Here is a 133,897-nt window from a genome sequence, read left to right on the forward strand (position 1 = left end):
CAGGCGAATGGGAGCCGTCGGAGCCCGCAGAATCCCAGCTGAACGACCGATGCCATTGCAGATGCAAGCGCAAGCTTGCCGTCGCCGCCGTCGCCAGACCAAGTACGTATCTTTTTGGTCTGTACTTTTTTAGAGTCTGTGGTTTTCCTCTCCGGCTGGCTTTGGGGCGTGGTCTGTGGCCCATTTGGAGACCTGTCAAGCCCTCCGAGGCATGGCGATTTTTTTTTTCGGGCCTAGGAAATTCAACGTCATGCCCGAATGTGATGTGTTGTCGATGCGGCCTCCCAAGCTGAAGAGAGGCTCGGGTGGCCCAAACCTCGGCCAGCTGTGCGCCTCACTCTTAGAGGGAATGTCGTTGCAAGTTGAACTCGTCTCTTCCTGCAATGCCCCACGGCCTGTGCGGAGAACAGCCACGAGAAAGTCGAGGCACAGCTGCGCGCTCAATGGCAATTTCCGTTCAAGGAAAGTAAGTCGCAGTCGTAGTCGTATCACGGCGCCGTGTAGTAGCAAGCCCGACGAATGCCTTGCTCCTCTTGGTTTCTCGCCGACTCTATGTTAAGTTGCCTTGCCTTATCGTGCTGACCTGGCCCGCCCCCTCGGATCCCGTTCGCCTACAAGTTGCCGTCATCGCATCTTGATTGCCGCCGCTCGAAGGCGATGTAATATCGACGATATAGGGTGCGCATCTCCGTATGCACCCTTTGCCATACTTTCGTGTCTCTCCGTGTGCGCTGTTGCATCAAGAAGCCACGGCCAATTGCCCTGATTTGATAAATTCGACGAGAAACTCCTCGCCCCAAAGTCTGAGTCTGAACCTATGTCTCTCCGGCTAGAGACAGGCCCGGACAGAGACAACCTCCCGGCCCAACGACGGCGTCGTTATTGTAGTCGCACAACCTCAAGCCCGGCCGGCCCTGGGGTTGCAAAAAGAAACAAACCGAGACTTGTCACTGCTGTAAGAGGAACGTTTCTTCCCCAAAGAAGGTCTACCCCTGCTCGTCGGTAACCCACCAACGTCTCCTTTCACATGTATTTCTCAAAAGAAGAGGCAGACCCTTGCAATCAAGCCACAGGGTATGGCCCAGGGCACCAGCTGCCAGTCCACCCCTCCAAAGAGCAAAAGCTCAAGGGTGTGTCGAAGTGGGGGAAAGAAGAGGCGACTTTGCAACGACGACATTGACGCAGCGCCTGGCGCTTCGTCTGACATTGCTACTACGACCCTGCGACCACAACTGCCCACTGGGCCTTCTTCGGGGCCCTCAATAGCCTTCCGCGAGATTGCAAATTGTTCCGGCCATGAGTGATTTCCAACGTCTTTTGCGATATATCATATCCCAAATATTACACAGCGTCGTGATCATTTACACGCTTGTCCCTTGGGAGTGCGCCACAGTCCTGTCGCCCAGTATCAGATCTGGTCAATATGCATGGCCGTCTTCGTAGATTTTTCGCAAAAAGACGATCATGATTGGCGCGCCCCGTCCAATCGTGATCAATCACACAGTCTCACGCAGGTCCTGCTTGGCTCGCTGCGACCCAAAATGGCTCCGCATGTTGTGCCGTCGCATGCAGGTAGGTGTGCATAAGAGACCAAAAGCCTCTAGACTTGTCCGCCGCTAGGAAACCATCCAAGAGTACCGCAAGATAGTTGCGCTTATGCAGCTGGCCAAATCCGTCCAGCCTTGATGATCCGGTCTGACGGCTTGTCTTTTGCCAGTGAAACCTTTGCCACCATCAACCTGTCCTGTAGGCCGTCGTCGCGATGGGACCGTCATCGCGTTGCGTTAGTCGACTAACGGCTGAGTCTCTGGCGTAGCTGTGACCATCCCGGAGATGAGGGACTTGAAATTCGGTCATCTTCATCTCGCCGACTCGTCTTCCTATCCAGTCATGTAGTTGAAGTCGAGAGTCTCTGGCACGTTAGAGCCGTATGACTTGCATGTGCGTACAGGACACTTCTGCTCGTCTCCCTGCATCATGTCGGTTCCAACAGGAGATCGTCTTGAAACGACGCAGGCGCGGCCGTGACGGCGGGTAGCCCCAATAATCTACATTGGCCATATCTGTACTTGGATGGGCATGTCCGTCTGCAGCTTGGACTCTTTTTGGAGCGTAGAGTCGTAGTCCATGGACCGGCTCGAGTTCCTCGAGACTCAGGGCAACATGGTGATTGGAGCGGGCCATGAGCCCGCAGAGAGAACCGCCAGAAGAATCAACACTAGACTTCCTTCACTGGAGTCCCGGCCGGGACTCCGCCTGGGATAGAACATCAGACCAGATGGCGCGGCGTACGGCAGCGGCAGCATTGGCATTCCATCTGAGAACTGGCGTCGAGAGCGTTTCCGAAATCGTGGACTCCCCTTATTCCTTCGAACTTCGCATGGACGCCGAGCCAAAGGGGGTTGGCCCGTCAAAATGGAACGGGCTGCAAAGGCACTGTGGAGTGAGGGTGGTCGGTTGAGGGTGAAGGCATCGAGCAACGACAGCCTGTAGATGGCATGTGACAAGATCGAGGCCCCTGCTAGCGGCGGAAGGTGAGCTGAGGTGTGTCTGCGAAAAACCTGGTCCTTGGAGTCTCATTGGTTGCTGAGCTGAGGGCCAGATTCGGGCTATGTGGGTCTAGGCGGAAAACGGCCGAGCGCCTGATGATGATTGGCAAGAAATGCTGAAATTCCTTATTGATATTTGACCAATCATGGCTCAGAGACCGCGAGAGCCCACGATGAGCAGAGACGAGCACAGTCCAAAGACCCAAGGGATCCCTATGAGGAGTGACCGTTGAGCAATAGCAACCGCGTTAATGGCGCAAAAAGGAGCAACATTGCCCCGGGATAAGGGGTCAGAAACGCAGCATGGTCAAGGGCATCTCGACATGGTTACATACCCAGATTGCCAGATTGGGGACGGGCCTGTCCCGTTCGCGGGTGTCCGGCTGCAGAAACAACCGTTCTCGAACCTCTTCAGAAGCGGGTTGAGACCTTTCACCAATTAATCCGCGGTCCAATCGAGTCATTGAGATGCTGGCCCAGTTCCGGTTGACTAAACAAGGGGACACGGCTCAGAAACAGATCCGGAAGGCAAGCAGGGACCACATCGTCGCTGTCGAGGTGGTAATTACATCCCGACATATTGCTCCGTCCCGCGGTGGCGAAGGATGACTCTTTTTCGTGAGTGGGTTGAAGAATCCAACCCTTGCGCATCCAGAATACCATCGAACCGGTAGCTGGCGCTTCTGGGACCGGTGTCGGCATTGCGGTGGGAGGGTGGGCTTTCGATAACACCTTGGACGGAGGTGAGTGCTTCCCTGGGCGAGCGGCGGTTGTTCGGCCTTAGACGCGGGAGAGGGCGACAAACGGAACGTCGTGGAGTCGGACAAGCCAGTGCAGTGGAGTCTTGCGCCGTGGCGGCAGGTCTGCTGACTGTCTGCCCTATTCTTGGCCCCCGCGGCATCGCCTGTCGCCCGAGCAAGACCGCCGTTTGCCGCATCCGCAAGAGTGGGCGATTGACAACAGCCACTGTCCTCCAGCCTCCCGAGGCTCGTGACCACAGGTGCTGTCACTTGACTCTGGTACAGTCAGGTCACATGAGTACAGCCGCCGGCCTGCGTCCGTTCTGTCACCGCTCAGAGTGTCCCGCCCCCCCTGCCATCGAGCCGGTGAAGAAACAGGAAGGCCGACGGCATCAGTTCGGATTGCACCACGCCAAGCTTCACAGGCGGTGTCGTTTCCGGTGTCGCCGCATTTCAGGGCAGATCCTTGCCCTAGTGGCTGGGTGCGCGACCCGCAAACCTTGACTGGCCGCACGGTTGTGCGGGAGCAGATCCCTTGGTTTTTGGCAGCGGGCGCCGACTTGAAAGGCGTCCATAGGGATTCTTCTCATTCGAAACTACCATCTGCAGGACGGCATCTTCATCGCTTCATTCGTCTTCATCTCGCAGCGAGCCCCGTCCAGGACTGCTTTCTATGCGTCGCATGCAGGTCGAGGCCAGAGCATTGCCATCGTGACCGAGAGCGACAGCGACGACTCGACCATTCGAGAGCGCGTGCCTAGCCGATTCATGCTGTTGTTCAAAATAGCATAGCGAGCTTGAGCCAAGTATGCGAGCGGGACGGTTCGTTTTGGACGGGTATTCGAAAGAAAGGCATCCCCTGTCTCGAAAGCATCTTGTACCGATACTCGCCACCAACTAAGCTCCTGCTACGTCTGAGCCAGATTGCAACGCCTTTCACAGATGCCATGGCACGGACTGGATGCGTAGTGACAGCTCCCGGAGGAACAAGCATGTAGACAAGCAGGGCGGTCCTTTCTCGAAGTCGAAGGCGATTGCGTGTCTGCTCCTCCGGTGAGAATGGTGATACCGAAAACCGATTTTCGTAGGGTTTCCCCAGATCTCGCAGCTCCGAAGAGTATCCAAAAAAAGAACAAGGACTGCCGGTCTGGGGGAGAAACGGTGCGGCGAAAACCCCACCAGCGAAGATCCGCGTGTGGCGCAGAGCCGGGAGGCTGGTGATGGGGGGCAGCCCGAGAAGACGATTCGCAAAGTGCGAGTGTATCGAATGTCTCCCGAGAACAACCGTCGTGCTAGCAGATGCACAAGTCAGGGGACATGGGCCGAATACGGGAGGCCCGTGGTTGGGTGGTTTTCGGCCCTTGAGCAGCTGAAATGTGCTGCTACCGATGCATAGGGCCCGCTGATCGCTTCGAACCGATTGCTTGTCAGTGGTCGAGCACAAGGACCTCCCGGGTCTTGATTCTGCATAAGGGAGGCCACACACGGGAGGGGCTGAGGGGCTGTGCTGCCCGCAAAACAAACGCCGTTGACTCGTTGATGGTCGGCATTTTGGCATTGATTCGACCCTCCTCGTTGGCACAGGACACCATACGGGCCGTTAGCGACAGCCACGCGGCTTCGAAGGGATCCAGAAGCACTTTTGGCGACAATCGATACCAGTTGTGGCCAGCATGATGCCATCACCATGGTTGTGTTTCCCAACGTCGATGATGGCATTTGTTTCACCAGAGATGCCCCCCAGACCAAGCTTGGTGCAGAAACAAGCCTGACGTCTGGGGTAGGATGCATATCGCGATTGTGTGTTCTTGCGTGTGCGTGTGTCGTGGTAACGACGTCCCAGCCAGTCATGATAGCCCCGTGTTTCGAACTGATGGTTGAGGAGCTCGAGTCGTTGTTGAGCTTCAATATGCGACATCACTTATTGAGCGTGAAGCTGCATCAATGACTCAATGCTGCCACAGCTTTGTCTCCGTCTCCGCAAATGAGTTTATCTTCGTTTCTGTCCGCGTGTCTCCATTTGCGTCCGTCTGCATCTCGCGATGGCTAACCGGTGGATACATGCATGGCAGACTCCAAGCGGGATGCTCATTTGAGAGCAGGACAAGCAGAGCCTGTCGACAAGGAAAGCGATCGCGATCGTTGGAGAAGGCGGTTGCAGTCGAGACCGAGTAAAATTTTCCCCCTTGAGGCGTAATTCGAACCAGGTCTGCAGTCAGCTGGTACTGGCTTCAAGATCGAGGTGTAATCCAAATAAGGTCCTCCAAGCTGTGGTAGCCCAATGGAAAAATCCGAAGGAGCCAAAAAGCCAGGCTCATCTTTGCATTTGCCGAACTCCGTAAGGCTTCGGTCAACGGGAAGAGCAGCGCATTGAGACTTTGGGGAGTTCGAAAGTATGTTGGAAGCTTGTTATTCTGGGACAAGACAGACAAGTAAAACAGCACGGTGGGATGGATGGTGAGCTGTTGAGAGGTTCCATGTCGAGAATACTTGGAGGACGACGGGGATGATGTGAGTTGGAGATCTGGGGCAGGAGACAGCCGGCGTTGCTGTCAATGGCAATGGCACTAACGAGGAGCTTGGGCCACTTTCTCTTCACCGGGCCTGAGCTAAAGTCGAGCGCCAAATGAGCTGTGGCTTCAGCGTGTCGCGGGGCAACTCGGCCGAGATTACAGTGGACCGGCCAGTAAATCACAGCGGCAAGGCTGGGCAGATTAGCCCCCAGTTGCCCCCCGGATACGACGAATACGCGGTTTCATTGGCTCGTCCCCGTCCTGAGACCTCAGATGAGGCTTGACGTTGACAGCACACCTCCAGAGTGCATGCGGCTTCAGCCGACGTCATTACAACTTCGCAAACACCTTTGCCCTTCCGCGCAGCATTTTCCACGATTTCGATATACCGAGCATGCCTTTCCTACAGCATAGAAACCGATAATATTGTTACAGGCGACGAACGCACGTCGTAACCACCGCTTGACGATGGCGGATCCCGCCGCCCCGGCCGCCCCGGTGGCCAAGAAGCAATCGAGCCCTGCCATCCCCGTCGGCCTGAACGAAGCGTCCCTCGACTCTCCAACCTTCCGGTCGACCTCTCAGCACTTTGGGGAGCACATTGATAATGTGGAAAGATGGCTCGACGACTACGTCAAGGCCACCTCGAAAGTGACACGCGACCTCCTGGCCCTCGAAGAAGGGGTCAACACCTACCTCTCCAAAATCTTCCCGCCCGCTGCGACCGCCGATGCCATCATCGACCACGATTATACACTTCTCGCATTGCGCAGGATTAGCGATGGATCAAAGGAATGGTGGACACAGATCATGTCGACCGTGCGGAAGATTGACACCATCTCGGTCGACCCCATCCGCTCGTTCGTGGCCGCTGACCTGCGGTCCTTCAAGGAGGTGCGGAGGGTGCTGGAACACACGCAAAGAAATTTCGACCAGGCCATGGCTCGCTATATGAGTCAGTCCAAAACGAAGGAGCCATCTGCCATTCGAGAGGAAGCCTTCGCCGTGTACGAAACCCGCAAAGCGTATCTCAAGGTCTCGATGGACTTCTGCCAGCTTGCGCCCCAAGTACGCTTCAGCCTCGACAAGTTGCTCGTCCGTGTAAGTGCCGATTTTTGGAAGGAGATGAAACGGTCACGGGACGCTGCCTCTGTGTCGACAAAATGGGGTTCCGAAATGGAACGCATCCGCGGCTGGTCTAGGGAGATGGAGACGTCCGAGTTCGTCTTCAAACGCGAGCTTCAGATTGCTAGGCGAGATATCGGGGAGAGCACTCTGCAGGCTTTCAAGCCATCCCGCGAGCTGGAGGATTACAGCGCATCCACTGTGCCGTTCCTTGGATCCAGGGGCCCGGTAAACGTTCAGCCCCAGGAGAACTCTGCCGTTATCTCGGAAAAGCAGGGCTGGCTTTTCTTGAAGACACTATACGGCAAGCCCGCTCGGTCCAACTGGGTCCGTCGCTGGTATTACTGCCGGGATGGCATCTTTGGCTGGCTGATCAATGGCTCTCAAGGCGTTTTGCAAGGCGACGAAATCGGTGTCCTGTTGTGCAACGCGAAGCCGGCAGTGGCAGAAGATCGCCGTTTCTGCTTCGAAGTCAAGACCAAGAGCCAGACACTGGTTCTCCAAGCCGAGACTCAGAACCAGCTGACCGAGTGGCTCGAAGTCTTCGAGGTGGCCAAGAAGCGAGCTTTCGAAGCCAGTATGGATAGAGATAGCAATCTCTCTCCTGCGGGAGCCGATCCAGCGTTCTCCATCACGCCACCCCCATTGCCCGAGTTCTCTGCGAGGTCTCTGGATGCGTTGGTTGCTGGCGAAGAACCATCCGCCAGTTTCGACAGAGCTGGCACTCTGCCGGTTCCTGGATCCGACAACAACATGGCGGGCCGTGCCAGCTTCGATGTAGGAGGCGCACCGCGTCGTTCCATCACTGCCCTTGGTCGGGACATTGGGCGGGAAATGGTCCGGGAGGATGGTGAGAGCAATCGCGAACATGCTGCGAGGATCATCCAGAAGCTAGATCTTCACCGCAAAGCGACCTTTGGGGCTGGTGCCGAGGCTGCTGTTGCCGCTGCTGCATCCCCAAGCAGTGGTGGCATTGCAGGCATGATAGCCAGCCACGGCCATCTGCCTGGATACCCATCGCCTCCTCAGAGCACGCCCAAGAAACCACCCATTCAAAGACTGGCTTCTTTCGATCCTGCCCAGGGTACTTTGGCTCCACTTACGCTGGCGAGACCACCAGCTGCGACCAATCTAAGTCGGACCGCAGTCATGTTCTCCGTCGACAGGAGCATGGGTGGCGACAACACAAGCCACATGCCCACTGCGGTCCTTGCAAACTACTGGGGAAGCAGTCAATGGAGCACTGTCTACGGCTCGGGTCCTGGGCGACCCCGGACGCCTGGGCAGATGGAGGAAAATCCGTTTGGAATCATCGTTCGAGAAATTGGGAAACCTGGCGAAGAAAAGCCCTCGACGCCTACAACCGGACACAGGAAGACGGTCAGCGTCGACGCCAAGTTCAATCAGCCCCATCCTCAGATCAAACAACCTGTCGAGACGTTCCCCCCGGGCTATCCTCCCGAGTTGAGAATTCAGCACCACCAGTTCCGAATTCTCTTCCCAACCGTCCCTCTCGACGAGAAGTTGGTCCTCGTGTTCCGCGCCGCCTGGTCGAGCTCATCTGGCAAAGACTCGCCATCAAACGGACACGGACTTGCAGGCAACGGCCGCATCTACATCACGCCTGACAACATGTACTTCTACGGCCAGCAGATGGGTCTTGTTGTGGCATACGCCGTCAGTCTCGACATCATTGCTGAAGTTACAGCGGCGCCCGGAAAGGAGTGCGATTTCATCTTCCTCCACCTGGGAGAAGATGGCAACGAGACCGGTTACACTAGAGTCACAATCAAGGTTTTCCTCGACAACCTGCAGCTTCTGCATGCTAGACTGAACCTCCTCATCGACGATCTCCAGTCAGAGGAACCCATGGAGCTGTCAGAGCTCATTACTGCTCTCATCAACCTTGAGTTTGAGGACTATAGCAAGCGAAGCCCAAGCGTTGAGAGCTGGGAAGAAATCTCGTCCAACACCCCGTTTGACGACGGCACCCACTCAGGCCGTCCTCCACGACGCCAGAGTCAATTCGGCCCCAAGCTTCGTATATCAGGCCAAAGCAAGCAGACGCCAAAGCTTCAGTTGCCCGCACATCCTGTCGTCTTCGAGCCCGAAGATATGCAGAGGAAGGTTGCTGAGCGTCACTTTGAAATCAGCGCCAAGGCATGCTTCCATGTGCTGTTTGGAGACAAGAGCTTTGTGTTCCCGAAACTCTATTTTGAGCGTAGAGCGCAGCAGATTGCTCAGGGTCCCTGGACTCTCGCAGACCACGGTCGAATGAGGCGAGAGTTTCAGTTCAAATTCGACTACAAAGACATGCTTGGTCGGCCAAAGACTGTCAACGTCGTCGACCACCAGACGATGGACGTGTTCCAAGACCACGTTACGTACGTTGTCACCCACGTCAAGACGGCATGGCATCTGCCCCACTCGCAGTACTTCAAGTTGGTGACGAAGGTGGTGATTACGCATGTGGCCAAATCCAAGTGCAAGCTCGCGATCTACACAAAGGTGGACTGGTCTAAGATGCCGGCATTTTCGAAGAATCTGGTCGAACGGCAAGCGCTGAATGATGCCGAGGGCGACGCCGAAGAGCTGGCGGATGTGGCAACGGATCAGGTCCGCAAACTGGGCCCTCACAGTCGCACCAAGAGAGCAATCCAAGTTTACGGAAACATTGGGCAGCAGACTCAGGTCGTGCTGTTCTCGCCAGCTGATGCTGACGCAGCGAAGAAGCAGCTTATCAAGCCGCGCACACTGACAGCCATGCTTCTAGAGACGCTCCGCTCCTTTGGAGAGAGCGCGGTCACGTCGCTCATCATGTGGGCGATTGCTGGAGTGCAAAAGTTCTTCAGTGTAGTGACGGCACACCGACTTATCCTTCTTCTACTGGCAGGAAGTACGTTTACGAACGTCTTCCTGACGTCAAAGGACAGTTCAAATTGGTGGATGGAGAGGCGGGCAGCCAAGTTTATGAACCGCGTCGGTGTTGGGCCAAACGTGATGATGAGCAAGGCCATCTACATGGCAGATCTGGGCGAGGCAACGGGTGCAGTAGGCCACAACAGTTCCTGGCCCGCTGATAGTGCATGGTAAGTTTTGTACCTCTGAAATCGACAACAGCCGCTAACTAGTCACAACAGCTTCACCACGTTCCAATTAGTTGCAAACTCCACCGATTTGGACGCTCCGTTCGAAGACGCCGGGTCAACTCTCTCGACAGCAACGAGCCGGGCGACGGCACGCCGACTGCGTCGGACACGTCAACGTCTCGGCTCTTACAGACACGATCTCCTGGTTGCGATGCGCATCGTCAACAGTATAGAGCGGGAGATGGTGCAGTCGGAGTGGGAGAACTGGCTAGCTGATGAAAACGTTCGTTGCGATAAGCTCAAGACGGTGCTCGAAGCAGACAAGTCGACCAAGACCAAACGCAGCGGCGACCAAAAGGTCATGGCGCCGAAGATTGATGAGGGCAAGAGGGAGACGTTGCGGGAGTGGTACGATACATATTGTGGCAGCTGCAAGTTAGATCACGCGGCATTGATGAGCGAGAGAAATTCTTTGGCAGGTCTGTAGATGCATTGCGGTCATGGTTGAAGTGGGTTGATACCTCGAAATACACACAGTCTCTTGTTTCGGTGTCTGTTGGACAGTCGTTCGTTGCTACATATACAAATACACGTTTTAATTTCTCTACTTGCCAGAGCGAGGCGGCCGGATGGCAACGCGAGTCCCCCAAGGAGGTCTGTCCATCATCCGTGATGCCTTCTCTGGAATGGCATATGGGAAGACGAGGCTTACGTTGCGTCAAGTTGACGAGCACGAACCAACTGGCGCGGTCGCGCTTACACCCGTAGAGGCCGATGGAGGCTAGGGTGGCAGATGGCAAGACTAGCAGTTGAGAAAGCTTGTCTCGGATATGTCGGTCACCTCCTTGGACTCGGTACTTTACGATCTATCTCATCATGATGCGATCCCCCGGATCACCCCAAAAGCAGGCTAGGTGGCATCAAGAAAGGGCAGAGTGTGAAACCTCAAGCTGAATATAACCTCACGTGCCTTTGCCAGGGACAATCCGCCTGAACGATTGACTCCCCGACCCAAGCGGACGGGCCCGACGACGTAACTAAAGCAAAGAGCAAAAGCAGGAATGCCACATCCCACGTTCCGCCAGTGCAGTCATGCCGCATGGTGTCCAAGGATAGCAGAAAGGCAGGGCTCTGAGAGGCCAGTCGGTCGGATGACAGGCCTTGGGCGACGTAGATGCCCTCCCTAACGGTGGTGCAGAAGAAGGAGAGTGAGCCGCAGTTGACTTCATCGTTGGAGGCGGCGCCCAATTAACGAAGCCGAGTCCGCGGGTGCAATACGCGGATTGGGCGGGATTTTAGACGATCTAGCGCCATTTCTCCATTTTTCTACGATCCCCTGAGGGCTGGAACTCTTGGGAGGCCCCGCGACCACCAATTGTGACGTCGGGCGGTGCAGGGGTCAACCCCTCTTCCACCCTCTCGGATGCCCTCTTGGGCGGCGCTGTAACATGGGACAAGGGGTGACGTCAGCGCTGGGGGAAGTCAATCGGTGAAAGAGCGTAGGGCAGGCCAGGCAAGACAGACGGGAAAACGGGAAGGAGGACCTACCTACTCGCCGGCCATGGCCACTGATTGGAGTGAAAGTTGCAACAGCCAGGAAACGGGCAGCATCGAGATAAATCGACCGCAGGACAGATGGTGCAACGCCCATCTATCTACCAAGTACGTGACCCGAAAAAGCACAGGGCATGGAGCATTAGGTCCGCTCGGGGTACTGCAGACGTCAAAGCCCCCCGCGAAAATATCCAACCCGTCCACCTTGCTGCGTATCATCCCTTTTACGGCCCTTGAAAACGTCGTGCAGTGTCAGTGTCGTGGTCGTGTGCAGGGAACCGAACGGATCTTCCAAGCCACTGCACCAGCACCGCGCGACTCCCTCGCTCCCGTACTCGCTTCGTCTTTTAAGCCACATGCTTACCTTTGCCTCTCCCTCCCCCGTCTGCATCTTTCTTTGGTCCTGGACGTATCGTCTCCATTTTGCCCAGTAATCAACAGAATTCAAGAAATTAAGCATCGCAGCTACCGTACAGCATCTGCCTTGTTTCTCCGCGAACACTCCACGTCCTCTTGCGGCTACACCTCGGCACCTCGCGGACTCCGACGCAAACCTGCTTCGCATTCCCATTAGCATTTGCGATTCCGCGAAGCATTCCCATCCTCTCCGAAAACCCGTCTACGAAACATTTTTCGGTCTGTTCGGTCGCTCGGTCGCTCGACCAGGGCTATGACATCGACCTCAACCAGCGTTTGATTCGCCTCTCCCACTTTCCCTCCAACGTGTCACCACAACCTCAATCGAAATGGCACCGCATCACGAGCCCTTCAAGGGCCTCGCGCCTGTAAAATGGTCTTCCGTCGAAGAGGAGGATCCCAAAGAATTCCTCGGCGGCGTCTTCTCTGATGCCCAGACGATAGTCGACTCAATCCCCGTCCCCGCCGCCGTCAAGCAGGCCACGACGGGCCGCGCTCGTTCACACACCGATCCGCCTCAGCCTGTCGCCGACATCAACCGCAGCCTTTCCCAGCAGCGCCAGTCCGCCGCCTCCCTCAGCCTGTCGCGTGACCTGGCCAAGGAGTGGAAGGAGGTCAAGGTGAACCCTAGGGACAACCCGCTCGCCATCAACGTCTATAAGCTCGCCTCCAAGGACGGCAAGGGTAGTTGGTTCGCGCGGCGCAGTGTTCACGATGGCCTCACCTTTGAGAAGTGGAAGCTAGGCCTCGAAAAGGAGTTTGCCGAGTCGATGAAGGTTCAGACGGGTCCTGGAGCCGGCGCTATCCGTGGAATTGGCGCGGAGAAACGGGTTGTTCATCAGGTTGTCGAGGGCGCCGGGAAGATGGAAGGTGAGTGAGCTGCAACTGATGTGGCCGTCAAATTCGCTGACCATGATGCTTGCAGTTTTCCAATTGTCGGCGCAGTTCCCGGGTCCGACCGCTCCGAGGGACTTTGTCACTCTGCTCCTGACTTCCGACTTTTCCGGCAACCCTCCCGCACAGGAAGGCGGGAGGCGACCGCTTAGAACCTTCATGATCGTCTCGAAGCCGTGCATACATCCCGAGTGCGCCGAACGGCCGGGCTACATTCGAGGGCAGTACGAGTCGGTGGAGATCATCCGCGAGATCCCTTCCGACAAGCCCTCAATCACCCGTGCAAAGTCATCGATCGATCTGAGCCACGACGGTCCGAAGGAAAGGCAAGCAGTCGCCGAATCCATGGGCAGAGAGGCTGTTCTGCGGGCGGCCAAGAAGGCTGCTGACCCCGAAGGCGGACGACAGCGCGGAACTTCTGTCGACAGTGCACCGGCGAGAGATGACGCCGGGCACAGCGCGGAAGGCATTGACGAGGAAGCTTCAACGACGGTTGAGTGGTTGATGGTAACTCGCAGTGACCCTGGCGGAAACGTGCCCCGGTTCTTGATCGATCGCGGCACGCCTGGTGGTATCATCGGCGATGCAGGCAAGTTTATTAAGTGGATGACCGCCAAGGCTGCAGACGATTTCACGGCGTCAGACACGGAGCAGGAGGAGACAAAGGAGAGTGCCAAGCAAGCCGAGGCTGAAAAAGTCGCATCACCAATGGAGGTCGCTAAGGAGCCCACGTCCAATCTCGTACCAGATCCGTCGGCACAGGATGAGACTGTCCCGCCAAGTAGCAACGGCCTCTATGGTATTATCTCAGGGGCCTTCGGACTGGCAGGGTCTGCAGTGGCAAGTCGGCTCCCTAACGGTCTGCCCGGCATGTTCCAGGCGCCAAGCACCAACGGCTCGATAGCTGAGGAAGACGAGCGCGACGAAGAGACAAACGAGAGCGATACCTCGTCCATCCGCAGCTTCGCGTCGGCCGTTGAGAAGACGGATGAGGGCGAGGCCCTCACGCCTCCGGACGTTACCCACCAAGACACCATGTCTCTGCACTCGTCTGGTTCGGGAGCCAACTCCCTGCACAAGTCGACGACCTCGCATCACGACAGGGAGCTCAAAAAGCTCCAGGAACGCCGGAAGAAGATGCAGGACAAGATCAACAAGATGCAAGAGCGCATGTCTACCAAGCGCGCAGAAGACACGCAACGCGATGCCGCCCAGCAGGCCAAGTTGCGGGAGAAACATGACAAGGAGATTGCCAAACAGGAAGAAAAGTACCGCCGCGAGCTCAAGAGGCTCGAGGAGCGACGGGAGAATGAGGAACGCAAGGCGGAGGAGAGGAGGCGCAAGCAAGCCGAGAAGGAGGAGAAGGGCAACATGGCCATGGAGCTCGAGCGGGTCAAGACAGAGCGTGACCTCGCGCTGAAGCAGATTGAGGTGCTCAAAGGGCAGATTGGAGACCTGCAGAGCCAGAACACCATGCTTGTGGCCAAGATGGGCCGCCTGGGTGGGCTGAAGAGGGAGGATTCGGCGGCGTGGAGCACGTCGGGGGAGAAGTTGACCACCCAGAGTGTCTCGAGCTAGGAGATGCAACACATACGTGAGCCGTGGGGACTGGACACCTCGCATGCCACACAAAAGGGGGACGATACATGACTTTTGTTATTCATACTCACAAGCATCGGGATGGCGTCGGGGCGTCTTAGCCTTCCTTTTTCCAAGCCTCTCCTTTAACTGGAATTTCGAAAACATTGTACACGAAGTCTAAACAAACTTTTGTCTATCAAATCTACATCCAAGTTGTTGGTATATATCTGCTTCTCTCTACAACGTAGCCATCTCCATCAAGAGACCGTGAAGTCGTCCCTTCTCACCCACGGTCTTCAACTCGACCAACTTCTCTCTCAACCCCTCGACCTGCACACCCGTCTTGACAAGCGCCGCAGCACATGTGATGATTCTCGCGCAGACGGCGTACACGTCGGGCACAGAAGCCCAGCCCAGGGGTCCGTCGTCGGTGTGCTCCTCCTTGGCAAGCTTCAGCAGGGCAGCGAGACCCTCCGAGGTCCACTGCGCCAGCTGCTCGTTGTCCGTGCCGCCGGCGACGGTCTCGAAGACGGCTGCCCAGCGGCGCGACTCGCGGACTTCGTCGACGAAGAGGTTCTGCTCTTCGATTGCAAAGAGAGAGTCGTCGAAGCGGAGAGCCTCTGTCAGCTGAAACTCGGCGGTCGTCTGGCCCGTCATGCGGGAGCCCACCAACGTGTGGAAGGACGGCGCCGAGGCGTAGTTTGCCGACATGTGGCTGAGCAGCCTGTCCGCTGCGTCGAGGGGCGCCAGGGACTGCGAAAGGATGTGCTTTGCTGAGAGGCACGCCATGTCGCGGACCTCGTCGTCGTCGTCGTTGAGCGCGTCGTAGAGGGCGACCAGGGCCGGCAGACGGGGTGCGTCTGCGTCTGGGGCGGAGACGACGGAGAAGAAGGAGGCGAGGGAGGCGGCGGCCGCGATGCGGGTGTCGAAGGGGGATGAGTCGTGGCCGGCGGAGGACATCATTGTACCCCAGCCAAGAAGTGATTGCGAGGTGGCATCGCCGCGGAGGACGAGGGTCGCCAGCAGGGGCCCGCTGGCGCGGATGACGGCGTTGGATAGGTTGGGGTTTATCGTCTTTGTGTTTGCGTCTTGCCAGAGGGTGATGAGGGTTGAGGAGGCGGGAAGGAGGGTTGACTGGTTTGCGGACAGGACGAGGTCGATGTTTGAGGCGAGGTTTGTGAGGGCTGCCGCGCGGAGATCGGGGTGGGTTGTCAAGAGGGCGAGGTCGGTGTAGAGGGCTGCGTAGGATGCCGCATCCTCTGGGTTAAGACGGGGGTGACGCACACTGGAGAGGGTTTCCAGGATGGTGATTGTCGCCTCGACGGAGGTCGTGCTTGTGGACAGGAGAGTGTCGCGGAGGGAGGCGGCGGAGGGGTGGGTGTGCACTGCATTGACGGCGAGTTGCGTACGGAGGAGGGCGCTTTGCGGCGGCTGAGAGATTGAGGCGGGTGTCGTAGGGATCGTGAGGGTGAAGTTGGAGATGAGGTTTTGGACCTCGAGGTAAGCCGCGCGGATGTCTGGCGTAGACAAAAAGCATGCAGGAGCGTTCGCGTCAAGGTTTTGGAGGATCGAAGTCAGCCGCGGGACCGCGACGGAGAACTTTTGGGGGGAGACATCGGAGAGGCGCTCGAAGACGGCCTTGAGGGTGAGGAGGCTGCCGTGAAGGTGGTTGTTACGATTTGAGACGTCAGATGCCACAGCGTCGGTGATGATCTTCTCTCCCGCGTTCACCCAGTCATCGTCGCGGAGGAGGAACGAGCAAAGAGCGCGGGCTGCCATTTCACGGACATGCCACACAGGGCTGCCGAGGTAGCCAGTGACGAGATCGTAGAGCTCGTCTCGTGAGGTGTCGGGAGGCCCGGCGCGGCGGATGATGTCGAGGGCGGGGAAGACGGACTCGGCGGCAATGGTGCTCGTGCTGGGCTTCATGACCTCGCGGCCTGAGCGGAGGAGGTTGAGGAGGACGTCGGGGAGGATGGGATACTTGTGGTACTGCAGGCGCGTTGTACGCCCGTCCCAGCCTGCCTCCAGCGTTGCCTTGCTCTCGTTTGTGCCGAAAAGGTTGTCGAGGAGACTGCGGAGGAAGAGCAGACCGCAGTTGCGAATCGCCCAGACTTCCGACTTGAGACTGCCCGCTGCGAGCTCGAGGCACTGCGGGATGTGCGGGGCGGATTTGCCGAGCTGGGTGATGAAGGAGGACTTGAACATGTCCTTGAGACAGTTGAGGGCATGGACCTGCGGGAGCTTGGTGTCGTCTATCTCGGAGACGTAAGCAGGCTTCTGGGCGATGGCCACGAGTTCTGAAATCACGTCGTCAAAGGAGGGTTGCGCGGCGTTGGCAGAGACGATGCCTGTGATCATTGCGGGGATGCCTGCCGAGCGACGAGTTGTGGAGGCCTGGGCAAAGATGCATTCCTTTGTCCCGGCGAACCAGACATCGAGGAGGTTTTGAGATCCGTCGTCCGAGGCATCAAGGTGCTTGACCAGTTGACAGCAGGTCGCAAAGGAGAGCGAGACTGTGTTGAAGGCACCGCGGTGGCGGAGGCTGGACAATTGAGTGAATGTTAGAGTGCCGACCGTCGTAAATAGGGAGTTCGATGGGCGGAGGGTCTCTGGCTGGGGCTTGGATTTGAGTGGCAGGACCATGACGCGCATCAAACTGCTCGACTCGTGAATTGCGCGGAAGCTATAGCTGAGAAGGTCCTTCGTGTCGAGACCTTCGAGGTCTTCGAGCTCTTGGGGGAGGTGGCCTTCGGGGGAATCGTCGCAGAGGATATCTCGGACGGCGGCCCAGATGCGTTCGCAGCACTTGACGATGCGGGTTTGTAGGGTTGTCATGGTCGCGACTTCGGACTCGGAGAACTTCATTTCAACAGCGGCCTGCCAAATGTAGCGGAGAGAGGCAAAGTAGCCGTGGACGGGGGCCTCGAGAACAGCATTGCCAAGGTCGCCCTCGGCGAAGGAGAGCTTGGTCTCGAGGAGGTCAATCAGTTTGGCGATGTGGGCGATTTGGGCGTCTCGGTCGCTGTAGAATCTGAAGAGGAGCTCGTTGGTCCGGGCTACACCGTCGGCGTGGTCGGCGCGAGCCGTTCTTCTGGCAATATCTTCAGCCCTGGCCAGGAACTCCTCCAATGTTGGCGAGACTCCTTGCGTCCCAGTGAGGCACTTGAAGCGACTGTCGGAGAACAGGCTCTTCAAGACAGAAGTGCTGGCTTCACGCACGTCGTCAAAGGGGTCCATGATGAGGTCGAGGAGTGTGCGTGTCCATCTTCCATCAAAGTGGTTGAAGAATAGACTCTCGTCGTCCTCGGTCTCCCAGGTCTTGGACTGGTCAAACTCAAGCTTGAGGATGAAGATGACTGCCCTCAGCGAGGTGAAGTGCCGTTGGAAGGACGCAGTGGGAATCAGCTCTGAGCGCAGGAACCGCAGATACCAAGCCAGGAACTCTTCATGCTGCTGCAAGCTCTCGGTGAGCTTATCCTCGGGCCAGAATAGGATGTTGGTGCGGTGGTTGGCCTGTTTTGCAGGTTTGGGGGCGGGTTTGGGCTTCCCGTCAGCAGGAGGGGGCAACGCCTTGATGGCCTTAACGCGGTCGAGACTCTTCTTCAGGATGAAGATGGCGCCGCGACTCCGCTTGAACATGTCTTTCAGCTTGCTCAGAACCTCCATGCGGAACTTTGCGTCCGACTCTGAAAAGTACGTTTGCAACTGAACCTGCAGCAGACGGAGAGCTACGGGAGAGTAAGGCCTGGTGGTGGAAGGGGACGCAATAATGAGCGACAGGGCGAGTGAACGCAGCTCATGGGAAGGATGCGAAAGGACTTTTTGGAGAACCTCCTCTTCCAACACTACTGACGAGGAATCCTCTTGGACGATGGCACCTGGAGATCATGATGAGCAATCGTATAGACTCAGGGGTCAAACAACTTACCAGGCTCCTCAACCATGCCGACCTTCTTGCCAACCTCCAGCACTGCGAGGTTCAGCTGGGCAAGAGTATCCAGCTCGGCACTAGAATCAGACGCAGACCATGAGCTGTTGATCTGCTGCAGGATCTGGACAGAATCCTTGCGGTCATCCTTGAACAGGGGAAGGAAAACGTATGTCTTGACACCCTCCAAAAGAGAGGGTGTCGCGTCAATGGCGGCTTGAACCCAGCGGAGCCAAGCCACGACGCTGAAGCCATCGGTGCCCGTTGCTTGGGGGTTCTTCAGAGAACTCTGGCGCAAAGCACGGAAGATGGTCACGATGAACTTGCCGGCAGTGGGGCAAACGTAGTGCATCGTCATCCAGCCGAGCATCTGGCTGAAAAAGTCTTGCCACAGCGCCATTTCAGAGTCCCAACTGCAAGAAGGCTGCGTGCGCCTATAGCTGGCGGCGATATCTTCAACGGTAAAAACCTTGGCAGCAAAGTAGTCCATTGCCTTTAATGACGACTTCAATAAGGGCTTGGTGGACTGCGGCCCGATGATGGATATGAGGGTGTCGAGAACGGTCGTCTTGACCACCTCAGCAACAGCCGGGTCGGGATTGCGCCTGATCAGAGAAGGCAGCAGTTCCAGGACCAGCTTCATGGACCGGTGCTGCTCCGTCTCGTTCCACTTGATGAAGAAGTTGAACAGGCCCAAGCTGGGCTCCTTGGAGAAGGCCCATTCTCTCAGGGCGGGCTTACTGGACTTGGAGCTTTGCTCGACGAATCCACACAGCTTCACGCATGAGTTCCCAGAGATGCCTTTTGGCTGGGCGGCAAGAGACAGCAGGTGGTCAAACACGTCTTGAGCGAGACTAGGGTGCAAAAGTCAACCAACTACACCCTCAGAACAACATTTTGGAATTTCTTTATTTGGAATATTCTTACGGCGTCCATGACTCCTCCGGCTGCTCCTCGACCCATTTGAGCAGGTCGCTCGGTTTGACGAAACTCTCGTACTTGGGGGCGTCTTGCTTCATCGCGATCTCATCATGGAGGGGCACGGCGAGATGGAGTAGAACTGAGGGGCACAGAAGCGAAGTACTGGCCGAATGAGTGACAGGGGTTGGCGCGATCCTCAGGGTCTCTGTGGCGTACGACGGTGATGCACCTGATCTCGTACTTTGACTTTCGCACCGAAGTCTTACATAAAAATGCCCGGCGCAAAACGAGTTCGTCAGAGCGATGGTATGCTGTACCGCGCGCCGAGTGACATGCAATGAATTTTCACCGAGGGGCACGACCAGCAAGGTACATGGAGGGGCGGTCGACTCACTGCAGCCAGCGGCCGGCGAAGACTCATTCGGCAGGCGGGAGGCGGGCCCCTCAGCCAATCGCCTGCGCCTTCTGGAACGACACGCGCACGGGCCGCACCCACAAGTGGCCATCCCCTCTGCCCTAATTAAAACGACGCCGCCCCGCCCAAACTTTTCTCGAGCCTGTCCTTCTTTTTTTCGATCCATCACCCAACAACCCATCAACATCTACCGTAAGCACCAGATTACTGGGAGATATCGCCAAGATGTCGAAAATTACGGTCGCCAACGTCCGCGCTCAGGTCGGTGAGCTCCTCGAGTACTCCCTCGAGACCAAGAAGCGCAACTTCCTTGTCAGTATTCCCTCCCCGGGCGGCGTCGCAACATTTTTCGAATCGAGAAAACCCCAAGACTTGCGCAACGTCAATCGTCACCACACCCGCTAACCCCCCCATAGGAGACTGTCGAGCTCCAGATCGGCCTCAAGAACTATGACCCCCAGCGTGACAAGCGTTTCTCCGGAACCGTCCGCCTGCCCATCGTTCCCCGTCCCAACATGAGCATCTGCATTCTTGGTGACCAGCACGATATCGACCGTGCCAAGCACGGTGGCGTTGACGCCATGTCCGCCGACGATCTCAAGAAGCTCAACAAGAACAAGAAGCTGATCAAGAAGCTCGCTCGCAAGTACGACGCCTTCGTCGCTTCCGAGACTCTGATCAAGCAGATCCCCCGTCTCTTGGGTCCTGGTCTGTCCAAGGGTATGTCGCGTCTCCTCTCTTGCCACAATCGAACAGCAGCTAACCATTTCCTCACAGCCGGCAAGTTCCCCACCCCCGTCTCCCACTCCGACGACCTTACTGGCCGCATCAACGAGGTCAAGTCCACCATCAAGTTCCAGCTGAAGAAGGTTCTCTGCATGGGTGTCGCCGTCGGCAACGTTGGCATGACCCAGGAGGAGCTCGTTGGTAACATCATGTTGGCCATTAACTACCTCGTCTCCCTTCTGAAGAAGGGCTGGCAGAACGTCGGTAGCCTTACCATCAAGGCTACCATGTCTCCCCCCAAGCGCCTCTACTAAGCGCGTCGTTGGTTTTCTACGGCGTCTGTGCTAGAGTACCGCTGGGGCTGCGTCCTCGCGTGCTTGTGATGAGTGCATGAGGCACGCTGGCCTAGTAATGGGAAAGGACTACGGGCAATCATAGGAAGCTCTGCGCTCGGATCAGGAGCCGGCCAATACAACATCCTTTTCCGAACAAACACTTCTGGCACATTGTGAGAAACCGTGACTATGTGAATTATGTTTGATGTCACAGTGTTGCTAAACCCCATTTTGGGCTTGGCTGCTCAGAGCAGTTCATACATGAGACATCCCTTCCTAGCTAACAGCCATGCCACACAACCGATCTGCCATTCGTTTCTGCGCTGAACGCAATATTTGAAGAATATTGTTTTGACCACTCCCAATCAGCAAGGTGCAACAGTCAGCCAAAGGCCTCTTAGCAAAGAATACCATGGACGTCGCAAAACTTCTCAGACACCGGGAGATTGGCGGCAGCGTCCTTGGCCGCCCTATCTGCCTCGCCGTTCCACTGGCGCGGGATTCTCCAGAACCGAACCTGCATGCCCCTAGCCTTCAGCTGCTCAATCCTGAGCAGAAGCGTCTCCCACAGGTCACGATTCTTGACGCGGCCGCCAGTGCTCAAATGCCAGTCCTTGCGCATCCATGCACGCACCCAGTCCGTGGCGCCATTGACGACGTAGGTCGAGTCCGTAGCGATGACAATACTTTTGAAGCCCTCACCGTACCATTCGCGGAACCGCAGTGCGGCGATGACGGCACGCAGTTCAGCGCGATTGCTGGTGTGTTGGTAAACCTCGCCACCCGGGCCCTGGTCCTCGAGGCGCAAAGAGATCACGCCGGACTCCTTCTCCGAATAAGTGGGCTTGAAGACGAATGCACAGCCGCCGCGGGCCTTTGCGGCGCCGTTGTCGAGGCAGGCTCCGTCCGTGTAAATGAGGGCCTCTGACTTGTTGTAGCGGTTTATGAAGCGGATTACATTTGGTATTGCCTTTGTGCTGACACCGGGAGGGAAGTGGTCCACCGGGGATAGAGCGTCGTTGCCTGGTTCAAACACGGTAGGAATGACGTTACCCTGTGGTTTCTTGTTGAGGTCGTAGTCCCTTCCGAATGGCCCTCCCCGGAGAGGCTTGGACTCAATGATGCCCTCCGCGGCGAAGTCGCGCTTACGTCCGTACTTGCTGTTGGCGACATCGTCGAAAGTGACATCACGGGGCAAGGCGTTGATACCGGTGCTGAAGAGCTCTTCGTCTGATGAGTCGTCCATCAAGCGGCCCTGGCGGAACTTGCGTTCCAGACGCTCAAGTTCGCCCTCTTCCTCGTCTTCGCCATGGCCATCTTCTACCTCATAGCTGAAATCGAGGCAGCAGCGTCCGCAAACGACTTGGTGATGAAGCGCGCAGACGGTGATGGTCCGCCCATTGGGCAGGTCGAGATAGTCGATGTCCGGTGGTGAAAACATGGCGTTACCCCGCTTGGCATTGAGGAGGTTGTGATAGACACAAAGATGTTGATGAGAAGGTAGAATTTTTCTTTCTGACAGAGGGGGAAGTGGAGCTGTCGGGAAGTCTCGTTCTTGAAATCAATCAGCTCAGGGAGAACATTGACGTTGGCAGGGAGGATGTATTTGGCAAATCATCTGACGAGTCAAGCTGAGATTATATATGAGTGATGGTGCAAGGAGACGCGGACGGAAAAAAAAAGGAAGGAATGATCTAGGGTCAGGTCAGTGAGGCAGGCGCAAGGAATCGGAAGTGGCGGCCTTCAGTATCTACCTTGCCTAGGCAGGGAAAGAAACAGCGACCAGGAAGAAGGAGAGGCAAGAGAAAGAAGAGAGCTGTGGCAGTAACGCCCGATACTGAAGCGACGCAGAAGGAGCAATATGTCCACGTTGTCATTCTGTCTCATCTCCGATTGAAGTAGCAATTTATCAGTCCCAAGCTTCCGCAAATAGCTGCTGCAAACGGGCACGTTGAACGGCCGGGCTTCCACCGTCCAACCCACGCGAAATCGATCACATCGTGATATGTGTGCAAGAAATAATTTGGGCAACACTGGCGGAGTTTACTCCGAAGACCTGGTACTTTGGGCCCAATCCAATTGTGAGCTGCAGGGACCTGAAGACTACTTGCGTGTGTGCGCGTGTCGACAACATTGGAGAGCAAACAGCAACCTGCACCAAGCCACTGCCGGTTGATGTTATCCGGGCCAGCACCCTGAAGGTTCCCGCCTATTTAAATTAGAATTCAACGTGTAAAGCAACACTCACAGATTCTCGATCAGAATGTGTTCATCGTGTTTTGAACTGCACAACTTGTCTAGAGATAGACCTAGCGTCACCTGTCAACGTGCATCACCAATATGAGCGGCCAAATTGCCACAGAGACGCCACAAAACACAGTCTGCAGCATAGCCTTTCTCAAGCGCAAAGCGGACTTGACGCAGGAGGAGTTCTACCATCACTGGGAGAATGTCCACGGGCCTCTTGTCAGACCCTGGGCCGAGAAGCATGGCTTCATCTCCTACACCCAGGTAAACACGCCGCACTCCCGTTGAATACCTCGACTAAGAACGTCCACCATCACAGGTCCATGCCGCGCAGGCGATGAACAAAGGAGCAACACCTATAGGACCCGAGTCTCGCGATGCCAACTCTTTGGTGGGCTTCGACGGATGCGCCGTCTTCGAACTGCCCAGCCTCGAGGTGTTTACAGCCGCTTTCAAGGATGACTACTACCTCAACGTGATCGAACCCGACGAGAAGAACTTTATCGACAAGAAGGCCGGTGTAATGAGGTCCAGGGGCGATATGAGGAAGATCCTGTAGTGACAGATTCTGGTGGTGTATTCACCGAGTGCGCCAAGATCGACAGGATACGAAGCCGCATTCGAAGAATATGCGATGCGAAACGAAACTGAATGTCACTAAAGTCGGTGGTGGGTATCTATCTAACGTACTTGCTCATGAATCGCTTGTGGAAATCTGAGCGGAGGAGATCCTGTAATCGAGTTAGCAAAGCCGCACACATGCCAATCCACACAACAAACTTACGTTGATGAACTCCTTGCCCTTCTTCTCCTCGGTGCCTCTCGCCTGGTTCTTGAAGACGACGTCGTCATCCCACCGTCGCTTCATGGCGAAGTCGGGCTTATTCAGCAGCGGGTTCCCTAGCGCAATGTCCCGCTCCCTTTCCTCCTCCTCCGCCTTGGCCCTCTCTCGCTCCTCGCGCTCCCTCTTCTCCGCCCTCTCGCGCCTGATCTTTTCCATCTCCCGCTGCAACTCTGCCTCCTCATCATCGCTGCCCTCGTCGCTGTCGCTATCATCATCCTCCTCTTCGTCTTCCGAATCGGCGTCTATATCTCGCGACTCTTCCAATATCCTCCGCCTCTTCGTCTCAAAGTCTTCCTCGCCATCTGCTTGTGATGCCGCCTCCAGAGCGCGCTTCACGCCACCGACAGGCGCGTCGTCGTCGGCAGCGGATGGGGGAGGAGCACCGCCGTTCTTCTTGGCGAAGTGAGCTGCCTCGGCGGCGAGGAGCTCGGCTCTGAGATCGCGGGGTTCGTCGTCGGCCTCGCCGCCCTGACCGGCCTGGCGGAACTTGAGCTGCGTGTGCGCCGGAAGGAGGCGTTGATGGTAGGCCGGACCGCGCAAGGCTTCTTTGCCTCGTGCCTAAATTTATTTGTCAGTATTCAAAAGAAAGAGCGAATGGAAAGGTTGAGCGTACCGGATCGAAGGTGGGACGGTGAGCGGTGGTCATTTTGGAATGCTGTGTCGAGATGTAGAAGTCGTGTTGATGATTGAAGTTGGCTAAACTGGGTCGCAAAAGGGACCTTCTCCAGATGCACTGCTGCACGCGCAGGTGGCTGACAGGCCCAGGTTCAGCTGCAGGGGTACTGTGAGCTAAAGCATCCACCGCCCGGCAGAATTTTTGCAGGCGCCCCACCAATACGATTGACCTCAGTAAACACTTCCAGTAACTCCAGAGTGGCTCTCAGTCCGAACTGTGAGAATTGGCCCTTTACCGCAAGAGTCCAACCGCCAAAATGCCCAGAGAAGCCGAGCCATCAGCAAATGAGAAGGCCTTCGTCACACAAGCTCTCAAGGAGAACTTGAGGCTTGACAGCCGCGAATTCGACCAATACCGAAAAGTTCAACTCACTTTCGGTGATGAGTATGGAGTGGCCAATGTAGAGCTGGGCAAGACGACGTACGGAAATGGTCAATTCTTGAGAAGCAAAGAACGGCATGTGCTAACCAATCTCACAGAATCCTCGTCAAAGTCTCAGCAGAAGTCACAGTCCCCTACGCAGACCGCCCATTTGAGGGCATATTCCAAATCGTCACTGAGCTGAGCCCCATGGCGTCGCCGGCCTTTGAGGTCAACCGCCCGACCGAAGCCGAGGTCCTGCTCTCACGCCTGCTCGAGAAGACGATCCGCCGGTCCGGCGCCCTCGACACCGAGTCGCTGTGTCTCGTTGCCGGCCAGAAGGTCTGGTCCGTCCGCGCCGACGTCCACGTACTTTCCCACGACGGCAACCTCACCGATGCGGCCTGTCTCGGCGTCATCGCCGCCCTGCGTCACTTCCGCAAGCCCGACACCAGCAACGAGGGTGAGGCCCTCACCATCTTCACCCCGGCAGAGCGCGAACCGGTGCCCCTGAGCTGGCTGCACAGCCCCTTCTGCGTCACCTTCAGCTTCTACGGCGACGAGGGCGAGATCACCCTCATCGACGCTAACTGGCTCGAGGAGCAGCTGCGGACGAGCAGCCTGACGGTCAGCTTGAACAAGCACGGAGAGATTAGCCAGATTTCCAAACTCGGAGGGACGCCCGTGGAGGCGGTGACGCTGCTGCACTGCGGCAACGTGGCGCTGCAAAAGGCCAAGGATTTCTCGACGCTGGTGGACGAGAAGCTCGCGGACGACGCCAAGCGGAGGGACAAGGGCGGTCTCATCTCGGAGCTGTTGTCTGCGGAGAATGACAGAGTAGTGGACGCATAGATTTGTCATGCCTGACGTAGAAGAAAAATTGTAAAATGATACCCAGCCATATACGCTCTCTCTGGAACCATCAAACATTGGTAGTGAACATCTTCTCCCGTAGGGTACTCGTCCTCCTCTTGGGGCCAAACTCCAGAAACGCCGCTCTAATGATTTGTGAAACATCATTGCCTCGTGAACCGAAACGAACATTCCCCGTACGCAGCATCACCGCATCACCGGCGGCCTCGACTCCTTGTTCCACTTCACTCGCGACCTCACCCACTCCACCGCCTCCTTCACGCCCGTCCCCGTCAGCGCACTCACGGGCAGCACCCTCGAGTCGCGGATGCTGCTCGCCTTCTCGCCCTCAAACACCTTCTTCACCAGCCCCTCCTTGATCCTGACGACCTCGACGCAGTCCTCCCGATCCTGCTTGTTAGCCAGCACCAGCACCGGCACGCCCTCCGTCTCGGAGTGTTGCAGCACGTCCTCCAGCACCAGGCGGCACTCCTCCAGACGCCCCGAGCTGTCGTGCTCCAGGTTCCCGTCGCCGATATCAGTCGAGTCGATGATGAAGACGATGGCGTGCGCGGAGGCGTAGTAGCTCTGCCACAGCCGGCGCAGCGAGTGCTGGCCGCCGACGTCCCAGATCTTGAGGTACATGTCCGGCAGGGTGATGGTCGATACATTCTGGCCGACGGTCGGGACGGTTTTGAGCTTCGGGTCTGGGTGCGAGGGCAGGAAGAACGACTTGACCTGCTCGTGGAAGGTGGTCTTGCCGGCGTTGTCGAGGCCGAGGAGGATGACGGAGTATTCTGCGCAAAGGAAGCGGATTAGCGAGAGCCGGCCAGACGACGTGTCGTTTCAAGTGCGCGAACCTTCTTTACTGGTGGCCAGGAGGTAGAGGCCCTTTGCGAGGTGGTACATGGTGGGCAGCGGTCGCTTGCGGACAAGCTCGTCGCGCAGTCGTGGGCTGGCGGGGCGGCGTGGCAGGTTATCGGCGACGGAGGCTTCGTTGGCGGCGCAGGGCGGGATGGGGACGATGGAGGTGAGGTGGATGGTGCTTACCGTCCACGACGGGACGGGAGCTGACGCTGGAGCTTGGTTGTTCTTCGGCGCTGACACGCTGTCCGTAGCGCCGTCGGTGGGGGCAGTGCAGGGGTTTCAAGGGACTTTGCGTTGGCGGCTCTTCAGCCCTATGCCGCCGTCATGCGTGAGAACCCGGAGAGTCGACTGATCTAAATCTCCGCATGTTCTGATCGACGGATGCTTGTTCGAAGCTTCAACTACAGTTCTCTGCATCGTTGTTGAAAGTTTGGCCTGTATGTCAGGTCTTGTTTCTTGAGCGGCTGATTTCTGCATGCCAGATAGCCACCGTTGATTGCTCTTCACTTCAGCCAACTTTCTTGCTCGTGCCGTCGTCTTCGCCGTCTACACCCCGCCTCCTGGACCTGACCTATCTCAAAATGTCACCATAAGAGAGCATTCACAGTACATCTCACCATATAGGTGTCATTTCGTCACACATACACTTTCACGTCTATTCATCCAGTTCTATCCATCGTCTATGCTCGCTACAACCCCGCCGGCGCCCGAATCACACCCTCACATCTTGGGGATGGTGGTTGCGTATCCCTCAATCACCGCAGTCATCAAACGGTTGGCAATGGCCGTGGGGGGAGGCAGACGGAGGCTGCCCTCCTTGTATCCCTCGGGTGCCGCCTCTCCAAGGCCGCTCACGCCGGTCTTGAGCGCTTCCCTCACAGTCTCAAAAGGGAACCATTGGGCGTCCTCGAGCTCAGGGTCGTTTCCAAGGTCAATGGTCTCGCCGTCAGGAAGAGCCTGGGCGATGGCTCCAATCATCAAGCTGGCAGGGTACGGCCACGGCTGGCTCGAGTGGATGACGACTCTGCCAACTCTCACACCACTCTCCTCCAAAACCTCGCGGCGGACAGACTCCTCGATGGACTCGCCCGGCTCGATGAAGCCCGCGAGGGTGCTGTACCAGTGGGGAGGCCACCTCTTCTGGCGACCAAGGAGCACCTTCTGGCCGTCGGCAGAGACGACGGCGGCGATCATGGTCGGGTCTGTCCTGGGGAAGCTGATGTTGGAGACACCGCCGCGCGTGGGGCATTCGGGCCTGTCAAGCGCAGCCCCGGTTCCAGCAAGATCCGTGGGAGGACACAGGCGCTTGTAGCCAGTGTTTCCCGACAGGGTGGTTTGCCCACAGCCCGCGCAGAACTTGTTGCGGGAGTTCCAGTCAGCAAGCGACCTGGCCTGGGCGTAGATGCCGGCTGGTGTGCGTTAGCATATGGAGATTGTGTTGGTTCTCACGATGACCTACCAGCATCCGGCTCGAGAGTAATATGCCTGGTACCCTGGAGGAAGTTGTTGCCCTTGGCAGACTGAGCCTCGATGAGCTGGTTGGCAGCCTCTGCGTACGGGCCTTTGGGGGTCACGTCAACGGCGAACCAAGGACGGCCCTGGAGACCCTTGTACTCAAACGGGACCTTGGCGCCCTCCTCCAAGCCGAGGAAGATGATGAGCGGGCGGGAGACGGAGGAGTCGTAGTTCTTGATAAGGTCCTCCTCGGAAGGCCCAAAAGGGTCCTCCGAGGTCACAGACTTGACATCGTCAAAAGACACGAATGCGAGTTTTGAGGGGGCGCTGGTCAAAGGGCTGAGGTCCTTGAGGAGCATGAAGTTGGTCTCCTTGGCCTGGAACGCGGATCTGATAAAGGTGTGGTCGGTCCGCAGCCAGCCAACACGGTTCAGGGCGCTGCCGGCGAAGTAGTTGACGGTCTCCCGTCCGAATTTCCGGGACAGCATCGAGTCGGGGTGGTCGACGGGTGCAGGGAGATTGGGGATCTGAGAACCCATGCCGAGGTTGGTTGGGCAGCGGTGAAGCTATCGCGGGATTTCCGGGTGCGTGTGTGACAGTTGTCGCCGATGCAGGAGACAATGTGAGTGGCTTGAGCTCTCGGGACCAAGATAAGTGATTATGGCTGGAGCCTGTCAAGCAATCACTTGGAGTGTTCCTGGAAATGCAAATATTCAAGACGTGTAGTGGCGGCGGGCTGTCCCGGCTGATTAATCAGATGTAAGAGACACGGATGGCGGGGACGTAATGCGATGGAGCCGTGACGGTGAATCACGACTCGCCGCCTGAGCTCCGATAAATGGAGCTTCCGGAGATCCCCTGTGGGCGCAGAGCAGCCGTGCGGGAGCAGGCCATCGACTGGTCATTACCTGCCCGCCCTAGGCAGGTAGGCAGGTAGGCAGGTAGGTAGGTACCCGGAGTTGTCGCGGCATCGGCCTGACACCCGCCAGCGATGGACGCCAACACTGCCCGACACATCAGGTCCAACTCTGTTGCGAGAAGCCAGACATATTGCGAGCCTTTATCCAGTGGAGGAGACCCCGGGATGAGCTGGTGACAGAGGGACGGCGCTCCAATGGCAGCCCGCGACAAGTCAGATGTCAAGTGAGATGAGGTGCTTAAGCTTATCTCCACTCCGACTTGGCCCCCGAAATCGCCCAGAAAATCGAGGTCCGGTGGATTGGGGGATCTTGCCGAGGCGAAAATTCCGATTTCTCAGTCATCGTCCACCGCCCACCGCCCAGGGCGTTCCCGGTCCAGCACTGGAGGACGAGCTGAGCACTAAATTCCTGCACAGCAGCACCTGGCAAAAATGGGTGTTTCAGCGCGTCTTAGCGTCTCTTCCCCCGCATTTTGGCGACCCTTTCCGGCGACAGTGGGCAATAGCGGTGACGTCGTGGCACCTCGCTAAGCTGCAGCTGGCGAAATACCTGCTGGCGCACGTGTCCGCCGATGGCGCGAGGGAGCGCCGAAGCGGAAGTGGGAGCAGCTTTCCAATTTTTCGACTCATTTTCGCAATTGTCTTGTCCATGGAAAAGTCTTTCCACTCGACATCGCCAGGATTTGTAGGAGGACACCCCTTTTTTGCTATTGCCGTTCCTAATGTCGAGTCGGCAATTTCCTTACTAGACTAATTGATCACTTCCCTTCCTTCCCCAGGATCTTTTCTTCTTCTCCTTTGTTTCCTCATATCGTTGTCTCCTTTGTGGTACCACTTTGTCGCATCACGCCTCCGACCTGCGCATCACCATGGCTCCCCCTACCGAGCCTCTCAACCTCGATGTTGAGGCCATTTCTGGCATTTGCGGGTAAGTTTGAAAACGCCCACCTCCAAAATTTCCAGTCTCTGACCTGATTGCGTCTAGCTCCATCTCAATTGCGTGCTGGGTTGTGGTCTTCTCCCCCCAGATCCTCGAAAATTTCCGTCGCGGCAGTGCCGACGGTCTGTCGCTGCAGTTCATCATTGTCTGGCTGGCTGGCGATGTCTTCAACATCCTGGGCGCCGTCCTTCAGGGCGTTCTCCCGACCATGGTGAGTCACGGCCCATGCATGCCTCAAGCATCGATGACCCTGGCTAACGCTATGACTCCTTGCCCAGATCATCCTCGCCATCTACTACACGATTGCCGACATGGTTCTGCTGGGACAATGCTTCTACTACCGCGGCTTCACCTGGAAGGACGAGGTGGTTCCCCCGACCCCGAAGCCGCGCAACCGCACCGGCGAGCCGAACGAGCGGACCGGCCTCCTGCCCGCGTCGGCCATCGAGCGTGAGCGCCGAGGCTCCGACTGGTCCCATCTCTCCCCTGCCGTGCCAATGCGCCCCGAATCCGCGCCCGCTCCTCCGCCGAGGCCCTCGACCGTTCTGCAGGCGATTGCCTGGAACACCACCGCCATCATCATGGTTTGCGCCGCCGGCGTCCTCGGCTGGTTCCTCAGCCGCGGGTACTCCGACAAGGAGCCCGACCACAGCAACAGCGACGAAGATTCCCTGGAGTTCAACACCCTCGGCCAGATCTTTGGCTGGCTCTGCGCCGTCCTGTACCTCGGCTCTCGCCTGCCGCAGCTCCTTCTCAACTACCGCCGCAAGTCCACCGAGGGCGTCAGCATGCTCTTCTTCCTCTTTGCCTGCCTCGGCAACCTGACCTACGTGCTGAGCATCTTTGCCTTTGAGCCCCACTGCAAGAACGAGTGCTCCCCGTCCGAGGCGAACCGCATCTATGGCCGCTACATGCTGGTCAACCTCAGCTGGCTGGCCGGCAGCTTGGGCACCCTGTTCCTCGACATGGGCATCTTTGCGCAGTACTTCATGTACCGCACCGACGGCGAGCTCAGCGACATTGAAGAGGAAGATGACGAGAGCATCGACGAGGATCGCTGGGACCAGCGACCGCTCCTCGCGCGTGGTGACTCGTCATACCCCTAGACGAGGCACATCCCTGATATTTAATTGTTTTTAGAGTATTGCATATACGGAAGTAATTTTGGCGCATTTTGAAAAGGAAAAGGGGGCAATCGTTTTACAAAAGAAGTCTTGCATTGTGGGGTTACAATCGGCGCAACAAAAATGGTCATCACATCTGGAAAATAAAACGGGACAGGTCCGCAGAGGTAGATCATTTGACATAGATCATCTGATGACTGCTCTAGAAAAGAATTGAATTCAGCTTGCATACTCATTCACCTATCCCTTCTACAACCACCCGATTCTCTTCCAGAAGAAGCTCGCTCCGCCCATGAGAGCAGTCACGCCCGTGAAGATGATCAAGGTGCCGTACCCGCTGCCGTACCCATGTGCCAACTCGCCCTTCCACGGGGAACCGCTGATTAAGGCCTCGCTCAGCGGTCCCGAGATGACGTTGCCGATGCCACGCCCGGCAGCCAACATGCCAAAGACCATGCTCGAGTCGACGCCGCGCTCCTTTTCACGTTCGTGATCGGTGACCTGCTTCATAATGCCGGGCCACGCCGACGTATACGCGCCAGCAAAGAGCCCGTACACGACGCAGAAGAGGTACAGCACGCCCAGGCTGGACGAGAAGCCCCAGATGAAGAACGTGCCGAGCGCGGCGCCCACGCTGGCGAGCATGATGCACGACGGGGCCGAGAAGCGGTCGACGAGCGAGCCCATGCCGATGCAGCCGAACACGGAGGCGACGTTGACGAGGAGCAGCGTCAGCGCGGACGGGAAGGCCGAGGCGCCGAGCGAGCTCTGGGCGTACATGGGCAGGTAGATGCCCGGGAGGAAGAAGCCCAGCGCCTCGACAATGTTGGCGAGCTGGTGCAGCACGAAGGGGCGGCTCAGCATGAACTTGAGGTTCTTAAAGGGCGCGGCGTGAATGGGCGAGAGCGACATCTGCGAGACGGGCAGGCGCGGCTTGATGAAGAAGGCGAGGGGCGCGGTGAGGCCGAAGAGGACGCCGGACCAGATGCGCAGCGTCGTGCGGAAGCCAACGGTGCCGAGGAGGTACTCCAGCAGGAGGGGGATGATGACGCCGCCGAGGCCGGTGCCGGACCACATGACGCCGTAGGCGAAGCCCTTGCGGCGGACGAACCACTGGTCCATGTAGAGGATGCAGGGCAGGTAGGCGATGGAGCCGCCGACGGCGTAGAAGATGCCCTGAGTCACAATGAGGTGGGGCACGGTCTGGGAGAAGGAGGACATGGCGAGGGCGATGCACATGATGAAGAGGCCCACGATGGGTGCGTGGCGGCTCTGGTGGGGGAAGAGGCGGAGGAGGCCGATTACGAGGAAGCCCGAGAGGTACATGATTCCCTGGGGAGGTTAGTGTCTGGGGCATTCGGGGCTCGTCGGATTCATACCATGGCGCAGGTGCCGATGACGGCGATGTTTGGTTGCCCGGCGAAGGGGGCGTTGGTGGAATAGTAGTTTTGGAAGACACCAAAGGCGAAGGGGAAGCCCCATACGAGCACCTCGATGGCGAAGCACGCGGCAAGGAAAAGCCACGCCTGCTTGCCGCCGTCGACGGGAGGGAGCGAATCAAATTCCTGGCTGGAGCGGTGGTTGTCCTGGACATTGTCGTCGACGCCGGAGCCAGACTCGGGGCTCTCTGCGGCGTACGGATCCCGAAGAGGCGGGGTCGCGGCCGGAAGAGGTGCCGTCAGGTCCGGGTCAGCCCCGGCGCGGAGGTGTCTCAGCTCGGTTTCTGAGGTTGACATTGCTTCCGACTCTTCAGGCGGCGTTGCTTGCAAAGACTTTGTTGTCAATTGACAATCTGAAGAAGTGCTGCAGAGTTGATCGGGAGCCGTTCCGGTGGGAGTTTTAAAGTCTGAAGGGTTGCAGAGGTAGCGGGGATCGGCTCGGATTGGGTGCCCACTCTGCGCCCTCCGCTTGACGGCTGTTGATCCCTGGGGTTCAGCCAACCGAGGGCGCGCGCTAATCCCACTGCATCAGATTTTATGGGTCTTGTTGGTGCTAAGGGTGCATGCAGCCAAGATTTTCAGGTCGGATTCCTCTGGTCGCTCTTTTCTCTCTCTAGAAGGTTTGTTCGAATTGCATGTAAGCAGTGTCGCCGGTGCACCTGACCGGAGACATCGCCGAGTCTACCGGGTCCGACTCCGGTTTCGGACCCACTCGGTCCGTGGCATGCGGCACCGGCCTACCTTACCTATTGCAGCAGCACGCACGAGACGCTCGCGGAGCTGAAGTCTGGTGCAGGCATAACTTATTCAAAATGCCGCCTGTCGCATGCCTCTTCACCTGGGCGATCGGCCAGTCTTGATTTGACCCGACTTGCTCAACTTGTGCAAGTCCTGGCAATCTACATACGACGTCTGGCAAGCAAGTTTGAAAAGTGAGATCTTACAATCTCGATACTATTGTAGCTCGAACTTCATCAAACCGCATCATTCTCAACCTCGACTTCATTGGATCCTCCATCTGAAGTCGGCGGTTTCGAATTGAATCCTTCCCTTAACCCCGACGAAAGCCGCTCGAACTCCAAACACGTCGCTTCCAAGTCGAGCAACAGATTGTCTCTCTTGAATCGCCCACCAAGGGCTGAAGAATGTTCTGGGCGCCGCAACCCTGCAGCCCGTAATACCACGTCAGATCGCCCATCATTGTAAGCGGCGATCGCTCGGATTCGGGCCCAGAAGAAGGAAAAAAGAACCCGTCAATAACCCGATCATTGGTTGGCAGACCGAGTCAGCCCATGGCGGGTTACTGGGATCTCTTTACTTTAACTGCCACCGAACAGCACCCTTTCTTAGCATATCCGTCAAACAAGTGTGCCGCGTCACTATTAGCATGTAAATGAACGTAGACTAGTAAGCCTCAAAATAGCCCGTTAGTCGCATTCCTACAAACCCCTCCTGCAGCCAACATCAACCGTCTCATCTTCCACTCTCACTGTCGCATGAATCCATTCAGGACAGGCACTGAAAGGCATCTTCGTCCCAAGAGGCGATGTCAAGGCAGGAACAGACTTTTCCTTCCGACGCAACCTTCCCACCGTCTGTCACTACTCAGTACCGACCGCATGCCCGCGTTTGGCGTCACCCCTCGCTGAGGTCATTCCCCCCCACCACGTACACCACCCCAAGGATCCCCCACCATCCACGACAGCAGGCACACCACGAGGTCAGGCGAAGGAGCCTTGTCTCGCACCGCCGCCCACGACTCGATGAAGGGATATCCCGAGCTCGCGTCACGCTGCCAGCCGCTTCACCTTCCTATCCCACGGTGAACAGCCCTCGGCTGGCGGCCGAACAGCTTCTGTGGTAGTCCTCAAACCCGCAGCAAACACCGGAACGCGCAGCACGACCTGCAAGTGCCGCCTGATGCAAGCCCGGTCCATCCTTGCAGCTTTTCCTTTGAAATCCGTGTATTCACACAACGGATGTCGTACCAACACCCCGGTCTTGCACTCTTTTTCGGACCACTCGTCTGGCTCGGATTAAGTTGCCCTGAGCTTTAATTCTCTTTTTCCAGGCCAAGGCTTTCTTCCAGCTGTAGCCAGTCTGCCTTCCGTTATGCAGATGGGGGCCCAGAGAGACCCCCGGACCTGGCGAGGGCGGCGCGCGGTCCACGGTTTCTGATTGTTCTACGGCCTGGTCTTCGAATCTTCTGCTCATTAATAAAAAGGATTTCCCGCACGTCCTCGTGTTTGGTCTGAGGTTTTCTCTTCCTTTTTGTCTTGTTGTGCCTGAACCTTCGATCCGTGTTTCCAACGTTACATCGACACCTTTGGTTTCGAAGCTGAAAGAATTCCCGGTCTTCTTCTGTCTGAGTCGACGCGACGACATACAATATCCGGTGTTTCCCATCCATCGAAGAATTTGACGAGGACGAATTTGTCTCACTCTGTGTAATACGTAATTTTCAAAATGTCGGGTCCGGTCGAGTACAACCAGATGCCAAGGGAGCCTGCGCCGGCGATGATTGTGGAGCCGAACCATTCCGAACAACCCGTGAGTTCCGCCGTCACCCACGATTTTCGGTCTCTGGACTCGAATGAGCAGCTCTTCGCTCCGTAACTGAGATGCTAAGCAATTCCACACTGACGGTTTGTACCAGCGCTTGGTAGAGCCCATGAAGATGGAACAGTCAACGTCCCTACGAGGCGGTAAAGCAGACGGCGGAGTAAGCAAAGCCCTCCAGCTCCCAACCCATGATTCTCCTCATCAACTTCCCCAAACTTGACCACGTCTTGTAAAAGTCCTGTCGTTTTCGCAAAACCACATCGACGCCCTCAAGTCGCGCGTAGGTTCGGGGAGGCTGATGCTCGAGACTCACCATTGGAATTTTCAACAGCTAACAAACAACTCTCACCTGCTGCAGGCCATCTGCTGCGGTATCTGCGCTGGCCTCTGCTGCTTCGAATGCCTCGAGTGTTGCTGCTGCTGCTGTTAGTCGACTCCAGCGGCGGCCCGATCAGATGTGACAACGAGGCACCGACCGGCTGCTCCTCACTCTTCACTCTTGTAGATCGAATATGCGAGTCGGCGTCGAAGAACACGAAACGACCGCTCTTGAAACCCCGATCCGCGCAAGCGGCGGGCGACTCGTGTGAGCACTTATGAATTTCACGGACGGAAAGGGACGGGCGCATTTGCACATATACCAAGGCCATGAGTTTTTTCATGAGCCACCAAGATCATGTATAAATCTTTAGAACAGTTTCTAAACAATTGTATTTGGGTATTTCAAGCTTTCTTCGCGGCGCGCATCATCCACGGCTGCCCGCTCGGCTTCTTGTGTCTTCTCGAACCTCGGCGCGGAGGCGGTGGTAGTACACGGCGTCTATCCTGTCAAACGCATGCTTGACTCTAAGTGAGGAGACTCTCGTCTAGGTCGTTTGTCTATCGCCATCTTTTGTTTGCATCGTGACATCGTAACTTCTTACAACTTGGCGCGGGGCTCCTCGGGACTGATGTCGGTGTTAGTCTTCGGAAACGAATGTGTAGATATGAATGAGGACGGGGAACTTACGCAGCAATCTTCTCAGTCGCCTTCATGATAGCACCACCGAGCGTCGGGTTGACCTTGGAGAACATCTCGTAGGTGCGCGAGCGGACCTCGGGGATGGCGCCAGCAAGAGCGCCAGAGATGTTCTTGACAAAGTTCTCCTGCTGGCCGGGTGTGCGGCCGAGGACATTCCAGAGACCGTTGGCCTGCTCGTAGTCCTGGTCGGTGATGGGGCCGAAGAGATCCTCGACGACCTTGCCGGCCCACTGCTCGTGAGGGCTGGCGGCCTTGACGGGTGCGTAGTTGAGAGGGCGGAAAGTGGAGGGGTAGTTCTGAATGCGGTTAACATAACTAGCATGGGGAACTGGTGATAGATTTGAACTCACGGGGTTAGCACCGTAGTTGCCGTTGACAGCCATGGCACCGTCTCTCTGGAAGGGGTTGAAGGAGTTCAGGGGCTGGTTGACGGGAATCTGTTGGTAGTTGACACCAAGACGGTGACGATGGGTATCGGGGTAAGAGAAGAGACGGCCCTGAAGGACGGGGTCGGCTGAGGGCTCAACACCGGGAACCAGGTGAGAGGGAGAGAAGGCGACCTGCTCAATCTCGGCGAAGTAGTTCTCAGGGTTCTTGTTGAGGGTGAGCTTGCCGAAGGGCCTCAAAGGAACCTCGCTCTGAGGCCAGACCTTTGTCAGGTCAAAGACGTTCCACTTGAACTTCTCGGCCTGTTCGGGGGTAAGAGTCTGGACGTAGACTGTCCAGCTAGGGTGGTCGCCCTTCTGGATGGACTCAAAGAGGTCCTGGGTGTGCCAGTCGGGATTCTCGGACGCCATCTTGCCAGCCTCCTCGTTGGTGAAAGTCTTGTTTCCTTGGTCGGTCTTCAAGTGAATCTGGACGTAAACGAAAGAGCCATCGGGCTTGGTCCACTTGTGCGTGTGGCCGGAATAACCGTTCATGTGTCTGTAAGAGTAAGGAGTTCCACGATCAGAGAACAAATGCATCAATTGATGGACGCATTCCGCATGGGAGGACCAATAATCGAACTACATTTAACGTTAAAAAGCGTTATTTCAAGTCCGGAATCAATTGCTTACCATCTGGTTAAGTTAGCGAAGTCGTGATGCGAGTTGTGGTGTTGAGACTTACCATGGTGGCATCCTTCAGGTTAGTTTGCGGGTGGCGCTTCTGGGTGTGAATGAAAACCTAAAAATGGTAAGAACAATGCCGGAAGGACCAATCCATCAATTTCAATTACCGGGAAAAGACTCGGGTCGCGGAGGAAGAAGATGGGAGTGTTGTTGTAGACCCAGTCCCAGTTGCCCTCCTCGGTGTAGAACTTGATGGCGAAACCGCGGGGATCGCGCGCAGAGTCGGCGGAACCCTTCTCTCCACCGACGGTAGAGAAACGGACGACGGCCTTGGTCTTCTTGCCGACCTGGTTGAGCATGTTGATCGAGGTGATGTCGCTGATGTCGTGAGTGACCTCGAACTGTTGTCGCATGTCAGTGTCTCGCCTTCAGAGACCGCCTGCTGTTCCGCCATACCTCGCCATAAGCACCGGCACCCTTGGCGTGCACGACACGCTCGGGAATGCGCTCGCGGTCAAAGTGAGCAAGCAGGTCGATCAGGTGGAAGTCCTGGAGCAGGAGAGGTCCGTTGGGACCGGGACGCTGCCAATGCTGGGGGTTCTGGACCGGCGCGCCATTGGAGGTGGTGTAAGTCGGCTTCTCGTTGTACCGGTAGGTGGAAGGGGGCTTCTCGTCGGATCCCATTGTGTCGGCTGTCTCTCGGATCGAGGATGAGACTATGGGGGTTCGGATGTGGGAGGGCGGGTTGGAGGGTTACACTGCTAGAGTGTTGTTGCTTAGCTGCTTGAGTCCAAGTTGGATATCAAGAAACAGAAGCGGCAATTGGCAATTCAGATCAAAAGAAGATCAAAGAGGATCTTCAGGGGTCCAGCGGGAGGGAAGGGGAAACATAAATACTTTCAAAGGCTGCGCGCAGAGAAAAAGAAATGCCCCCGGGCAATCCATCCAGCTTGCGATGGGGCCCTCACCTCGGCCCCTCCCCATCACTCTCCCCCCATTTCTTTCGGGTTTTGGGGACCTTCTCCCACTCAGGGCGCTCAAGTTACGAAGCAGGAGCCAGGGCACGACATGCGTCGACCGGCAGGGATGCCATCAGATTTGAGAAGCTCCGGCACGACACGGCCAATGGAATGTCACATAAATGCAAGCTTGGGGTGTTGAGATCCACACGAAGCTCCATTTCGAGGTTTCCTAGCGCTCTTCAACCCCCTTGTCGCTCCACCCGTGGCTTTCGCTGAGTTGTGTCTAAACGATTCAGCAGCAAGACGGTCGGCTATCTTTCAGTCTGTTTTTCAACATGATGTAGAACTCAACCTCGGCTCACCTCTTGCCCGCCGAGCAACGTCTTTAGACGCACGTAGCCGCGTCTCTTGCGTTAAAGAGCTCACAGGCAACGCTGTGCCGTCGGGAGACACCAGCACATCCGGCAAGGGTCAGCAGTGATATATGCTTGTGAGACGGGACATGCGCTCATCCTCGGCTCACACACGTCGCCTGGCCCCTCCGACAATGGCATGGTCCCACAGCAACCTGCCAAGTTGTCTTCTGCTGCCGGGTACACCAGTCATGTCCCGGTGCTGCTGACCTCCCCAGATGTTGCGGGGGAGACGCTCTGCACCGGGACGGTTGTCGTCAAGTTGGAGAGGTTCCAGCCTCTTGAGCGATGCGGAGAAAACTCGCTGAGACGGACGACAGCCAACATGGATTTAGCCGGTACAGCATGTTGCCTGTGACCAACGAGTTTGGTCCTACGGATCCATCAGACCACCCGTATGCACCTCGACGGTCAGGCTAGCTTTGCGCCTGTCCAGAAATTCCGACTAGACGTCTGAAGAGGAAAAGATGTTGCAAGTCGAGCAGCGCGCCAATCGGCTGTGCGCGACGAGGTTCATGCCTGTATGCCTCCAGACTACGCTTGACATTCAAACACCACCGGCCTTTGGATGAACCACGCAGACGACATCCAATGCGAGTGAGTCTCTCTCCATTGCCCGATAAGTCAACCGTCCTTCATGCTATGTGCGAATTTCTGTTTCTGCTCCAGACCCGAGCCAGAGACAGCGGGATTCCCACATCGTGTATTTTACCTAAATCGGGAAAAATGCAGGAGAGCAAATGACATCATTGGCCAAAGACAGGCATGCCTCGCCGGGAAGCGTCCTATCGCGATGGCCTTCCCTGTCCCCGGAGTGGAGCGGGAGACGGCAATCCTGCGCACACCGCCGAGCTCGCGACATGTCTGGGTGGCTCACCACGCAGCAGAGTCGCGTCCAGCCTCGACGTTTTCCCATTGCCGGAAAGGGAGAAAGTGGCAGCTCGCGCTCTCACATGATCGGCCTTCGGTTCGCATTCCGCTACGGCCGGCTGGCGTTCCGACCGCTGCTGCGCCGATACCGCCGAGAATTTGGCTCGCATCTCGGTGATATCCCGGAGGTCTCCGGACTTTGGCACCCAACCTTTGATGTGCGGCTTTTGCATCGATGGAAGATTCAGGTGCGAAGCGTAAAGCGAAACCAAAGTTAAAACTCCAACGGGCCCGAAAGACTCAAGTTATCAAGACTGAGCATATCGGGAGAACCCGACTTTTAAATGAAGAGATGGCTTGTTCCGGGGGCACTCCACCATTGTTGGTGGAGGAGCCACGGAATGGGTCGGTCGAACGCGGAAAGATGCCGAGCCCTGTATGTGTGGCGTTCCGAAGCTGCCTGTCAGCCAAGAGATACCAAACATGGAGAAGCTCAATACGTTAGAATCTCTAATTATTGTGAATTGCTGCCTATTGTCCCTCTTGCTTGTTGACTCGGGGAACGCTAGCTACATCTCCCTCGCATATGAGAGCCTTCCGCGGCGAAGAAATCACAGGTAGAGGGCCTGTGGATGCAGCGTTTGTTGCCAAAGATCAGTTTCACGTTTGTCAAAGTCACCGTGTTTTCACTCCTTTTGCGGAAGTCTTCCTCTTCAACTGGAGCACAGGAGTTGGCAGATCAACTAGTATCTATCATCGATGACTACCATTTCCTCTGCCTGTCTTTATCCGCCCATCTTGTACCTCGTTCTCTGCATCAATTTTGCTTCTGCCAGGCTCCTGAGAAACTGTCAGGCAGAAGCTGGCTGTTTCCGAGGTTGACGTTCACCGCGCAGCAACGGCTGTGGCCCAAGACAGAGATTCGCCAAAGAGATCAGTCAGAGTCAGGCGGGCTAGGAACCTCATTCTTCGTTGTTCAGCTTCAGCTTCAGCTTGGAGGCGGTCGTGTATTTCCTGAATCCGGGCGTTGTGCATCTGGCTCATCGTCATGGTTGTCTTGCAGAACATTAGTTGGGTGACATGCAAAGTCGAGGTCATGCGTACACGCAATTTCTTGCTGGTCTCACGATCGATAGCACTCTGGTCGCCGCGAGCCCGCTCCAGAACAACCTTGGCGTCGGCAAGACCCTCCTTCAGCTGAGCTCGCTGACCAGCCGTGAGATCTTTGGTGAGGATAGCCTCGTAAATGTCCACGGACTAGGCTCCAGGAGACGACGGACTAGTTCAGAGATGTCCCTATATCCTTTAATGGAGACCGACAAAGCTAACACGTCCCTCGGAGTTGCTTCAAAGGACGATTACCACAAAGCTTGTAACCAATGCTACTGGCGGTCTCTTGGACTTTCTAAAAAGCTTTCCATTTTGCCTTCGCATCCTATTGTGAGGGCCTCTCTCTATCTTTCGTGCATGTTGCATTCTGTTCGAACAGGCCTTCGAACTGAGAGTGATCAGAGATGTCCCACCAACCCTGCGTCAGTCAGTCAGTCAGTCAAGAGGATCTGGAAATGAGAGATACTGTCGTTGGGCCCTAACGTCACCCTACAGGACGGTCATTCTTGCCGCAGACAACACGGCGAGCTTGAAGATTATTACTCGCGGAATGACAGAAAATGCCGCGCAACGCTCTGCAGACAACCGGTGACAGATCCGCATTGCGTCCCCTGAGTGGACAGGGTCGATACTGGATCTGGCAATCCATGGGTTCTGGGGACGACGCAGCCCACGGCCCCGGAAGGTCGATTGCAGTAGTTGGTTTTGCATTTTCAACATCAGGCAATGAACCAAGCCTATCGGTTACTTCTCACAAGTCCCGACCTGTCTCCCCTCTTGGCAAACTTGGCTCTGGGGTGCCACGGGCAGGCTTCGTCCTTCAAGATCATGCTTGTCGGGAACAACTGTCCAACGGCACTACCCCAGATGATGAGCATGATACAAGGAATAGGACAAGCTTGAGTTGACACGAGGTGGGCAGGTGGAATTCGGCAAACATGGCAAACTCTCCGTGCCGGAGGAGGAACGTCACACCCGCATCCGACCCGGCTCCGATGTGTACGTTGAAGGGAAGTTATCTGAGCAAACATGAGTGCATCACATTTAGCTAAAGGGGTGAATCACGGCAAAGGCTGACTGAGAATAAAAGAGGTCATACTGAAGACCACTTCGAGGGTTTCTTGCAGTGTTTTGTACACTTCGTTTACTATCACAGCGCCTTCAGCTTTGTGCAGCTCTGAACTCCTAAAATGCTTCTCATCACAGCTCTTATCAGCGCTTCATTCTTCCTACCAGCAGCGGCAGCACCAGGAGCCGAGCTTCTGCCCGCTTCCCAGATCACCGAACGCCAGGACGACGAGAAATGTGAGGAGGGACTCAAGCCGTGCATGAGGGGATGCATCGCCAAGACCGAGATATGTTGCGCCGACCCTGAGAGGGACGAGCCTTGGAGCTGCAAAGTGGGCGAGATTTGCGGCACCTCTCCTAAATTCGGTTGCTCGAAACCCAGAACGACCACGGCGTCTTTGACCCTTTCAGCCACTGCGACCTCCGCCTTGAGCCCCGGCGATCCCGACCTCGACCCGTCTCTCACTGTCTCAAGCCCGTTCTACCCAACGGAGACGACATCAAATGGGAGAAACGAGATGCCGGGATCGACCTCTGTGACTTCGTCACCAACCCGCCAGACGTGCTCCTTTGAGATGGCGGCGGTCGGACTGTACGCCAGCTCTAGTACCAACACACCGGAGGAGGGATGCCCGGGTGCTCTTACATCTGCTGCCGACTACGGCGCCTCGGGGGCGGCTGTCAGAGTCGAGTCCTTGTTCATTATGGCGGCGATGGGAGCTGCAGCAGTCGCATTGGTGGGTGGCCTGGCTTGAGTTGTGTAGTGTGGTAAGGACGGTACACGTCAGAGTGGAGGATGGAAAAGAAAGACATGACGGATTATGAAATTTGGAGAGTCTTGCTAGCCAGGCAGTATTAGTTGGCTATCCGGGCAGCGTCTACCACACGCGTGTAATCCGTATATCCTACCGAGACCCCCTAGTTTCCCTATGCTCAAGCGACTACGTTTCCTACATACTCACTTTGGTTGTCGCTATCGTCGCCGCTATCGTCATCACTATCGCTATCATTGCTGTTGTCCTTATTACTTCTAATCGCCTATGTTCTCGTCGTCGCCTACTGTTATCGTCTGTCGTCGTCTACCGTCGTCTACCATCGTCGTTATTACTAATGGATCCCTTCCACTACCTTCCAAGTTGCCTCCATTCTATGGCGTAGCCACTGCATCCGCCGCGGTCCTTCTGTTATGAGAAGTTGACCGGAAGAGAAGCCGCTTGGTTAAGTGCAGCTCGAGGTTATTGCCTCGCCGAAAGCGACAAGGAGGGGGGATTAAAAATGATACGGGGTAGGAGGGTGACGGGATCGACCGTGAAGGTCGGGTTGAAGCGCATTTCGAGAGGTACTTGCCCTCGGCCACGACTTAAACCCAGCCAACGGGCAAGTGCTTCACAGTCTCAACTTCCATCATGCAGGCGTGACCAGTCGTTGTGTTTGCCTTCCACCGCCCGAAGCGTCCTCGGAGGTCTTCCTTATAAGCCCATGTTAACGTCAGTCATCTGCTCATCTTCCCATCTTCATCCCGACAACTTCTTGGCTACATCAATTCCAGTACAAGATGTAACGTCCCACCATACCGGCATTGCAGGCAGGCATAGCAAACGCATAAAACATGGCCAACCAACCTCCAAGGCTCCGAAGTGGTATCATGCACAGAGTCCACCCTAACCAAGTCCCGACGACGAATTACGGAAGAGCTGATTACAGTTGGGAAGACATCGAACAGTGTGAGTTTCCACATCCCGACGTCGTCAACAGATGCTTACCAGGCATACAGGGGCGGCCGCATTGCATTTTCACCACTCCAGTTTTCGACAAGAAGCGAGAAACCTGGCCGTTGATCTTATCCAAGCCTGCACCGATGTTTTGCAGCGCGGCGTGTCCGACAACATGAGCCGAGCTCGCGCCCAAGCATTGCAAGTCAAAGCCAGCGAATTCTTGCGACGACTGAATCGCAACGAAGGGTGGATGGCGCAAGAGAAGCAGCAAGCTATGTGAGCGTTGCCCTCTGCAGTGAATCTTATACGTACTAATGATTTCAGCAACACTGGCATGCCACCCGCCTATATGACAATGAGCGCGAAGCACAAAGCAAAGATAGAAATCAACTATCTTCATCGAGTCATTCAAGCGGACCAGGCTTACCTTGCTTCGGGAGGCCCTGGAGTCATCGGTGTCAATACAGGTCTTCAAGGTCCGCAAGGTCCGCAAGGTCTCCAAGGCCCCAAAGGACGCAGAGGCCGCAGAGGACGCCCAGGCAGAGACCTCACAGACCCCAGAGGTCCTGGGGGCGGGAACGATGAAAACCCTGGAGACGATGGAGGCAACGGAGGCAATGGTGGAGGTGGCGGTCACGATGAAGGCAACGACGACGCCAACGACAACGTCAATGACGGGGGCAACGACGACGATGGCAACGACGAGGGCGACGACGAGGACGACGATGGAGGCAATGATGGGGGCGATGATGAGGGCTCCGGAGACGATAGAGACGATGGAGGCGATGGAGGCAATGGAGGCAACGGTGTCAGTGGTGGGGGCAACACCACAAGCAAAGCCTACGGCGAGGCCACACCCAAAGCCAAAGGAAGCACCACAGCCACAAGACTCACCAGAAGCGCCACCAGAAACGACACCAGAAACAACCCCCAGGGGCCCAACAAACGGCGGAGGCTTGTTGGACACTTCAGCAGCGAGAGCGACGTCGATTTTCTCCCTAGACTGTCAACAGGCAACCAAAAACAGTCGTCGTCAAGTGTCTTGAGAGACAACTCCGTGCCGGCGATGGATACGCAGGATTTGGACCTGATGATTCAGAATGCGATGTTGTCTGACCAACCGGATTTCAACATGTTCGATGGCGGTCAACCCGTACCCACCACCATGGTGGGAAAACTATGATGGAATCATCTCTTTGGGCTTGAAGAGTAATAGGTGCTGTTGAGAGGGAGCCGATGCAATCGTCTGCACGGCATGACATAGATATCAGACAGAACGCTTCGGCAGAGACCGGCAGGATCAGAACAGAACCAGGGACGCAGTACGACGTCCCCGTGCTGGTATTAGAACGTATAAATAAAAACAACGAACCGACTCGAATTGTCTTCATATTTTCCCCGCCTCTGGCCCTCTGATCGCCTCGTGAAATTTGTCTGCGCGACACCTTCATACGACAGTCCGTCCAAGACGCTTGTGACGAGTGAAAACGGCCGTTGAGTGTGCCTTCTCGCTCTGCCTACGCCGTCCCAAAAAGCAGAAACGCCGACAGTTCAAGGTGAGCGTGAGGCTTCGGAGTCACACCTGGTGTGTTCATTGCTCGCAAACGTACAACATACTACAATGCGTAGGTCTACCCAACCCAGCGGGGCTTGTATTATAAATCATGAGGGGGCGTTAGGCATGGGGGTGTTGGAGAGCTTGTTCAACAGCGTCCAAGGGTCGAGGCCAGACCTCTATGACTCTTGATTGACGGTTTGCTACGAGGAGTTAGTCCATATCGGGCGAAAGAGCACCCGTGGTTATATCAACCACGGCGGTGCTGAGGGGTGACAACGTACGACAAGCCAATCCATGCCCTCTGTCACACCGCTGCCATCGACGGCTGAGCATGCCATGATGCTCCAGTTGCGGTCGCGCAGCTCGCCCAGTCGCAGGGCCTCCGAGATCTCGCCCGCACCCTTGGCGCCTGGCTGGTCCTGCTTGTTGGCAAACACGAGCAGGGCCGCGTCCTTGAGCTCCTCCTCGTTGAGCATGGCGCCCAGCTCCTCAGCGGCGGTCTGCAGACGCTCGATATCGGTCGAGTCGACGACGAAGATGACGGCGGCCGTGTTGGCGTAGTAACACCGCCAGTACGGACGAATGCTAGTCTGACCGCCTAGATCCTACAGGCGCACGCATGCCATGTCAGCCTCGACGTTCGGTCTGTGCCAGAAATTCAAAGGGTTCCTCTCGCATACCCAGACGTTGAAATTGAGGTTCTTATATGTGACGGACTCGACGTTGAATCCTATCGTGGGGATCGTGGTGACCACCTCGCCAATCTAAACAAGCATAAAGTTAGTGCCGAGCTTCTTTCCCCATGCGCGCGCGCATGTGAATGGGCTGTCATGAGCTCACCTTCAGCCTGTACAACAGTGTCGTCTTCCCTGCGTTATCCTGTGCAAGTCGTCCGCGGTTTGTCAGCCTTGCATCTCTTGCGTTTCGGAGGTCGCTGGCTCCAGGGGTGCCGAGCAGCATCAGCAGCGGCGCGGGTGCGGTGCATGCATACCAAGCCCAGGATCAATATCCGGATCTCCTTCTTCGACCACAAGAGGCCGGACAGCCATGACATGCTCGCGCCCATCTTGACGGTTTGTTGGATGTGTGTGTGTCGTTACTTCGTCGGTTGCTGGGGTTGATGTTGCGTTTCGCCGCTGCGACTGCAGAATGTCGCAGTCTTCAAAAAGGTGCGCGGTTGGCCTCGGGTCGTGGTAGGAGAGGTAGGTAGGTAGGCAAGGCGAGGCTTGACAAGCTAAAAGGTGGCTTGTTTCTTCCGATCCAGGGGGGCGACAAGTAACAAGACGGTCGTCCGGGTTATGTACAAAGAAGCAGGAAACAACGACAACCTGAAAGGACAACTCAGGCACACACACTCCCTCTTCCGGTTTGGTTTCGGCGTCCGTCGTTCGTTTCGTCGTCTCGTCAAGTAAAAGGCAGCAAAAACTTGTTTCTGGTTTCTTTGCAACTCCGCGGCTTTGAGAGGTGGGAGACAAAGGACCGTTGCAAAAGAATCTCGATGGCCCCTGAAGGTACGGAAAGGGCCCCCTAATTGACAGTTTTCAAGACATGCCCTGCATGGATGGTTAATTCTGGGCGTTCCAACGGGTCCGCGGGCCTGCCACTTCTGGGATCGTCGGCCGCTCGAGCCTATCGGCACGTCAGGGATTATCACATAAGCCGAATTCTGTTGACGTTGCTGCCTGAGGCAAGAAGAATTGACCTTGCACCTGTCGAGAAAGCGTCACTGCAATCCTTATCTAATCGAGCTGCAGCCGCTGAGGCTGAGGCGCGCACGCAAGCCTCAAGTCGTGCAGTGACTCCTTCCGAAAAAGCGTGACCGTCTCCACCCGCTGCCCTCCCCGCCAATCAGGGTATTTGCGGGCTCGCCTAACCTAGTGCCTTCTCACACAGAATTTATGATTTTTCGAACCATCAAACCCATCGGAGAACCAACTGCACCCAAAGGACTCGACTACCTTGATCAGCCAACAGCCGTCAAAATGCCGGTATGTGATGACGCCTATTCTCTCCCCGCGACGACGACGATGATGATATTGTGCCCGATCGATTTCACCGGAGAAATGCGTGGTTCGCGCAGGTCGCGGGCGCGCGGCGCTGGCGGACGGATCGAGGAGGGGCAAATATCATCACCACGACCTGGGGGTTCTCAAACACCACGGAGGGAAGCAGAGCGCTGACATTTGGGAACCATCACAGAGCCACAAGTCTTTCCGCACGAAGCAGAAGCTCGCCAAGGCGCAGAAGCAGAACCGCCCTATCCCCCAATGGATCCGTCTCCGCACTGGTAACACCATTCGGTACGATACACCCTCTGCTGCCGTCTCTGGGGTCGACACGACGAGATCCTAGGGCGCGCGCGCGCTCCCCCGACACGACGCAACCGATCTTTACTGACACTGATTCCTACAGCTACAACGCGAAGAGACGCCACTGGCGCAAGACCCGCCTCGGCATCTAAACACCTCGCACCAAATCTCGATTTCCCAAAAATCCGAACCAGTGTGTCTCATCTCGATGGCACCGCCGACCGACATGGAACTTCTACTTGGAATTTCTGGGAGGAGTTAAGACGACTCTAAATTTCATCGGCAAGAGTCTGATCGTGGGAGTCTTCGGGGTGGAAAATTATGGAGGGAAAATGGATGCCCGGCTCCGGCTAGACACCACGCATTGCATGTTACGGTCATAGGGAAAGGAATGCCAAATCATTTGATGCCTCTGAATGAAGATAACGAGGTCCCACGCCTGCTTCTCCCGCTTCATGGTGTCTGTCGTGTGATGTGGGCTGGGGCAAATTGGCCTCAGAGTCTTTTAAGGTCCCCTGCCTTCATGGGCTTGCTTGGCCATCAGCTTTGGACAGGCTCGGCCCTTCTACACGATAGCACATCTATCATGGGCGACCAACACGGTTCAAAGTGGCCCAACTAAGGTCCGTAGATCTAGGCCTGTATAGATTCTATAGATGTCAATTGGGCCTCTCTACCTTGGCTGTGTCGTAGCCACAATGGTGCCGTAGGAAGGCGTGAGCTTCGTTGGTATGTAGATGGCCGGATGGTACTCTCAACGGCGACCCACTATCCACTTGCCCATTTCTTCTTGTGCCGATGCCAAAATAGAGACGTCACAATGTGATGAATCTCTCTGCTGTCGTGAAATCTAGCAGTCAGGTTCGTTCCTCAATCTGAACATCTGTAGGATTTAATGACCGCTGAGCAGCAATATGTGGCTGTTCTATGGTACCCGTCTCATTGCGAGAACTCTTAAAATGGTGAGGCACACACGAGCAGCGATCCAGACACAGTGGTCCATGGAAAAGCCACACTTTTCCACACGGGTACATCCATCATTTCACAGATGAGTCAATAGCAATGGTGAGGAGACGGTCTGCCTTGAAATGCTAGCGGTGAAGCAAACTTAAAAGACAACCCACACTACCTTGCGGTCTTCGAATGCGCACTGCGGTGAGTCCTTCCTTCACCAATTCCCGCCCTAAGCAAACCGTGACCCTTGGGTGCCCTTGGAATCGTCGAAAACGCCAGAAAACGATGCATAACACATAAATGGCGGGCACGGGATATCCTATCTAGATGATCCCACCGCTCCCAGGATTTGCTTAACGGTCCTCGGCCCACTCGTTCTCGCGACGGATCTGCTCCTCCTCCTCGGGGGTGAAGTCGTTGGTGATGTTGAAGGTCTTGCGGATCTCCTCGGGGGACTTGCCCTTGATCATGTTGGCGACGGTCTTGCAGCCAACGTCAAGGAGGGGCTTGATGTCGAGGTAGTTGGAGGCCTGGGAAAAGGTTAGCATTAGCTGGGAAGGATCAGGAAAGGGTATCACATACGAGGATGATCTCAAAGAGCATCTCCTGGTCAACCTGCATGAACTTCTGGTCCCACTCCTCGATCTCGGTCGTCTTCTTGCGAGCGTCGTTCTCCTCATCGGCGTTGACGGGGGGGTCGTTGCGGTGGTGCTCACACCACTCGATGACCTTTCTCAGGACGGCCTCGTTGACGTTGGGAATGGGAATGGGGTTCTCCTGGCTGATGGCATCATCACCGACGTCCTCAAGCATGTTCTTGATGAGCATGGAGCGCTCAGCAACAACGCGGTCTAGAACCAAACGGTTAGCGGGATGCGACAACGGAGGAAGGAGCACGCCTTAGAGAGGAAAAGATGTGACGTACCGACTGGGAGGGTGATGCTGTCGTTGGACTGCACCCAGATCTTCTGCTCCTTCTTTTCGGTGGCCATCTTGATTGATGTATGTGTGTCTGCGAGTAATCTCGACGATGTCAGTTGGTTGAAGCAGAGAAATGCGTGCGAAGCTGTATTGTAGCGAGGTGGGGTTGATGAGGGAAGTGTGAGGATTTGGATTGATCGACGAAGACGGAAAGCAATGCAGTAGATATACCTACAGAAAGCTAATCGGAGAAAGAAACTGGAGTGGGCGCGACAGAGAGGTGGTTTGGACGAAGTGGTGTTGGTAGCAAACAATGGCGGCGACGGGTTGCGGATGGAGATGCTTGTGTGCTGATTCACAGTCTGACGTTGGTCGGCAAGGTATTGGGGGGCAAAGCGGTTGGTACGGTAGGTACCTTCTCTTTGTGGGGACAGCACACAGGAAGGGTCGGAGGGGCGCGTAGTTGCCTTCAGAATCGTAGGGTACCCGAGCAAGAAAGGAGGCTGCCCGGCTTCTCATTGGCTGGGGTAACATATTTGCGGGCCGGAACCGCTCTGATGCCTGGAGCAGCAAGGTGAATGGCGCCTTGTCCACGACGAACCTTTATTCGGCCCAGCACTGAGGCCTCAAAGGAGCCCGCTACGCCGCAGCATCTGGAGGCAGGAATCCCTGAGGGGGAAAGGCCGCTCTGTCTTTGCATTCACCTCAAGCAAGGGTTTTCAGGCAGAAGCCTTGCTAGCACTTTTACCCTGTGAGTCCTCCCCGACCGCAGATACCTCTACGCACTGCAATGTCCAGCCATTGCAGCCTGACGGCCACAGATCGGCGGGGCTGTCATGGTCATCTTTCCTGATCTCTATCGTCGTCAGGTTCGAAGGGTACACTGTAGCTGGCCTTCCCTATTTGAGTTCTGCTTGGGGTTGGAAAATGGTCTTCAATATGTCCACACCGGCGTGGATGCGGCATGGCTTCATTATGTCATGCATCTCACCTGAGCCTTCCAGGTACAAATGCTCCAGAGAACTTTCGGGTTAAGCCACATCGAATGCTGTCAGCCACATCCGATGTCGATGAGCACCAGCCACGATATCCACCGAAAGCCGATTTGCATTGAGAGAGGGCTCGGAGAAGATGCATCTAGACCACCCAAGGTGCTAATTCTGCAGATTGGAGATGGTGCTACATCTTCCAGCGTTCAATGATCTCTTCTAGTCGTGCGGCTTGAACTCGGTGCCATCTCCAGTCTACTGATGTTCCGTTAGGTTTGCGGTGGATGGGGACCTGGACGCCTTCCAGTCGCCAAGTGTGACTCAGAAAGTGTAAAGATGTTGGCTTGATGTAAGAACAAACCTCCATACCTTGCTACAAATCTGCGTACCCCCCATTTCCGAGTTCTGGAAATAGGAAATGTGGTTAAACAGCGTTGCACTCTCGGACGGAGAGACGGGATCGGGACGGCGGGTCCGGAGCTGCGTTCGGGCCGTAGTAGTAAAGCTCCGCCCCAACAGAGTCGGTATGAGCAGAGGTCCTTCTTGCGCCCAAGTTGATCATGAATTATTTAATACTTCACCCTGAGCGGTGAATGCAAGCCTCACCGCCAGGCCCGCGTCAGACTCACCGCCCGAATAAGCGCAGAGTCTCTGCAAAGGCAGATCATTACGTGCAGGACCCATGGTTCGGTGCCGATGCAAGAATCAGACGGAGATCTGTAGAAAGACGATGAAGTCGAAGCTGGCGGAGTTTGAAGGCGAAAGCGAGCTGCAGGCACTTAAGAGGCCTGTCAACTCCACGACCCCACGGCGTGGGCAGGGAGGCGCTGGCCCTGCAAACCACATTCCGACGGCGAGACATTGTGTGCTGCTTGTTGCATCATTACCGATCCTCAACTCCTGTCCAATAGTGTCCTGATAGGAGGCCCGTTTCCAGGGTCGCGCAAACAACCGTAGGCGGCGTGCCTCTGTCCGTGGCACCGAGATGATAACACATAGCGCTTCGGACTATGACAAGGCCCGAGGAGCCGGAATTGATACCCGCAGAGACTAAGGATGTTATTATGTCTGTTCGTCTGATATCAGACTCTCTGGGACAATCGGACAAGGCTGGTCTTGGTTTGGTGCGCGTGTTGCTCGAGAGACAAGCGACCCCAAGAAACAAAGCGAGTCCCTGGCTGATGGGGGAGCAACCGTGATGCGCAATGCATAATGACAACAAGACAATGAGATGGCAGTGGTTCGAGAAAGCTGCTGACTGGATCGAACGTATTTGGTTGGCCTCGCAAGGGAAAGGGGGTCCCTTGACGTTGGGAGAGGAGGGAGAGCATCAACAACGACTGGACTGGAAGACCGGGGAAGAAGAAGAAGGAGCCACCGACATCCACAGCCAGCAGTGAGTCCAAGTCCCAGACTCCCAGCTGCAGTTGCTCGCTGGTGGCATTCCAGGCTCCGCCTTACCCGTTCGGGGATTAGTGCTTCCAGAAGGAGCCCCGGCGAAGCAACATTGGCAGGGTTCTGCATTGCAACAGGGGCCATCGGAGGGCACACTTCCCAAAGTCTCACTTTTTGCCAGCAACCACGTCGCGTCACGCTGCACCGTGGGACGGCACTGCTGGGTTCGCTGGGTTCGCTGGGCTGGCGACCCCTGTGAGCCGTCGAATAAGCATTTCCTCGAGCAGCCAACTGCCAGCTTGGATACAGGACACGCAGCGAAGCCCTCCTTGCTAAAATGACAATCCGCGACCTCGACACCCACTTTCTCTACCTAAGTCAACCTCACCCGACCTGTCGACTGCCAGGTGGTCCGTCACTAGCTCTGGTGATTCGAGAAGCATCATCAAACGGCAGGAGCCAGGGCCATGTGCCTCCCACCTTAATCAGAGATTGCGGATCCCTTGCAATAGAACAAAATCACCATCCCGGCGTGGGCCACCTATCAGTCATCCCGTCCCGTCCGAACCTTGCCCTTAGCATCCACCCACCACCTATTCGCACCGCACCCAAGGAGCGCCTAAGGAGGGCCCTCCGTGCAGCTGCGACTGAGAGCTGCTCCAAAATATCCTGACCATCACCCTACGCAATAGCCTGTGCCTTGTTCTACCTTACCCGTTTCTTCTTTTCTTTCCTCTCTTCCCTCCCTCACCTTCACCTCGCTTGCTTCACCTTACCTATCTCGCCCTAATCTTCCAAGCTTCTCTTCTTGCTTGTCTTTCTCCATCCTACTTCTTGCTCATTCTCGAATCCTCCTGGCCCCGGGCGAACAGTCGCATACTTGTTCAATACATGCCCCCTCCCCCTCGATAATGCTACTTTGCGACCACTCCTGTTCCACCCAAACGATCCCTCGACCTTGCCCGGGCTAATCCTGCGACCTACTTGCAAGCTTTTGCATCGGACAACGAACCGAATCCCCAGCTGCAGGCCGCCCTGCGACGACCATATAATCAAGAGCAAAAGCCATGTGGCGGCGGTTATACCTGTTCCTCGTCCTGGTCCGGCTGTGGTTTGCGCTGTCCCCCAGCTATCTACACCCGGACGAGAACTTCCAAGGCCCCGAGGTCATCGCTGGTATGTTGATCGACTTGGTCGCTGCCGCAACCCGCGTCGTTTGCGCCGGGCGCGCGCAGCTCTTTGCTGCGCCTTGGAGCTCCCCCCGAGCTCCCGGGAGCTCGCATGGACTTTCGCGCTCGTTCTCGCTTTTTGGAGTACCTGAGCTAACGCGTGGCGCAGGCCAAATCTTTAGCTACCCCGTTCGACACACATGGGAATTCACAAACGAACACCCGATCCGGAGCGTTTTCCCGTTATGGCCCGTTTACGGCTTGCCCATGCTGCTCCTCCGATGGCTATGGATCGGTAACGGCCACGACGGAGAGATCCCTCCGATCGCCGTCTTCTGGACCCTGCGCGTCCTCATGTTCGTCACCAGCTTTGTCTTGGAGGACTGGGCCATCCACGAGCTCATCAGCTCCCCGCGCCACCGACGCGTCGCTGTGCTCCTCGTAGCCTCATCATATGTGACATGGACTTACCAAACCCACACTTTTTCGAACTCGGTGGAGTGTTTGGTGGTCGCATGGTGCTTGGTTTTGATTCAGCGCATTGTTGAAAGCCCAGTGAGCTGCCCTCAACCCTTGAGTCTGACGGGATGTTAACGTTTGTGACAGCAACAATCGTCGCTTCTTGCTTCCACAATCCTTGGGATCGTGGCTGTCTTTGGATTGTTTAATAGAATTACTTTCCCGGCCTTTTTGCTGATTCCGGGACTTCGTTTGATACCCCATTTTGTCAATAGGTAAGAGGCATTGATTCACGCCACAGCGAACAGCACTGACAACCTCATAGACCTCTCTCCCTTACCGCCATGGTGTTAGCTGCACTCACCACCACCCTCGTTGCCATCACCCTAGACACGGCATTCTACCTTCCCGAGCCCATCAAGTGGGCAGATCTAATTTCACGCCCCGTCATCACGCCACTCAACAACCTCATGTACAACATCAACCCCGACAACCTGGCTCAGCATGGACTGCACCCCTGGTACCAACACCTCCTGGTCAATATCCCCATGTTGATCGGGCCTGCTGCTTTGCTGTTGTTCACGCAGCCGCTTGTCTCATTGCGGCTCTACTCGGCCATTTCCGGCGTCTTTGTATTGTCTATCTTCCAGCACCAGGAAGCCCGTTTCCTGCTGCCAACAGTTCCACTGATCCTGTCGTCGGTCAATGTGCCAAAGAGCCGCACCGTTCTTCGAGCCTGGATTGCTACCTGGATTGGCTTCAACCTGGTCTTTGGCATCCTCATGGGCGTTTACCACCAAGGAGGAATCGTGCCTGGACAGGTGTTCCTTAGCAAGCAGCCCGACGCGACCCAGGCCGTTTGGTGGAAGACGTACACCCCGCCAATCTGGCTTCTCAACGGCAAGAACGAAGTCCTCACCACCCGAGATGTCATGGGCATGAAGGGCGAGGCCCTTTTGAAGGAGCTGGACAGCCTTGCGACGTGCGACACGCCCGCAGACAGACGCAATTCGGAGTATTTGAAGGAGAAGAACGGCACCTACCTCATTGCACCTGCTTCAGCAACGTGGATAGACCCCTATCTGTCCAACAAGGGCCTGAAGGGTTTACGATTCCGCGAGGTGTGGAGGTACAGACAACACCTAAACTTGGACGACCTCGATTTCGGCGATGACGGTGTATGGAACACACTCACGAGAGTGATTGGTCGGCGTGGCCTCGTCGCATGGCGTGTGACGAAGAGCTGCAAGTGAGGAGGAGGATCAAAAGGACGGCTTGATGACAGCGAATGAAAAATTGACGTTTGATGACATTTTATGAGCGCCTAAATGGAAGTGGTATCACACATGCCCCTGACATCGCCAATATGGTCGTATCCCAAAACGCCTGAACTCCATCTCGATGCCCTCGTCCTGACGGCCAACGGTTACCGTCAAGCCCACCTTGCATTGTTGAGAGACAGTCTCGCCTCTCCTGCTGTGCCACCCACCATTTGCGTGGACACGTAGGGGGCATCTCGCCTTTTGTTTTTTTTTGTCATCGTCTCCTCACGGTAATGAAGACGCGTCAGTGCCGTTGAGATCGACCGCAAATAACCAGTTCCCGGAAACGTTGGGCTTCCCCAGGCGGCTCTTCATCCAGCATACGTGATTACCGTAGTAGTCGCCCCAGCCGGCCCCGACGCACTCCGTCCGGTTGGCACACCGGTCGATGCAGTTGGCCATGGTCGTCGCGTTCTCCGCCGTCAGGTCGATGGCGCCGTCTGCGCTGTTGTAGTCGTGGCCACAAATCAGCCTGAACTGGCGGTCCGGCTCATCCTGCGCGGAAAAGGTCGAGTTGTCCGACGCCGGACAGGTGATATTTGCCGTTTTTGTTGACTCCACACCTGTCGGAAGGTTGCTACAAGCTAATATCAGTATCTTGGCGATGTAAAGGAGGCACCGTCAAACTCACCCTGAACCGGAGCCGCCGGACTGACCGCTTGATTTCCGCCCGAACGCCAAGCCGGCCCCGAGACCGATGGCGATGGCCGCGATGGCGAAGACGATCGCAACCGCCATCGCGATGTAAAACACCTTGCGCCGCATCCCGCACACCCTCGGCCCCATACCGAGCCCGTCGACGGAGGATGCCTTCTTGGACGACGGCCGGTGGTACCCCGGCGGGTGTTGCTGGTAGTACGCGTGCGTCGAGTCCTGGCTGCCGCCGTAGAGCGTGCTGCTGTACCCGCCGGGGCTCATCACCGACGACGCGTCCGGCGAAGATGCCGGCGCCGCCGCCACCTCGAGACCTGGGTTCTTCTTCAAGTGGTAGTGATGCCATGACGCCGGGTCGTTGGCGACCTGCGGTGTCGACAACGTCTTGGCGTCTAGGTGGTTGTGCGGCGCGACCTCCGGCAAGGGGACGTCGTTGGGGTTCCACGGGAGAGGCTGGACGACTTCAAGCCCTGATTCGTATTCTTGCGGGGGCAGACGTTGCTGCTGCTGCTTCTGGTGGTCCTGAAGCGAGTTCGAGTCTTCGGACTTCGGTTTGAAGATGCCCATGACCTTCTCTTTTACCGAGGGACGGGACTTTAGGTTCTCCTCTCCATTTTCCATGACTGCTTGGTCCCAAAGGACTCTTTCTGGTCTCCTAACAGGCACTTTCTCTCGCGAAGGATCCGCCCCAGATCAGACAAGAATCAATCCTCCTCCTGTTCGCTCTCCTGAGTAAGGTTGGTCCGGCAGATGCGAGGGACGGGGAAACGGAAACGGGGCCAGACTTTACTTCCTGCCAAGCGACACAGATGTAGGGAAGGAGCCGAAGTGTGAATGAAGTAAGTGGGTGTCGGCTAGTACTCTTTTCTTCCTTTTTTAGTGTTGAAGCAGACAACAGCACCCCTCAAATCTGGGGAGGGGACGGGTACGGCAGTGGGAAAAGAGAAGCCACTAAGCAGTAAACGAAAGAGTTTTTGACAGGGGGACGGAGCTTATGAGCACCTGCATGACGGATATTGAAATTGAGCTTGTAGGGGAGGGGGGCAGAAGAGAAAAAAGTAAGAAGCGAAGAAACACGACGGAGGAGCGAGCAAGCTAGTGTTTGTTAATACGACATTTTGGTGTTAAGTCTGTCAGCTCCCAGGGGGGTCGCGCCTCATTCGGGATAGCTTGGCGTCGGGGGGAGGGAAAAAGCACCAGCCAGCGCTATTAGGCAATGATACTGTAAAAGGGTATCCCCTCTTAAAACACGGGGGAGGCAGTGATCGCCACCACTATATGACTTTTTGCCTTGAGAATGAGTGAGGTTGTGCCGCAGATGTGCATGTTCCGTCTCTCGTATCTTGCTTCTTCTGGAACACTGGGCGAGAGGTTTCATTGCAGCACCCACCTTGCAGACAACCCGGGACGCCGAGCAAGTGAAGTGATTGTCTCTTCATTCCCTCATGAGAGAGGGCTCCAGTGCTAGTTCTCACACAGCCCGTGGTCGAGTGTGCTGTTCATCTTCTTTCCTGTCTGCCTTACTGAGCTAGCATCCATAACCCCAAACCTTGTAAGGTTCCCCCACGGACCAGCCAGCGGCAGGGGGGTTAGTTAGGCCTGAGAACCGCCAATGCTGGGGGAAACGGGCCGTAGAAACAACAGCCTACTCCTCGAGAAACGAAGGCAGAAAACCCGCCGACTTCATATTCCTCCGTGTCCTTTGGAGTGGTGAGAAGCTTCTCGTGCCTCTATCCCCCTTCCCAGATTAGACAGGTCAGCGTTGCGACAATAGTGGAGAGCTGCATCTTAGCGAGGACGGCGATAAGTTGAAGAAGAGGTTCCCGAAAGCCCCGCGACCTTCCCAGGATGCAAGGGGTGCTTCATTCGACCAATGAGGTGTCTGGTGTGGCTCTGAACCAAGGATGGGCGGTTGGCTTGGGGCTTGGGTTGTGAGCTTGACTTGACTCTGGGTGTCGTGCGGTGGCACTGGAAAGCCATGCGTGTCAGCAGTGAGCCGTCCCAGCCGCCGCAAGAGGTGGCGCTTTTCGAGTCGACAATGTTGCCAGACATTAGAATGGCGCGCCGTTGGCTGGTTCAGACTGGCATGATGTTGGCCAGGGTCTCATCGGTGGTGATCGCTTGGCGGTACGGTCTTTTTGATGATGGGCCTAGACCCGCCGTTTACTTTGACCTCGAGGAGCTTCGTTGAAGCAGAACCGCCAGCTGCTGTCCAGGCCGATGATAGGGGTCTGAGATTAAAGACCGTGGGGTCTCTTCTAAGCGTGAGTAAGTCTCTTGTTTAGCCAACCCAAAATCATCGGCCCAAGTCAGCCCTAAAAGGCAAACTTGGCAATGTGCCCCGGAGACATTTGCCTGCCGGCAGAGCTAGAAAAGCACTGCCGTCCGGCTGGACCAGCCGTCGAGTAGCCCAAACGGGATCTCGACGTATCTACTAATCACTCCGGTTTCTCGAGGGAGACCATACAATGGCCCTCACCAGCGTATCAGGCACAGGAGGCGGTCCAGGTCCGGCTTCGGCCCAACACTGGAAGCCGGCCTTGAGAACCGTGCGAGACTGGACAGACTCGGTATGATCTACGCCATCATCGACAAGCTAGTACTCTTCAAAGTGGATGAGTTCGCACATTTGTCCTCTTTCGGTGAGGGCACATTGGACGAATTTTGACGTCTAGGGGCATTTCCGAATAAGTTCCTGGTGGCATTGAGAACTCATTAAAACGACCTGCGAGGCGTTATTTGACCAGCTCATTCTTCGGCAGATCTCAGCAACAAGCTCCCAATTACTGCCAAGTTGAGCTCAATCTGTCTGCGAACTTCAACGAAACCTCGTCCTGGATGATGGCCTGGGCTGGGTTCCCGTCCCTCACGTAAATCACATCAGGCGCCCATTTGGGTGATGTCTCAATGCTTAGTGACTGGTCGGACGCAGAAGAATTCTGCAAAGTACAGAGCTCAAGACATTCAAATGCTTGGTGCTCGAAGAATCCCAGCCCGCTTGGAATTGAGAGAACAGAGCCGTGAACGTTTAATCAAGTGTATTGGATTTAAGCTACTGCTTGCCCATGACGCAAGCACCTCGACCAATTTGATAGGAATTCGTCAATATCGCGTTGGCGTTCTGACCCGTTGCCGTGAGGACCAGTGACAGTAAAGATTCTCAGGAGCCACAAGGCCACCATAGCGTAATCCTGTGAGGCTTAAAACACAGCCAACATAACACATTTCTTCGCATGCTCACAGAGACAGAGCCGCGGCAAGGGAATTCCTCATCAACGTGGGACACACGTCAATTTGCCTATCCACTCCTACCTCTCTTACGCAACCTGATTGTGACAAGACAAGCACAGTAGCGAAAGACCAGAGCCAGAGAAGCGCGAGAATACGTCACGATAACCAAATCTGATCTCAAAGAGTCCAATTAAATAAACTCTATACAGCCCGTACCGGCCACTGAAGCTTTGTAAGTCTACTATAATCCCACAAGCCGCCCGCACCCGCTGAATAACTTTTGCAGTCGCTTTCGTCAGGGGTTTTTGGATAATGTAACGTGCCAGCCCCTAAACATACAAGTCTTTTCTCGCTGTCGCTCGCTCTCGTCCCGTCCCGGGGGCCTGCGGCACGAGAGATAACTGACGGGGAGGGAGCCGGACCGCTGGAATGCATCCCACCAAGCCACAGTAAGCCAGACTTCACCTACTGATGGTCGGCACGGTTGTTCTCTCTTCTCCTCTTGCTATTGCGCGTCATGTGACTGCGCAGGCTATTGAGGATCCTCTTGACCGCATCGTCCGCTTGCTTCCGACCCTTCTCCCCCGTCGCGGCTTGGTTCTGCTGCTAACGGAAGCGGGAGCCTTCCCTCTCGGCCTCCATCCTCTGCATACGCTCTTCCTCGTCGTCCATACTGATGGCCTCACTACGCCGTCCCTTCCGGCGACTTCGCTTCCCGTCATCGCCGCCCCCGTCGTCTCTGCTGCGCTTAATGCCCGCAAGACCAGCAAGGCCCGCCATACGTTGCGTCTCTTTGAGCAGACGCTCACGGTCTCTCGCTTCGCGTTCGAGGGCGTGCGGGTCCTTGGTGGCTGCAGGCGCAGACTTGCTGTTGACGGACGCTTGTGAACCCCGTCTGCCAGAGTCTTGTCGTTCCGACGACTTGCCAGGCTTCGAGCTTGCCCCCCTAATTTCGAGCCCCGAAGCGTTGCCGCGTGGCCCGGCGGGCGGGTTGAAATCCTTCTCTAAAGGCGATGGCTCCGGCGAGTGCTTGCGGCTGCCGCGGTGCCGATGGTCGCGATCCCTGTGCTTGTCACGCTTGCGGTCCTTCTCGCGGTCCCTATCGCGATCCCGGTTCTTGCGGTCCCGGTCATAATCACGGTCCCTGTCGCGATCTCTGTCCCGATGGGAGCGGTGACTCGACTTCCGATGGCGGTCGTAGTCGTCGTCCCGATTCTTGTCCTTCTCGCGGTCTCGCCGTTTCTCGTCACGGTCCCTATGGCTTCGGTGACTGGATCTCTTTGAGTCGCTAGGGGAGGCAGACCTTGATCTCTCCTCGTACCCATCATCTCTAGAACGGGACTTGGTGTCATCCTCGTCGCCGTACGCGTTGTGCTTCCTGCTCTTGTGCTTCTTGCGACGGTACTCATCGTCTCGTTCACCGCGGTCACGATCTCCGGCCACGGATCTGGACTCGGAGCGCCTGCGTCTACGCCTATGGCGGTCACGGTCGCGGTCGCGGTCGCGGTCGCGATCACGATCACTGCGATCGCTCTTGCGTTCTCTGCTAGGTTCCCTGGTGCGTGAGCGTGATCTAGAGTACTCGCGGTCTCGGGCGCTGTATTCCCTTTCAGACCGGCTGTCGGGCTCCCTCTCACGATCTCTGCTAACGTCACGACGACGGCTCCTGTCCTTATCTTTGGCGCGCGTCGAAGAGTTACTTCTAGATCGGGGCTGCTCCACGTTGGACTCTTGTTGTTGCTGGTCAGGGCCATCTACTGGCGACTCTTGGGCCTGTTCATCGGCGACGACGTATCCTCGAGCCCGCAGGGTATGCAGGCTAGTGTTCGGTAGGCCTTGACGCATGGCCTTGGGTCCCGTGGGAGCATTCAAAGGAACATCGGGCTGTGCAAATCCCTGGTTCTGGTTTGAGAATCCTGGCGGCCCATAACCTCCGTTCATGTTGTTACCACTGTAGGCAGAATAGTCACCATCCTGTGCCATGTTTGCGTTGTCTGCGTCTTGCGCGGATGCATCAATAGGACCAGACTCGTTCCCGCCCTCGTTCACGGGTTTAGAGCCGTCTCCGCCATCTGCATTGTCTCCTCCCGCGTTTGATTTCTCGTCCTGGTCAGGGTTTCGTTCGCGGCCAAACTCATCCATATTGCTGTCGGTGCGGCTCGCGTCACCGGCGCCCTGGCTGTAGTTGGAACCGTACTGCTGTTGCATCTGACCGTGGTCCCCGTAGCCGCCATACTGTTGGTATCCGCCTCGACCGTAGCCTCCGCCGTAGTAGCCGCGTCCCCTTCCACGTCCACGGTTGCCGTAGTTGTTGCGGCGGTAATCATTGAATTGGTGACCGAAATTACCTTGATTGTACCCTGACTGGAATCCTGAGTTATAGTTGCCAAAGTCACCAGATCCCATGCCAGCAGCATTAGCAGAATTGAAATTATCTTGGCCGAAATTCCATGATTGTTGCCCGTTCCAGTTATTGGAGCCTGAGCCGAAACCACCGCCGAAGCCTCCCATGCCCATGCCTTGAGGACCATAGCCGCCGTTCATGTACATGTTCTGCATCGCCATTGGGTCCATACCCATACCTGGCATACCTGGCGACGTGTTAGCAGCTGCGGTCGGCAGGCATCATGTGAGGTGAAACGTACCCATCATAGGAAAGTTGCCAAAAGAATTGGCGCCCATGCCGTTCTGCATGGCCATCATCATCTGCATCTGGCTAAAGTCGCCAGATCCATTGAAGCTCATGTTCGGGAAGCTTCCGCCGTTCATCGAGTTAAAGCTCATGTTCGGGTTCGTGCTCGCGTCGTCGCCTTGGTCGTTACCGTTCTCCGCGGTGTCATCGTCCTGTTGAGACCCTCGCCTGGGTGCGGTCGCCGCGTCTTCGTCGCCAGTGATGATGACGGTCTCGTTATCATCGTCATCTCCCTTAGAGAGGCCGGGCTCCTCGTCGTGGTCCTGCGCGTCCTGGTGAAGGTGTAAGCGGAGCTCAGCATCCCGTGTTAGGCGGAAAGCACAAACATCATTTGGGGCATCAGCCACATCGGCTTCGTTCTGAGCGGTCGCCTCCGCCGCCGAAGCTGGCGCGGCTTCCGCGTCCGTCTTGTCGTCGGCATGCGCCTTTTCAGCAGGTTGCGGAGACGCCTCTGCGTGCACAGCCGGAAAATCGTTCGGGGCAGGTAGCGACGCGCTCGGCTTCACATCGATGGGCGTCGGGGGCGCAGATTCCTTCTCCTTGGCTCGCGCCTCCTCCCGCTTCTTTTCTTGGGTTCGAAGAAAGACCTTGATCGTCGTTCGCAGAGACTTGTGAGGCGTACAGTCGTCGGCGGAGACTGGCGAGTGCTCGCAGACGGGGCATGATGCCGGTAGTGAAGACTGGCCTGATGGAGGGTTAAACCGACGTCGATGTTGTGATGGGGAAGAGCGTGGTACTGACATGTCTCGCAGATGGCCTGCTCGCAGCAAGGCAGGCGGAAGGCGTTCACAGCCAATTCGCTACATATGGCGCATCGCAGCTTGACGGGAATGTCTTCAGGCGCGAGAGAGCTGCCGAATCACTGCTGTCAGCATGCGGCACCATCGTCCTGCGCAGTCAACAAACGCACCTGATGAGCTCAGCCTGAGCGGGTGTAATTGACGAAGCCATAACGTCGTCGGTCGAGAGGTAAAATCAAGACGAGGGATACATGGGTAACGTGGAGGGGCCGAAAAAGTACAGTAGAATAATTGGCCGACTGCCGGGGTCTTGGCACCAGCAAGGTACTATTATGGAAAGAGAATTGACGGCTCAGCGTGTCGCGCGGGACACGGTCATGTCGACGAGCGTGTTGTTGGCGGACAGTTTTTTTCTCCCGTACCCTCTTGCGCAGAACCCGTCGTAATAAAAGATTCTGTGGTGACGAGGTGAGGTGGACGAAGGCGCGGGAAGACTAAGAAAAAAAGTGGGACGCGTGGGCGGTGACTGACCAACCAGGCATCTCCTTCACCACCCCGACCTGCCTGTTTTACAGTGCTTGCTTCAGACTTGGCTGATTTTGACAGGCCGCCGTCTGTATTCGTACGGCTACCCACTGTAAGTCGCACGTGTGGCCCTGTGCGCATGCCTCGGCCACCCTGCCACCCGGTTGGTTTTTTTACCAACCGCCGACCGACCACCGGCCACAGGCACCGGTCAGGACAGACCATGGTGCAATTACTCGCTCAACGACGTTGTCTCACAGCCGGCAGTAACATCAAATGAAGTGCGATCAAAGACAAAAGGCTATCAAACTTGTCTTTGAGTGTATGATACTTCCGTCTACCTAATGCACTGACGACTGCTATCAGTTCCAAGCTGACCTGCAAGATCCATCCCAATGTCCGTCTTCGTCCCGCTGCCGTTGCAAACACACAAAACCACCAATGTTACACACCGAACGGATAGCAAGCATGCGAAGGCTGGGAGCGGGAAGGATAGTGTGCACTATCTGGAGCAAAACGTAACCACCATTATCGTCCACGCGCCCAAAGTGGCTCTCCCCACGACGAGCTTTCCCAGTTTCTGCCGGATGGACGCTTCCCATAAAAAAAGAACATGAACCCTATAGCAGAAATGCAGCGCATAAAGACTAGAGACTCCGAAAAATAAACGTGAAAAATTCAGCAATTCCCTTCTTCGCCAAGGTCCTAGGTTTGTCGTCGTCATAATCAGCAAGCACATCCCTCCTTCGCCGCCGCATCCCTCGGTCCGGTGAGGTTGACCCGTTGCTCCTCTCCGCCCCGGCTCACGGCATGCGACGCACCGGCTCCTCTCGCGCTCTTCAGCGACGTCTCGGGGATGGCATTGGCGATCGCGGTAAAGACCTCGGTGACGTTGTGGCCGGTCTTGGCACTCGTCTCGAAGAAGAGCAGGCTCTCCTCCTCGGCGTACGTCTTGGCCTCCTCGGTGGACACCTTGCGGGCGTCGCCGGAGCCGTCCTCCCCGTCGGCATCCTCGCCGGCGTCGCCACCGGCAGACCCGGCGCTCTCTCCTGCGCCGTTGGTGAGATCGAGCTTGTTGCCGACGAGGGCGATAACGATGCCGGGCGACGCTTGTCTCTGCAGCTCGGCGACCCAGTGCTTGGCCTTGATGAGTGAGGTGGGCTTCGTGAGGTCGTAGACGACGAGGGCGGCTTGGGCGTTGCGGTAATACATGGGCGCCAGCGAGGCGAAGCGCTCCTGGCCGGCGGTATCCCAGATCTCGAACTTGATCGTCCGGGTCGGCAGGTTGCACTTTTGTGTCAAGAAGGCGGCTGCAGACCAAGTGGTTGAGGGTTAGCCATAGAGGTTCATGTCTCGCGACGAGGGCCCGAACGACAGGGCGGCGGGCGGCGACTTTTCTCTACGTACCTCCGATGGTGGGCTCCTTGTTCTCTTGAAAGTCGTTGTTGACGAAGCGCAAGACGAGGGATGACTGCGAAGATTGATTCCTTAGTATGTCTCATCGTGGTGTCTGCCGTAGGCGTGGTGGGCGTACCTTTCCAACAGCAGCTTCACCGAGCAGGACCAGCTTGACGCTGCTGCTCGGCTTCGGGGCACCGCCGGATCCGTCCATCTTTTTTATCGGTTATTGCAAGTCGACAAATGTATGCCCTTGATTCGGAGGGTCTCTTTGATTGCGGGGGATGCGGGATTCAGGGATCGGTTCGGATGGAATCAGACAGCGGATTTTTGGGATGGGTTTGCTGCCTTTTGCGCGATGGGTTGATAGGTGGTAGGTAAATGGGTTGGTGGTAGAGGTGATACGTAGGACCACAGCTCGGCCACTGAAACGACGAGGGTGGTGAGGCGCAACAATGACGAAGCACCGCCCCCCAAGGGCCAAAGGGGCCCCAGCCAGCGGAAGGCAGCGACCAAGGTTGGCCAATGCTCTTGCTCGGAGCTCCAATCCTTAGAGGGGCAGCGGAGAATCAATCCGCCGCGCTTCCGCTGCGGACCCCGATGGACTGATGGAGGCCGGACCCCGCCAAAAATTCCATCCCAGGCACGTACCTTCGTACCCAGTGCTGCCGAACAGGGTCGCAGTGCAGCTCCAGGCGTCGCTGGGCGGCAGAAAAAAAAAAGTTGCTTGACCACCTTCCGGGACGTTGATTCTGAGGACCTTCCAAAGGCTTTTTGCATGTTCCCTTGAAGTTCCCACCACAACGCCCGCCCATTGGGATTCTGCAACGACGCGGCCGAGCCTCAGCAGGGAGACTACCGACAACATGGCGCCTGCACCGACAAAAGAGTCGGTGCCCAAGAAGGTCAACCTATTGGACGACAGCGACTCAGACGACGAAGATGGAGGGGCAGACATCGCGGCGCCGCAGTTGAAGGTCAACGAGGAGTACGCGAAGCGGTTCGAGCACAACAAGAAGCGCGAGGAGTTGCACAGGCGTAAGTTCATCTTGAATTGAATTGGTATCTGACGCATCTCTAACCATGGCCAGTGGAGGAAAAGTACAAAAAGACGGGCAAGCGGGATGACGACAACGACGACGACGAAGACGACGACTCTTCATCCTCGGACGAGACCGAAGACGAGGAAGGCTTCCTGGCCACCGAAGATCTCGACGCCCAAATCTCCGCCACCCTCTCCGCCATCAAGAACAAGGACCCCCGCTTCAAGGACAAGAACTTCACCTTCTTCAAGGACACCCCCAACGCCGAGCCCACGCCCTCCAAGAAGAAGGAGAAGCCACTCTTCCTCAAGGACTACCACCGTGAAAAGATCTTGGCTGGCGGCGTCGGCGAGTCCGACGACGAGGACGACGCGCCGCCTCCCCAGACCTATGCGCAGGAGCAGGACGCCCTCAAGAAGTCCATCATCTCCGAGATCAACAAGGCGGCCGAGGAGTCGGACGAGGAGGAGGAGGGCGGGGACTTTGTCACGCGGAAGCCTGACCAAGTCGTCGAGCTGCCCGAAGCCACCGAAGACGGCGTCCACCCCTCCCGCGCCCGCAAGGTGTCTAAGAAGCAGAAGAAGGCCATCACGGAGGACGACATTGCCAACGCCGACAAGGACCCGGAGCTCTTCCTCTCCAACTTCATGGCTGCGCGCGCGTGGACCGAGGGCGGCGAGCACAACTGGAAGGCGTTCGAGTCGGACGATGGCGAGGGCGACGACGGCGAGCTGGCCGACAAGTTCGAGGAGGCGTACAACCTCCGCTTCGAGGACCCGGAAAAGTCAAACCAGGCCCTGAAGACGTACTCGCGTGAGATCACCAACGCGCGCACCGTGCGCAAGGAGGCCGCGAGCTCGCGCAAGCGGGCGCGTGAGCTGGAGAAGGAGCGCAAGGAGGCGGAGAAGGCGGAGCGCAAGGCGGAGAAGGCGCGTCTGCGCAAGCTCAAGCTCGAGGAGGCCGAGGAGAAGCTCAAGAAGATCAAGCAGGCGGCGGGCCTGAGCGGCAAGCAACTCAGCGAGGACGAGTGGCTGCGTTTCCTCAACGACGCGTGGGAGGACGACAAGTGGGAGGACGAGATGAAGCGCCAGTTCGGCGAGGAGTACTACGCCCAAATCGAGGGCGGCGCGAGCTCGGGAGACGACGACGAGGAGGAGGACGGAGAGAAGAAGAGCAAGAAGAAGAGGCCAAAGAAGCCCACGTGGGACGACGACATTGACATCAAGGACATTGTGCCCGATTTCAAGGACGACACGGAGCACCCGCAAATCACACTCACAGATGACGAGCCGGAGGCAGAGGGCGATGAGGGGGAGGAGGAGGAGGAAGACGAGGACGGCCGTCCGTCAAAGAAGCGCAAGACCTCCAAGGACATCAAGAAGGAGCGTCTGGCCTCCAAGAAGGCGGCCAAGGCGGAGCGCGCCAAGCTCGAGGCCCTCGTCGACGCCAAGATGGACCTCGACATCCCCGAGGCGTCATCATCGTCGTCCTCCAAGACGCCAGAGATGTTCGGCTTCCGCTACCGCGAGACGTCCCCGACCTCCTTCGGCATGACGGCGCGCGACATCCTCCTCGCGCCCTCCGACGCCGCGCTGAACCAGTTCGCCGGCCTGAAGAAGCTCGCCCCCTACCGCGACGACGACAAGAAGCGCAAGGACAAGAAGAAGTTTGGCAAGAAGGCGCGCCTCAGGCAGTGGCGCCGCGAGCACTTTGGCAACGAGTACGAGCGCACGGGGCCCACGTTCGACTTTGAGGGCGCGACGTTCAAGGATAGCAAGAAGAAGAGGAAGAGCGACAAGAAAGCCTCCGACGAGACGACGACGACGCAGGAGAACGTCGAGGACGGAGGCGCCAGCCTGAGCAAGAAGCGCAAGAGATCCAGGGGAAAGAAGAAGGCCGAGGAGACGGGTGCAGCTGCGGAGTAGTGTAAAACCCGCGTGTTCTGACGGAACTGTCAACAGTTCTTATTTGTCTATTGCGTAAATAACTCTTTTGGGGAACGGGGTTAGAAAAGTAGTCACATTGTTTTTTAGACACAACGATACCACGTAAAGGTTCTCTCTCTCCATTTAATCACGAACATCTGGACGGTAACGTGGTGGTCTTCATGCCGCATTACTGTGGGTTGGTATCTCACACACAAGTATATCGGAATCGCTACGCTACCCAAGTAGATATTTTTTGACCCGCCCAATGAAGTCCCCGGTCCTGCTCCGTCCCGTCTTTTCCGTCATATAGTCATAAGCAAGGGAAACATGGAAAGTCCAAGACATATACAGATAATACAGAGCCCAAAGGCACACCCGGCGCCCTAGATCTTTCCTTGCGGAAGCCGTCGTATCACGGTATTAAACAAGACAATATGATTGAATGTGCGCTCCCCAGCTCATCTCGCGCCGTGGTGCAGGCCGTTGCTGAACATGTTGCCGAAGCCATCGAGGTTCATGCCCATGTCCTGCCCAATCTCGGGTGGCTCCATATTGAACGGCATGAACCAAGCGGACGACGCCTCTTGGCCGACAAAGCCCATGCCGTCTGTCTGGTGGCCGTGTCCGCCCATACCATTGGCGTTTCGTTGCGGACGTGGGCGGGAACCCTCCCGGTGTGTCCCGGAAGTGCTGTGGGCACTGGATGGCATGCCATCCCAGTCGAGGCCGTCAAAGTGGCCCATGTTGCCCGGTTCCATCGAATACGCACCAAACACGAGCTGTCGATCAAGGGGCTGTAGTATCCCGTTCTGCTGGTTCAGAGACATGCTGAGCAGATCAGGCGGGTAGAACGGCGCGGGTCCTTGGTGATGATGCCCGAACTGACTGACAGCAATGGGGCTGATCGGGGACAAGGCGTGGTAGTTTGAGCCCTGGGAATGTGGCACGGTGAGGGGATTGAAGCTGGAAGGGCCGCTAGTCTGCCCGCCAAGAGCGCCGGACATGCCCCGCTGCTGTTGCATGCGAGCACTCAGTTGCTCCTGAGCTGATGCAGCAATGTTTTCAGTGGACAGTGGTTCCAATTGACTTCCATCTGAGCGCATGCCCGACGTGCCCAGCTTCTTCCCGGCGAACGACTTGCGCTTTAGAGGGTTGGGTCTCGATGTGTTGCCTTCGGTGCTGCGCGGTGGGGACAAGGTTGTGAAGAACTCCTCGACAGTGTGGAGCTCCGGCTTCTGTTCCAACACTGCATCGTCGCCCTTCTCCTTCTTCTTGGCCGTCGCTGGGTCTGAAAAGTCGGACTGGGAGACGCCGTGGGGGTAACGATCGAACCAGTCGCCATACTGGAAGATGGGCGACGCCGTCGAACTCTCCTTGGTCTGAGATCCTCCTCTGGCAGCGTCTGCACAGGTCCGGTACTGCTCGCGCAGGTTCTCCGACATGTAGTGGAACATGCCCCAGTACCTCTTCATCTTGGACAGGAACTTGACGTTGGTTGCCAAGTTCCGCTTGGACGCCGCCTCCACGGCAGGATTGCCCGAGAAGATACCCAGGATGTGGACGGTACCCGACGAGAAGGCACAGTAACCAACAAATGGCGCGGTGACCATATACGACTCGGCATCTTTGAGGACTTCTGAAATACGATTCGCAGCGGCAAATGTGTTGTCTCCGGCCTTTGTGACGAATTCTCGAGGAACGTCTTGAGCAACCGGGCTGTTTGGCGACGCGACGGCTACCCTGTTAAGAAACAGGATGTTCTGCTGCATGGCGATGTGAAGGAACAAGTACTGGTTCGCCATCCTTTCTGTGTCGTGCAGCTGCAGGTTCTCGGGAGAGTACTTCAGGAAGTCGGGGATGTTATTCAGCTGCTCCTCCGCCTCCCGCATCAGGGTCGCGTACTGAGACTCGGGGCTCCAAATCGGATGAGGGTCGAGTTCCTTGCCTCCCTGGTTCAGGTACGTGATGATTTTACCCCAGATGGCGATCGTCTTGATCATGTGGGCAGCGACGCCCATGTTCTCCTTCACGTCGGCGAGCTGTCCGTCTTCTGCGGATACCGGGTGAGGAACCTTGCCTCGCAGAGTCTCGGTCGGGGCTGGCATGTCGAGCTGAAAGTACTTTTCCTTGATCGGCAACGGGATCTCAATCGTCTCCTCCCTTACGAAAGTCGGCCGTTCTGTTCCAGACGAGTTGAAACGATCCATAAGGAAGCAGGCCCACATTGTTCTCCGTCGAATCTCCCGGTCGATAAAGCTTAGTTGCGACGCCCCATTTCGGTTCAAGGGGTCGTGATCAAGATCCCTGTGGAGTTGCAAGGCGAAAGCCATGCGGATCGCTTGCCCGCCGAGGGCCCAGCTCCTACCGCCGTGGCAGGTACCAAACTCGTGCAGGCCTAGAATCAAAAGGCATGTCAATATCGTGATGTTGGGCCACTCATACCGCCTGGTGCAGATGTCTCTTGCGTGCGAAGCCCATTCTTCGCCACGCAGGAAGTTTGGCGACGAGCTGTTGAGTTTCGGGTGGCTGGAGAAACGGGCTGCAATGGCGCAGACAGATAGGACAAGAACGGGTGGCAACGTGCCGGCTCTGCAGAACAGTTTAGCAAACCTCAGCTTCTCAATGATCACGATGGGCGTACCTGAGCTTCCTCATGTAGCTTGGCTTGTGGAGGAGATGGTACGCTTGGCCGTAGATGTTCTCGAAAAAGATCTCGGCTAAGTGTTCTTGGAGCTCCTTGGGCGGGAGCGCGTCGAGACCTTCGAGGAATAGCTTGTTCTCTTCTGCTTCTTGGGCCTGGAGGGTGTTGGATTTGTTTGGCGGTTCGATTCTTGTCTTGGCTGGAGCTTTTGCCCAGTGGTCAAGGTCCTGGCCAAAGGCTTCGTCTGCGGGTCGCTTCTTTGCGTTGGCTTTTGAAGCGGAGAGTGAGCCTGGGATCGCCGGCTTGACGACAGCCCGGGTCAGAGAGGCGGCGCTCGCGTCTTGCTCGCTCTTGGGTACGATCTTGATGATGCGCTCCTCCATGCGCTTCAGTCGCTTGTCCAGCATGGCCATATAGTCGGTACGGGGGGCAGCTTTTCTCGTCGTGACTTTGTAAACACAGGGGATGCGCGATCGCAGGCAGTGCTTGCACGCAGGCTTCTCTCCCGAACATCGAATCTTCTTGCGGCGGCAGGCAATGCACGCCAATGGGAGCCGTTTCCTCTCCTTGCCGGCCTTCGTCTTCAGCTCACTCCAGGCGGGCGTCTGGTCGGATTTGTCGTCCTTGGATTTTGACAAGTCAGATGCATTGCCGGCCTGGGTGGGCAAGCCGAATTCGTCGGCGCCGTTGTCCTCGAGAGGATTGGGTTCGGCCTGGTCGTCCTGGCTGCCGTCTTCCGAGGTGATGACGCTGTGCCGGCGCTGGTCGACGGCCCTGCCGTAGGGGACGGACATGACGGTGATGGAGTTTTGACGACCGCCGCCGCTTACAGAAGAGACGGAATGGCGGTGCGAGGTTGAGAACATGTCGGTAGCGTGGTCCGCGTCGCCGAGAAACATGATTGCATTCTGGTCCTGGAGGTCGTGGGGCGGGAAGGAAAAGTCCTCGGCAAAATGGGAGGCATCGACCAAGCTTTGAGAAGCGCTGTTGGACCGCATTCCGTCATTTGGGGTTCCTGAGGAAAAGGGTTGGTGGGAAGCCGAGGAAGTTGTTATATGGGAATGGTGCGAATGGGCGCCGGGAGAGTCTGGACCGTGCTGCGAGTATTCGAGACTGACAGCTCTGAGTTGGTGACTTTGGAGCTGCTGCAGACTAGATGACATTGTCCTTTGTCATCTGGGGGGAACAAGGAAAGATCAACGAGGAGGCGACGGTGGAAGAAGGCGGTTCCGAGCGAGCTGGGTCTTGCTCTAGCACCTGCAGCTGCACCTCTGCTGGCAATCCTACTCGGGGCACTGGCTCTTGCTCTGGCTCTGGTTCTAACTCCCCGCACGCGCCTGCGCAGAGAACGGCGTTCGTCCCTGTCCCTGTTTATGCCTTCAGACCACGGGTGTAAGTGTGAGTTGTGGGGGTCACAGCGGTCGCAAGATGGACCATGGTACGGCGGGAAAAGACTCGTCTTGGCCCGGGGCAATCCGAGTCGCGTGCCGGTGTCTGCGGCTGTGGTGTTGTTGAGTCGGGGAATTGAGAGGTTGTTGGTTGGCTGATTTGAATTGGGACAAAAAAAAAAAAGGAACTGGAATTGTGTGAAAGAGCTGGAACAAAGCTCTTACTCTCTCTCACACACACACACACACACACACACACACACACACGCAGTCTCTATTTCTCTCACTCTCTTGTGTCTGGGGGCGGGGAAGAGACGGAGAGGAGAAAGACGCAGTGTTGAGAATTGTCGGGGAGAAGAAATTCTGACTCGGCGTCCTCGAGCAGCGAGAAGGACGAAAAAAGAGGAGCGAGAGAGAGAGACTAAGACTCTCAGAGACAGGACCCAGGTCAAAAGTAAAGCAAAGCAAAGCAAAGTAGAGAAAACCAGAGCAGCGGAGCAGATTTGCGATTTTGGGAGGAGATGGGGAACGTCGCCGGCTTGGAGTAAAAACTGGGGTTGGGGAGAAGACACCGCACTGGCTGGTCAGTGTCGACGGCCGGGGAGGGGGAGGGGGGTCCACACCACACACCTCACACCTCACACCTCACACCTCGCAGTGCTGGCAGCCCTGGTGTTGTGTTTTGCTGGTGCTGGCTGCTGGCTGCTGCTAATGCTGGTACTGGTGCTAGGTAGGTGAGGTACCTAGGCACCTGGCGTTCGTGCTGTGAGTGAGGAGTCGCGGGAGGATGAGGACGAGGAGCGTGGGGAGCGTGAGGAGTGTGAGGGGGGCGTGTGGTAATATGATGCCTCTGATTGCGTGGATTCCTGGCCTGGCCCTCTGAGTGGACGAAAAAGAAGTGGGCGCTGCACCTCTTTTGCTCCAAGAGCGCGGGTGTGTGCCAGGTGCAGGCTTGCAGCGTGAGCGTGCAGGCCCAAGGTGCAGTTGCAGGTGAGCGAGAGACAGCCCAGAGCACCAAGAGGGCTCCAGAAGCCCGGGCAGGGCCAAAAGGCGTTTTCGGCGGTCCAATTGTGGGGTACTGCTGCTGGCTGCTGGAACGTCAGGTCGCCAAAGGGGGAGGGAGGCACGGAGTACCTGGGTACTTGGTACGGATACGGCAGGCAACGCAGCTCAGCACCTCCTCAGCACTGGCAATGTGAGTGAGGCTGGCGCTGGAACTGGCGCTGAAGGCAAAAACCTGGCGTCGTCTTGTCTTTGCTGCGTTTATGGCTGTGCCTCGCCCGTCTTAGTGGGCCTTGTTTCTCCAGAAAAGGTCTCGAAGTCGTCCTCCCCGCGAGCTCTTTCGGACGGAGACGGAAACTGGGGAAGAACCTTATATATCCCGCTTGGCTGCAGAAGAACAGCAACAGGAATCCCCAACAACACCACCACCGCCTGACAGGTGGTTTCACCGCGGGGTAAAGATGCTGCGCTCGTGGCTCTCGTGCTTGTGGTGTAGCGGCTTGTTGGCTTGTTGGCTGGCTGCGCGGCTCTGTAGCTCAAAGTGATGGGGACCCGACACTGAGTGGGTGGTGGAGGGTTCTCTCCCACCGGCAATATAAGCACCGCAAAATGAAGGACCCCAGGTGTAGGTGGTAGGCTGAAAGGCAGGTGTCGACGACGTGGACGTGTGTGCTGTGCTGTGTTGTACGCAGTCGGAACTGCTAGCGCTGGTGGTAGATTTGGCGCGGCGCGAGACCCTCTTAGGCCCCTTCCCTTTCAGGCCGAGACTCTATGCTGGTTTGGGAAGACTTGAAGAGGGAGCTAGTGGTAGTGAACAACAATGGCCTAGAATTGTGACGTCCGGGACGACACTTGCAGCTGATGCATCGAAGATCTGCCAAGCTTTCTCCTCGAGGCGCAGAAGCACGAGAGAGGGGCGTGGGGTTTTATAAGAATAGACAAGATGGATGGGGATGATCGGGACGGAAAGGGGGGCATCAATCGTAATGCCCAACCATGGCGACGACGACGACGACAACAACCTCCTCCTGTACCTTTAAGGGGGACTTGTGCATCTCTTCAAGTGCAACCCCTAAGCCGCAACGAACGACATGTCGCCTGGTCCCTGCCGTTCACGTTGCGTACATCTATTAAGATAAGCCCGGGCAGAGTACCGCCCATCCCACAGGCTGGAGGTGGCCCGCCAAGGCAATCCAGGACCGACCAAGTAATGAAATAAAAAAGCGCTTCATTGGCATGCTGAGTATCTGATGTGAAGTAAGTAACAAGGTGAGAAAAAGAAAGGCACAACCCAGCTGCTCCTCGCACAGACGCCCAAGTACATCTACAGAGTTAGGTAGAGGAAATGATGAGGCCTCTCCCCCTACAGACGTCGATCTGGGCGTGACATTTAGATGCCCGAGAACAGGGGTCTGCAGCTCATGCGTGTGCGTATTCCACTTTGCAACCAACGCATGTTCTTCTGGCTGGAAGTAACCGGAACATCAACAGCAATTGAAATGACCTGCACAGGTTCTTGAAAGTGCATCAGTACACACGAGAATCGAACATGCGTTGGAAATGTGCACCTCTTGATAGGGTCTGCATGGTCGTTCCTGAAAGTTTACGACGCAGACCATGTTGCATCCTCCTTCTCGCAAACGTCAACCCGCCTTGAATCTGGAGGTCGATGCAGATGAGATGTTCTCCAGGCGTCCCGGCCCAAGACCCACGATGCGATGGCAGTGCGAACAGATGTGGGGACGCGAAAGTGGGTATGGTAGGGAACAGGGGGCTCTGGTCGACGCGCCAAATCAGGGATGGATCGGGGGGGAGGAAGTGGGAGGGCCGGAAGCCTGGTGGATCCTCCAGCCAGACACTGGAGGTGACTTCCGAGACTGTCCCGGTGCGGGTGGGTATATGTGCCGCCGCGTGCAGATGAGGTGCCATGCGGTCAGCGGAAACGATGGGATATTCCTGACGAGCTGGTGATAATCCTGCAAAACTTCACGTATACCTCCAACCATGGAATTGGCTTCCAAGAGAGCCCGGCCGTGCGGTTGAGTGCGGTACGGCGTGGTGCGGATAATCTGTGTGTGAGGTGCAGATATCATACAAAGGATGAAGCTGGGGAGAGCCAGTATTCAGACTCGGACCGCTGTGAATGTCCAAACAGACGGGATGGAGAAATCATTGTCGTTGCATTCTCATCTTTGCCGTCGCTATTCAGAGACCTCGCGAAGCATGGTGCCGCCGCGATTGTTTTGAGTCTCTCTTGCAGTCCGGTATGGCAGATATTCATTCGCGCAACGAAGCGGAAACAGCTTCGCCGTGCTATTATCGTCCATCACGACGGGAACCAACTTGATCAAGCCTCACAGGTGACCTGTCGGCCATGTGCATCCACGGGGATGGCGCTGGCCATGCGGGATCCAACAAGCTGGTTGGCTGGAGCTCAGTGCATGACCCCTGGCTTCTTTACCGCTCAAGTTTGGGGCCTCAAAACGCGATGCCAGTAAGTGACTGCACAGCGACATTTCTGAACGACGTGCCATTGAACCCGCCATGCCACCGGGCGGCGGCAACTTCCACTGAGACGGTCGCAACGGGGTGGCAGCGGCCAAGGGACCCCGGGGCATGGCCAGGAGGGCATGCTGCAGGTTTGCATCGGTTTGGGCATGATCCGTGTTTGCCCGGGCTGGCCCAGACCACCTTGCTGTCCGGATGCCGTCGTTACTGCAGACTGGTTGTTCGGTGTGGTGGGTTCTCGAGCACATCGACGCCGACCGGATCTGTACGGGATGGCGCCCCGACTGTGACCCATGCAGAACGTGTCCGATGTATAGACTAAAACTTTTGAAGACGGGCAAGCTTTGAGTAGAGGCAGACGAAGTTTGTCGAAGTTGATGCTAGCTCAGGTTTCAGCGGCGCCAATGAGACGGGGTGTATATGTAGGCTTGGCGCTTTGTTTGACCGAAGTTGGACTGTGGGAGCCAAGGCAAAATGGCATATTGCAATCTAGAAGCGTATCCGTGCCTTGGCTGCTGGTCGTTTTTTCGTCGATAAACCTGGTGCACTGCGCGCAATGTTGGGTTGGATTGCTTTGCCCCAGGTGGGAACGCAGGGCGATCTTTCGGAGTGTAGAGAGGTGAGGCTAGCTCGCTGTGGTGGACGTCATTGGGTTCGGCCAGGGATCAGGTTGCTTGCCGCAGTTTTGGCTTGGTCCTTATTGACGATTCAGTAGCGGTGTCTTGGACCAGTGAAGAACGAATAGAGTGGACGTCGGTGCCGCGGCGGCCGGGGAACGAGGGTGCCGGTTCCATGACGAGTGGCGGACCGTCTCGAGCGGTCGAAGTTCGGGGTTGACGAGCTGTAGGTAGGAGAATTAAGAAGGAGGGGATGGCAGATCGCGATATGTCTGAGCGATGATAGGACGAGCGTGATGTGGAGGGTGACTGCGCGAGGGCGGCGATGTGCAGTGTGGAGGAGGCGGGTTTCCAGGACCAGCGTCGGTGTTAAGGTTTGGCGGTTTGGAGATTATGAGTGATTATGTAAAGACGCCATGTGGGGCGCGTTGAAGGTTGTGGGTCCTGGATTGGAGCTCACGGTGCACTCGGCGCTGCTGCAAAGCGTTTGGTGAAGAAGCTGAGGAGAAGATCGAACACAAGCACGAACTGCAAAGGTCCTCCCAAGCAGCCCTTGACCTCCACTTGGAGTTGATTCTGAAGATTACCATCGTCAAAGCATTGCACCGACTCACAAGCATCTCACCTCAGCTTTGAGGACGATTGATGTCCAAAACATGCTCTAGGGCCAGAGCCGCAACTGCGTTAGCTTCACCGTAGCTCGTAGCCTCATTGATCACGATTTCAGCTTGGCTCGTGCTCGGAGACTGGATAGCCGCAGAAACTATGTGCAGGCGATTCTGTCCATGTCAAGAGTAACGTTCCTCTACGGAGTGCTATCCGTCCAGACCGACACCTGAGGATCACTAAGCAACTACTAGCTACATCTAGTATGAAGGGATCCACGAGCCACACGATCAGTGAATGATCAACAACATCAAGAGCCTTGCCTGGTGCCTGAGCCCTGACCCTGAACCTGGCGCCGTCCATCCGGCGGGGCAGCATCTAGACGACGTGGAGACGAGGACTGGCACTTGTCTGTGTTGGAGAGCTCTGGCGGGGACACCTGCGACTCCACACTCCAGCCACCAGACCTGACAATCTTGACAATGAGACCAGCCCGGACGCGTTCGAGCGTTCCGTCACCCACGAGACACGACCTCAGGAACACTAAGCCTAGAACCGTGCCTATGCCAGGAACGGTCTTGCTGCAAGAAAGAAAGATGGGGAGATGGCCGAACTGTCTTGTCCGTGTCTCTGTCAGTGCCCGTTGATTGGGCTCAGTCTAGTACGTCGTTCGTGCTCAGCCATCGTGGCTAACTGGCATTTGCATCGTATTTCCGGTTCTTTGTTTGCTTATCCGCCATGCTCGTACTCGTAACAGTTCTCTCGTAATTAACAATTCACCTCATGTCGGCCAAATATGTTCCATCAGTCGATGAAAAGTCTTCAACTCGATATTTGGAGCAACTATATGGCGATGGACCTCGGTTGAAAGCAGACGTACCGCGTAGTTTACCGCAACCAAGGTTACATGCATCTGCACAGCTTACAAAGCTTTGGGGAAACAGGGACTTACCTGCAGCCCTTGAAGGTTTCCCGTGGTGCCCGTCATGTACGGTTCTCTAAGAATACCTTCCACACCATGTAGTCATGTACGAGCTCCCGTCTAGGGTAAAGCGCGGCGTTGCTGAAGTATGACGGGCAACCTGCATCAATCAGCTGGAATTCTCGCTACGTATTCTAGTGGTATGTCTCAATTTCAGCGTCCAAAACACCACGCCTCGACGAAGACAAGAGAGTTTAACACTCATGTCTGACATCGATGAATCCGACAACACGGGGCAAATAAGTCGTGGCTTCCATGCCTCCCCCTGCCTGTCGTTTGTGTGTCTTTCGCACCGGTGCGTGTCCACATTCCAGCGCTTGTGTCACTCACGTCTTGCTAGTTTGAAAGCAACCACCGCAGTGAGTGAGAGAACTCAGTGTCGTTGGTGTATCTTCCCCAACGCAGGACCGGTCCACATTCTCTCTCCTCACTAGACCAGAGTTACACCCAGATGGGGAAACAACCCCCCGTCCTCCAAAAAAACGCAAGCCCGTGAATGCGACAGTCGCGATGATCTTCCTGCCTGACTGGGTACCTTCACCTTAAACACTACAACCCTGCCCAGCCCAACATCGCCGCTATGGTCTGCGCGCCTGTTGCCTCCTGTCCATGCTTCTACCTTATCTTCGTCCAGGTTGCATCTCTTCGTGCTCGTACGAGCCGTCCTTTCGATGACGACCTTAACCATCGAATTGCCCCCCTGAGCACTTGGAAGAAGTCGCGAATCGACACGAGCGAGAGAGCACCACTATCACATTTTGCTTGATGCTGGGCATTGTCAACTGTCAATCAAAAAGGGTGGGAACCGTTGACACGCCGCGAACACTATTTTTGACTTGATTCTTAAACCCCTTCGAGAAAAAGCACGACTTTGGATGAAAGCTGGAGCGCAATCGAGCTAGTCTACGACCGAATAACGCTCAAGATCGACACACTTTTCAACCTCGTCAGGCCTGGAGGAGGCAAAACTCGCTGGGATACACCCTAGAGCTCCTCCGGTTTCATACCCACCCTCCGTGCTTGAGACCGTCTTAACGCCAGCTTGTTAATCCGCACATCCCTCCTTCCGCCCCTGACGAGGTTGATGTCTGGATATCTGTTTTGTTTTCACGCCTGCTCGCGATGACGAGTTGCTGATGCGGCCTTCTCTTGCGCCGTCTGCGCCATGTTGCTTAGACCCTGGATGCTCGACCGCGCTTCGCAGCTACTTGGACGTAGTCATTGCGATCCAGAGCATCGACCAAGTCACGCAGGAAGACCACGTCGATTCCGGTGGCCCTCTGGCCCTTTCTCGACCTTACTCCGTCCTGCTTAGGTATCATGTCGAGAATGACGTGCGGTGTCAAGTCGCCTTTGCAAGTCGCCTTTGCTCATGCTGGCCTATGTGCCCAACGCCTTGTCACCACAATTCGACCGAGATTGGCGGCATGCGGTTTGACGAAAGCCACCGGTGACGGCGCTTCCGCGGGATTTTCAGCGTCCGTTGTTGATGTTGACTGGTTCTGAGCAAACAAGCCATATGCTTGCTCACCTGTCACCGCCGTCCGTCATCTCGGAAGGCTGATGGCGACAAACTCTCCTCGACATCGCGCCCACAGCCGTTACAACGTCGACCGTGACCTATAGCAAAGCATCTGTCGTCGAGGATTGGCACGCATGGCCAGCTCACCAAGGCCATCAATCTGGCGACACCGCCAGTCTGTATTGGTCCTCCCGTGTTCCATCTGGCCACACCCCCTCCCTTTTTAGGTGACATTGCTGATTTCATCAAACAGATCAGTCATGTATCTCGGAGCTTTTCTGCAAATCTCGTCTCGCCGCCTGCTTAGATACGTCCCCCGCGCCCCCAGTTGCCTTTTGCCTCCCCGGCCACGCTGCTCCACGCCGGTGCTTGGGTGCATCACGGGTCATGCAGCATGCGTGCCGCTTCTTGAGCCTGTGTTCATCAACCAAGAAATACAGCAGCATGTGTGATCACGCAGGATGGAGCGATGTATCTCTGGGGGTCATGTTCCCTTGAACCCCGGCCTGATGATCTCCGTCGCTTCTTGTCTGACTGACTCTGCGACCCGGGCAGCCAATCAAGACACCCTTGCTATGCTTATCCACGATGCCTTCAAACGGCCAGCCATTCTCATTTACGTCTAGGCTGTGGTGGAACTTCAGCCATCGGTCATGAACCCTGAACCCTCAAAGAGACGCAGCTCAGCCGAGCATCCGCGCAACTGATGAAGGATTTTGGGTCCTGGCGGGACAAGACGTGAAAGAAGAGGGGCCAGCCGCCGCCCGGTCGCCGCCAGCCTCGACCGGATCACACTCGAGTTGCGCAAGCGAAAGCCACATCTGCGCATAGCTCCGAACTACGGCATGTCAGGAACGCGACGGTGCATCAACTGCACGTCAATTCTTCAAGGCCAACTTCGACCCGCCCGCAAAGCATATGGTTGACACGTGAGTGTAGAGCTACACAAAAGCGATTTCGGGGTATGTACCCTCCCACGACGCAAAGAGGGCCGGCTCGTGTCATAATACGTTGACGTGACAACACGGACCATTCGAAGCTTCGTCTTGGGTAACGATGTTCTGTCAAATCCGCGTCAGGGGGGGAGTGAAGGAGAAAAGCTGCCTGGCGCGACGTGACGCGCGCGGAACGGTGCAGCTGTCAGTCGCAAAGACAAGCCAGAACGATATAGCAAATGGCGTCTGGCCATAATCGAATGTCGGTCGCCAGGAACGCCCATGAAGGCGCAACAGGAGATCAACTTACATGGCTTCGCTTTGCAAGAAAAGACGAAGCGGCGAATAAGACGCCCAGTGTGCCTGAGCTCGGTTTCATAGCACGACCGTTGATTTCTTGTCTCGATGCTCTGGACGACGCCAAGGCACATACCTCATCCCAGAAGTGAAGACCAAGGTTCCAGACTAGCCGCTCCGTAGTCTCCGTCTCCGTCTCCGTCCGTGTCTACGTCGTTGTCTGTTCAAGCTGCATGCATGACTTTGACTTTGGGGACGGGTGATCTCATTACCGGAGGCCAAAAGTGGTCCCTGATGCTGTCTACTTACAGGAGTGTCCCCCGTCATCTTCTCGTCAGCACAGGCAGAGAGGTGCAGACATTGAAGGGATCACAGGGCGGGTATGGTTCTCTGGGAAGTGCCCCGCCACCGAAATTCAACGTCGTCCTCTGTTGGAGGCGGCGCTAGAGAGGGGGATCGAGGACGTGCGCAGAGGGGGCGAACAACGTTCGGTTTGATGGAAGAGAAGAGACGAAGGAGGCCTTAGCCAGCCTTACTAAGTCCTTACGGATGATCCTAAACGGTCTTCGTCCCGAAACCAGAAAAAAATCTTGAGCCTACCTTGCCTCACACGGTCCAGCTGAAGAACGAATTGCTGGCGTTCAAGGGCAAGCATCTTCTGCGTTTTCTCGGTGCAATATGGGAGTGTTCAAGCGTGCACCTGCCATCTCGTGGCCCTTACCCCAAGGAAGAATCCACTCAAGCCCCCCTGGACACCTCACCCAGGTGCAGTCACACACACACACACACACTGTCGAATTGCATCCACTTTCTCCCTGTCGGCACCGTGCCTAACTGTACGGAGACGCGACGTTTCGCTACCAGCCAGGGAAACACATTCTGTGCCCACACCCTCCTCATTCGCGGCCCCACACCTCCCCCCGGTGGTCGACCGGAACCAATCCAGTGTCCCAGCCCCCCGCAGGTCCCCCGTCGACCAATCCGCACCAGACCCACTTCCGTGAGATACGACTGGCTCTTCATCTCGAACGCCACAAAGCCACCGCCCTACGCCTCGCTCTACTAGGGCCGCCAAAAAAGAGAGACAAGTGCACATCATCAAAATTCCTGCCCTACCAGCTGCCCGGGGCGGAAACCAAGTACACGGCCCCAAGGAACGGCGCAAGGAGGCTTCGGAGCAAAGGTGCAAAAGAAGAAAGGCGACTGGCTCATCAGATCGATGCGCAATAGACGCGCCAGGCCACCAGCGCAGCCTCGTCCCTCGTCGTGCCCGCGTTTCGGACTTGGATCCGAAGGCAGCTTAGCCCCATCACCACTCGGGCCCTTTGGTCGCTGGCGAGCCTGCAGCCCTGGAGATGAGGGAGACAAAAGAGGCTCGCCCCATCGACGATGAAGACATCAAAGGACCAGGAGGCTTGTTTGCTAATAACGTGCCGGCACCGAGCCAGGCATCTGATCAGCATCAGCAGCAGCGGTCGTCGTGTTCGTGTTGTAGGCAATGCACATCAGAGAAAACCCTAAGCAGACATGACTGTCCCTTCTTTGCCCAACAAACGACTGCTGCTATCCCGGAAAGAAAGGGCCATGGCTCCGGAGTGCTACGGGATACGGACCACGGCCGGCCTCATCCCAAATTTTCCAGGGCGTCGTCGGGGAAGCTCATACCGAAGACGATATAACCAATCCCATCCCGTGCGAAGCATCCCAGACTAGACGGCCCGGATACCTGGGCTCTCCCATCGCGCATCGCCGTCGTGCTGCAATCTCATCTTGAATGCGTGTCTCTGTTGAATCTGCTGTGCCACTCTCCGCCGGGGAAGCGTACTTACACGATGAGATGAATCAAAGCCTCCTTTCCTCGTGCCCATCTCACCATGACGTTGTCCGGATGACATGTCCAAAGGAGGAACGATGCTCTTCCCAATGACAGAAATAGAGTCGTACGCATTGCCACCCGGAAAACCAATAGCAAGACCGCATCCGTCAGGCCCCCAGCGAAGCAGGCAGACAGGCAGGCTTGTCGTCGTGGTCGGTGCCGCCGCGCTGGGGCGGCGATGTGTATACCTCATACTCATGGTGACTCCTGGAGGACGGGAATAGAAAGTCACGATGTCTATGTGCCCACGGCAAGACCCAATAGCAGCACGAATCTGCTCCTTCCACTGCCTCTCATGATACAAGGGCACCCTCCCCTTCTCGGATCCATCATCGTCGTCCGTCCCGTAGCCAAGAATAGAGAGGATGACCACCCGTCCTTCTCGACGTTTCCACAAGTCCAAGTGCTGTCGTCCAGAATCAGATCTATGTCCGCCTCACGATGGACCGAGATCCAACCTCGAAACATCAGACGGATGGTAGACCCCCCTGAGCACTCGGTCACGTCTAGGGGCACGAATATAGTTGTCCAAGAATACAGCGAGCAACACAATCAACATTTGGAGCATGCCCACGCCAGCATAGCACGGCGGGGAAAACATGGCGGATATCCCGCGGGCCAATCTCCAAAATCGGACCTATTCAAGATCCCATCATCCGTGTAGACACAACCTCACCCCGTTCCGCACCAGACGAGGAGCGATATTGCGAAGCATTATGGCAAGGCAGGTCACACCCCTCCCATTTGAACGGCTCACCATGGCAACAGGTCCAGGGAACCACCTCTCGGGGAACCAAGTAGACCAGGAGAAAAAACTTTGATGATATCGTTGTTCTTCAATCATTATCAAGCGTACCCGTAACCCGTGCCATACACTTCTACACCCGCGCCCCCTTTCTAGCCCCTGAATACCCAGTCCAGAATGTCTAGTTTCCGTCCAACTCCCACGCAATGCTAAACCGAACAGGTAAAAAACAATAAACCCCTTTGCTCAATAGAGCCCCAACATGCCCGATCCCCATCTAAAGCAATACACTCTCTTCACGCGCCGTTGGCCTTGTCCCTGCTGATGTACACGGGAATGCCGTACACGCACACTGCGCCGGCTGTTATGTACCTGAACCGACAGGCGTCCCTAGCCTTAGCAACGGCCTCGACGAGTGACGTCTCGCGGCCGTCCTCGCGCTCCGGGCTTTCTTCCTCCTCTGTCTTGCTGCTGCCCTTGCCCTTCTTATCGGCGAACAAGCCCTTGCCCTTGCCCTTGGCCGAAGGCTTGCTTTCATCAATAAACGTCCCCTTCTTCATCAGACCCCACTCCTCGAATAATCGGCCCGCATACCGGTCGATGTCCTTATCCGTCACGTCCCAGAGGGTGCCCACGACGGCGGGACACCCTGCGAGCATGTAATTCCACACGGGACCGTGGCACTCGTACTCGCCGACGTTCTGGAGCGACGCCGAGCTACAGCCCATGAGTAGCGCTGCCGCCTTGCACTTCTCCAACCTCCTAATGGTCTTGCCGCGGATGTACTGCGCACCGCTGCCGTGGCCAAAGTAGAGGACAATGTCCGAGCTCTTGAGGGCGCCCTCGAACTCGTCCTCTGTCGGGCAACGCGAGACGATGCCCTTCCAGGAGTCGCCGAGGGTCTTCAGGGGCTTCTCAAAGGTGGCGAGGGTGTTCTTGAGGTCTGAACCCGGGTTGAGTATGTACGTGCCCCCAGTGGGTGACACTGTGTGGTGATCAACGCCGTGGGTGCCCTCAGTAGCCCTCTGCTCCGTGATCAATCGGCGAAGGCATGAGAGCGAGGGAACACGGGAGTATGCCAGTCCCTCCATGCACGGAAGGGACTCCCAAGGGAAGGCATGGAGCGCCTTGTCGAGGATCAGGATGCTGTGCGCTCCTTCCTCGGATTCCGAGGTCTTGGCCGCGGTGTGGTAGGCCTGTAGAGCATCGAGTGTATCCAGAACCATGGAGTCGAAATCGATTTCGTCGTAAGCGTTCCTCTCGCCTTGGAATTGGAGGATGTCTACGACGAAGTAGAGGAGGTCGTTAAGGGGCTCATCCATGTCATTATCTGGCGAGGTCGTCGATGGGTCTCCCAAGCCAACGAACAAGTCAAGAATGCGAGGCTCCAAGGCAACCTTGGGGGCCTTCGTGGTCTTCTTGCCACGTACCTGCCTTCGAGACGGCAGGTGCTTGTCCATAATCTTTGCAAAGGCCTTTTGGAACTTGGCAAGGAGCTCGGGACGATGGCGGTGCTGAGAGAAGATGCCCTTGAAGCCGCCGAGCCAGACCTGCTCGACATTGTCCAAAAGGTCTTTGAATCTGTTGTCGAGGTCCTCTCGCTGGGCCCACCAGGCCGCCTTGGCTCCCTTCCCAGTGTAGTCGCCCGCATTGTGGCAGCTGTCGTTGGTGGCCTTCATGATATCCATGAGCTCTTCATGACCACGCTGGAAGTCGAACAACTCCTCTTCGCCGTCTCTGGAGGCCACACGTTCCAATGGCAATCGGAGGACGAATGGGCTCTGGCCGGCTTGTAACTTCGTGATGCACAGATCCTTGCGGTTATCGCTAAGCGAGACAGAGAAGACGCTCCACGCCTCGGGAATGATGTCGACATAGTCACGCTGGAACCTCGTCATGTCGTCGGCAGTCATGATGCTTGCTCGCCTGTCGTCTTCAACTTGAAGGGCCAACGGCCAACCAGTTTCGCTGAAGCTGGGGTTGAGCTGCTCCGTAGCCACAGTGCTTCGCTCCCGTTTCCATGTCAAGTTTCGTGCAAACTCAACAGAGCAGGCAGCGTATCCAAAGTTGCCGATATTTTTAGGAACACCTTGGGATGCGGCCGACAAGAAGATGCCTGTGCTTTGAAGCAACGCTGAGATGCGATGAACCAGATGTCCGTTGCCAGAAATAGCAGCGGCCGCCTGAGCTTCCATCAGCTGTGCCTGGGCTTGCTCCAAAGTCTCCACAAAGGCGGCGTTTTCTTTGGATGCTTTGCGCTCCGCAGAAATAGCCCGGCTCTGAGGCTTCCGGGGAGAGGGACCGCCCGGTGACGTCTTTTCCGTGGTGTTCTTGTCGGATGCAGCGTGAATCGAGGGGTAGGAGATTGTGGACTCCTTGACCACGGAGAAGACGGAGTCGCCCTCCATCTGCTTGATGCCTTGCTCGATGAGACAGGTCGCTTCACTAATCTGGACACGGAGAGACTCCCGCAGACTTGTCGACATCTGCTTGGCTTCCTCAAGAAGTGCCGATGCGCCCGCCCAGTCGCCCTTGCTAAGGTGGACCAGTGCCTTGTACATCAACATGGATGCCTTCAAGTCAGACGTTTGACCATTATCCGCAACGACAACAGCCTTGGATGGCGCAGCCGTCTTCGCTTTCGGGGCTGTTGCGCGCTTCGTAGTTCTCGCCGCTGCAGTTGTCTTGGTCGTAGTCTTAGCGGCGGTCTTCGTTGCCGGTGCGGCGGTCTTGGCCGTCCGTGTTCTTCGAGTGGCCGTTGTCGCCGTTGTCGCCGCAGCGCTCTTCAGCGTGAGGTTGGCCATCTTATGGACAACCTGCTCAGCGCTGACTCCGGTGATGGCACCCTGATTGCTGGTGTTCAAGGTTCCGAGGGTGACTTCTGCGAGCTCGAGGAGCAGCAGTTCGTTTTCATGGTCTTTCATCTCTCCGAAAGAGGCACTGAGCTCGCAGGCGAGCTGGAAAGCCTGACGCGTGGGCTTAACAGCCGTGGCCATGAGCTGCCTCGCTTCGTTCAGATACCCCAGACTCTTGTCGAGTTTGCTTGCCTTGAGCCACACAGAACCGATCCAGCTCGCTGCCTGTGCTCTGTAGATGGAGGCGTTGGTTGAGTTGGCGACTTGGTGGGCCTTCTCTGCGTAGTAGACCGTCTCCTGGAACATACCCAGATGGGCGTAGACAGACGAAAGATGCAGCATAGCTGTCAGGAGACCGCAGGCGAGTGCCCAGCTATCCGGTCCATCGGACAAGTCGATTCGGGCAGGAGCATCGCCCTTAATGATGCTATCATCTGTGTCGGGAGAGCCTTCCCGCGACGCCTGTGCCGAGCTTGCTTTCGGTGCACTTTGCCATCTAGCTTCCAGCTTCGTCCAGTCCGAGTACAGAAGACGGACGCTGGTCTTGGCATGAAACAGCGCATGCTGGTATTCACCTTGGTCCCATTTGATGCGGGAAAACAGGCAAGCGGCTCTGGCAAGCAGGAGCTTTCTCTGTTGTCGGGAGCCTCTGCGACTCGAGGAGGACTTTTCAAAAGCGGCTCGGCCCTGGAGAAGCATCTTTTGACTATACCCTGTTAGAATCGCGTCAATACGATGAAGAATTGGGTAACTTACGCGGCAGCAGAGTTCTGCTTAGCCAGTTGATGCTCGGTAAAAGATACGAAAAGATTAACGGCCGCGAGGTCAGGATCACTGCTCGAGGACTGCACAAACTCCTGGGCTTTTTTGAGGATTTCCTCGGCCTTGTCAGAGTAGCCCAGGTGGGTATATTGATCTGCGAGATCGCTGTGTGACTGGACCAGCAAGTCTGTGGACGAATCGGATAGCTTTTGCGAGAGGTTGGCTGATAAGGTCAGAATCGACAGCAGGAACTCGTCCTCGCCGCGGAGCCTCGCGAAGTTGGCAATGGCACCGAGCTGTCTGAGAAGTCCCTCGGCGTCGTTGACTCTGGAGAGAACATCGTCCTTGGAGGAGCACTCGGTCACAATAACACGCCAAGCGTTGATCGGGCACTCGAAATGGCTTGTGCGCCACTCGGAATGAGATTCTACGAGTGCTACCGTTGATGCCAGGGAGGCCTCAAGGTCCGCAACATAGGTTGCCAAACCACTGTCATCAGCAAGATCCTGCGAACGGCATGCTTGTAGGGCCGCCTCGGTTTGCTCTCGGAGATCTTGAAACTGGTTCTGGTCGCCAATGGCCATTGTGAGAAGCTGCGTCAAAGTACGGAGTCGGCGAATCGGGAAGCGATCGACGGAGTAAATCCTCAAGAGAGCCTCAGTAACCGGCTCCTTGATATCATCCGATTTCGTTTCGTTCGATGTGTCGGATAGAAGGAGTTGGACGATGCGCTCCAGGACCGCCGCCCGCTCAACATCTGCGAGGAAGAAGGTCCAGTCATTCCAAGACTGGTCGAGCTTGACCATGGCACCTAGCGTCCGTGACAAGGCCTCTGTCTTGTCATTTGCGCCCCAGGCAACCGCGGGTGACTTTTCCGACAGGGAAGCGGCCACCGCGGACAGGACACCATCCTCGACCATGTTCGTGCAGATGAGCTTGAGGGCATCTCGAGCATCGTTAATGCGGCCCGCGTGCTTACAGAGCTCTGCAAAATATTCGAGCTTTGCTGTAGTCTGTGCCTTCTCCTTCTCTTCGGATGGCCTGTCCTTAACGCAATCAACGGATCGTCGGAGAGCCCGCAGAGGCGTCTTGTCGCCAGGCTTGCTTTCGTTGTTACGTCGATACCAGTGGAAAAACATGAAATACAGATGGGAAATCTTAGTGTACGCAGAATTGCCATCGTTGGTCTTTGAGCCGGTAGTGCTAATGTCGCCCATAGAATCAAGCAACATGAGGCACTCCTGCAGAAGGCCGTCGAGAAGTTCCCAAGTCATCTTGTTCTTGTCAATGTGCGATTTCGCAACCATGAACGCCGAGTCCAAGATTTGGGGGACAGAGCTGAGAAGGATCTGTCGTCTCTGCTCGTGGCGCACACGGTCCTTGGCTGCTGAGTCTCTTGTTGGCGCTTTCCCGAGCCATCGAACAGAGAATCGGGGGAACTGGAGAATCAGCTTGTTAAGCAGATCGACGATCTCTTCGGAAACCTCTTGCTTATTGCTTGATAATATTCCGACTGAAGACCTTCGAGCAGCCGACAGGTTGGTCATTAGTTCCTCAAGCTCTGTGGAATCGCCTTTGAGCATGCCCTGGAGTGCGTCGATGACCTCGGTCAGGGCCTTTGTAAGCTGCTGATCGGGGAGCGGCACTTGTTTGCCGTAAACAGCGACGAGCTGCGCCGAGTAAGCACAGCACTTCGCCGCTGAGTCGCTCTCCGGGTTCAAAGTTTGCTTGATCTTCAAGATCCAGTCGGCCGAGTCTTTGTAAAGCCGAGCAGCCTGAGCTGCGGTACCCAAAGCCTGGTAGATGATGGCGAGCGGCGATTTCGATGACAGAGTTGGCTCCAGATGTTGGCTGTCAACCATTTTCATGATGCGCTGGAAAACATCGAGAGATCGACGGTAGGATCCGGCGAGGTCTGACTGAGATCTACGAATAAACGAGGTGAGGCATCTCGACAACGGGGACACGATGTCCTTGTTGACGTCGGCCTTGTGGCCTGCCATGGGCCACCAGTGCAGGCGAGCCTCCAGTGCAATTGCTTGAAACTCCAACGCGGTGGCCGGAGAACAGCTCAACCGGGAGTCCTTCGCTGTGTCGTCGTCCTTGTTAGAGACGCTGGGAGCCAGGGAGGTAAGCAACTGCGAGAGCAAATCCAATTGCCGAGCCGCTTTCGTTTTTGCTTGGGTAGACTCTTTGGCGGATTCCAAGAGGAGATTCATGGGAGATGTCGGGCAGGCGGAGGTCAGGAACGGCTTAGCTGCTTCGATGATTGCTGCTTTCTTGCTCAAAGATATCAGGCGCAAAATGTGCATCTGTGTTGATATAACGACACCCAGAGTTGCGCCCGAAAAATTGGCATCACCAAAGTCCAACAGCTCTGCAAGTCCTTTGATTTTTGTGTCCGCGGCTGCTGCCTTGGTTGCTTCGGGCTTGGTCTTAGATGAAGTACTCAACGCATCGAGCCTTCGCTTCAGGATATTCAACTCCTTCAGCGCATGTTCCTGGAGCCCCAGGCCGACAAGCTTAGCAATGAAAGAAGACATGCCGTTCTCCAGCTGCAAATCAGGAAGCGGCACGGCTCCAGAACTGTGCAGCGCTCTCAGGCAGGCGAAGGAAGCCCTCAAACACTCGACCGTCGCGAGGCATGTCGTCGGTGGTGTAGACGTGATGGTCGGCTTCGGTGCCGGCTTCACGGCAGTCATGGGCGAGGTCGATGTCCGGTTTAGCGAACGCGGTTGCATGGGCGTCATCGGCAATGAGTTTGATCGTCTCAGATGTCGTCGGCTCGGGGTCTTCCTAAGGTCCTCGCCCGAGTTCTGTCGTCGGCATGGTGTCGGGGGTGTGGCCGCCGGTGCGGGCTTCGAAGCTTCGGTGAGCGACTTGAGCGCGACGTTGACGATGTGCGCCGCGAGTGCTGCCTTTTCCTTTGGGCTCAATTCCTCCTTCTTGTTGGCAGCGGTTCGTGCTGCTCCTGCGGTCTTGCCTCTTGCGGTTGTTGTCGACTTTGCATTTCGTGATGTTGTCTTCGTTGTTGCCGACGCTGTTTCGGTCTCAGTCGCAAGAAGTTCTTTGAGCAACACGGAGGTTGCTGATGTGCATGTCGCGGTTGATGTCGCCGCCGCCTTGACGGCTTCTACTTTGCTTTGTAGGGAAGTCATCGAATCGTATACGTTATGGTCCTAAGCATGTCGTCATGAAATCTCGAGCTTCATTCGTAAAGTACGACCAGGGGTAGGCCAAAAGAGCGAGGTGCTGTTGTTCGAGAAGCAATTTGGATGTGTGACTTCATGGCAAATCCACAAAGGGTGCACTGCAGTTGTCATGTCAGTGTGGCAGATCTCGCTAAACAATGCCCCGGGGCGTTGTCCGGGGCAACCGCCAACCGGTTTGGTCCGTGCAGAGGAAGCTGCTAGTGCACGGACCATTTGGCCTTCAACTGCAGGTCCGGAACTTTTTTTACTTCCAACTTCCAAGACAAGACGGAAGCACACTGCGGGCATCGATCTTTCCTTTAACTCATCTTTCTGATTGCTCCTCCGCCGACATGTCTCGAATTGCCACACAACCGCTGATTGCCGCGGCTCCATGCCTACGCAGCGCATCCATTGCGCATGCCGCCCCTCGAGCCGTCTACTTCCATGCGCGGCACTCGAGCTCCCTGCCGACGGTAGCGCAGTCCGACTTCTGGAAGGGCCTGATCCCGAAACCATTCCGTCGCGAACCGCAGCTCCCCGGAGACCCGTCGATCAAGCGGGTCAAGTCGAAGAAGAAGAAGGAATGGAACCCTGCAACCTTCTACATTGTCATCTTTCTCTTGATCGGTTCCATGTCGATTAATATGCTGTCGAGCAAGCAGTCGTTCGAAGCTTTCTCACGCCAAGCTGACGTCCGCATCGGAGTCTTGAAAGAGGTCGTGGAAAAGATACAACGCGGCGAGAAAGTTGACGTGGAAGAGGCACTTGGCACGGGCGACCCTCAGAAGGAGTTGGAGTGGGAAGAGAGTATGTGAAATGTCACGGAGATTATTACACGAATGCTGACGAACTCGACCAGTGCTGAGAGAGATTGAGCGAGAAGACGTGTCACGACAGAAGAAGCAGGAAAAGTCACGGCAGACGGAGAGCGTGAAGAGCAAGCCCGAAAAGGAAGCCAGATCGCATTCGACAGGGGTCTCTGAGGCTGCGAAGCCACCGGCACGAGGCATGTCGAGCTTCTTCTAGATTCATAACGGAGACGTTTTTTATTGTACATCTTGCGGCTTATGAAAGCATGTCTTTGAAGACACCATGATTCTCCCTGAAGGCTGCTACGCCTCCCGCGGGAGCGGAGGCACCGCTCGCCGAGAGCTTCTGAAGCTGGTCAAGCAGTGCCGGAAGGACGGCGTCGGTGGATACTTCGGTCCGGACTCCAAGTGCCCCTGTCGGATCCGGGTCCGGGACCGCGGCGATGTGCTCCTCTCCTCGGACGCCTCCCGTGTTGACGATTGCAATGGGCATGCCGCGATCAAGAGCCCGCTTGGCCAGCCGCCAAGCTGAATACGTGGCTAGCGAAGTACCGAGGATCAACAGCTTGCCAGCCCCGTCGATGGCCTCCTCCGCCGCCGTCTTGACCTCATGGGGGATGCTTTCGCCAAACATGACGACCGCAGGCTTGAGGATGCCCGCAGAGCTGGAGGAGTGCCAGGCGCCGTCATGATCGACCTCGACGACGTGCCTAGCACCCTCGGGGGTGGAGGGTGGGTGCGCCAGGCAATGCGGACATGCAGGATATCGGAAGGTGGTGTAAGGAGCGCCGGGCAGGTCGACGTCTCCGTCAGGATTGGTCCGAATGCCCTTGGCCCTGCGTTCCGCGGGATTCTCTGTATCGAGAGCCCCGGAAGCCAAGGCTTCGGCGAGGAAGGTCGCCCAAGCCGGGTTGAGCCTCGCTAGCTCATCCTGGAAGGTGTCCCTGGGGTATTCGTTCCTGCAAGTAACACAGACAGTGGACCGCAGATAACCGTGTAACTCTAAAGTTGGAATGTCAGGATGAGCTTTTGAGTGGAACGAGTCGACGTTCTGAGTGACGACACTGCGAATAAGACCGAGCTGGCCAAGATCACGGATGGCATAGTGGCCCTGATTCGGGGACGCCTTGTGGAGTGACGTCCATCCCAAGAAACTCCTTGCCCAGTACCTCTTGCGTGCTTCGTGATTTGAGAGAAACTCGTGGTAGTAGATGGGACGGTAAGTCTTGTTCACGCGGTAGGTGCCATTGACCCCTCTGTAGTCGGCGAGGCCGCTGGAGACGGAGAGGCCCGCCCCAGTCAAGACTACGGTCGACCTCGGCAGCCCCTGTGGCGGAGGAGCTGTGAAGAAGTTCTGGAGGGCCGCGACAGCGCCAGGGATGGAGTTTGCGTTACTTGGACGGACTGTGGGAGGAGCCAAGAGTTCCGTGTAGGGAATGCGCATAAGAGGTTTGCGCATCGGGGCGAGGCTTTGTGGTGGGGTGTTGCGTAAGGCTGCCGGAATGTGGGAGGGAAATGGATCGTGAGGTGGGATGGCGCCGGGCGACGTGGAGGCTGAGGCTGTGAGAGGAAGGAGAAGACCAGAAAGGGGTTGAATTAAAGGAAGAGAGGGTTGTGATGTGGACGTGGTATGCCCGGGGGTGGGTTTAAGAATAGCAGCAAACAAGGGACGGGAGGAGAATTTCGAGGGCGGGTGTCAGACGCGTGTATTGGTAAACGGAAGCGTTGCGACGGGCTCATCTCATGTTGAGTCCAAGGGGCGATCTCATCTCTATCGTCACCTTGTCGATTCGTCATGATTCGGGGGTCCCAGCCTCAAGGGGGCCCGCTGTCACCCCATACGATGACAAAGCTGGTGTGGCTTGCCCGAGGTATGGCAGTGAAGACACCACCTGCAGTGTTGTGAAGGTGATTAGACACTGAACAGTGGTAGAGGCCTTGGCACGGACCATGCGAGGCGCCCTGCGGCAAACCAGAGAGATTCCGTTGCAATGGAGAGGCGAGAGGGTATTCATTGGCAACTTGGCACTGGTCACATTCGCAATTGGCAACTCAGAGCCAGGACAGCAACTATCTGCGACTCAAGGGGCTGTCTGTCACCTGCCTGTCCGATAGCATGCGTCCGGTTGTCACCTCATGTGCCTCTACAGTCGTCCGGCATCCTCTTTCGGCAGGCCGGAGGTGATGGCTTGAGGCTCCTGGAGGGTTGGTTCCGTCCGTCTGTTTGAGTTGCGTACGCTTCATCCGCTTTAACCAGAGTTGGTTCGCGCAGCTGGAGATCCCAATGGCTAATTGCAGCATCCCGCCGGGCTCCGTTGTCAATAGTGGGCGCTGCTGACGCATGTCGTCGCCAGTTGCCCAGGGCCACTGCAGGAGGTGCAAGGCCAGTTGTAAAAGAAAATTCAAGCTTCTCCCCCCCCCCATCCCAAACCCGGGTGCCGGGGCCAAAACGCAGGTTTTGGTTTGGAAGAAATTTGCACACACTTCCATTGGTGAGCTTGAGTCGTTACGTTGCCCAGTATTTTACTTTACTTTGTCTGCGGCGGTAACGTGTACAACTGTAATTAGGGACAGGCATAGTAGCAAATCAATCAACCCAATTCAACTGGCCAGGGCCATGCCATGCTGCATCCACTCTATCATCGCCTTTCCCGTCTTGTGGTCTACCTACGGATACCGCTGCGATGTACACTACCTACCTTACAGAGTACGGTTACAGACCCCATCCTCGTCAGGAACGGATGGCATCTTTAGCTTAGGTTAGCATCAGCGACCCATCCCATAGGTCCCATCCCATCCCATCCTGTCCCATCCTGTCCCGCCGAGCCGGCCCTGCCCTGCCTCTTTCTGCCCACTGCCCTGTGTTATCGCCCTGCAACCCGCACTGCATCCACTTCTGCGCACTGCGACCGCGGCGAGGCCAAGCGACTGCAGCCCGAGAGAGTCGGAGACATCAGATCGAACACCCGCCGTGGCCGGACTGACCTGAACTGATCCAACCTTGACCTGCCCTGACTGCACCGTACCTCATGCATGACTGTCAGTCAACGGCAGCAACATCAACGACAACTCTCAACTTCAAACCCTGCCGTGTCACTTTCCTCCCACATCCTCTCGCTCTCTTCCGCTGCACAGCCTAGCCACAAGTCCACCACCGAGGCCCAAGGCCCTTCCCGCAACCTTCTCCCTCGCCTTCGGCTTCCCTTCCCCCCTCCCCTCCGTACCTTGCCTTACGTTACCGACCTTACCCAGTACCTCTGGCTCCGTACACCACCATCCAAATCACTCCCACCACTCCCGTCGCCGCGCTCCCCATCTATTCGATCCGTACTGGGCTGCTTGTCATGTACGCGTCCCTTGCCTGCTGCCGCCGCTGCTTGCAATTAGCCATCCCATCATTCGTCCCCTCCCCCCATCCTATTCCTGGTACTCCCGGCCTCTAGCCTCGTGCCTTGTCACTTGTGCCTCGCGTACCCTTACCGTACCTTGCCGTACCGTACCTACATGTCTCCCCCGTCCAAGCGCCCGCCGACGGGTCTGCTCCGCCGCCTATCCGGGCTGAGTGTGAGTGTGACGTCCCGGTCTGGAGCTTCCACTGGCACCGGCACAGGGACGCGCAAAAGAAGCATGGGGATGGGCATTGGGATGGGAATGCGATCTGGGCCTGGACGCGCCGCAGGGCCGTCTGCCTCCGCCGTACACGCCCTCCTCCGTTCATCTTGCCTCGATTTTGTTACCGGTACCCCCTTTAGGCCACATCTCCCAAACCTGCGCCGCGTGCGCGTCTATCAAACATCCAGCCCGGCCGCCTCTCCCTGCGATCCTTACTTAACCCCCAACGCCGCCCGCCTCCGCTTGCGCTCAAGGTTACCGGCCACTACCAGTACTTCTTTCCCCATCCTCACACAGACCGCAATCATGTCTTCTACAACTACAACCACCACAACCACCACCGCACCTCCCACCACCGTCATGCAGACTCAGACACGACACAGCTCCGGCGGCCACTCCCACGGCCATGGCCACCACCACCACCATCACGGTCACGACAACGTCTACCTGACCTCAAGCAACAAGAACGATGCCGGCGTCCGCATCACCCGCATCGGCCTCTACTCCAACCTCGGCATGGCCATTGCAAAGGGCGCCGGCGGCTACGCCTTCGGCTCCCAGGCAATGGTCGCTGACGCCTGGCACAGTCTGACGGATCTGGCCTCTGACATCCTGACGCTGGCCACCGTCTCCTGGAGTCTGAAGCCCCCTACCGCTGGCTTCCCCACTGGTTTCGGCAAGATTGAGAGCTTGGGTTCTTTGGGAGTCTCCAGCATGCTTCTGGGCGGCGGCCTGTTCATGTGTTGGAGCAGCTTGCTGACTCTCCACGCCCACCTCTTCCTGGATCCCGCGGCGGCCGCTGAGGCCATCGCCCACGCTCACTCCCACGGCCACAGCCATCACCACGACCACTCTGGCCCCAGCCTGCACGCGGCCTGGTTGGCTCTCGGCACCGTGGCGATCAAGGAGTGGCTGTACCAAGCAAGTAGGTGTCACCCAAACCCCTGTTGAGTGAGCAAACATAAGCAACGTGTCTAACAAAGATTTTGCAGCAATGAAAGTCGCCGTCGAACGAAAGTCTTCTGTCCTCGCCTCCAACGCCGTTCACCACCGTGTCGACAGCTGGACTGGAATTGTTACACTGCTTGCTATTCTCGGCGCAAACTTTTTCAGGGATGCTGCCTGGTTGGACCCTGTCGGTGGCCTCATGATTTCTCTCCTGGTCATCAAGGCTGGCGCGGAGAACACCCTGTCCGCTCTGTACGAACTGGCCGACCGTAGCATCGATGACGAGGTCAAGGAATCGGTCGAGAAGCACACACTTAGGACCCTGTCTGATGTCACCGAGGGCCACGAGGTCGAAGTCAGGGACATCTCTGGTGTCAAGTCCGGCCAGAACTACCTCGTCGACATTGAATTGGCTGTTCCGGGAGCCTGGACGGTCGAGCACGTCCGCGCCGTCGAGGAGACCGTCCGCACCCAAGTCGGCTCTAGCGTGCGTGGAGTTCGGAGGATCAAGGTCCGCTACGTCCCGAAGGAGGCTGAGATCGCGCCCAAGTTTGACGAGTTCATCCCCGGCGAGGCCAACATGGACAAGCCCGAGGAGGAGACCACCGACGCCAACGGCAACGGTCACCACAAGCACCACTAAGCGGCCGACGTCCCTAGTTGTACATTCGGGAGGATGAGCTTGCCATTCACGATGAGATACCCTTGGTTCCCTTACACTATCCGGAAGCGTGGAACAGCCACCGTCTTGTTTTTTACCTTTTTTTTGTGGCATATAGGGGATGTTTTAGAAGAGCATACTTGGAGGGTCCTCTCAAGTATGCGATGCATCTGGGCGGCGTTCAGGGGGGTTAGCAAAAGGCCAGCATTTAGGCCCGTCATCCGGAGAGCTTGTGTCTCTCCTTGCCAATAACAGAATCAATTGTCTTAGCCTGTCACCTTGCATACAGCCGTGTCTCGCGCTGTGCCGCCGGCACACACTCTGCCCATTCCCGCAACCTAGTTACTCGCCTCATCCCGACCTATCAATCCCTGGGCCGGCATGCGGGGACTGCGATCTAAAATCTAAGGTGCGCATAGCACGCGGGTTAAGCTGCCCCCGACCCCCGAGCCGGGGGACAAGGCTGTCTTGGCTTTTTGCCAAGCCATCGAGATGTCATTGGTGCGCATATGCGTCGCAAAGAGGCACAAAATCTACGATTGGCCAATCCGGTTTTAGCCTGAATTGCCACAAGGCTGATACCGTGCAACCTGTCCCGAGCTGCCCCTCCATGTCCACTCCCCACGTAGAGTGATGTAAGGTGGTGGGCAGCGGTCAACTTTCCCAAATATCCGGGTTGCATCGTGTTTTTCCCCCTTTCTGTCTCTCAGAGCTTTTATGTGATTCGAATTGCATCATATCAGACAGATTTTGATACCCAAAAGAGTGTACGATCTTCTCGTCTGCCGTCGTCATGAGTGCCGGTCCCCTGTATCTCGGGTTCGATCTATCAACCCAACAGCTCAAGGGTCAGTTCATGCATCAGTTGCCATCTCACTCCACCATCATCATTCGACTCACGATGCTGATGACTGAACAGCCATCGTCGTCCAGTCTGACCTCACAGTCGTCTCCGAGGCCAAGGTCGACTTCGATGCTGACTTCGGCAAGCAGTATGGCCTGAAGAAGGGTGTTCTAACGAACGAGGCCGAGGGCGAGGTCTACGCCCCCGTCGCCATGTTCCTCGAGGCAATCGACCTTGTCCTTGATCGCCTCAGCAAGAAGACTCCCATGGACCGCATCAAGGGCATCAGCGGTTCGTGCCAGCAGCACGGCAGCACCTACTGGAGCCACGATGCCGAAAAGCTCCTCGGCGGGCTCAAGGCCGACAAGCCTCTTGTTGAGCAGCTCAAGGCAGCCTTCTCGCACCCGTACGCCCCCAACTGGCAAGACCACAGCACGCAATCGCAGTGTGACAAGTTCGACGCCAAGTTCGAGACGGCTCAGAGACTCGCCGAGGTCACAGGCAGCGCTGCTCACCACGTACGCCCCTCTCTCACCGCATTTACGTGATAGACACTGACCAACCGCAGCGCTTCACCGGCACCCAAATCATGCGTCTTCGCCAGAAGCTCCCCGAGATGTACGCCGCCACCTCCCGCGTCTCCCTCGTGTCCTCGTTCCTCGCCTCCGTCCTCCTCGGCACCGTCGCGCCAATCGACATCTCCGACGTCTGCGGCATGAACCTCTGGGACATCTCCGCCGGCAGCTGGAGCGAGCCCCTCCTCGAGCTCACCGCCGGCGGCAAGTCCGGCGTCGCGGACCTGCGCTCCAAGCTCGGCGAGCCGCGCCACGACGGCGGCGGCTCCATGGGCTCCATCGCGGCTTACTTTGTCCAGCGCTACGGCTTCAGCAAGGACTGCCAGGTCGCCCCCTTCACCGGCGACAACCCGGCCACCATCCTCGCCCTGCCACTGCGCCCGATGGACGCCATCGTCTCCCTCGGCACCTCGTCCACCTTCCTCATGGTCACCCCCGTGTACAAGCCCGACGCCGCGTACCACTTCTTCAACCACCCCTGCACGCCGGGCCAGTACATGTTCATGCTGTGCTACAAGAACGGCGGCCTCGCGCGCGAGAGCGTGCGCGACGCGCTGCCCAAGGCCGACGGCGGCGACCCCTGGGCCAGCTTCAACAAGGCCGTCCTCGACACCCCGCCGCTCGACGTCCGCTCGGCCGACGACAAGGCGAAGCTGGGGCTCTACTTTGACCTCCCCGAGATCGTGCCCAACATCAAGGCCGGCACGTGGCGGTACACGGCCAACCAGGACGGCAGCTCGCTCGAGGAGGCCGCCGCGCAGTGGAGCAAGGAGACGGACCCGCGCATCATCGTCGAGAGCCAGGCGCTGTCGATGCGGCTGCGCAGCCAGAACCTCGTGCACAGCCCCAAGGACGGCCTCCCCGCACAGCCGCGCCGGATCTACCTGGTCGGCGGCGGCTCGCTCAACCCGGCGATCGCGAGGGTGATGGGCGACGTGCTCGGCGGGTGCGACGGGGTGTACAAGCTCGACGTCGGGGGCAACGCGTGCGCGCTCGGCGGGGCGTACAAGGCGGTGTGGGCGCTGGAGAGGAGCGAAGGGGAGAGCTTCGACGAGCTCATCGGCAAGCGGTGGAAGGAGGAGGGTGCGATCCAGAAGGTCGACGACGGGTTCAAGGACGGGGTATTCCAGAAGTACCAGCCGATCGTGGGCGCGTTCGAGGAGATGGAGCAACGGATTCTGAAGGTTGCGCACAACTAGAAAAGATTTGATGGAATGATAGAATTATGATAGAATTTTAGACGGTGAGGACGAATGAATGCAAGCGATTTGATCATTTTGGGGCGCGACACACACATGCGAAGACGTCACGAGAGAGTGGACAAGTAATAGCTAATCGTCTTGTATTGAGCAATGGTCCTGAAGCCAAATCAAATCCACCGGATTACCTCAACCAAACTACCCTAAGCGGCCAAAAGACCAAGAAGTTTCCTGTCGTGGTTTCCCAAATGAATCCCTTTTGACCAAGTCCTTCGCGCATCATACAAAGCCCGATTTTTTTCCTTTCTCTCGTAAACCTGGGTTCCCAAATCCTTTTGTTGGGGGTATCAATTCATCATCATTGCGTTAATCATTCCTTTCCGTAACGTTCGTGCTGTTGTGCAGTGCAACAGTGTGAAAGTAAAAGTGCTTTTTGTGTTCTTTTGTCATCGACATTGCGGGCAGGCAGGGCAGCGTGTGACTGGATCCCGTGAAGGGTTCCGGTCAGGTGTGCAGTGCGTTACGAGAATGAGAGAGTGATGACAGGAAAAAGAAAAAGCAGGAGAAGTGAAAGATTAGAAGAGGACCAGCAGGGCCAGGACGAACAGGACCAGGCAAGTCTGGCAGTTCATCTGGGTGGGGTCGAGGGCGGCACCAAAGACCACACCAGGCTCGGCGCGCTTCTCAGCAGAGGAGAAGACGGGAGCGGTGGTGGTGGCAGGCTGGCTGGGCTTGACAGGGCCAGCGGGGTGAGTGGCAATGGTGCCGTTGGCGCCCGTGGGGTAGAGGGGCAGCTCAACACCCTCGGTCTTGGTGTACTTCACAGGGGAGCCGGTGATGTAGACCGTGGTGTTGATGGTGACCTCGGGGGTGGGGGTGGTCAGGGTGGTGGTGTTGGACACGCCCGTGATGGTGGAGAGGGCGGTCGTGACCACGTCCGTCTTGCTCAGGGTGAGGGTGGCGGTAGCGTTCTTGGGGACGCCGACCGTGGAGGTCTGGACCTCGCCTGAGACGGTGACGGTGAGGGTGCTGATGTCGACCTCGGTGACGACCTCGACGGAAGAGGAGGTGGTGTTGAGGAAGGGGGACAGCGTGGGGTAGACGGTGACAGTCTGAGTGGCGCGATCGGTGAGCACGATCGTGGTCTCAATTGACTTGGTCTTCTTGACAGTGGAGGTGGAGCTGAAGGGGGAGACAGTGAGAGAGGAGGTCACGGTGGTGGTAGCATCAGAGGAAGCAGATGCGCGGTGAGTCTCGGTGACAATGTCAGTGACTGTCGTGGTCGCATCACCGGTGCCCTGGCTGACCTCGGAAGAGGCGGCGTGGGGAAGGGCAGAGGAGACGGTGGTGCTGTAAGCGACAGTGGTGCCGTCGACAACGGTCTCGAAGATTGTCTTGGTGTGTCTCACGACCACCGTGGAGGTCTTCTTGGCCTCGGAGGTGACGGACGTAGTGGTCTCGCTGACAGCGCCGGAAGACGAGCTCGTGCTGGTAGGCTTGAAGCTGTCGATGGTGATGGTGTAGGTAATCAGAACGGTGTCGGTGGCCTTGGAGGCGGAGACAGATGAAGGAGAGGGGGAGACGGTCTTGGTCTTTGTCTTGGTCAGGGAAGAAGTGGAAGAGGCTGAGGAGCTGGGCTCAGCGGTCTTGGTGACGGTGACGTAGACGGTGTGGTCGTCCATGGAGCACTGGGCCTCCTGAGTCGAGGTGGCGAGGGGCTCTGAGGTGATGTAGACGGTCGAGACGAGAATGGAAGTGGGGGTGTAAGTCGTGGTGACCACAGCTTCCTCAATCGTGGAAGTAACCTGCTTCACGGAAGTCACAACGGCGGTCTGTGTCTTGGTAACCAGGACGGAAGAGACCTCGATGGAAGGCTTCTGGACCTGAGAGCTGGACATGCTGGACTTCTCAGAGGTGGACTGAGAGGTGGACTCAGAGACGCTCATGGAGGAAGCAGAGGCAGTCTGGATCGCGGTCTTGGTCACAGAGGTGGTGATGAACTCGGTGATGACATCGACGGACCTAGGAAAAACGTCAGAAGACTGCGAATGATGAGAGTGTAGGGTTGAGCTTACTGGGTAGCAGACTGGGTGCCGGTGACGCCCAAGGCAGGAGACACGGTGGTACCCTGAGACTGCTCGTGAGTGCGAGTCTGGGTGCGGGTCTTCTTGATGGTAGTCGTGGACTCCACGGAAGTCAGGTTGGCGGGCTGAGTGGTGGTCTCGGTCTCCTCAGGGCAGTGAACAGCAGTTGAGGTCAAGACATCAATTGAGATACCGGTAGAGACAGCGGTGAGGGTGTGGTTGAGCGAGTAGTGGGTGCCGTTGTAGGATCCAGCGTGGAAGTTCATGACAGGGAAGCGGGGAACGATGGCAGCAGCCTGAGCCTGGTCGGCAGCGTTCTTGCTCTGGATCTCGTTGCGGATGGCTGGCTCAAGTGTTAGAAAAGCTGGGCAGAACTTGAGACGAGCTGAGTATGAACTTACCGACGTAGGAAATGCCAATAACGGCCGAGAGAACGCAGAGACCCATCAGGAAGACATAGGCCAGGAAGCAGAAACTCGACTTGCGGTAAGCAGCCCAGTCATCCTTCCACTTGGTGGAGCGAGTGATGGAGCCATCGTTGATCTCCAAGAGCTCGTCCTCAGCGTAGTAGCCGCTATGACGATGCTTGCCGTCTGGTCAGGTGGTCAGAATGCGAAAAAAACAGATTGTGAGATTTGTTTTTGAAAGAACTTACTATCCATCATCTTGAAGATGCTGCTGACGATCGGTGTTTGTAAGGAATGACTTTCTGTTTTTTGTTAGTTGATTGTTAATGGATCGAAGGAAGTGAGTTTGTGAAGTGAGAGGCTGAGATCGGGGGAGAGCGATAGGGAGAAGGAGAGAAAAAAAAGGCGCGAAGCGAAAAAGAACGCGGCAAAGTTGGTGATACTCACAGCTTCTGTTCTAGAGAACGTGGGAGTCTGGATGAGAGACGGCGTGGTGAGTGGGTGGTGAAGGGAAAAGAAAGTTGAGATGGCGATAGAAGAGTGAAGGTGTTGGTGAGAGAAAGAAGGTGAGAAGGAGGCAGTGGGGAAAGGCGCGTCAATAAAGGTGAGAAGAAAAAAACAAACTTGTGCGCTCGCTTCTGGGAAACAGATCGAAGAAGGAAGGCGCAAGGAGGGAGTGAGTTTTTTCGTCTCTTGCTCAGACTGGTCTGCCACAAAGAACGGGTGGTATGAGGAGAGAGTGGGCAGAGATGAGGTGCTCAATTGAGCTGTTGAGTGGAAAGGGAGAAAACAAGGCAAATGTGCTTCTGGGAGCTGGGAGGGTAATTTGAATATGGAGAAAATCGTGAGGATGAGGAGACCTCAGAAGAAGGGGTTTTCGAGGCTGAGAAGCTGCCCCAAGGGTTTTGATGGTAAAGTGAGAAGCAGGAGAGGTCGTGAGATTGAAGATCTTATCGACATACCTTGAGACTGAATTGTAGAATGAGTGTTGGAAAAGAGACGAACGAAAGAGGCGCAAAGTGCTGGTGAAAGTTAGTTAGATGGGATGAGGAGGAAGAGGATTTTGTGATCTCTCGGGAAGATATTTACGTACCTTTGGTGGCGAACGAAAGTTGTCGAGTGTTTGCGCGAAGCTGTCGTGGTGGGTGGAAGAAGAAGAGAAGGGTTTGTTTCTGTGGGATCGCGACAGGAGAAGGAAAAGGTGAAAGGCGGGTGGGCGGTCGAGGGAGGGTAGCGAGCCACGTGGGAGAGCAGAACGGCACAAGGAGCGGCAGGACAAGAAGAGGGCGCCTCACACCAAAGAAGTCTTGATCGAATACTCATCCAGCCAGCTCGCCTGTCTACTTATTCACCTAGGTCGGTCTACGATACCAGGAGGGCAGGGTGCCCAGCAACCAGGGTGCAACGGGCTCACTGGACCTTCAGCGACCTACTCCCCAACCCATCGCACATGACTGATTGTGCATATCAGACCTGTAGCTTACCTCGAGATATATGTTTACTTGCAGGGGAAAAAGATAGACCTAAGAGGTAGCTTGCGGTCTCCTCCAGCTCAGCTCTGAACTTTCTGACGGTCAACTTCACGTTCCCAGTCGCTTTCAGAGATGATGGTAATTATTTTTCAACGAAATTTCAACTGCAAGAATGAAACTTGATTCAAGAATCAGGTCACTTGAAGTGAAAGGTCCCAAGTAAACAGCTTGTGGTGTTGTTGCCATTGTCCCCATCAACGGGACTGAAGTTCTTGGGTGACCGCCAAAAAGGGTTCACTGTGTACTTTCTCAAAATGTCGGCCAGAAGGTCGTATTGTAAGTGAAAATCAATTCCATCTCGATCTTTGCGTCGACCAGATCGATGAGACGGGACCAGCTGAAGGAAGAAGGGCTGCTTCCTCCATAGAAAATTCTCCTTGTGACGGAAAATAATCCATGAGGCGTCACACTCCTACTAATTGACAGTCACTCGACGCCAGCACCTTTCAGCGCGGCAGTCGCAGGTCTTGCCGATCCCCCAGTCCTGGGAAACGCAATCGAAAGCAACTTTATGCCTGCAAATATCTAAGATTAGTACCCAAATATCAGACTCTACATGGTTTCTTTGGCTCTATCCTCGAAGATCGAATTGAATCGTTGGACCACTTGATTGAAATGGTCGCGTGCTCAACCTTCTCGAGCGGCGACTCGGTTCGAAACCCGGGGAAGAGGACTCAATGGCATTTATCTGTACCATTCACTTGAATTTCCCACGAAAATTCCTCCTATCCACAAGGAAGATTGCACTTGCGCTGCCCCAAACGCATGAGGTGAGGTTGAAGACAGCAGAGGCTCGAGTGCCCGACAAGTGGAGACAGGAGGTTGAGCGTGGAACGGTGAGCTCCGTCGTGGTCACACTCACAGCTGCGACTTGTGCTGCACCAGCCACGCCGGGCCCGAGGCATGACAGGGGAAGCCCCACTTTCACGTCGCGCCCGGGCCAGGCTACACGCCACGACAAGGGAAGGTGTAGGTGCAGCTCCTGCTTGCTCCTGCTGAGGCAGGTCCCACTCCCGTTGAGTCGACCTTGAGGTACCTTACCTCCCCAGCTCCTGCTACTCAGCTCAGGTAAGCACGCGAAACCCGATGAACTGCAGGCGCAGGCGCGTAACACGACTCGACCCTTCCATCCATTTTCGTCGCAACACTCAAGGCCCCTCGAGCTTCCACCCACCTCTCGTCGCCACCACGCAATTGGTCTGTAATTCGGCGCGCTTGTTTTGGTCGCTTCGCTCTTCATCGATACCTGCGACGCGCAACTTTTTCATCCATGACTTAACCTGTGCGCGCATCATCGACTCTTGACACGTTCCGTCGACCGAACACACTCTCGATAATCGTCTTCCCCGCTTCCGCACACCACGTCACCCGCCGAGCGCCCTCTGCATACCTCACGAGATGGCGCCTCGTCGCGGTCGCGATGAACCTCAGGAAGAGGTCGAGGAGGAGCAGGGCGAAGAGCTCGTCAGCCTTCAATTCGACGAGGAATTGACGTGGAGACCCGGAAAGCCCATACCCACCACAGAGCTGCTCAACCGCTTGCAGGCTCTCTACGAGGAGCTGAGCAGCATCGACCAGGATGCTGTCAACGTCGAATCTCTTAATGATGTCTCCCACGCCTTGGGCCAACGCAATTTGTTGGCGCATAAAGACAAGGGTGTGAAGGCGTATACTGCAGTGTGCATCTCGGAAATCCTCCGCCTGTGCGCCCCCGACGCGCCCTTCACCGCGGACCAGACCAAGGTCAGTCCCCTAGAATGTTGTGTATTCTCTGCCCAGCCTAACAATTGATCTTGTAGATGTTCTTTAATCTCCTCGTATCGCATATCTTTCCGTCATTGAGCGACCAGGCTCATCCCTACCACAGCCAGCACAAGGCCGTGCTGACTGCACTTACCGAAGTAAAGAGTATTCTTCTCATCAACGATGTCGATGGCGCCGATGAGATGCTTCTCCGTCTTTTTTCTGTATTTTTCGATGGTGTCTCGGGAGGTTCCAGCTCGGAAGAGGGCGTTTCCAAGGAAGTTGGTAATACCATGACGGAAATGCTCATCGCCCTTGTCGACGAGGCCTCCGGCATGAACCCCAAGGTTATCGAGGTCATCATGGCCCAATTCCTTAGAGCGGCACCTCCGGGTGGATTCCAGAGCCGTACGGAACGCGGCGAGCAGAACGGTAACCAGTCCACTTTGTTGCCCAAAGACGAACCACCAGCCTACATCATGGCGAAGGAAATCTGCAACGTCTGCACCGAGAAAATGGTGCACTACGTCAGCCAGTATTTCAGCGATGTCATCCTTGATGCCTCGCGTTTCGCAGCAAAGACAGTAGGAAAGCATGATGAAGAGGACGATGAGGATGCGCCCAGAGGCCCGACGGATTCGGAACTTAAGGAGCTCAGAAAAGCTCACTTTCTGATTAGGGAACTTTGGCGCGCCTGCCCGTCTGTTTTGCAAAACGTGATTCCTCAGGTTGAGGCAGAGCTCTCGGCCGACAACGTCGATTTGCGACAACTGGCTACGGAAACTCTCGGAGACATGATCTCTGGACTTGGCGCTGCTGGCCCACCACCTCTCCCCGTTTTGGATCCCGCTCAGTACCCCCCGCTGCGCCTGGCCGATGAGGCGCCCAGCCAAGTTTCCGATAGCGTTCTCACAACGCCACTTTCGCCTCAGTCGTTTGCCCAAACTCACGCGACCGCATACCACCATTTCTTGGGCAGAAGAAACGACAAGACGGCGGCAATTCGAGCTGCTTGGACCAACGCGGTTGGCTACATTTTGGCCACTTCGGCTGGCGGCATTGGTCTCAGCCGCGAGGAGCAATCCGAGTTGGTAAAGTATCTCGGTGAGAAGCTCAATGATGGCGATGAAAAGGTTCGACTGGCTGCTGTCAAGGTTATGGAGCTCTTCAGCTTCCGCGACTTCGTTACCAAGCTTGGAGCACCTGGAGGCGTGGACAAGGATGGATCCGTCCTCAACAGTCTCGCAGACCGCTGCCGTGACAAGCGTAATGCTGTTCGAGTTGACGCAATGACTCTGTTGGCGAAGCTCTGGGCTGTCGGCTCTGGCGAGTTGGCTGCCGGACAAGAGGCTGTTGTTGCAACCCTCTCTGGAATCCCTACACGCATCTTCAATGCATTTTACGCCAACGATCTCGAGCTCAATATCTTGCTTGATCGTGTCCTTTTTGAATGTCTGATCCCGTTGAACTACCCGCCCATCAAGACTCCGAAGAGCACCAGAGCGTCATCAAGCCAGAGCCAACAGAACGCGGGCGTTGCCGAACAGGATCGGATCCGCGCAGAGAGGCTTCTGCTTCTGACGCAGTCGCTAGACTCGGCCGCCAAGAAGGCCTTCTTTGCCATGCAGGGTCGACAGCCTCAGTTTGCACAGGTCCTGGAGACTTTCGTCAAGCAGTGCGAGCTTTACAATGGCGGTGTGATGGATGACAACCGCCCGAAGAAGACGGCGAACCTGGAGCGTACAGTGGGGTACATCACACAATTCTTCCCGGATTCGTTCAAGGTGAAGACGGACCTTCAAAAGTTCGCCAATCAGAACGACCGACGCGCATACCAGCTTGTCAAGTACTCAGTCAGCTCCGAGAGCGATTACAAAACGGTGCGACAAGCCATCAAGGAGCTCGTGAAGCGTATGAACGCTAGCCAGTCGGCGGCCGTTTTGGATACGCTGCTTCCGCTCCTCTACCGATCGGCTTGCCTGCTGTTCAACCGCAGCCATCTTGCGACTATTCTTGACTGCTCAAGAAACGACAAGGACGGCTACGGCACCGTCTCTCACGAGATACTCAATGAGATTTCACAGCGCAACCCTGAGCTGTTCAAGACCCACGTTGGGGGACTGTGCAAGGGTCTGATCGACCAGGCACCGAGCGAGACCAGCGAGAACGATTCGATAGTGGTCGACACGCTCAAGGCTTGCGCATCTTACTCAAAGAAGTACCCGGAAGAGATTCCGCAGGACCGCAAGTTCTCGCAAGCTCTGGTAAGTTATGCTCTGTACGGCCGACCGGTCAAGTGTGCCAAGTACGCCATCAAGATTCTCCTCGCCAAGGGAGACGAGAAGGGACTTGTAAGCGCTACAGGTCTATTGCAGAAGGTCATGGAGGACTGGAAGTACGGCTCGCCTCACTTCCTTAACAAGTTGCAGGCTGTCGCGCAGCTGGAGCTCCAAGCGCCCAAGATTACCTTGGACGCCGATGACGATATTCTCAACATGACGGTCCAGCAGATCCTGCTGCAAGTTCGAGGGGATGCTTCCGACAAGGACCCTAAGTGGGTTGAGGATGCCGACATGGACGAGGAACTGCAGGCAAAGTGCTTGTCCTTGCACATCCTCGTCAACCGCCTCCGGAGCATGCAGAAGGCCGAAGAGGCCCAGGAAAAGGCGCCTCCGGTCTTCAAGTTGCTCAAGACCTTGGTTGTCAAGAGGGGAGAGCTCTGCAAGACGAAGGATACACCAGAGCACCACAAGTCAAGGCTTCGCCTGCTTGCTGCTCAGCTTCTGTTGAAGTTGTGCACCATCAAGCACTTCGATGACCTGCTGACATGCGCCGACTTCGATCGTTTGGCCTTCACTGCCCAAGATCCTGAGCTCCAGGTTCGGAAGGGCTTCATCGAGAAGCTCCAGAAGTACCTGGCCCGGGGCAAGCTTCGCGTGCGATTCTACACCATCATCTTCCTCACGGCGTTCGAGCCCAACTCCGACTTGAAGCAACGTATCGAGACCTGGATTCGCTCCCGCGTGCGCGCGTTGGAGACGTCCGAGCAGCGTCCCATGGAGGCCATCATGGCCAGGCTTATTTCTTTGCTGGCACATCACCCCGACTTCAACAGACTATCTAACCTTGCCGAGGCCAGCGAGGAGGACCGAGCATCTTATGCTAGCGATCTGGCTGACCACGGCCGGTACATCCTATACTACGTTTCGAACGTGGCTACCGAGGGAAACCTGGGTCTGATCTTCAAGTATGCTGAAAGAGTGAAGCAAACTCGTGACGCCATCCATCCCGATGAGAGCGAGAACCTGCAAATCATCAGCGACCTGGCTCAGGCCGTCATCAGAAAATGGCAAGAGAGGAAGAACTGGAGTTTCCAGGCGTTCCCGACCAAGGTCGGCCTCCCTGTCGGTCTTTACACCGCTCTGCCCTCGCACCAGGTAGCCCAAGAGATTGCCGAGAAGCAATTCCTTCCTGTGGAAATTGACGAGAAACTTGACGATCTCTTCAAGTCCATCGATAGGAAAAAGGTATGAATATCCCTTTGACTTTCCAGTATCTCGCTGACAGCCATGCAGAAGCGCAAGTCCATGGACGAAAGGGGAGATCGTCAACCGGCGGCGAAGAAGGCTAGGCAGATTGCTAAGGTCAAGGAGCCTAGGCCACCCAAGCAGCCAAAGCCTCCCAAGGTCAAGAAACAGGCCGCTCCCAAGAAGCCCGCGAAGATCAAGAAGCGCCCAGGCTCTGACATACCCGAGGAGAACCGGAGGCGTAGCGGAAGAGCCACAAAGACTTCCCAGTACGCCGAGCGCGACTCGTCTGATGATGACAAGGAGATGTGGGATGGCGTACAATCGTGGGAGTACATTGAGGGCGCACCAACGCCAGAGGCGGAGGGTTCCGCATCGGAGTCTGAGGACTCGGATAAGGACGGCGACTCGTCTGCCCTCTCAGACGTTCCAAAGGGCGACGACGAAGAGGAGGACGAGCCGGTCAAGGAGACGAGTGGCAAGGCAGAGGAAGATAGGGAAGATTCCCCGTTGTCAGACCTTGACGAAGCTGCTGCAAAGTCAGACAAAGAGGAAGAGGAAGAGGCCGACGACGAGGAAGAAGAGAAGGCCTCACCTCCGCCCAAGTCCAACGGACGCAAGGGCCGATCAGCGGCAACTTCCAAGGCAGCCGCAAAGACGAAGCTGCCGGCCCGTCCCGCACCAAAGGAGAAGGCCGCTCCCAAAACGGCAACCCGAACATCGGCGCGCAGCACACGGGGAAGGCCTGCTCAAGAATCGATGGACGTTGATGACGACGAATAGCTTGGTGCATGAAAAAGTTTGCGGTTCAATCTCTTAGGTTTGTGTAGCTTTGGGCTTTCTTGCGGGGTGGATATTCCTCTGGCGGTCGGGTGTTTGAGTGCACGGCTGGTGCGCTGCAATTGCGAGTTGGTAGCTTATATATATCGTTCATGTGCTTCCGTTTGAGCGGTCAATATACCCCTTAATCGTGTGTTTATCGTGTTTTGTGTCGCAATTAATGCTCGAGTGAGTGTAAATGGCCTAGACTATGCAGCCGACCGCCATCTCTGTGCCGTTGCAAACGGTATAAGCGTGCCTGCCCGATTCGGTGTATGCCTGGTCATCCGGATCCCACCAGCGCCGGGACCGGTCCTCCGAGTGTCGGTTCTGTCATCCCGATTACAAGGAGTCAATCACAGAATGATGCCATACACCACAAATTGTTCTTAAATGAACAAGACAAGCGAGCGTCGTATAGTTGGCTAGTTCTCAACAATTATCCAGCTGCCCAGCCGTTCGTCTTTCTTCATGTATGCGAGGACATTGACCTGTGCTCTGCGCACTGCCAACATGTCGCTTGGTGCCGGTGCCAGAACGATGGCTACGCGGGCACCAAAGGAGTTTCTTTGCATAATGCCGGATAAGCCCAACGTGCTGCAAGTCCGCAAGCAAGTCAAAGGGTAATATATCTCGTCTGCATGGCCGCCTTCTGGTCGCTGCTGACGCCCAGAAAGCCAGCATTACGAAGGAATCAAGCCCCTCATCGAGTCTGGGAGGCTAGTTGCCGGAGGTACGATGTTGTTCCCCACCGCCCCCATGAAAGGGTCACTGTGAATTGAGAGTTGGGCTTACGGGCTCGGGCAGGGGCAATGTTCGATAAACATCCGAACGAAGACGCCACGGAGGCCTGTTTCAGGGGCAGCGTGGTGGTGTATACCGCGGAAAGCCTAGAGGATGTCAAGGCTATCATCGAGAACGATGTTTATGCTACGAGCGGGGTCTGGGATCTCGAGAGGATGCAGATCATTCCTGTGAGTTTCGTCTGTGACTAGGCTGAAGAGCGGCTGGCTGACTTGTTGGATAGTATGTGGCTGCTGTGAGGCAGCCTCTCTCGTCATGAGAGGGGCCTATGGGACGGAGCACGGTGGCCGCCGAGAAGCCTTGGGACTAGTACAGGGAAAGAAGACCTTGAGACATCAGAGACTCCTTTTGAAGAAAAAGCTCCAGGAGAAAAGACAGGTTCATCGTCACTTCTGGAAAATATCTGCGTGGGAACGATTGGCTGAAATCTGGGCTATGGACGTCTTGTTTGCTGCAGCAGCATGTAACGGTAATAAGTCTTGGTCTATCGGTAGATCCAGGACTATCTTACTGTTGCCCTTGTCATCGTCCTACTCGCAGGTCCTATCGATGCTCCCTTCCTTACTGCCGTTCATCTTGGTAGACTTTGCTAAGCACTCTTCCTCCGGATACTTCGTCATGTGTTCTTGAATCAATTGGCGTAGTTTCATCTTGCGGAGGTAACGAGCCAGACGCTGCGCCCCATCCTTTCCGCGACTGCCGTTATCGTACGGATTGGCGCCGTAGTCTAGGAGAAGCTCTACCATCTCGGTATCGTTGCGTTCACATCTGATCGCCTGTAGGAGAGGCCGAGAATCAGTCCTCGTCCGGGGATGACTTTGCGCTTTCAGGTTGGGATCGGCGCCGTGCTCGAGGAGAAGTCGTGCAGCCTCTACATTTCCGCGTTCGAGTGCAGATAATAGTGGAGTGCTTATGAACATGGATTGACGGGTTGAATGTCGGTGATACCTTATGGCATTGGGGTCAGCACCGTGTTCGAGCAAAAGCTTCATGGCTTCCAAATCTCCTTTGCCACTCGCAATGACCATCGGGTTCAGATGATATGTGTCCTCCCGACCGCGATGTCGACACTGCACGTTGGCTCCTTGTTCGAGGAGAAGCTTTGCAATCAATATGCGACTATGCTGCGCAGCCGCCATTAGTGCACAGCCAGCCGAGTTCAGTGCCGTCACATCAGCGACGGAGTCTAGCCAAAGCTGAACGACATCCGCGTGACCCTTTGTCACTGCGCTGACTAGTGGTGAAGCCAAGCTTTTACCAGTGGCGTTTACATCAGCATCATGATCGAGGAGATGCTGGACAATGTCTGTATTTCCACCCCAGGCCGCCGCAGACAGAGCCGAGGCAAACCTCTCTCCTCCTGCATTGACATCGGCGTTGTAGTCCACAAGGAGCTGGACGGTGCCCATATGACGATTCTTGGCCGCTGCTGACAACGCGTTGCCGTGCTTCCCAGATAAGTTGATGCCAGCGCATGCTCCAGCAGAAGCCGTACTATTTCGTCATGCCCATCTGAGGATGCCTGCTGCAATGGGGTCATGCCTGCAACAAGTCTGTCCACGTCGGTTCTGTCGTTAGCAAGCAACCGAACTAGCACTGAGTGAAACCCAAGCATAGTCATCAAGTAGACACAGGTCTTGTCCTCGACTAGAGTGCCTCCTGCAAGCTTCAGGCGTCCGAAATCATTCACATCGAATTCTAGCGGTTCAAAATTGTCTTCTTCCAAATCCAATTGATTGAAACCGCGATCGAAGCGAAGGTGTTCGAATACTATGGTGCGAAGTGACGACGAGACTTGGAAAAGTCGCAGGACTCGATCTATCAACGCCGGCGTCTCCTTGCCTTCTGTAAAGTGCATGTACCAGTTTGAATGTGCGTATTCATCCAGCGGTCCGCTGGCGTCATGTATGAGGCTAATGAAATCCGAGAGCCTTTTATGTTCAGCATTCAGAACGGCCAGGCAGATGTTCAACATCTCGACTTGGCCGCCGTGGCCTCTTGCGCCACGGTTTTCTGGTGCAATATTCGATCGGACTCGAGATACTCCTGAACAGAAAAGTGAGCGATTCTCACATAGGTTCGCGAGTCCGACATCTTGAACGGTGCCGTGTAGACCTCCACCAAACCAGGGCAGGCTTCCTCAATGGCCTTTGCATTTTCAAGCCGACGGTCTGGATTCAATGCCGGCTCAGGCTCAAGTTCAATCGCAGCGCACTCAATGACTTCCGACACTGTTAAGGGCCGTTTGGCACAGCAGAGAGCCGTCAATATCCGCTGAGAGCACTCTTGAGCATGCTCCGGAATACCAAGGAGCATTCGCTCGTAGGTTTCATCCAATGTCTTGGGCAGAGACTCGAGCAGCTTGCTCAAGTTGTGAGGGCTCACGGGACAGCTGCCAAGCGCTTTGAACTGACACTCAACCCATCTGAATCTGTAACAGAGTTAGCTGCACTGTCTGCCGGTGATGGTGAGAGGTAACCAACACCCCGTTTGCGCGCTTCGTCAGCGCGTTCTCGATGCGGGCAAATTCTTTGGACCACTTCAACAAGCGGGCAGTCTTGTGAAGATGTTCTGATATGTAGCGAGCGATATCCTCGTCCACCGAAAGGTTTTTCATCGTGACATGTTGTTTCGAGGATGGGTCTAGCGTTTCTCGAATATCGGTCTCATCTCGACTTGTCACGAGGAGGTGGAGCCCTGGCTTGTGGCGTAAGAGAAGCAGCGTTTCGAGCACAGCCTCGCGGTGTTCGTCGCGCGGACTTTCGTCGATAGCATCTATCATGATGTATGTATCCTGGAACGATCTGGAAAGCTTGAGGAGACAATTAATCAAGACTTGGTCTGGTGGCGTAGAGTTGCGGTAGGTGTCTCGTAATCGCATTACATAGTTGCAGCCGCTATTGAGTTGGCCAAAAAGCTGTAGCACCAAGGAGCGCAGCATGGCCGACACACTCTGCTTGCCGACATCGGTGAAAGAAAAGAAAAAGAATGCGATGGCGACTTGTGAGTTAGACCTCCGGTGTCGAAAGGCGTACTGGATGGCCGTGGAGCAGAGGACAGATTTGCCGCAGCCAGCAAAGCCGCTCAGCCAGAGAAACGAGCCCGGTGTTTCGAGCCATGACTTGTATGCGGGGCCCTGGACAAACCACAGGCCTGTTCCGGGGTGCTTTTTCTTACAGGCTTCATTGAAGTCGATCGTAGCGTCAGGGGCTTTCAACCATTCGAAGACTTTATTATCAACCTGGCTGGCCCTCACTAGGTCCATCAAAGTCTTGATTTCCTCAACTTCATTCCGAATATTGCTGGTGTCATTCAGCTGCAGCTGTTGTGATGCAGAAGACATGCGACTGAAGACCTCAGCGACATCCTCTTCAAGCCTTCTCAATGTCTTCTCCCGAAATGGGTAAGCAAGCCGTCGACCGAGGGCTTTTGCAATAGCCAGAGTGTCTTTTGGCTGTAGATCCCCAAACTTTTCTGTATGATTACGGAGATCTTCAATGCAGTCCTCGCATTCCTGGACATGCTTTTCAACCAACGCCAAGACATGAAGGTCGTTCGAGCGGTATTTGCGGTCCTTGAGCTGGCGATTTAAGCTATCGAGTAGCTCTAGAAGACTTTCCAACTTTGTGAGAATGTGTGCGACATCCGACTCCGCGTTTGCAAAAGCATTGTAGTAGTCGTAAAGCGTCTGTGTCACTTGAATACCAAGCGAGACGATTCCCACAGCACTCCCGGCAACCGACAATGGATCAGACATCGCGAAGAACGTTTACAATAAATCAGGCATAGTAGCCGGAAGAAATAGAGCTAATGTGTTGGTGCAGAGAGGAAATTCATCACGTTTGTTAGAGCGAAGGTGAGGCTGGCCGCAGCCTGCTGCTGCGCCTTAGCGCCAACATGAACGACGGGCGCAGCCTCCATTTCATTCGTTGGTTGCCGAAGACGACGTTCACGGGCAGCCAATAGGAGCAGCGCTTAAGTATTTCAAGACGGTGGCCCCTGAAGCTTTTGTTGGTATGAGTCTGAGGGCGATGAAGGCATCTGAAACCTGCCGTATCGAGCAGGGTGTGATTAAATTAGGGCTATTTGATTTTGAACGTTCTCGCCACAGGCGAGGAGTATGTTAGATAGTACTTGTTCACGACGAGTGTGCCGATCCGATATGCCGAGTTCCGGTACCATTTGATCAGCATCATGTATGCGTCGTCATTGATGGTGCCGAGCCTGATGGCCTCGTACCGTCCAGTCTGTATCCTTTTGAAAACTTTTGGTGCATCCAAATCCTCCTTACTGGGATACAGCCGAACTTCTCCGCCGTTTGCAAGTCGCATGCTATGGTTGGAACTGTCGGAAATGAACGCCGTCCTTGGAACGGCGGAAGTGTGAATTAGTAGAGCTCTTGGTTGAGAAAAGTTCTGGTCCGGACTCCGCGGATCAAGTTCAGATAATGGTAATGTGGTGCCGTCCTCCAGGTACAGCTGAATGCTGGCCATGTCGACACCCTCTGGACTATGGATGTTGTTTGAATCCACCGGGTTTGGCCAAGTGACCGATCCTTCCCATCCCGTCCAGGACCAGGAAGGGAACTGCTTGCGCCGCCTTGTGGGCTTGTATAGCTCATGCCTCCAGGCCAGCGCGGTCAAAAGGTAACCCGAGTAGTCCACATTCCCTACAGACGCAAGTATGTCGTCCTTTGGATGGAAGAATGGTATACCCCATATCTGCCGAACGGGAAAGTCTGTCGTCGACTCTAGCCTCTTTATGATGCCCCCAAATGCATTCATACCGTCTTCGTCAAAGCTCAGTATTCGTCTTGAGTACTGCTCGGCGCATTGTGTGTATGCAAGAAATTTGTTCAGCCTAGATGTCTCGTCGTATTTTGCGGTCTGGGGCGTCAAATGCTCAGATCCGAAGAGCGAACGGCCAATGTAGTCGTCAAGGTGTGACCTTCTTTGTCGATACAAGGCGTCGAATGAGACTCGCAAACTCTCATGGCAGTTCATCGAACCGCATTCGAAGTAAAGTTGGTCTCGCGTGAAGATGAGGCGTCGGCTCGATAGGACAGCCTCCTGATACGTCCACCCTCTTGTCGCCCACCGAGAGTCCAGAATGCTCTGCTTCGGGGATGGAAGGGCCGAGCGCAAGTTGAATCGCTCGTGGGGGAAGAAGCTTTGTTGTGATGGCCGCTCGGTGGACACGCCAGGCAAACCACAAGTCTCATCGTCTCCAGCAGCGGCGACGATTGTGAGAGCCGCATTCTGATACACAAAATCCATGTGCATAATCTGCTCGTGCTTCTTACCGCTGTCGTGCTGGTCAATACAGTACTTATCGACCCAGAGGAAACGGTAGCCAAGTGCAGCGGTAACCTTCATCGCATCCTCGATGACCCTGGGCGGATTCTTGGGTAATGACGTGCCCGTGTCCGTAAAGTCCAAGAGGCTACTCGTACTCTTTCCCCACACGTAGCTGAGCGCCACGTATTCCGGATGACCTTCGGTAGGGAGAGACTCGACAGTGATGACGCTTCTGGTCTCGCAGTCGATAAGTCGCATGTTGGGCAGGGCGCCCTGTCCGCGATGGCAAGCCGGGTGGTACTTTTTGCAGCAGTTCAGCCACTCCATGACGACCCGAGCGTTGAACTGGGGCGTGACGATGCGTGGAGAGAACAACCTTGTGTTCTTTTGTATCTCCCGATGCCACATGACGAGTCCCTGCTTGGAGATGAGCTTCTCTAACCGCGAGTTGTCCCTACCGCCTGTGTGGGTGAAGTCAGACGGCACGACAGCAAGGAAGAAGTCGGTCAAGTCCTCCGCCTCGAATAAGTACCCGGTGTCGCCTTTCCAGAAGCCTTGCCTGAGCGACCGTAGAGCAATGTGCGGCACAAGAGGGAAAGCTCGGAGTTCTGCTGTGTGAACGGAGCCGGAGGCTGCCGGGTCGATTTTAACGTACAGACGAGAGAAGAGCTGACATAGATCGCAATCGCGAGGGTCCTCGAAAGTCTTGAGTCTGGCGAGAACAACACCATCTACGAGGGCGGACAGAGTGTGCCCCGGAAGGCGTTCCGTGGCTCGCCAAATGTCTAGGTTGCGGCATGCCTGGCATCGACTAGGCATGGTGTTGCTGACAGAGGAGGGTGCTGGCGTGCTCAAGCGTTTGCTTGATAGGGAGAACGACGGAACGAACGATCGCCTCAGGAGCTGGCAAGGCCGAGTGTTCAGTAAGGTTGTGGTCGTGAACAATGGAGCTTGTCCGTTTGTTTCATGGGCTTACCGAAAACCCCGTCGGTTGGTTGCCCATCGGGAAGCTGTCGCCGTCGGGGGCCATGGCGAATAAGTCTTGATCTCGTGTTCTCCTGTCGAAATGCGTATCTTTCCTGTTAGAGAACAGTCGTCGCTTGAAGGATATTGTGGCTTCCATCGACGACGTTATTAACTCTCGGTATAGCCTATCGACTGGGACTGGGGAAGTTGAAGCCGGCGTCGCCGTTCCGTAAAGTGCATTGGTAAATTGGGGGCCAGAACGATGGAAAAAGGAAGGAATGCTGACTGGAGACTGGAGGTGGTTTGGCCCCTTGCCTCGGATGGGATTTCTGGCTGTGCCTCATTCCCACGCGATTGGCTATCTCCACCGGGGATGGACGACTAGCGTGGAAACCACTTTCGGCAAGAGAGATGAAGGACGGAACGAGTGATGATGTCTTCGGCCGAGCATGGCTGCCACGACTGTTTCCCCAGTTTAACAGGGCGTTCCACAGCTTCCAGAATGGCACTGGACCTTTTATCCCCTTGGCCAAAAGTGGAACACCCATGCAAGACGAATCCCAATTTCACACGAAATTGTCAACCACGGTGAACCGCAATCATGTTTTCCTGTGCTCTGCCGCCGCCAAACTTTCATCAGCAAGCAATGTCCCGTTCCATTCGTTTGGCCGCCGGCCGCGAACAGGTATCATATTTTGGAACACAAGTGCTCAGGTAAATCGCCCCAACAACCACGGCAAAACAAGAAAAGAAAAACCCCCAATGCCAAGCCATGGTCTTTGCGGACTCACGGATGCGATCGTCCTTTCTCATTGTTCTTCGCCCTCTGCGTCTTTGCCCTTGCCCGTCATACTGGACACCAAGTCCGCGAACCGGCCCTTCGCTGCCGCCTGGTGGGTATCAAATCTCGGCGTTCCTGCTGGTGTAACGGCCGCGGACGTCCCTTCGACCACGTTGGCGACCTCCTTGAACTGCTCGCGGTCCTTGACGAACCGCGTCAGGTACATTGTCGTTTGCCTCTTGGGCTTGGACATGATGCGCTCCACCTCGGCCTCGTATGCCTTGTCGTAAATGTTAAAGTCGACGTTGGTCGGAGATTCAGCCACAGCACCCGCCGACGGCTCGTTCTTGTCGAACTCGTCTCGAGCACCGATCCCGATACCAAGGATCAGCGGCTCGTTCTCCGCCTTTTCGGTCGCGTCGCTCTTGTCCGTCGCACCGCTGCTGCCTCCCTGCTTCTTCATGAACTCCTGGCGCTTCGCGATGAGAGCCTCAATCTCTTCTGCGCGAGCCCTGTCCCTGTCCTGGTCGATCAACTCATTACCGCCATCACCGCGTGGCGAGAGCGTAGAGTTGCGACTCTGCCTGCGCCTCATGAGGATGGTCTTGAACTTGTGGATCGCTTTCATCTACACTAAGGTTAGAGACGTTCTGAGACAATGCCAATTACTACTCACCACGCAGAGAAGATGGTTCATCTTCCGCGTAAAAGCACGGTTCAACTCGAGCTCGTTCGGGAGCTCAATGAGGGCCGCACAGTTGTCTTCTTTGGAAAGCAACAAATCTGTCCCTCCCTTTGTGACCCAGGCATGCTCCTGAATCTTGTCAGCAATCTCGGCGGCGGCGAACGTAGTAGACGGACAGCACGTACTCTCAGCTCCGCCATCGGGATGCGCTTCTTCGGGTCCTTTTCCAGAATTCTATTCATGAGATCCACAAAGTCGGGATCCTCGTCCTCGGGCAGACGAGTAGACTCCGTCTTGATGGCTTCGTACATTTCCAGTACGCCATCGTGCTCGAAGGGGATCTTGCCGTATCGCAGGCAGTACAGTGAAACGCCCATGGACCAGATATCAGCAGCTTTGCCGTCCACATCGCCGTGCCTGACTACGCAAAGCTCAGGAGCCAAGAAGGCCGGGGAGCCCGCGGACTTGGCAGTCATCATGCCGTCGCCAGGCTTCTCGAACATCTCTGAGACGCCGAAATCGACAATCTTGAGGACGTCGTCCTCAGTCAGCAGAAGGTTGTCAGGCTTGATGTCGCGATGAATGACGCCTTGTTCGTGCACTACTGCGCATTAGCCCTGCCGGCGGTGCAAAAACTAGATCACTTACAATACTCGATGCCTAATATCAAGTCCCTGAACCAATAACGACACGAGTCTTCGGGGTACGGTGTGGCCGTCTCACCGAGTCCGACTTTCATGACTACACCCTTCTTGCACATCTCAAGGACCATGTACAGGGAATCCTCCTCTGGGTCGTCCAACACTTCTATGAGTTGGACCAAGTTCGGATGATTGAGCTTCTTCATGATGGCAATCTCTTGCCTGATGAAGAATAAGGCATCGCTGGCACTGGGGCTTGGGTTGTCTCCGCCAAAGTCGCCAAAGTGTGGCGACAGCGGCGCATTGAGACTTACACGGTGGGCGAATCGCTGGGGTCGACGAGCTCCTTGGCGGAGAATGCTGGACTGGGCTCGTTTGCGAAGACGGACCTTGGAGAACTCTTTGACGGCCTACGAGGTGTGAGCTTGGCTCTGGGCAGATGACGGAGCGAGCCCATCTTACATATCCGGTCCCAAACTGGTCTGTCGCGAGGTGCACTGCTCCATACGAACCTCGACCAATCTCCTCTTTGATTATGTACTGGTTAATACGGTGGTTGCTCCGTCCGTCCTGGCCCTCGCTGCCATATTCAGTCACAGCATCGAGGGTTTCCTGCTGCTTGTGAGTCCCTGGTCGCTGATGACAGACAGGGCAGCTACCCCGCCCCCACCAACTTGGGAGCGCGGCGGGGCCAAAGTTTAACAACGCTGAGCTGACGCACCTTGACTTCGCGATGAGCCGACGGCGTTCGACGGTGATGTCGCAAGGGACTCTGGAACTTTGTTGGCTGGGCGGCCGAATCGGATCTGCTCGGCAACACGGGACGAGGTTAGAGCTGCGTGCTTGTGGAGCGCGGGGGAGGCAGTGCAAGTTGCAGCGCGCGCAACGCAGCGAGAGAGGGAAGGGAGGAGGGAGGGAGGCTCAACAAGGACCGGCGCAGACGCACATGTGGTTAGCGAGTGGCGGACGAGGTTCCGCGCCGCCCTCTTCCACGGTAATGGTGGGCGAAGTGATGCCGCCGGTGGTCGCGAGGGTTGCGGAAGCCATGGCCGTTGCTGGCGGGCTCTGGAGTTCGCCGGGTTTAGACATTGTCGCCTCCAGCGCCAGGCTGTGTGTGTCGTGCAAAGCTGGAACGATGGAAAAGAGAGGAAAAGGCGAGCTGACGGTTTTGGGGGAATGACGGAATTCGAGTTGGAGAGCACCAGGTGGGGGAGAGAGAGCTCAGCTGAGCTACGCCGGCTACCTAATGTGTGTGCTCAAGCCTTGTTGCGACCGAACCTGACCCGACGTAGACCAAGGTGGGTGGGAAAACCGAAAGCGACCAAGATAAACCAGCAGAAGCAAGGGCTGGAAGTTTGGGAGAGCGACGACTCAAGCTTAAAAAAAAAGAGGAACACCGCAGGTGGGAAACGACGCTGAGAGGGGGGGAGAAAAACACTTCCCAGCCCGGCGTCATGTTCAGCTGTGTCGGTCCAGCCCCCACGTCAGGCCCGGTCCAAATCCCCGGTTCCCAAGGCTTCGAGCATCCATTTCGCTGCCGTTTATCCATCGGCGATCCCATGGACCGCGTAAGGCTTTCGAGCATCTTCAGACCCAGAGCTTGATGCCATTGGGCGCGTTACAACAGCCCCCAAAGAGGTGGGCTTGCCCAGGCTTAGTGGCTTCCTCGTAGGGCCAGCGCAAGACTGCGAACCCCTCCTTTTTGCAGCAAGCAGAAACCACAAAAGAGGCGCCGTCAGGACACAATGGATCTCGTCCGGGGCTGGGAGGAAGAGAGCATTTCACTCCCCACTGAGAGTGCCCCGCCACGGGCTGCCCCTGCACACACCTAATCGGACAGGCTCCAGGGTCTCATTGCGCATTCCTAGGTAGGCCACCGAGGCTCGGCCAGAGACGTACCTTAGCCTGGGGGGTGCCACTGAGCGTTTGCTCATTCGCCAGGCTCCCGACGACCGTTTCCCAGCGACATCATCTTGGGCCTGCGATACCCTGCGCGCACACGACAAGAGCTCCCACAGCTCGCCAGCGACATCGAAGCGACAATCCTTCAGCCCAATTCCAGACCACGAAGCTTCGACTTGCGTTGCGCGACCTCCCCAAACGGAATGGGACCTTGATCCCGCACGCCGCACGCCGCACCTCACCGACGACACCACCACCACCACACTCCACGTCGAATCGCCCATCATGGTCGTCTACTCCTTCTACATCTTCGACCGGCACACGGAATGCATCTACAGCAAGACATGGCTCCCCGCCAACCGTCCGGCCTCACTACCACCGCCCTCGAGCTCCGCCGGCCCCGGCGCCGCCGCTGCCGCCCCCTCGCAGCAGCTCCGCCGCGCCCACACAAACTCCGCCAAGGACGACGCGAAGCTCATCTTCGGCACCGTCTTCTCGCTGCGCAACATGGTCCGCAAGCTCGGCGGCGACGACGACGCCTTCATCAGCTACCGCACCTCCGGCTACAAGCTGCACTACTACGAGACGCCCTCCAACCTGCGCTTCGTCATGCTCACCGACACGGCGACGCTGAGCATGCGCAACGTCCTGCACCAGATTTACATCAACTTATGGGTTGAATATGGTAAGACTGCATCCGTGGCAAACCGGGAAACGAAACACACGATGCTGACTAGCCGTCTCTGCAGTCGTCAAGAATCCTCTAGCGCCGGCCGAGCACAAGGGCGGAGAGGGCGTCAAGAATGAGCTGTTCGAGCTGGGCTTGGATCAGTTCATCAGGGGTCTGATGTGAGCGCATCGACTGAAAGCATAGTGAAATTACAAAACCAAAGACACGTATGGAAGCTTTGTCCAGCGGGACAACCATCAGAGTCCTCCCCCTAAGGAGGTCTTCTGTTACGATCAGGGCTCGGCCACGGCGCGACCAGGAGAGCAGCGAACATATCACCAAACCCCACGATAGAGGCGAACCATAGAGACCGGATGTGCGACGGGGTCAGGAGGATACCAAAAGAGAAGAGAAAAGGAACGGAGCCGCCGTCTCTTTTCAGGCCGGCCCGCGCTGTTGGTACAGATCGAGATGTCCATCTATCTCTCGCCCATAGATTATACAATGATACCTATAATTCCCGTTCAAATCACCCTCGCCTCGCCATCCTTCCAATCCCATGATTCTCATTAAAAAAAAGGTCATATCCTTAGCAGCATGGCAACCCCAATGGCTCCTTGCCGTCATCTCACTTCTGGTCCACCGCCCTACCCCACGCGCTCTCGAAACTTGTCGCTGGGTCGACGACCACAACGCTTTCCTCGCCGGTCCCCTGTGTCGTCGCCTGCGTCTGCTGGCTCGGGATGTTGGTCGTCGCTTGGCTGGGCCTCGACGGCACCTCGCTCGCTCTGACATCCACGGCGCTGGCCATGATGCCCCCCTCCTCCTGCTGGATCTCGTTCTCCCAGTTGCTGGAGTACACCACCGCCGCGAAGCCCTCCAGGTCGCGCACCTGCTCCATCTCCTGGAGATACTCGTTCGGCATGCCGTTGCCAATCACGTGCGCCTGCCTGGTGAGCACCGAGAGGATCTTGGGCAGCAGCACGACCTGCGAAGTGCGGGGCTCCGACTGCGCGAGGTCCGGCTTGTCAAAGGCCGCCGAGGCGAGCTTCTTGTCCACCAATGTGGAGAAGCCCGCGTCGAGCAGAAGGGTGAGTACGTGTGTGAAAGAGGGTGACTCAATCAGGTCCGAGGTCTCATCGAGAAGCCTCCTGACCGCGGGCGACGACGCGGGGGACTGGGACGTCGTGCTTTCGGAAAGCATGACGGTGCTCTCTTCCAGGATGCCAGACTCACGGAGGACATGGTCTTCCTTGTTGCGCGGCGGCAGCAGGCATGGAAGCCACTTGGCCTTGCGACGCTCCTCGGGCGTCGCACCCTCAACATTCTTGCGCACCGCGAGGGTGAGCTCGGAGAACTGCTCAAAGCTGAGCAGGTCGCGCGGGCTGAGGTGGCCAAAGACTTGGCGGACGGCAGCCTCGACACGCTGGCCAATCTCCTTCCATCCCTCATTCAGAAGCCACCAGCTAAATGTCAGATATCGGCGGTTGGTTTCAAAGTCGTTGCCGTAAGGCTCAAGGCCGTCGTCGTCGTTGTTCTCGAGGCTGATCGTCGCCTGCGCGGCACCTGTCGCGAGGGAAATGACGCTCGACAAGTAGCTGCGTCGACCGAGAAGATTCAGTTGGACCCTCGTCAGCATTGTCAAAAGCGCAAGCGTGTACAGCAATGTGAACGCTCTCGTGATTGCTGCCCGGCCCCCACGTCAGCAAAAGAGGCGCCCTTATCACTCTGATCGGTGTCGATCCACTTACAGCTAATCGTCAAGTCATCCCACAACTGCCTCTTGGTCTTCCTGGCCTTCTGCGCCGCCGCCGCACCCGCGGCCCCTCCGTCTTGCGCAGCTGTGCCCTCCCCGGATGTTGCGGCCGCGCTGGGCACCGTCATCTGGCTCGCGTGCAGCCCGCTCTCGCTCTGCACGCCGCTGCTGACCACGCTGCGGCCATCGTCGTCGGCGGTCATTGTGGTGTCCGCAATGCTCGGTGGGCTCACGCTCTCGCCGCTGCCACTCTTGACGCTCTTGGTCTGGCCCTTCATCTTCTGGATCTCGTACGTGATCTTCTCCGTGTTCATAGCCTCGAGGATGCTGGTCGTCGCGGAGGGGAGGAGCGCTAGGACCGTGAAGGTGCAGTCTTCCTGGTTCTGCTCGAATCGGCGGCGGAGGCTGTTTGAGGAAGCCGTTGTCAGTTCTTGATGTCTTCTTTTTGGGGGTTGCCGGTCGCGGGTGGGATGGGGATGAGAGCTCACTCACTTCTCCTTCGCGATGCGGTCGCTGCTCATGCGCTCCCGCGCATCATTGATCTTGCCCAGGACATAATTCGTCACGACGTATCCTGCACCGACGACTCCTACGCCGATGGCGAGAGGCGTTCTATTCCGGCGGAACCATCGCCGGGTTGCGTCAAACATGGTGTTGGCGCTTCCACTCTTGTTCTCGAAGCTTTCCGTTGAATACTAGTAGACCAAATGAGGCACAGAGCTCTGTGGAGGGCCTGACCGCAATTGAGAATGCAGTAACACCCCCAAAGACCAGTGGTGTGAATTAAAATCCAAAGCAAAACTCTCCGAACCCAGGGGGCAGAATCATATGAAGAAAGAAGAGAAAACCGGGGTTCGCTAATCCCCACGAAATTGGCATCTGAGAGGGAGCAATGTCTGGATCTCCAGGAAGGCTGGTCGGCAAACGTAATGACTTTTGGGGGGGCAATTAAGCAGAGAGACAGAGGGCAAGGTAGCTCTCCCAAAGTGTCGTGGTGGACCGTGATTACCTCGGCCCAGCCACACCCACGCGATAGAGACCACGGCACACGTTGACGGTTGAACACGCATCACGCTCCATGACTGGCCCGTGGCAGGCGCTGCCCTGTGGCTGGAGCGGACACCCTGAAGCGATACCTCCGTTACTGACCTGACGGTACCTTACGGCGTTACAATAGGTAGGTAACCTGCCCGCTCTATCAGTGTACGTACTGAGTACATGTGCTGCAGCCGCCTTTCTCCCCGGGACCCATGACCGGGAGCCTTTGGGCACTCAAGAGTTCGGGGTAAACGCATCCCTGCCATCTAGCGCCAACTGCCCCCCTCATCAGGTCCCCCCCCCCCTTATCGGGGCAGGCTGCGGCGGCGGGCTGCGGCACATCAGTCTGCCCCTCAGCACCCAACACAGAGGTCCATCTTCTGACATCCGAAGGGGGACTTTCAGTAAGTCCATCCTCAGAACGTTATCATCGCCCCTTGAAGCAGTATCGTCACCGAACCCTCAGCCTACGACGGACGCAACAAATATCGAGCATAACTACCTCCCCGCACACGATGCAGCAGACGAATCCCCCAGAGTTTATCCTCGACGCCTTTGCGGACCCAGCATCCGTCCGGGACGTCGTCAAAGGTACCGTCTTCCCTCATTCCCATGGCCCCGGTTTCCCGCCCCGCCAGACGTCATATACCTCAACGACACGACGAGAACACATCGCCTTTGCGCCACGGGCGCGACACCCTCTCACCCACCAAAAACCCATGAGCGGCATGCAGTAAGGATGGGGGACAAGAACTAACCTTCTCAAACGGCAGGAATCCTCCACACAATCTTCTTCCACCGCTTCTTCCCCGCCGTCGTCCCCTACACCCGCGAGGTCCTCGACCTGACCCTCCCCTACGTCGACGACGTCGAGCTCGAGACCATGATCGAGCAGCGCGCCACCGCCCTCGTCCGCCAGCTCGACGCCGAGCGCTCCTCCACCAACACGGCCAGCGGCGGCAGCGGCGGACGCGGCCAGCTCAACGTGCAGTTCTTCGAGAAGAAGCGCCGCAAGGCTTGGCTCATGCGCGGCGACGAGGAGGTGTGCTGGGAGCTTTGGACCTTAAAGGTCACCGTCGCAGAGCCTCGAACAGAGACCGGTACGTGTTGTCTTGGGAGAGATGAGCGTGGAAAATTGGGGATGTAGGAAGCTGACAATGTTGCTACAGAGAGGGCTAAGGTCCGCAAGGCCATGGAACAGACGCTCATGACGACGGTTATGAAGGTCATCACCTTTGTAAACGCCCACAAGGATCACATCCCCCCCATAACGACGCAGGGCTCGAACCCGTTCCCGTATCAGATCAACATCAACCAGAAGGAAGGGGGCTGGGCCACGAGAATGGGTATATATTGACACGTATCATGATATCAAGGGACGATTGGGAGTGTGATTAACGGGCTTAAGCGACAGCAGTTGCTTTACGGAATCAACGGAAGCGAGTATACGAGGAAGCATGTAATCAAGGCGGCGTTAGGAATTATATGGGCTGTGGGCATAGACTTGTCGGATTTTGAACTAGAGCAAATCAATATGATACCCGTTTCTGAGTTACCTTTCGTTCAAAAATCGCGCATGAATTCACTGTTTAACATATTCCGAAAGGGTATAGGCCAAGAGCATGCGAGAGAGCGGCCAGGAGGTACCTTTTCATCCAAACCAGCAGTCACAGTCCGGACGAGGGCGGACACGAGAGAGCAAATCGAACAATTTACTGCAGTCATCTGACCGACTCAAAGAATGTGATGATGGCTCATACTAGCATTTGACACTAACTGTCCTCCGTGTGGAGGGAGCTAATCTGCAACGCATCCAAACGAACATTTTTCGTACAACAAAAAACACACAAAAAGCCATTCGGCCAAAAAGCAGTTCCCGCCAATCCATAGTGTAGCCTTTGCTTGATCCTGTCCACCGCGCAAATCAAGACCGGGGGCCTTGAGAGAAAAAAACACACCCAAATGTTCCTACCAGAATCATGTCCCCAATAAGGCAGTATGTGCCGCTGCTTCGTCATTATCATAAAGCAACAATCATGGACAAGAAAAATAAGCCGCGGAGCCCGTATCAGACATTAGTCTTTAAAGTCAATCCAGCCCTGGTTTTCCCGCTCCATTATCGTGTGGTCGAAACAGTCGAACGCCTGAGCATCGGACGTTATGCCAATAAGTATGTTCATACATCGTAACGGTCGTCATGTCTCAGTATCAATGAGACAAAGAAGCCTCATGGGAGAGATTAGAATTGCGTGGTGTAGCTTCGTCCAAAAGCAGGCTTGCTGGGCTTGGAGCCTGACTGCTTGGGCTGGGAGCCCGAGCCAATCTTCTCAAAGCCCTGCAGAATGTCGAGCCCCGAGTACTCGTTGGGGTCGTCCATGAAGTCGGCGGTGTCGAATGTGAAAGAGGGCCAGTCGCCCTCGGCCGCAACCTCGTAGAAGGACGAGGAAATCTTTGTCGGTGAGGGGAATCTCCACTGGGAGGCGCTGTCGCCGCCCTTGATGGGAGATGAGAGCCCATCAAACACCTTGCTGGGGGTTTCCCACATTGCAGAGTTCTGCGCGGGGGCCTTCAGGAAGGGGGTGGAGATGACCGACTTGTTGGAGTCTGTGGCCTCGGCCAGAGCGCTGGCAGAGTTGGTGCGCTCAATACGCGGGCGCTTCACCGACTTCTTTGATGGCGACTCCTGAGGGAGGCCGTCGAAGAAGTCGTTGTCCATGTCCTGGAAGATGTCGAAATCACCGGCAGCCATCAGGTTGTAGTTGTAGATGTTCTCATCCAGGTTGAAGGCGGGGCTCCAAGGCGCATTGCCGTCCATCTTGCGGAGTGGAGACTGGAGCATCTGGCGGACATGGTCGCGGTGAAGACGGAGGTTCGTGTTGGGCGATGCAGACGGCGGTGCCTTGGTGGGCGGCTTCAACTTCATGGCCGGAGTCAGAGGTGGCAGCATCTGTCCCTGCTGGCGGAGAGGCGACGAGGACGGTGGGGCGAACGCGTTGTACGACCGACCCTTGCTAGGGCTGTCGTAAGAAGAAGCGCGCAAGCGAGCGATCTCGTCCTCGGCCCTGCCGGCACGGCTGCGCTTGCGAGGGCGGTCAGCCTCCGAAGTGAGGATGCCGGTCTTGGGCTGCCGCAGCGCCGAAGACTCGAGCGATGAGATGTAGCCGCTGTCGTCCATGGAGGCAAACTTCCTCTTGTGGGACTTGGTAATGGAGGAGAATGGGCCGCGGCCGGGCGGCGGAGGCGTGCGGCTGCGGGGCTCCATGTGCCGCGGAATCGGCGGTGAAGAGTGCATCGTGGGCGGCAGGGGAGAGCAGTCCTGATCCAGGCCCTTGTCATGTCCATCCTCGGGTGCGGCCGAGTCGGAAACGGGAATGGTCGCGTCGGATGAGAATTCGACGGCCACGGTAGCCTGAGACGTGGGCAGAGGCGGCAGCGTCGCGTGGTTAATGGGTGCCGGAGGCGGCAGAGTCGGCTCCTGGATAGGGACGTTGACCGGTCTTGAGGGCTCCATTCGGGTCGACATGACGGGGACGTTCTCGGCGGTGGTCGCGGTCTTCCTCGCCGGCTTATCCTTCATGAACTGCTGCTCCATGCCCTCCTGGATGGTCCAGTAGTTGCCTTTTCCTGGGTCGTCCTTCGGCCGCTCCACCTTAATGAAGGCTTTGTGAAGACTGAGGTTGTGTCGAATGCTGTTCTGCCATCCCGATTCCTCCGCCTTGTAGAACGAGTACGTGTCGGAAATCCACTTGTAAATCTGGGCGAGGGTCAGACGCCTTTGAGGAGACCGGAGAATGGCCATGCCGATCAGAGTCGCGTAGCTGTGGCCCGGTTTCGTCCCGTCGTCAAGGATCGGAGGAAAGGAGTCGTGTGGTGGCAGACCGGACTCGTCGGCCTTGACCTTCTTGAGCGGTCTTGATTCCTTGATAGGCGCGGCCTCCATGAGCGTGCGCTTGCCGGGTGCCTTGTGCATGTAGAACTGGTCAAAGTTGATTGTTGGCGGCGCGGGATATAGCTGAGGGTGGACGTTTTCCTTGCCGAACCCAGCGGCGAGATCTACTACGGGTGGCTTTTGCGCGACGGTCTTAAACTTGGAGAGGTAGGGCTTCTTGTGAAGCGAATCGGTGTTTGGTGTCCTTGCGGAGGGTGGCGCCATGGGAACCATGTTGAGTCTGTTGCCTTGAGACTTCAACGGGGCGAGAGGAGATTTTTGGTTGCCTGACGATGCCTTCAGAGGTGAGTGTCTGTCGGAAGCGAGTGCTGGCGGGTTGAGGATTACGTTGTTGTTGCTTGCGGCGCCGAGCGGTCTTCTCGGGGGCTTCGATGCGGCGGGCATGGGTGCGTGGTTGATCATTGCTGTCGAGTTCTCGAAGAAGTCGTCTTGGAAGATTTGCAAGGGCTCGTGAGAGCCGGCGTAGCGTGTGGGTTTGGCCATGTCGGCCGATTACTAGACGTGGTCGATGTCTCCAACCTGGGTGAAGTGCTGGGTTTGGGTACGGGTAGTGGGCTGAAAGTGGGAGGGCATGTCAGCGCGCCGCAAGGCATCAGGTTAGATAAGTAGTCGCGGTGTGCGGTCGTGAATCTCCCGGGCTGACAGGGCAGGCTTCCAAGGTTCTTGACCCGAACGGGGTTTCGCATGATTGAAGGGAGGAGAAAGAGAGAGGAGACTCATGGCTCACCTTGGTCGGGTCTAGACTCTGGAAATGACTTGTGGGTCGTGAATGCAAGGGGGGCTTTTGGCGGTCAAATTGTACAGCGAAGCAACGACTCGCGATCTTGACCGACGGATCGATAGACTGAAGATGCGATATCTGATGAGCGGTGGTGATGTGTGTTGATTTCCGGAAGGCGGACGATGAGGTGCGGTGAGTGTGTGAGTGTGAGTGGTGGTGATGGTATTGGTGTTGTCGTTTGCGAATGCGTGTGAGTGCGACAGAGACTCTTGTGGCTGCAAAAGGTTGAAAAGAAAAGAGGGGATATCAGGCACGATAGCATGCGAGGGAGAGGAGGGTAGGCAAGATGTAATAGGCGGCGGCGGCAGAGGCAGCGGCACAGCGGGCAGTGAGGAGAAGTACTTCCAAGGCAAGAGAGGCAAGTGTTAAGCGTGGTTAGTGTATGAGCGAAGGTGGTGGTGTTGGTGGTGGTGGTGTGGGAGGGTCGCGGCGGCAGTGGGAGGATAAGGTACTTAGAAGGCTAGGTACTCAGGAAGGAAAGGTAGGAGTGGAGAGGCCCGGGTTGTACTTGACTTGTCGAAGAAAGAGGAGGACGGCCAGCTCAGCACGCCCAGAGATGTCCGGGTGGAGCACTCTGGAGCACGGGAGGAATGGGCGATTGGACGAGAGGAGCGTGGGCTGTGACACGACCGACCAAGCTAGGGTACGCCGAAGGTGGCAGCAAGGGTGTGTGGTGTAAAGTGCAGACTGAACCGGGATGCGGATGCAGGGAGGGTGAGGGTGGATGGTGTGTGGTGAGCGAGCGTGAAAGTGCAGCTTGATATCGACCGGGGTGCGTTCTCTATCCCAGTGTTCCTCGCTCGCTCGCACATTCACTCCAGTCTCGTCAGTCGAGAGTCAGAAGAAGCGATGCAATGCGATGCGCCGCGATGGATGGCGACCGTTTGCTGGAACACGCCGACTCTCCGGGAAGAGTCTGAGATGCTGCGAACGGCCAGCAGCGAGCGAACGGTGTCGGGGTCGGTGCTCTTCTCGCCTCTGGCTCTGGCTATGGCTCTGGCTCTGACCGTAAACTGTCAGATGGCGTCGAGGCAGAGCGTTTGTCCCTGCGTTTGCTTGACCGTCGCGAATGGCTTCGCGGTCGCGATCGTGGTTGTCGCAGGCGGCGGTGCGGTCTCTTGCAGCACGCTTCCAACGCCGTCCGGCTCCAGTTCAGGTCGAGCGCGGTGGTCACTGGAGTCTGGTGGTGCTGACAGAGAAGAAGAGATTCCCAGCTGTCCCCAACAGGGCTCCTCCCAGGTTCAGGCTTGTCAGACTTCAGGCTCCCCGTTGGGAGGGGTGTGCGCGCGGGTTACGTCCGGCAGAGACTTGGAGAGAGAGGAGCCCCAGGTGACGACGATTGTACGAAATGTGAATGGACGAGTTGACGACGTGGACAAGACGGGAAGGCTATGCATTGCACATATGCAAGCAGGTTTTGCAGTTCATGCGAGACTCCGTCCACAGACCCGCCTTTCAATCTTTCAATCAGTAGGTTTTTTGCCCACCTCAGACTTTCGTTTCGTGCCGTCCACGGAGTGTTTCCAAACGCTGCTGGTTCTGGCGGATGCCCCTCTGCGCCGTTCCGGGATGGACGCTGGAGAAAAAAAAAGCTGGAGTCGTGATGCAGCTTGACAGGCCGTGAATGGCGCTGCTGCATGCAAGGACCGGGCGGGGAAATACTCGAGCCAGCAGAGTGGATGGTGTGGGCAATGGTGTAAAACTGTGATATTGCTTCCACCCTGCCAATTGACCTCGCTCCGGGTCTGAGATAGGTGCCGAATGCTGCTGGAGTCTGCTGGGGCTAGCAGCACCTGTATTCGTGTGGTGAGTGGCGGCCGTTCGTCGCGGACCGTCTCGAAACCACCAGACGTCAAAGAACGACGAGTGACTTGAGCCCAGCTGGTAATAGCGCAAGCCTCCCCAAGCAAGAGACACCATATGCTCGCCTTTGCTTCCTCTGGCAATGGTTCAAAGAGCTAATTCGGCTATCCAGTCATGGCATGAAAGTGGTCGTACGGGCTAAGCGCCCGTCTGGCCATCAATTTGACTGATCTGCAGCCGCGAAAACGAGCTTCCTATCGGAAAGGTGGAGAGCATGCAATTCAAAGTGTGGGAGTGTGCCGTTTTCTGTCTCGCTCTGCGACGACGTTAATTTTTGCCGTCTCTCGCTCTCCAACGCACATGTCGTTCGCTCTCTTTCATGTGTGGCGTCCTCGTTTGGGGCCTCTGTCCTGGCCTCTCATGCGCTGCTGCCGGGATTGATTGGGTCAAAGACTGAAGCAAGAGGTCATGGAATGTCGTTGGCGCGTCCAAGACGCGTCCAGAAAAAACAACAAACGCGTGCATCTCTGCCAATCAGAGGCGTTACGTCACCTCACTCCGTTTTCTATTGGCTGTGGGCTCAGGCGCCTGAAACTGGGTGCTCCCGACCTATCACCGACTGCAAGCCACGGATACCGCTGAACGTGCGGACGGGATGGACGGCGAAACCTTTTTTTTTTCTCGTCTCATTGAAAAATTCTGTAAGGGCAGATGAAATTTCAGTTTTTTTTATTTCGTCTGCTTAAACGGTATCCGTAATTCAGCTGGCGTTCTCAATAATGTCTCACGACGAGTATCCCCGTTGTGAGACTTGAGCTGAGACCCCAAGACCAGGTCTTACGCTGGCCAGATCGTCAGGTACGGAATGCACCCGCCGTCTCACTATTCCATGATGATATAAGGCTGTCGGGGTGATGATGCTCGTTCGATTCGTTTGTCCCCATCATCTCATTCTCATGCTCGTTCCGCGGGCTCTGGGCCTTTGGTTCTGGCCGGAAATTCGAATTGCGCCTGGAATATCGAGCAGTAGTCCAGCTTGTCCAGCTGCGCTGCTCGGGCCTTTAGGGGATCCTATCAAACCTCACCATCATCGTCCCGTCATCCCAGCTGGCCCCGAAATCCCAGGCCGACGGACTTCTGGAACCGAGGCCATGTCCGTGACATTCATGGGTCCTCTTTCCAAGGCGTCCCGGGTCGAATTATGACCAGAGTGACTCGAGCCTCAATGCAGGGAGCAGACGCCGGTGCCTAGTGGTGATTCGCGAATGCACTAATAGAAAATTGCACGGATGTACGTTGAGAACTTGAGCGACGAAGGCCCAGACGTGGAGACTGGGGCTGGGGCACCCAAGAGGCTAAAGCGAGACTATCCGTAAGGTAATCGTAATCCACGACGGATAAGCGGTAGCCATTTAAGCAATCCTTGCCCTGAGCGGAAAGGCAACCTCGGGCGCAATGCAAATGTCGGAGTGAGTGTGACGAATTAGCATGCCGTGTCGAGATGGCCTGCCGTGAACCGCGTGGCGGCCTCTTTCCAGACGTGCTGAATGTCTATCAATCACAAGTAAACGACTCAGCCATCGCGGATCGAGACCTGGGGAGAGCACAGTGGTTGACTGGGACGTAATTAGAGACCAGAGTCACCAAACAGATCGGTTTAATGGCAGACGGGTTAAAGTTGTTTTAGGTCTCTCGCAGCCTGCACGCCGCAGCGCCAATTGCGACGCCTCTGCTACGACATGTGTCTCTCCACCGGCGGCGAAACCTTGGGGGGGTGTTCACGGGTTCAAGGCCGGCCGAGAGAGGTACGGGAAAGAGGTCTCAGAAGTTCAGAACCCAAGACAGTATCCCATCATCAGGGCCCAGTCTGCTCACCAGGCACAGCGGCACTCGCAGAGAGGCATCTGACACTAGTAATGATACCTGCCGCCTCAGGGCCGTCATCCGTCGGGTTATCATTACATAGATGCACATTACAGTTGCCATACGCCGTTCAAGACGAAGGCGATGCGGTGCGACGCAACTTGCCCGACTTGATTTGACATTTCAGACCCCAGACACAGGCAGACAGCCCTGAGGCAGGCCAGACTGGGTGCTGAGGCACGGTCCACCGTCTGATAACATGTGTGCAGCAAGTACGTACCTCCTGGACGTGACATCATCCTCTGCACCGGGAAGGCCAATCCCTTCACACACATGTTCTCGCTCTTGTCTTCCAGAAACCTCGTGTCTCTCTGCCCGTGCCCGGGCGCGCCCCCGGCTGCCCGTCGCCAATCAAACCGTTTCCACCTCCCAGAGGCCCATTGGCTGGGCTGGATGACAGTGTTTCAACCAGAATTGGGACCAACTCCCACTCTCAGCCCAGAGCAGAGTCCCAGTGAAGGAGTGTTCCTCCCACCAGATCCACCACCACCACCACCACCACCTCATTCACGAAGCCACTTCCCAGTTCAAGCAAGTCGTACACGGCACCTAGTGTGCTAGGTTCTGCCCACACACCTCTTAAAGTCTACTGGCATGCTGCCCAGCGCTCACTGGCTGGACGTCGTGCAGGCGGCCTGGTACCTGACAGAGCCCCCTCCTATGTGAATTCCACCACTAGAATTGTGCGCATGTGGCTCACAAACGGCGAGGGGTAGCCCCCGTACCTGCCGTACCTGGCCAGTGGCGTGCCTGGCGCAAACCGGGAAGTGCACCTCAGCAAGCCTGCAAGCTTTCGAGCTCTCCAAACGACCCCCATCGTCAAGGTTCAGCCCAGTCGTCGTTCCCTGTCAGTCGATCTTCGCATAAGATGCAAATCTTCCCAACGGGAGATATCCCATCTCGCACATCAATGACAACGCATCTAGCTCGCCCCGAATTCTGACTCTTCTTGCCCTGTTTCGGCATGATTCCCCTCTCGACTAGGTCGACTTTCAACTTTGCCTGGGCCCTGGAAAAGAAGTTGGGCAGAAAAGAACACCCAAGCATCAAGGGAAAAAAGTCTGTGTGCTCCATCATCGAGATCTCTCACGGAATCCCGTCCGATCATCGAGCATTTTTCTCTCCTCTCCCGAGTCCCCCCCGTCCCCTTCACCTTCCCAGCTGATATGATGGAGAAATTAACGCTGAAAATATTTCACGAGAGCAAGAAAGTTACTCGTCATCCTCTTACCACCTTGTCCCATCAAGCACGGTCCGGTGTCCAATGAAGCCCCCGGCCCGTCCAACTGCCAGCTCAGTCGTCAATGGAACATTGAAATGCACAAACCCAACCGCGGGCCACCACCCGCGCGCCGTCGCTACACACTACTGTGCCTCCTCAACTACTCTACCCAGGATACAGTAGCAGTGTCGCGGTGCTGCCCCATCTCCCCTCTTCACATCTCCTTCACGTCGCTTTCTTGCTGGGCCCCCTGGAGGGTGTATCCCTGCCGCCCTGATATTAATAGTCCTGTCCTTGATATACCCGCTCAAAGTGCCGGCCGTCCCCCCTCCTCCTCCTCACAGAGTCCCGTCCCAACTCCCAACTAGGGTGGCAAATTAGTTTAGTTTAGTTTGGTATGGGGGTTAGTTAGTGAGTATTAGTTTAGTATGGGGTTAGCTTAGTTAGTATTAGTTTAGTATAGAATTTTTTTAGTAATTATTAGTTTAGTTTAGTATAGTTTAGTCTAGGCAAAATACTAAATTTTAAAAAAAAATAAGAAATTTCTTTAAACCTTTAAATAACTTATATATATAAAAGTACAATATAATATTATTATATACATAATTACTAAATTTTAATATATTTTAAAATGATATTATTATATAGTATATTATATACAAATAGCTAGTAATACCTAGCTATTAACTTAGGTTATTAATATTAACTAGCCTATTAACTGCGTTAATTAATAAAATCATTTAGAGGTACTTAAAAGTTAGCTTTTAACTTAAGTTAAATTATAACAGTAAGAATAATAGTAAAACTTATACTAAAAATGATACTAAAGAAATACTAAAAAATAATAATAAAAGTTATACTAAAAATATACTAAAAGTTCTATAAAAATAACTGCTCTTCTTCTTCTTTTTCTGCTTCTTCTTTACTAAAATATATACTTTCTAACTTAATTAAAAAGTTAATACTTTAATATTTTAATAATATTATCTATTTAACTATAATAAGTTAAAGCTTATTCTAGTTTTTACTAATAATATTACCTATAACTAAGAAAACCCTCTATACTAGAGTAGAAATACTAAGAATAGCTAAATAATTTCTAGCTAATATAGATGAAATAGGAAAATTAGTTTTATAACGCTTCTAACAAGATAGAATATTATCCTATACATAATATATTAGTATAATATAACACAATATAATATAATATAATATTTTTAAAAAAAAACTTATAAATTTGATTTATTTAAATAGGTAATTTACTCTTCTTAAGAAGTAGCTTTGTTAATATATAACTTATCCTCTAAATTAACTTCAATAGGTAAATTATTATTTTCTTAATTTTCTAAAAGAAAGTAGGTACTATATTCCTTTTTAACTCTACATAGATATTAGTATATAATAAATATATTATTTATTAAATAAAAGCTTACTTATTATACTTATTTTTAAGTATTTCTTTAATATCTTTTATTATAGTATTATCGTAGTATACAATTTTATTACAATTAAAGTAGCGTAATTTAAATCTAAGATCTAATATATAGCCTAATATACAGTTTTTAAACTTAAGAAGTTTAAGATAATTAAGACTTTTAGGCTAATAAATATAAAGTTTTTGAAGCCTTTTTCTATACTTTTAGTAAATATTTTATAGTAAGTAGCTTATTTTATATTAGTATTAATATATAATATAATATTTAATAATAAATTTAATAACTACTAATTATAGAATAACTACTCTAAAGTTATTAAACTTAGAGTATAATATAGAAAGCTTTATATATCCTATATATGTATATATATATATTGGGCCTATTAAATATTAGTATTAATATATATAATATTATTAAATATAATATAACATACATTTATTAAAACTAATAGAAAGCTAAGATTATAGTCTAATAGAAGGTCTAATAAAGACCTCTAATATAGATATTAAGTTGTTTATAGTAATAAATTCTTAATCTATTAAGTAGAGTTTTATAAACTCCTTATTTTAGTGTTATTCTTAACCTAAGATAATATGAGCTTAAACTCTAGAAGAGTAATGAGCATTTTATAAATAGAGCTCTACTTAGTAGTATTATATATATAATATATTAGTTATAATACTATTATAGTTAGATAAGTATACTTACTTAGGGGAATAACTCTTTTATTAAAGGTGAAAGGTATATAGTTATTTCTTTTATAGTAATTAATACTATCTAAAATTAACCTCTTTATTTCTCTAGTATATTTAACTATAACGCAGATTTTTCAAATTCATATTGGAGGCCCTATATAATATAAATATTTGTATATATTAAATAAATAAAATAAAATAAAATAAAGTAAAATAAAATAAAATAAAATAAAATAAAATAAAATAAAATAAAATAAAATAAAATAAAATAAAATAAAATAAAAT

The 133,897-nt window shown here is 55.8% G+C and overlaps 36 protein-coding genes across 36 annotated transcripts; 15 read left to right on the top strand and 21 right to left on the bottom strand.

The window, feature by feature from the left end:
* Positions 1-6,270: 6,270 nt before the first annotated feature.
* Positions 6,271-10,503, top strand: COL26b_005697 (uncharacterized protein; the record flags this gene model as incomplete). The annotated part of the gene is made up of 2 exons (XM_053178536.1): positions 6,271-10,016; positions 10,068-10,503. The coding sequence occupies 2 exons, from the start codon at positions 6,271-6,273 to the stop codon at positions 10,501-10,503; spliced, it is 4,182 nt and encodes a 1,393-aa protein (XP_053037547.1).
* Positions 10,504-12,316: 1,813 nt separating this feature from the next.
* Positions 12,317-14,459, top strand: COL26b_005698 (uncharacterized protein; the record flags this gene model as incomplete). The annotated part of the gene is made up of 2 exons (XM_053178537.1): positions 12,317-12,857; positions 12,913-14,459. The coding sequence occupies 2 exons, from the start codon at positions 12,317-12,319 to the stop codon at positions 14,457-14,459; spliced, it is 2,088 nt and encodes a 695-aa protein (XP_053037548.1).
* Positions 14,460-14,699: 240 nt separating this feature from the next.
* COL26b_005699 (uncharacterized protein) lies at positions 14,700-19,412 on the bottom strand (the record flags this gene model as incomplete). Its single annotated transcript, XM_053178538.1, has 3 exons — positions 14,700-18,343; positions 18,394-19,247; positions 19,321-19,412. The coding sequence occupies 3 exons, from the start codon at positions 19,410-19,412 to the stop codon at positions 14,700-14,702; spliced, it is 4,590 nt and encodes a 1,529-aa protein (XP_053037549.1).
* Positions 19,413-19,954: 542 nt separating this feature from the next.
* CRP74 (60S ribosomal protein L10a) lies at positions 19,955-20,769 on the top strand (the record flags this gene model as incomplete). Its single annotated transcript, XM_053178539.1, has 3 exons — positions 19,955-20,041; positions 20,146-20,449; positions 20,507-20,769. The coding sequence occupies 3 exons, from the start codon at positions 19,955-19,957 to the stop codon at positions 20,767-20,769; spliced, it is 654 nt and encodes a 217-aa protein (XP_053037550.1).
* Positions 20,770-21,187: 418 nt separating this feature from the next.
* On the bottom strand, positions 21,188-22,231 carry COL26b_005701 (uncharacterized protein; the record flags this gene model as incomplete). Its single annotated transcript, XM_053178540.1, has 1 exon — positions 21,188-22,231. The coding sequence occupies one exon, from the start codon at positions 22,229-22,231 to the stop codon at positions 21,188-21,190; it is 1,044 nt and encodes a 347-aa protein (XP_053037551.1).
* Positions 22,232-23,130: 899 nt separating this feature from the next.
* On the top strand, positions 23,131-23,596 carry COL26b_005702 (uncharacterized protein; the record flags this gene model as incomplete). Its single annotated transcript, XM_053178541.1, has 2 exons — positions 23,131-23,301; positions 23,357-23,596. The coding sequence occupies 2 exons, from the start codon at positions 23,131-23,133 to the stop codon at positions 23,594-23,596; spliced, it is 411 nt and encodes a 136-aa protein (XP_053037552.1).
* Positions 23,597-23,714: 118 nt separating this feature from the next.
* On the bottom strand, positions 23,715-24,527 carry CWC15 (complexed with cef1p; the record flags this gene model as incomplete). Its single annotated transcript, XM_053178542.1, has 3 exons — positions 23,715-23,768; positions 23,822-24,439; positions 24,495-24,527. The coding sequence occupies 3 exons, from the start codon at positions 24,525-24,527 to the stop codon at positions 23,715-23,717; spliced, it is 705 nt and encodes a 234-aa protein (XP_053037553.1).
* Positions 24,528-24,813: 286 nt separating this feature from the next.
* COL26b_005704 (uncharacterized protein) lies at positions 24,814-25,769 on the top strand (the record flags this gene model as incomplete). Its single annotated transcript, XM_053178543.1, has 2 exons — positions 24,814-24,977; positions 25,037-25,769. The coding sequence occupies 2 exons, from the start codon at positions 24,814-24,816 to the stop codon at positions 25,767-25,769; spliced, it is 897 nt and encodes a 298-aa protein (XP_053037554.1).
* Positions 25,770-25,976: 207 nt separating this feature from the next.
* Positions 25,977-26,678, bottom strand: COL26b_005705 (uncharacterized protein; the record flags this gene model as incomplete). The annotated part of the gene is made up of 2 exons (XM_053178544.1): positions 25,977-26,566; positions 26,630-26,678. 2 exons carry the CDS (start codon positions 26,676-26,678, stop codon positions 25,977-25,979), a joined length of 639 nt encoding a protein of 212 aa, XP_053037555.1.
* Positions 26,679-27,356: 678 nt separating this feature from the next.
* COL26b_005706 (uncharacterized protein) lies at positions 27,357-28,630 on the bottom strand (the record flags this gene model as incomplete). The annotated part of the gene is made up of 2 exons (XM_053178545.1): positions 27,357-28,045; positions 28,096-28,630. The coding sequence occupies 2 exons, from the start codon at positions 28,628-28,630 to the stop codon at positions 27,357-27,359; spliced, it is 1,224 nt and encodes a 407-aa protein (XP_053037556.1).
* A 1,249-nt stretch (positions 28,631-29,879) lies between these two features.
* On the top strand, positions 29,880-31,056 carry COL26b_005707 (uncharacterized protein; the record flags this gene model as incomplete). The annotated part of the gene is made up of 3 exons (XM_053178546.1): positions 29,880-29,938; positions 29,996-30,161; positions 30,229-31,056. 3 exons carry the CDS (start codon positions 29,880-29,882, stop codon positions 31,054-31,056), a joined length of 1,053 nt encoding a protein of 350 aa, XP_053037557.1.
* A 267-nt stretch (positions 31,057-31,323) lies between these two features.
* On the bottom strand, positions 31,324-32,810 carry COL26b_005708 (uncharacterized protein; the record flags this gene model as incomplete). Its single annotated transcript, XM_053178547.1, has 2 exons — positions 31,324-32,406; positions 32,454-32,810. The coding sequence occupies 2 exons, from the start codon at positions 32,808-32,810 to the stop codon at positions 31,324-31,326; spliced, it is 1,440 nt and encodes a 479-aa protein (XP_053037558.1).
* A 3,184-nt stretch (positions 32,811-35,994) lies between these two features.
* COL26b_005709 (uncharacterized protein) lies at positions 35,995-37,832 on the bottom strand (the record flags this gene model as incomplete). Its single annotated transcript, XM_053178548.1, has 6 exons — positions 35,995-36,022; positions 36,085-36,392; positions 36,447-37,103; positions 37,207-37,263; positions 37,316-37,549; positions 37,605-37,832. The coding sequence occupies 6 exons, from the start codon at positions 37,830-37,832 to the stop codon at positions 35,995-35,997; spliced, it is 1,512 nt and encodes a 503-aa protein (XP_053037559.1).
* Positions 37,833-43,635: 5,803 nt separating this feature from the next.
* Positions 43,636-44,469, top strand: COL26b_005710 (uncharacterized protein; the record flags this gene model as incomplete). Its single annotated transcript, XM_053178549.1, has 1 exon — positions 43,636-44,469. The coding sequence occupies one exon, from the start codon at positions 43,636-43,638 to the stop codon at positions 44,467-44,469; it is 834 nt and encodes a 277-aa protein (XP_053037560.1).
* Positions 44,470-44,948: 479 nt separating this feature from the next.
* ARL1 (Arf GTPase arl1) lies at positions 44,949-45,910 on the bottom strand (the record flags this gene model as incomplete). The annotated part of the gene is made up of 4 exons (XM_053178550.1): positions 44,949-45,020; positions 45,126-45,449; positions 45,525-45,608; positions 45,836-45,910. 4 exons carry the CDS (start codon positions 45,908-45,910, stop codon positions 44,949-44,951), a joined length of 555 nt encoding a protein of 184 aa, XP_053037561.1.
* A 2,550-nt stretch (positions 45,911-48,460) lies between these two features.
* On the bottom strand, positions 48,461-49,099 carry SCON3 (E3 ubiquitin ligase complex SCF subunit scon-3; the record flags this gene model as incomplete). The annotated part of the gene is made up of 3 exons (XM_053178551.1): positions 48,461-48,637; positions 48,690-48,958; positions 49,033-49,099. The coding sequence occupies 3 exons, from the start codon at positions 49,097-49,099 to the stop codon at positions 48,461-48,463; spliced, it is 513 nt and encodes a 170-aa protein (XP_053037562.1).
* A 3,380-nt stretch (positions 49,100-52,479) lies between these two features.
* Positions 52,480-54,293, top strand: SMP3 (alpha 1,2 mannosyltransferase; the record flags this gene model as incomplete). Its single annotated transcript, XM_053178552.1, has 4 exons — positions 52,480-52,588; positions 52,751-53,136; positions 53,188-53,315; positions 53,366-54,293. 4 exons carry the CDS (start codon positions 52,480-52,482, stop codon positions 54,291-54,293), a joined length of 1,551 nt encoding a protein of 516 aa, XP_053037563.1.
* A 294-nt stretch (positions 54,294-54,587) lies between these two features.
* COL26b_005714 (uncharacterized protein) lies at positions 54,588-55,637 on the bottom strand (the record flags this gene model as incomplete). Its single annotated transcript, XM_053178553.1, has 2 exons — positions 54,588-54,939; positions 54,994-55,637. 2 exons carry the CDS (start codon positions 55,635-55,637, stop codon positions 54,588-54,590), a joined length of 996 nt encoding a protein of 331 aa, XP_053037564.1.
* A 3,216-nt stretch (positions 55,638-58,853) lies between these two features.
* On the bottom strand, positions 58,854-61,890 carry COL26b_005715 (uncharacterized protein; the record flags this gene model as incomplete). Its single annotated transcript, XM_053178554.1, has 4 exons — positions 58,854-60,838; positions 60,893-61,624; positions 61,681-61,790; positions 61,850-61,890. The coding sequence occupies 4 exons, from the start codon at positions 61,888-61,890 to the stop codon at positions 58,854-58,856; spliced, it is 2,868 nt and encodes a 955-aa protein (XP_053037565.1).
* Positions 61,891-62,930: 1,040 nt separating this feature from the next.
* COL26b_005716 (uncharacterized protein) lies at positions 62,931-63,816 on the bottom strand (the record flags this gene model as incomplete). The annotated part of the gene is made up of 3 exons (XM_053178555.1): positions 62,931-63,514; positions 63,612-63,675; positions 63,739-63,816. The coding sequence occupies 3 exons, from the start codon at positions 63,814-63,816 to the stop codon at positions 62,931-62,933; spliced, it is 726 nt and encodes a 241-aa protein (XP_053037566.1).
* A 652-nt stretch (positions 63,817-64,468) lies between these two features.
* COL26b_005717 (uncharacterized protein) lies at positions 64,469-66,570 on the top strand (the record flags this gene model as incomplete). The annotated part of the gene is made up of 2 exons (XM_053178556.1): positions 64,469-64,640; positions 64,694-66,570. 2 exons carry the CDS (start codon positions 64,469-64,471, stop codon positions 66,568-66,570), a joined length of 2,049 nt encoding a protein of 682 aa, XP_053037567.1.
* Positions 66,571-67,031: 461 nt separating this feature from the next.
* On the bottom strand, positions 67,032-70,212 carry COL26b_005718 (uncharacterized protein; the record flags this gene model as incomplete). Its single annotated transcript, XM_053178557.1, has 2 exons — positions 67,032-69,162; positions 69,215-70,212. 2 exons carry the CDS (start codon positions 70,210-70,212, stop codon positions 67,032-67,034), a joined length of 3,129 nt encoding a protein of 1,042 aa, XP_053037568.1.
* Positions 70,213-81,988: 11,776 nt separating this feature from the next.
* COL26b_005719 (uncharacterized protein) lies at positions 81,989-88,467 on the bottom strand (the record flags this gene model as incomplete). The annotated part of the gene is made up of 2 exons (XM_053178558.1): positions 81,989-85,253; positions 85,304-88,467. 2 exons carry the CDS (start codon positions 88,465-88,467, stop codon positions 81,989-81,991), a joined length of 6,429 nt encoding a protein of 2,142 aa, XP_053037569.1.
* A 386-nt stretch (positions 88,468-88,853) lies between these two features.
* Positions 88,854-89,529, top strand: COL26b_005720 (uncharacterized protein; the record flags this gene model as incomplete). Its single annotated transcript, XM_053178559.1, has 2 exons — positions 88,854-89,310; positions 89,363-89,529. The coding sequence occupies 2 exons, from the start codon at positions 88,854-88,856 to the stop codon at positions 89,527-89,529; spliced, it is 624 nt and encodes a 207-aa protein (XP_053037570.1).
* Positions 89,530-89,568: 39 nt separating this feature from the next.
* Positions 89,569-90,771, bottom strand: COL26b_005721 (uncharacterized protein; the record flags this gene model as incomplete). The annotated part of the gene is made up of 1 exon (XM_053178560.1): positions 89,569-90,771. One exon carries the CDS (start codon positions 90,769-90,771, stop codon positions 89,569-89,571), a length of 1,203 nt encoding a protein of 400 aa, XP_053037571.1.
* Positions 90,772-93,284: 2,513 nt separating this feature from the next.
* On the top strand, positions 93,285-94,515 carry COL26b_005722 (uncharacterized protein; the record flags this gene model as incomplete). The annotated part of the gene is made up of 2 exons (XM_053178561.1): positions 93,285-93,849; positions 93,917-94,515. 2 exons carry the CDS (start codon positions 93,285-93,287, stop codon positions 94,513-94,515), a joined length of 1,164 nt encoding a protein of 387 aa, XP_053037572.1.
* Positions 94,516-95,326: 811 nt separating this feature from the next.
* COL26b_005723 (uncharacterized protein) lies at positions 95,327-97,151 on the top strand (the record flags this gene model as incomplete). The annotated part of the gene is made up of 3 exons (XM_053178562.1): positions 95,327-95,381; positions 95,453-95,895; positions 95,946-97,151. 3 exons carry the CDS (start codon positions 95,327-95,329, stop codon positions 97,149-97,151), a joined length of 1,704 nt encoding a protein of 567 aa, XP_053037573.1.
* Positions 97,152-97,726: 575 nt separating this feature from the next.
* On the bottom strand, positions 97,727-99,900 carry COL26b_005724 (uncharacterized protein; the record flags this gene model as incomplete). The annotated part of the gene is made up of 4 exons (XM_053178563.1): positions 97,727-99,173; positions 99,227-99,578; positions 99,637-99,828; positions 99,891-99,900. 4 exons carry the CDS (start codon positions 99,898-99,900, stop codon positions 97,727-97,729), a joined length of 2,001 nt encoding a protein of 666 aa, XP_053037574.1.
* Positions 99,901-102,572: 2,672 nt separating this feature from the next.
* Positions 102,573-107,227, top strand: COL26b_005725 (uncharacterized protein; the record flags this gene model as incomplete). The annotated part of the gene is made up of 3 exons (XM_053178564.1): positions 102,573-102,917; positions 102,974-106,444; positions 106,493-107,227. 3 exons carry the CDS (start codon positions 102,573-102,575, stop codon positions 107,225-107,227), a joined length of 4,551 nt encoding a protein of 1,516 aa, XP_053037575.1.
* A 2,808-nt stretch (positions 107,228-110,035) lies between these two features.
* Positions 110,036-111,824, bottom strand: COL26b_005726 (uncharacterized protein; the record flags this gene model as incomplete). Its single annotated transcript, XM_053178565.1, has 2 exons — positions 110,036-110,498; positions 110,551-111,824. The coding sequence occupies 2 exons, from the start codon at positions 111,822-111,824 to the stop codon at positions 110,036-110,038; spliced, it is 1,737 nt and encodes a 578-aa protein (XP_053037576.1).
* Positions 111,825-112,149: 325 nt separating this feature from the next.
* On the bottom strand, positions 112,150-114,394 carry COL26b_005727 (uncharacterized protein; the record flags this gene model as incomplete). The annotated part of the gene is made up of 2 exons (XM_053178566.1): positions 112,150-114,267; positions 114,341-114,394. The coding sequence occupies 2 exons, from the start codon at positions 114,392-114,394 to the stop codon at positions 112,150-112,152; spliced, it is 2,172 nt and encodes a 723-aa protein (XP_053037577.1).
* Positions 114,395-115,139: 745 nt separating this feature from the next.
* COL26b_005728 (uncharacterized protein) lies at positions 115,140-117,484 on the bottom strand (the record flags this gene model as incomplete). Its single annotated transcript, XM_053178567.1, has 6 exons — positions 115,140-115,739; positions 115,788-115,925; positions 115,982-116,400; positions 116,445-116,847; positions 116,900-117,017; positions 117,384-117,484. 6 exons carry the CDS (start codon positions 117,482-117,484, stop codon positions 115,140-115,142), a joined length of 1,779 nt encoding a protein of 592 aa, XP_053037578.1.
* A 1,140-nt stretch (positions 117,485-118,624) lies between these two features.
* COL26b_005729 (uncharacterized protein) lies at positions 118,625-119,192 on the top strand (the record flags this gene model as incomplete). The annotated part of the gene is made up of 2 exons (XM_053178568.1): positions 118,625-119,024; positions 119,089-119,192. 2 exons carry the CDS (start codon positions 118,625-118,627, stop codon positions 119,190-119,192), a joined length of 504 nt encoding a protein of 167 aa, XP_053037579.1.
* Positions 119,193-119,637: 445 nt separating this feature from the next.
* COL26b_005730 (uncharacterized protein) lies at positions 119,638-121,415 on the bottom strand (the record flags this gene model as incomplete). Its single annotated transcript, XM_053178569.1, has 3 exons — positions 119,638-120,695; positions 120,761-121,170; positions 121,258-121,415. The coding sequence occupies 3 exons, from the start codon at positions 121,413-121,415 to the stop codon at positions 119,638-119,640; spliced, it is 1,626 nt and encodes a 541-aa protein (XP_053037580.1).
* A 903-nt stretch (positions 121,416-122,318) lies between these two features.
* Positions 122,319-123,160, top strand: COL26b_005731 (uncharacterized protein; the record flags this gene model as incomplete). The annotated part of the gene is made up of 3 exons (XM_053178570.1): positions 122,319-122,394; positions 122,577-122,903; positions 122,973-123,160. 3 exons carry the CDS (start codon positions 122,319-122,321, stop codon positions 123,158-123,160), a joined length of 591 nt encoding a protein of 196 aa, XP_053037581.1.
* An 882-nt stretch (positions 123,161-124,042) lies between these two features.
* COL26b_005732 (uncharacterized protein) lies at positions 124,043-126,235 on the bottom strand (the record flags this gene model as incomplete). Its single annotated transcript, XM_053178571.1, has 1 exon — positions 124,043-126,235. One exon carries the CDS (start codon positions 126,233-126,235, stop codon positions 124,043-124,045), a length of 2,193 nt encoding a protein of 730 aa, XP_053037582.1.
* Positions 126,236-133,897: the final 7,662 nt, after the last annotated feature.

This window comes from Colletotrichum chrysophilum (assembly GCF_026319265.1).
Source record: "Colletotrichum chrysophilum strain AFK26 chromosome Unknown scaffold_39, whole genome shotgun sequence".
Lineage (NCBI taxonomy): Eukaryota > Fungi > Ascomycota > Sordariomycetes > Glomerellales > Glomerellaceae > Colletotrichum > Colletotrichum chrysophilum.